The 144179-nt window shown below is 42.7% G+C and overlaps 1 protein-coding gene across 1 annotated transcript; it reads left to right on the forward strand.

Annotated features, from left to right (window-relative positions):
* Positions 1-6616: 6616 nt before the first annotated feature.
* On the forward strand, positions 6617-76239 carry LOC126199182 (uncharacterized). The gene is made up of 2 exons (XM_049935956.1): positions 6617-6812; positions 73060-76239. Exon 2 carries the CDS (start codon positions 73067-73069, stop codon positions 74285-74287), a length of 1221 nt encoding a protein of 406 aa, XP_049791913.1. The 5' UTR covers positions 6617-6812; positions 73060-73066; the 3' UTR covers positions 74288-76239.
* Positions 76240-144179: the final 67940 nt, after the last annotated feature.

Consider the following 144179-nt stretch of genomic DNA (forward strand, 5'->3'; position numbering starts at 1 on the left):
GGTGGTCTGTCTTCGGTGTCAAAAATTGTTTTAATGGAATCCAAAGCTTAAGAATTCTTTCAGCTGCGAGCATTAACGAGTCATCTTGTTTTGAGTGAGATAGAAGAGTCTGATGATTCACATCTACATAAAAAAAGAACTCATTCAGCCTCTCTACCCTTACCGTGCATATTGAAAAAAATAATTAAATATTTTTATGACGATTATTTTAATGTCAACAGTTTAGAATCCAGCAGCGCTTGATATGCTGTTGTGGGGAATATGGGCAGGGCACCCTAAGAAAGAGAAAAAATCCCTAAAAGTGGAAAGTGTAGTCCATCGACGCGAATAGCAATTCACACGAAGCTGGGGGCATACTGATTAAAAAGTTCTGTTCGTTTCTGTAAGCACGAAAAACAACACACCAGCCACGGGAAAAGTCAACAATCAGCCCTGCCGCTCGATCGTTTAGTCTCGATAATCGACAACAGGTGTTTTGTAGCAAATATATTATATAGATACACTGAAATATTTATGTTGTTAATGTACGTGTTGACTTTTATTGCTAAATATTGTGATTAAAATAAAATAATAAAGAAAAAATATTTATATAACCTCTCTAGAGCTATACTTTTACAAATCTCCTTGTATATTTTACATGATTCTGTGTAGGATTCCCTCGCAATGGAGAAATACTGTCTTCAGCTGGCGGGAGATTCGAGCGTATATACACTCCTGGAAATTGAAATAAGAACACCGTGAATTCATTGTCCCAGGAAGGGGAAACTTTATTGACACATTCCTGGGGTCAGATACATCACATGATCACACTGACAGAACCACAGGCACATAGACACAGGCAACAGAGCATGCACAATGTCGGCACTAGTACAGTGTATATCCACCTTTCGCAGCAATGCAGGCTGCTATTCTCCCATGGAGACGATCGTAGAGATGCTGGATGTAGTCCTGTGGAACGGCTTGCCATGCCATTTCCACCTGGCGCCTCAGTTGGACCAGCGTTCGTGCTGGACGTGCAGACCGCGTGAGACGACGCTTCATCCAAACATGCTCAATGGGGGACAGATCCGGAGATCTTGCTGGCCAGGGTAGTTGACTTACACCTTCTAGAGCACGTTGGGTGGCACGGGATACATGCGGACGTGCATTGTCCTGTTGGAACAGCAAGTTCCCTTGCCGGTCTAGGAATGGTAGAACGATGGGTTCGATGACGGTTTGGATGTACCGTGCACTATTCAGTGTCCCCTCGACGATCACCAGTGGTGTACGGCCAGTGTAGGAGATCGCTCCCCACACCATGATGCCGGGTGTTGGCCCTGTGTGCCTCGGTCGTATGCAGTCCTGATTGTGGCGCTCACCTGCACGGCGCCAAACACGCATACGACCATCATTGGCACCAAGGCAGAAGCGACTCTCATCGCTGAAGACGACACGTCTCCATTCGTCCCTCCATTCACGCCTGTCGCGACACCACTGGAGGCGGGCTGCACCATGTTGGGGCGTGAGCGGAAGACGGCCTAACGGTGTGCGGGACCGTAGCCCAGCTTCATGGAGACGGTTGCGAATGGTCCTCGCCGATACCCCAGGAGCAACAGTGTCCCTAATTTGCTGGGAAGTGGCGGTGCGGTCCCCTACGGCACTGCGTAGGATCCTACGGTCTTGGCGTGCATCCGTGCGTCGTTGCGGTCCGGTCCCAGGTCGACGGGCACGTGCACCTTCCGTCAACCACTGGCGACTACATCGATGTACTGTGGAGACCTCACGCCCCACGTGTTGAGCAATTCGGTGGTACGTCCACCGGGCCTCCCGCATGCCCACTATACGCCCTCGCTCAAAGTCCGTCAACTGCACATACGGTTCACGTCCACGCTGTCGCGGCATGCTACCAGTGATAAAGACTGCGATGGAGCTCCGTATGCCACGGCAAACTGGCTGACACTGACGGCGGCGGTGCACAAATGCTGCGCAGCTAGCGCCATTCGACGGCCAACACCGCGGGTCCTGGTGTGTCCGCTGTGCCGTGCGTGTGATCATTGCTTGTGCAGCCCTCTCGCAGTGTCGGGAGCAAGTATGGTGGGTCTGACACACCGGTGTCAATGTGTTCTTTTTTCCATTTCCAGGAGTGTATGTAAACAAAGGGGCGCTACGAAAGTCGCACAGAACAGTCCCGAGTAACTGTACTGCGAGGCAGTAATCGCCTAGCGTGTTGGGAGAACCATGCTTCCACAGTTGGCCCAGGCTCGTCTCGTTGCACACGTCTGTTAAAAACAAGAATAAAAAAAGAGAATATAACTCGACGATCAGACACAAAGAGCCCATAAAATAACGACGGGCCACAGTGCCATCGTCCGTTACGTGGCTTTATTCGGACGTAGTATGGGGGCAGGGTGTCAACAAAGTGCTCTCTCGGCCGTTCGTCGGTTTTTTAAATCTTGGAGACGCTACGTCTCATTCAATATTCTGACTGCAACCCCTTACCAATCCTCCTACCAAGGAAAAGTCCCTGGCAGTACCAGAAATTGTACCGTGGTCCCCTGCACGTCAGTGTAGCCCCCGCGGCATTGCAGTGACAGACGCGCAACAATAAAAAACCATTACTGTTTGAGACCCACTATGCGGTTATTCTTCCTGTAAGTTAATGCCAAGGTCACAAACAGCACGTTCGTGTAAGTATTCTTTTGTCAGTTCTCTCTGTAGTGATGTAGTAACTAACACTTCTCTCTTGGTAATCTTCTTACTGGTCTGACACTCCTGACGACAAGTACAGACTGCAGTGTCCGTTGGACATGTGGGACACTTCCGGTACCAACATTTATACCATTTTTGCATCATGCAAAAGTTGTACTTCACAGCCGTGTCTTCTTCATCATCAGCTTGGTGGTTATCAGCCAATTTTACCTAATTTAGATCTTGTTTTCTGTGGCGCTGGACGTGTTCGGAGGGTGTACTAACGAGGATTTTGTCAGTAAACCACTACTTGATGCTGAATGCATCTCTTGCAGCATCTACCCCTTCGTATGTGTGACACGCGCTCATTAAATGAACCTCTGACGAAACGCACTGCTCATCTTTGGATTTTCTTTCTTTCTTCTATCATTGTTATCTGTGACGAATCCCAGATTGACTACCAGTAATCAAGTATTGGACGAACGTGTGTTTTGTAAGGTACCTTCTTTGGTGGGTGGACTACAATTGCTGAGGCATCTGCCTTACTTCCAGTTAGTCGTATCTAGCCGTTCCACTTTAAACTGCTCTGTACGCTTACTCGTAGATATTTTATGGGAGTAATTGCTTCCATTGATTGTTCTGGAATGGTGTAATCTACATCTACATGGATACTCTGCAAATCACATTTAAGTGCCTGGCAGAGGGTTTATCGAACCACCTTCACAATTCTCTATTATTCCAATCTCGTACAGCACGTGGAAAGAATGAACACCTATATCTTTCCGTACGAGCTCTGAATTCCCTTATTTTATTGTAATGATCGTTCCTCTCTATGTACCTCGGTGCCAACAAAATATTTTCGCATTCGGAGGAGAAAGTTGGTGATTGAAAATTCGTGAGAAGATTCCGTTGCAACGAAAAACGCCTTTCTTTTAATGATGTCCAGCCCAAATCCTGTATCATTTCTGTGACACTCTCTCCCATATCTCGCGACAATACAAAGAGGGCGGACAAGCGTAGTGTAGGCAGTCTCCTTAGTAGGTCTGTTACATATTCTAAGTGTCCTGCCAATAAAGCGCAGTCTTTGGTTAGCCTTCCCCGCATCATTTTAGTGTGTTCCTTCCAATTTAAGTTGTTCGTAATTGTAATACCTAGATTGTTGTTGTTGTGGTCTTCAGTCCTGAGACTGGTTTGATGCAGCTCTCCATGCTACTCTATCCTGTGCTAGATTCTTCATCTCCCAGTACCTATTGCAGGCTACTACAAATACTTTCGGAAACGACTTCCTAACACTTAAATCAATACTCGATGATAACAAATTTCTCTTCTTCAGAAACGCTTTCCTTGCCATTGCTAGTCTGCATTTTATATCCTTTCTACTTCGACCATAATCAGTTATTTTGCTCCCCAAATAGCAAAACTCCTTTACTACTTTAAGTGTCTCATTTCCTAATCTAATTCCCTCAGCATCACCCGACTTAATTCGACTACATTCAATTATCCTTGTTTTGCTTTTGTTGATGTTCATCTTATACCCTCCTTTCAAGACACTGTCCATTCCGTTCAACTGTTCTTCCAAGTCCTTTGCTGTTTCTGACAGAATTACAATGTCATCGGCGAACCTCAAAGTTTTTATTCCTTCTCCATGGATTTTAATACCTACTCCGAACATTTCTTTTGTTTCCTTTACTGCTTGCTCAATCTACAGATTGAATAGCATCGGGGAGAGGCTACAACCCTGTCTCACTCTCTTCCCAACCACTGCTTCCCTTTTATGTCCCTCGACATACCTAGGTATTTAGTTGAATTTACGGCTTTTAGATTAGACTGGTTTATCGTGTAACCGAAGTTTAACGGATTCATTTTAGCGCTCTTGTGGATGACCTCACACTTTTCGTTATTTAGGGTCAACTGTCACTTTTCGTACAATTCAGATATCTTTTCTAAATCGTTTTGCAGTTTGTTTTGATCTTCTGATGACTTTATTAGTCGATAAACTACAGCGTCATCTCCAAACAACCGAAGACGGCTGGTCAGGTTGTCTCCCAAAACGTTTATATAGATAAGGAACAGCAAAGGGCCTATCACACTACCCCGGGAAACGCCAGAAACCACTTCTGTTACTCGATGACTTTCCGTCAATTACTATGAATTCTGACCTCTCTGACAGGAAATCACAAATACAGTCACATAACTGAAACGATATTCCATAAGCACACAATTTCACTACGAGCCGCTTGTTTGGTACAGTGTCAAAAGCCTTCCGGAAATCCAGAAATACGGAATCGATCTGAAATCCCTTGTCAATAGCACTCAACACTTCATGTGAATAAAGAGCTAGTTGTGTTTCACAGGAACGATGTTTTCTAAACCCTTGTTGACTTTGTGTCAATAGACGGTTTTCTTCGAGGTAATTCATAATGTTCGAACACAATATATGTTCCAAAATCCTGCTGCATATCGACGTTAACGATATGGGCCTGTAGTTTAGTGGATTACTCCTACAACTTTTCTTGAATATTGGTGTGACGTGTGCAACTTCCAATCTTTTGGTACGGATCTTTCGTCGAGCGAACGGTTGTATATGATTGTTAAGTATGGAGCTAATGCATCAGCATACTCCGAAAGGAACCTAACTGGTATACGGTCTAGACCAGAAGACTTACTTTTATTAAGTGATTTAAATTGCTTCACCACTCCGAGGATATTTACTTCTACCTTACTCACGTTGGCAGCTGTTCGCGATTCGAATTCTGGAATATTTGCTTCGTCTTCTTTTGTGAAGGTATTTCGGAAGGCTGTGTTTAGTAACTCTGCTTAGGCAGCGCTGTCTTCGATAGTATCTCCATTGCTATCGTGCAACCATACAATGATGGGTCTTTCCCTCTAAGGACGTGCAATATGTGACATTTGCTTATGTTTGGGAGGTCAATTGCCAGTTTCTGACAAGTGTCCGTACACGGCAGGGGTTCCTGAATTTCGCTAAAATTTCCTGCATCCGCAAAAAGCATGGTGGTACTTCCAACTTTGTCTACTACGTCATTTATACTTATTGTGAAAAGTTCAAAAATGGTTCAAATGGCTCTGAGCACTATGGGACTTTACTTCGGAGGTCATCAGTCCCCTAGAACTAAGAGCTACTTAAACCTAACTAACCTAAGGACATCACACACATCCACGCCCGAGGCAGGATTCGAACCTGCGACCGTAGCGGTCGCGGGGTTCCAAACTGTAGCGCCTAGAACCGCTCGGCCACTCTGGCCGGCATTGTGAAAAGTATTGGTCCTATTACACTCCCAGGGGGTACGCCAGAAGTTACTTTTACGTCTGAGGACCTCTCTCCGTTCAGAATGATACGCTGCGTCCTGTTTGCTAGAAATTCTTCAGTCCAGTCATACAGCTGATATGTGTGGAACTTTATGGAGTACTTTCTAGAAGCCGAGATACGCGGCATCAACCTGGGCGCCACTATCTGCTGCTTTCTGTGTGTTTGGGGCAGGCAGAGAGAACTGTTCCAGCCAATCATTGTTCTTCCCTATAGAGGAGATCTTCGGCTCAAGAAATATCGTAAGCACAAGCGTAAAACATGTTCCAAAACTCTGTAGCAGATCGGCGTCAGACATACACACTGTAGTTTTCTGCGTCTGTTGGACGAACCTTCTTGAAAACGGGAGTGACCTGTGCCTTTCTCCAGTCACTTCCGACGCTTCGCTCCCCCAGCGACTTACGGTATACTTCTGCTACAAGGGGAAGCTAATAGCCTTTCGACTATTGCCATAACCAGTTGTCAGTTCGACTTGTCCCGAACCAGGCGCTGCGTCGGTTGCGAGAAATATCAGCGTCCGTTACGTGACGGCAGTCTGCAGGTGTCTTCCTCAAGGCCAGATAGCGGCCGGCAGAAAACCGCTGGTCACGCTACGGAGCGCTCCCGCCAGTAGTCGCTCGCTGACAAGTCAGCAGTCAGTAGCGCATCACACAGCACACAGCAGCTCTTGTTCCAGCAGTCGCACGCTGACAAGTCGGCAGCCAGTAACGCATCACACAGCACACAGCAGCTCTTGTTCCAGCAGTCGCTCGCTGACAAGTCAGCAGTCAGTAGCGCATCACACAGCGCACAGCAGCTCTTCTTCCAGCAGTCACAACAGGTACGTCCTTGAGGCACGAACTCCAACCTAGTGAGAGACTTCTCGCCTGTAAAACTTTGGCTTTTCACATTATTGATGGGTTCCACATCGTCTGAACAAATCGACCCCCCCGCCGCTGTAGACTTTCAGGGCTGCTGTAAAGTTCTTTTTTTTTTCTTTTTGCGATTGGATATCTTCATACCGCTGTTCATACACCTACAAACTATTACATTTAACACGCCTCCATGTCAGTTGCATTAAATGCCTTTCACGGAAAAAAATGATGTGCAGTTCCCATCACAAGAAAGGAAAGCTACTTACAATAACTGCATCATGTTGTCGTTTTTGTTGTGGTCTTCAGTCCTGAGACTGGTTTGATGCAGCTCTCCATGCTACTCTATCCTGTGCAAGCTTCTTCATCTCCCAGTAGCTACTGCAACCTACATCCTTCTGAATTTGCTTAGTGTATTCATCTCTTGGTCTCCCTCTACGATTTTTACCCTCCACACTGCCCTCCAATACTAAATTGGTGATCCCTTGATGCCTCAACACATGTCCTACCAACCGATCCCTTCTTCTAGTCAAGTTGTGCCACAAACTTCTCTTCTCCCCAATCCTATTCAATACTTCCTCATTAGTTATGAGATCTACCCATCTAATCTTCAGCATTCTTCTGTAGCACCACATTTCAAAAGCTTCTATTCTCTTCTTGTCCAAACTATTTATCGTCCATGTTTCACTTCCATACATGGCTACACTCCATACAAATACTTTCAGAAACGACTTCCTGACACTTAAATCTATACTCGATGTTAACAAATTTCTCTTCTTCAGAAACGCTTTCCTTGCCATTGCCAGTCAACATTTTATATCCTCTCTACTTCGACCATCATCAGTTATTTTGGTCCCCAAATAGCAAAATTCCTTTACTACTTTAAGTGTCTCATTTCCTAATCTAATTCCCTCAGCATCACCCGACTTAATTCGATTACATTCCATTATCCTCGTTTTGCTTTTGTTGACGTTCATCTTATACCCTCCTTTCAAGACACTATCCATTCCATTCAATTGCTCTTCCAAGTCCTTTGCTGTCTCTGACAGAATTACAATGTCATCGGCGAACCTCAAAGTTTTTATTTCTTCTCCATGGATTTTAATACCTACTCCGAATTTTTCTTTTGTTTCCTTTACTGCTTGCTCAATATACAGATTGAATAACATCAGGGAGAGACTACAACCCTGTCTCACTTCCTTCCCAACCACTGCTTCCCTTTGATGTCCCTCGACTCTTATAACTGCCATCTCGTTTCTGTGCAAATTGTAAATAGCCTTTCGCTCCCTGTGTTTTACCCGTGCCACCTTCAGAATTTGAAAGAGCGTATTCCAGTCAACATTGTCAAAAGCTTTCTCCAAGTCTACAAATGCTAGAAACGTAGGTTTGCCTTTTCTTAATCTAGCTTCTAAGATAAGTCGGAGGGTCGGCATTGCCTCTCCTGTTCGAACATTTCTGCGGAATCCAAACTGATCTTCCCCGAGGTCCGCTTCTACTAGTTTTTCCATTCGTCTGTAAAGAATCCGCGTTAGTAGTTTGCAGCCGTGACTTATTAAACTGATAGTTCGGTAATTTTCACATCTGTCAACACGTGCTTTCTTTGGGATTGGAATTATTATATTCTTCTTGAAGTCTGAGGGTATTTCGCCTGTCTCATACATCTTGCTCACCAGATGGTAGAGTTTCGTCAGGACTGGCTCTCCCAGGCTGTCAGTAGTTCTAATGGAATGTTGTCTACTCCCGGGGCGTTGTTTTGACTCAGGTCTTTCAGTGCTCTGTCAAACTCTTCACGCAGTATTATATCTCCCATTTCATCTTCATCTACATCCTCTTCCATTTCCATAATATTGTCCTTAAGTACATCGCCCTTGTATAGACCCTCTATATACTCCTTCCACCTTTCTGCTTTCCCTTCTTTGCTTAGAACTGGGTTTCCATCTGAGATTTTGAATTTCATACAAGTGGCTCTCTTTTCTCCAAAGGTCTCTTTAATTTTCCTGTAGGCTGTATCTATCTTACCCTTAGTGAGATAAGCCTCTACATCCTTACATTTGTCCTCTAGCCACGCCTGCTTAGCCATTTTGCACTTCCTGTCGATCTCATTTTTGAGACGTTTGTATTCCTTTTTGCCCGCTTTATTTACTGCGTTTTTATATTTTCTCCTTTCATCAATTAAATTCAGTATTTCTTCTGTCACCCAAGGATTTCTACTAGCCCTCGTCTTTTTAGCTACTTGATCGTCTGCTGCCTTCACTACTTCATCCCTCAAAGCTACCCATTCTTCTTCTACTGTATTTCTTTCCCCCATTTCTGTCAATTGTTTCCTTATGCTCTCCCTGAAACTTTGTACAGCCTCTGGTTTAGTCAGTTTATCCAGGTCCCATCTCCTTAAATTCCCACCTTTTTGAAGTTTCTTCAGTTTTAATCTACAGGTCATAACCGATAAATTGTGGTCAGAATCCACATCTGACCCTGGAAATGTCTTACAATTTAAAACCTGGTTCCTAAATCTCTGTCTTACCATTAGATAATCTATCTGAAACCTGTCAGTATCTCCAGGCTTCTTCCATGTATACAACCTTCTTTCATGATTCTTGAACCAAGTAATCATAAGAACATTAAAATACCAACACATTAATAATAACAATAATAATAACAAGCCTCTGTTTAAGAAAGGAGATTAAGAAATATCGTCAAATTCGCGGCCAGTTTCACTTTTCCAGCAAATTTTCGAAACGATAATGCACAACCGACTCGTTAACCGTCTAAAAGCAAATAATATATTGTCAAAGACACTGTTCGGATTTCTAAAGTTTTCTGACATTGATGATGCTATAGTCACATACAGTGGGAATGTACTTAATTCCTTAGCCAATACGTAGCAGGCAACTGGTATATATTGTGATATGTTAAAACCACTTGACTATGTAAATTAGGATATTACGGTGCAACAAGAAATGCGGCAAAGTGATTCAAATCCTAAATCTATGAAAGTAAACAAAGGGTGTTATTAGAAAAGAGACATGCATTAACCTATCAGGCGTCATTCAAATTACTCGCGGTGTCCCACAAGATTCCATCTTAGGACCCCTAATTTTTTTTGTACACTGAAGAGCAAAAGAAACTGGTACACCTGCCTTATGTCGTATAGTGCCCACGCGAGCACGCATAAGTGACGCAACACGACGTGGCATGAACTCGACTAATGTCTGAAGTAGTGCTGGAGGGAATTGACACCATGAATCCTTCAGGGCTGTCCATAAATCCGCAGAGTATGAGGGATAGATATCTCTTCTGAACAGCACATTGCAAGGCATCCCACATACGCTCAATAATCTACATCTACATCTGCATGGTAACTCTACAATTCACACTTAAGTGCCTGGCAGAGGGTTCATCGAACCATTTTCATACTACTTCTCTACCATTCCATTCTCGAATGGCGCGTGGGAAAAAGGAACACCTAAATCTTAATCGTTCGAGCTCTGATTTCTCTTATTTTATTTTGGTGATCATTTCTCCCTACGCAGGTGGGTGTCAACAAAATATTTACGCATTCGGAAGAGAAAGCTGGTGATTGAAATTTCGTAAATAGATCTCGCCGCGAAGAAAGCCGTCTTTGTTTCAGTGACTGCCACGCCAACTCGCGTATCATATCAGTGACACTCTCACCCCTATTGCGCGATAACACGAAACGAGCTGCCCTTCTTTGCACTTTTTCGATGTCCTCCGTCAATCCTACCTGGTAAGGATCCCATACCGCGCAGCAATATTCTAGCAGAGGACGGACAAGTGTAATGTAGGCTGTCTCTTTAGTGGGTTTGTCGCATCTTCTAAGTGTTCTGCCAACAAAACGCAGTCTTTGTTTCGCCTTCCCCACAATATTATGTATGTGGCCTTTACAATTTAAGATGCTCGTAATTGTAATTCCTAGGTATTTAGTCGAATTGACAGCCCTTAGATTTGTGCGATTTACCGTATACCCAAAATACATCGGATTTCTTTTAGTACCCACGTGGATGACCTCGCACTTCTCTTTGTTTAGTGCTAATTGCCACTTTTCGTACTATACATAAATTCTCTCTAGATCATTCTGTAATTGGAACTGATCGTCTGATGATTTTACTAGACGGTAAATCACAGTGTCATCTGCAAACAATCTAAGGGGGCTGCGCAGATTATACAGCGCTATACTACTATCGTTTTAAAGGCTGTCTGTGAAATCGCCTTGAATGCTCAAATAGGCCTGTCTCAAGTGCCGTGTCACAGCGCGTTGTCTGCCAGTTACAGCGTATATATAATAGGATCTTGTTATATGCTTCTCTACGGAAATCATCCCTACTTACAGTTGCATCACAGCTGTCAACTGGGCTATTTAGTGCTCATATTTCCCGTCTGATTAAAGGCAATACAGACATTCTCTCTCTCTCTCCCCCCCCCCCCTCTCTCTCTCTCTCACTCACTCCTGTACACACACACACACACACACACACATGCACACACACACACACACACACACACACCATTGTTCATCCTTATTGCTCTTTTCTGAGTTTTAAATCGAAACTAGTTGTAGTTCCTCAGACCAGCGTAACATACTGTGTGCACATTTACACAGTAGCACGCACAACAGTTTTCAGTGCCACAGCAATATGTAAGCACTGTCAAGAGATAATAGTATTTTTTTGAACTTCTGTTATATAGGCGAACATATTTTTCCCATCCAGCGATAGTCCAAGAAAATTCGTGTAAGAAGTTTGTTCAGTGAAGCTGTCCCTTCATTCTAGTACTGTACTACTTCCATTTTTTTTCTTTTTTTTCCTTACACCTCTAAGATTCTTTCGTACAGTTTTATTCTCATTTACCATCATGCAGTTGTCTCTAAATCATCGAGCAAACAATCTACGCAAAACAACATCCATCTTTAAGTGTATAAAACCGGCAGTGGATACATGTCCACTCTCGCGGGATGATAGCAGTAAGTGTGGAGGAAGAACGCACCGTAAGGAAATGTTTTATGTCTTGCACTTAATGCGAGAAACTATTGGAAAAATTGGAAATTTGTGGTAAGTTCTATGGGACCAAACTACTGAGGTCATCGGTCCCTACGCTTACACACTACTTAATCTAACTTAAACTAACTTACGCTAAGGACATCAAATACCCTCACGCCCGAGGGAGGACTCGAACCTCCGACGGGGTTCAGCCGCGCGAGAGAAACTATCGGAAGATTCAGCTACTTAAGTGCGCAGAACTCGTTTTGTAGCTTATTTCGCTTATACAGTTAACAGATTGGTAATTAATCGTTACATTTTTATGTTCTTTTATTCTTCCAACAACTGTCGAGATCGCCATTACTACTGGTTTCGGATTATGTTAAAGCCATACTCAGATTTTTTAGGCCGCCCACGTCTGGTGCTGGTGGCTCCTCAGTTGTTTTCATGATGCCACAATCGTACACTGTGGCATAAAAAGGGAGCCTAAGAAAAGTCTGAGGATGGCTTTAACGTAAGCCGAAACCGCTAATAATCGATACTTGTTCTCATCGAAGTTAGTGCCAGATTGCTGCAGTCCACAGACAATGTCGTCTACACTTATAAGTAATACGGATTATACGTTTTTCATAAAAAAATTCTGAAAGAAGTTGTACGAGTTTTGTTTCTTACCACTCTGTAGCCGGGAAACGGTACAGCACACGATAGAACTGTAGGTGTGTAGTACGCACTGCGAGTGTAATTCCAGTATGTTGGCTGTCCTGCGAGGGTGGGGCTGGGGCTGTTCCTCCCACACTTCTCCACACCTGAAACAGTCAGCGAGCCAGGAAGAGGCAGCGAGCGTCCCCTGCTGAAGTGCCGAGTTGTATTGTTCCTACGGTGACTCTGCCTCTAGCTCTGATAACGACCACAACTCGGCGTGCCATATCCACACTGACGAATAGATAGATCTTCTAGTGTAGAGCTACCAAATTGCGTGGATGTTGATTGGTACATTTCGCCCGCTGCGCTGTTGCAAATGGTGCAAGTTCTATGGGACTCAGATCGGCTGATTTAGCGGATCAGTCGAGATGCGATGGCGTGTGTGAGTATCGGTCAAACCAGGGACGTATGTGGACAGTTCTGCAAACACAGCTGTTATCGTCTTGAGAGAGGAGAATATCGACAGCATACTCACCGTGAGAACGCAGAAGAGAGGCCAGCATTTAGTCTCCGAGAATGTTGAAATAAATATGAGACTTGTAGTATCCATAAAATGGTTCAAATGGCTCTGAGCACTATGGAACATCTGAGGTCATCAGTCCCCTAGACTTAGATCTACTTAAACCTAACTAACCTAAGGACATCATACACATGCATGCACGAGGCAGGATTCGAACCTACGACCGTAGCAGCAGCGCGATTCCGGACTGAAACGCCTAGAACCGCTCGGTCACAACGGCCGGCTATATTATCCAAACTAGCTGTCACTAAAAGGATGAAAAACCTCTAGAGGTAAAACAATGAGAGGCACAAATTTTTTTCTTTCGTAGTTATATCCATACTGGGTTAGTATTTAAGTGCTGTTGGTTTGTGAAAGCTAATTAATAGTAATCCTTTTTTCTGTTAAATTCTGACTTGGCCAGCTTTGTTACAGTTTTATATAACTTTATTCTTTTTTTTATAAAACTGTACTCTTTTTAAATTCCAAAATCTTGTGAAAAAAGAAATTAAATGATAATAAAGTGACACTGTAGTTACTTTCTTTTATTGCAATAAGAAGAAGCATTTCAACAAAACACATCACGAAGAACATCAGAAAATTGAGGAAAATACGAAATACGATTTGTCTCGCTAAATGGCTATAGTTCACGTAGATCTTTAACACAACAAATAGAAAATGATCTGCAAATAATCAGGTATGGTAATAGAATCATTGTTGTGATCGACACTGCTCACACATACTGAGTTACATTGTTGTTTTAAGTCTTGAGTTTGCTCTCGTTTAGATTACAGTACCAGGTTTTTGACGTGAACCACTGACGCAGACTTCGGAGACTGTCGGAACTCTCATTAAAAACAGTGCAAGCTGTTTCAGTAGCTAAGATCTTTCCACGTGCGGCCAAAGCGTTTCTGCATGAGATTATGTCCTCTGTTCCAGAGATGCGAGCAGAGCAATGCCTTTGAGCACTATATGACGTGACATTTTAGCCAGCACTTTTCACCATTCACACAGACTTCAGTACTTCCCAGTATCACGAGTTATTTTTTCTTGCTCTTGCGGCAACATCGAAGCGTGATCTCGCGACTCGAGATTCCAGACAAAACCGCTGCGACGCGACGATCGCCGCTCGTCCCTCGGCGTGGTCGGTTGTGAATTCACTGACTGAAAGACTTGTGGGCGCCTCGTATGCTGACTCACGTTTTCGGTATCCTGAACGAGCTTGCCTGAGTCGCGGTACGGAAAACACCCCTAAAACATCGAAGAACCACGTCCTCCAGCCCGAAACGAGTCTCGGTCCGGCACACAGTTTTAATCTGCCAGGAAGTTTCATATCAGCGCACACTCCGCTGCAGAGTGACAATCTCATTCTGGAAACATCCCCCAGGCTGTGACTAAGCCATGTCTCCGCAATATCCTTTCTTTCAGGAGTGCTAGTTCTGCAGGTTCGCAGGAGAGCTTCTGCAAAGTTTGGAAAGTAGGAGACGAGGTACCGGCAGGAGTAAAGCTGTGAGGACGGGGCGCGAGTCGTGCTTGGGTAGCTTAGTTGACAAAGCACTTGCCCGCGAAAGGCATAGGTCCCGAGTTCGAGTCTCGGTCAGGCACACAGTTTTAATCTGCCAGGAAGTTTCAACAGGCGCTCTGTCTTTCAATCTGTCGCGTCTCCACGTCGAACCAACTTAGCGTGCTGATTGCTCCACTGAAACAAAATTAAAGTAGATAGTTCCCATAAGTTACCATGGGTATAGCTTGTACTTGACAACTGGGATAAATTAATAACTGGTTCCTTTTACCGACCCCCACCCCATGACTCAGATGACAAAGTTGCTGAACAACTCAAAGAAAACTTGAACCTCACTTCAAATAGGTACCACACTCATACAATTATAGTTGGTTGTGACTTCAGTGCACCCTCGGTATGTTGGCGAAAATACATGTTTACAGTCTGTCGCAGGCATAAAATGTGGTGTCACCGCCAGACACCACACTTGCTAGGTGGTAGCTTAAATCGGCCGCGGTCCATTAGTACATGTCGGACCCGCGTGTCGCCACTGGCAGTGATCGCAGACCGAGCGCCACCACACGGCGGGTCTCGAGAGACTGACTAGCACTCGCCCCAGTTGTACGGACGACATTGCTAGCGACTACACGTACGAAGCCTTTCTCTCATTTGCCGAGAGACCGTTAGAATAGCCTTCAGCTAAGTCCATGGCTACGACCTAGCAAGGCGCCATTAACCATATCTGGAGAGAGTCTCACTTGTATTATCAAGAGCGATGTACCGCAGAAGTGAATAAAAGTTAAGTATACGAGAAGCTCCGTTCTTTTCTTTATAGCATTCATAACGTATCCTGTTCCAGACTTAACGCAAGACGGCTTGAGTTGACGCGTGCCCTTTCGGCTACCTCCCTTGTGTCTAGACTGTCTTGTCTAGACACAGCATAAAACGTCGTGCGAAGGCGTACTGAATGCTATCTCAGAAAATTATTTTGAACCATTTGTTCAGGAATCCACTCAAAGTGGAAATGGTTGCGAAAATATACTTGCCCTGTTATCTACAAATAATGCTGAGCAAATAGTGAGCAAAATAACGCATACAGGGATCAGTGACCACAAGCTGATTGTAGCAAGAATGAATACAGCAACATCCATACCCACCAAGAATAAACGCAAAATACATCTGTTTAAAAAAGAACAGATAAAAATTTTATTGACGCCATCGTAAGGGACAGTCTCCACTCCTTCTGATCTGACCATGCAAACGTAAATTGGAAGAAATCGTAACCACGGCATCTGAGAGATATATGCCATATAGATGGTACTGATCCTGCATGGTACACAAAACATGTCAGAACATTGTTGCAGAAGCAATGAAATACACGTGTCAAATTTAAAAGAATACAAAACCTCCAAGACTGGAACCGTTTTACAGAATCTCGAAAGTTAGTGTCGGCTTAAGTGCGAAATGCTTTTAATAGTTTCCACAGCGAAACTCTATCTCGAAATCTCGCAGACCCGAAGATGGCTGGCTCTAAGCACTATGGGACTTAACATCTGAGGTCATCAGTCCCCTAGACTTACAACTACGTAGACCTAACCAACCTAAAGACATCACACACATCCATGCCCGAGGCAGGATTCGAACCTGCGACCGTAGCAGCCGCATGGTTCCGGACTGAACGCCTAGAACTGCTCGGTCACAGCGGCCGGCTGCAGACCCGAACAGATTCTGGTCGTATGCAAAGGACATCACCGGCAAGACGCAATCAATACCTTCACTGTGCGATAACAGATTAATGTTACTGATGGAAGTACAACTAAGCACAGCTACTGAACTCGGTTTTCCAAAATTTCTCCACGATAAACGACACAGTAAATATTCCAGAATTCGAATCAAATACTGCTGGCAACACGAGTAAATTAGAAGTACATATTATCGGTCACGGTGTGACGAAGCAGTTTAAATCACTTAACGTAGTCAAGGCCTCGTGTCCAGACTGTATACCAGTCAGGTTCCTGTCAGCATATGCTGATACAATAGCTCCATACTTAGCAATTATACACAATTTCTCGCTCGTCGAAATCTCCGTTCCTAAAGGTTGTAAAGTTGTACAAGTCACACCAATAATCAAGAAAGAAAATAGCAATAAACTGCCGAATTACAGGACCATATATTACCGTCGATTTGCAGTAGTATTTTGGAAAATATAGACCTACTGTTTTCGAACACTATGAATTACCTCGAGGAAAAGCATTTATTATCAAACATCCATCAAGAAAATACCGTTCTTGTGGAACACAACTAGCTCTCTAATCTCACGATGTAATGAGGGCTATCGAAAGGCGATGTCAAATTGATTCTACGTTTTCAGATTTCCAGAAGTCTTTTGACGCCATTCTACAAAAGTGACTTCTACTCAAATTGAGTGTCTGTGCAGTATGACTGGACGCGCGTGATTTCCTGTCAGAAAGGTCACAGCCCGGAAGTTTTAAGAGAAAGGTCACAGTTCGTAGTAACTGACGGAAAGTAATCGAGTAAAACAGAACTAATATCCGCGTTTCCCAAGGAAGTGTTATGAGCTCTCTGCTGTGCCTGTTTTACATAAACGATTTAGAAGACATTCTCAGCAGCTCTCTTAGATTGTTCGTAGGTAATACTGTCATTTACCATCTTGTAAAGTAATCAGATAATCAAAACCAGTTGCAAATTGATTTAGACAAGATATTTATATGGTGCGAGAAGTGGCAATTGAGTCTAAAAAATATAAAGCGTGAAGTCATCCGCATAACTACTAAAAGTAGTCTGCTGAATTACGGTTACACGATAAATCAAACAAACCTAAAGGCTGTAAATTCAACTAAATTCTTAAGAATTACAGTTATGAGTTGAAACCATCACATAGGTAATGTCGTGGGCAAAGCAAACCAAAGACTGCTATCTATTGGCAGAACACTTAGAAAATGCAACAGGTCTACTAAAGAGACTGCTTACAATGTGGTTGGGCATTCTCTTCTGGAGTACTGTTGTGCGGTGTGGGACACACATCAGATAGGATTGACGGAGAACATAGAAAAAGTTGGAAGAGGGGCAGCGATTTATAGGGGAGAGAGTGCCACGGATATGATACAAGATCTGGTGTGGCAGTCATTAAAACAAAGGCATTTTTTTGTGGCGGTACGTCCTAATGAAATTTTGATCACTACATTTTTCCTCAGAGTGAGAAAATACTTTGTTGGAAGATGATGAGCAGCTGTCACGCGAAATATTGTGCAGCTTCCTCAACATTATTCGACGCGAAGCCCGTGAACCAATGAAGCGATTGCAATGTATTTTCTTCAGAGTGGATCCCACAGCAAGAAATTTATTAAAAAAGAGGCGGCATTTTTCCACTTCTGCTGCATTTATATTACTGGTACACTAACAGTTGCTCCCGATTAGGCTGTTCGCAGGTGATTTTCTGCAATATAAAAATGGGCCATATACACTCCTGGAAATGGAAAAAAGAACACATTGACACCGGTGTGTCAGACCCACCATACTTGCTCCGGACACTGCGAGAGGGCTGTACAAGCAATGATCACACGCACGGCACAGCGGACACACCAGGAACCGCGGTGTTGGCCGTCGAATGGCGCTAGCTGCGCAGCATTTGTGCACCGCCGCCGTCAGTGTCAGCCAGTTTGCCGTGGCATACGGAGCTCCATCGCAGTCTTTAACACTGGTAGCATGCCGCGACAGCGTGGACGTGAACCGTATGTGCAGTTGACGGACTTTGAGCGAGGGCGTATAGTGGGCATGCGGGAGGCCGGGTGGACGTACCGCCGAATTGCTCAACACGTGGGGCGTGAGGTCTCCACAGTACATCGATGTTGTCGCCAGTGGTCGGCGGAAGGTGCACGTGCCCGTCGACCTGGGACCGGACCGCAGCGACGCACGGATGCACGCCAAGACCGTAGGATCCTACGCAGTGCCGTAGGGGACCGCACCGCCACTTCCCAGCAAATTAGGGACACTGTTGCTCCTGGGGTATCGGCGAGGACCATTCGCAACCGTCTCCATGAAGCTGGGCTACGGTCCCGCACACCGTTAGGCCGTCTTCCGCTCACGCCCCAACATCGTGCAGCCCGCCTCCAGTGGTGTCGCGACAGGCGTGAATGGAGGGACGAATGGAGACGTGTCGTCTTCAGCGATGAGAGTCGCTTCTGCCTTGGTGCCAATGATGGTCGTATGCGTGTTTGGCGCCGTGCAGGTGAGCGCCACAATCAGGACTGCATACGACCGAGGCACACAGGGCCAACACCCGGCATCATGATGTGGGGAGCGATCTCCTACACTGGCCGTACACCACCGGTGATCGTCGAGGGGACACTGAATAGTGCATGGTACATCCAAACCGTCATCGAACCCATCGTTCTACCATTCCTAGACCGGCAAGGGAACTTGCTGTTCCAACAGGACAATGCACGTCCGCATGTATCCCGTGCCACCCAACGTGCTCTAGAAGGTGTAAGTCAACTACCCTGGCCAGCAAGATCTCCGGATCTGTCCCCCATTGAGCATGTTTGGGACTGGATGAAGCGTCGTCTCACGCGGTCTGCACGTCCAGCACGAACGCTGGTCCAGCTGAGGCGCCAGGTGGAAATGGCATGGCAAGCCGTTCCACAGGACTACATCCAGCATCTCTACGATCGTCTCCATGGGAGAATAGCAGCCTGCATTGCTGCGAAAGGTGGATATACACTGTACTAGTGCCGACATTGTGCATGCTCTGTTGCCTGTGTCTATGTGCCTGTGGTTCTGTCAGTGTGATCATGTGATGTATCTGACCCCAGGAATGTGTCAATAAAGTTTCCCCTTCCTGGGAAAATGAATTCACGGTGTTCTTATTTCAATTTCCAGGAGTGTACGTTAAAATGGCAGTGACTTTAAATTTACATGTTCTCTTCGTTACAGTTCAGATATATGCTTTCTTGTTGGTTTGACAAACTGACATTTTAATAAGGTGCCTCATCATTATCAAAAGAAAGAGTGCTAATATCAAACGTTCCAAGTTCCATTTCTTTCACGTTACGCGTTTTTTGCCGCTGTGTTCTCGGAACATTAGTGCACGGCCTGCTCCAAGCACTAAATAATGAAGAGAATGTTTTTAAACATTCATCAGCAGATGGCGCATGGTCTTTGTGCCTAGCAGTGCTTTGCTTTGGAGTTCCAAATGCCATGCGTAAAGGTCTCATCCATTTATTTGATGACGGACAGTTCGTGTGGAATGCAGAGTTCATGGAATTTTTGTTTTTATCAATAAAACATCTTTGTAATGGAAAGAGACAATTTGGGTTTTGAAAAATAGTAAGAAAGATTGGAGAAGTGGACAGTCAAAGCGATGTATGTGTGGAAAATGTTGCGAAAAGTACGTCTTCCTCAACAACACAGGGAGTTCTATACTCTGCTTAGCATTGATCCCAAGAACGGATATGTGTAAGAAGCAGAAGTCAATACCGAAAGATTTTTTCTTGAATTTAATTAAATTAATTTTGTTATTCTCTTGCAAAAAATTTAAAAGATAAGAGGAATGGTATTTGTTGACAACTGTTCTACTAGTTAAACCATTAGTGCTGTATTCCTGCAGCTGTATTATCACAAATACAACTTAGCGCCACGGTATTAATGACACTCGAAGGAAGAACGTTCTTATTGCTACTTGGAACCGGCCAGTTCACTGATACAACACTTAAAACGTGCCTAATAAATTAAGTATTTTCCAGTTTGTCTCACTATCTTTGCAGTGACGAGGTGAGGACCATAATTCTATGGTAGCAGAATATTTTCTCAGTTTTTTGGATACAAATAATTATATACAAAAAGAGATACCTCGGTTTTTTAATTCTCCTGACAATGTGAGATTTCGTACTTAGAACGTCTGACCACTTCCACTCTTCAAATGTCAAGCTATGAAATCAAGAAATCAGCATATGTGCTACCAAAATTAATGAAACACGTAAATTTAAAGGTGCTGCCTTTTTAATGAATATGGCACATATTTATACTGCAGAAAATCAGTTGAATATTGGGTAATAGGAGAAACTACACAAGTACGAAAGAAATAAATGCAACAGAAATAGAGAAATGAAACTTTCTTTTAATAATATACAACCTTGTCACTTAATCACAAGTGTGGAAACTTTGGAATGTGCCACTTACTTTGGTTCTACGAGGGGCTTTCCTTTAATAATATATAACCTTGTCACTTAATCACAAGTGTGGAAACGTAGGAATGTGTCGCTTACTTTGATTCTACGAGGGGCGTTCAGTAAGTTGACTTTATTCAGCATTCCAATGCAGCATATTATTCCCCACTCTTTTTGGCTACAAAACCCTATTTTCCAACGTAATCTCTTCTCAGTGCGACGGCCTCTTGCTACCTTCCTGGGAGTGTGTGTGTTCGCATGGAACCACTTGACTGGTCGACGCCGGAACCAACTACATCAATAACCTCGCCGTCATCCAAGTACTGCTTCCCGCGGAATACATTCTTCATTAGGCCATACAGATGGAAGATGTGAGATCCGTGCTGTATAGTGGACTAGGAGGAACAGTCCAATGAAGTTATGTGAGGTGTTCTCGGATGCACAGACTTGTGTTGTCATGGAGAAGGAGAAATTCGTTTGCATTTTTTGAGGCGACGAACACGCTCAGGTCGTTTATTCAGTTTCCTGAGGGCAGCGCAACACACTTTCGAGTTGACCGTTGCGCCATGAGGGAGGACATCAAACAGAATAACCTCTTCAGAGTCCTAGAAGACAATCACCATGTCTTTACAGGCTGAGGGTGCAGATTTGAACTTTTTCTTCCGAGCAGAGGTTGAAACATGCACGTTTAAATAAGTGAAACATTTGCGTTTGAAATATGATTGAAATTGCGTAACTACGTAACTGACAGTAGCCCTGGACGTGTGTCTTACCTCGTCGCTTATACTCTTTGCCCTGTACGGAACTTTTCTGACTGCGAGAATGTAAATTTAATTTAGCTGCGAGAATGTAAACTGTCAATAAATTTAAACCAAACCAAAACTGCATGAATTTACGTAATACAAGATTTGAATCTGATACAAAACTACTGATTTGAAATTGGCCCTTGTAATAAAATAAAACCTGATCGATTTGAAAATAATCGTATATGTGCTTAATGATTGCCATCCCTTTATCTATGCAATGGTAACGCTGTTCGCACTGCTCTCTGTTAGTACTTTAAATTGTACAGGTGGCAAACAGTTGTGTATACTGTGGTGTCACCGCCAGACACCACACTTGCTAGGTGGTAGCTTTAAATCGGCCGCGGTCCATTAGTACATGTCGGACCCGCGTGTCGCCACTGTCAGTGATCGCAGACCGAGCGCCACCACACGGCAGGGTTCGAGAGACGGACTAGCACTCGCCCCAGTTGTACGGACGACTTAGCTAGCGATGCACACTGACGAAGCCTCGCTCATTTGCAGAGCAGATAGTTAGAATAGCCTTCAGCTAAGTCAATGGCTACGACCTAGCAAGGCGCCATTAGCATTACATTGCATGTATCTACAGAGTCTCACTTGTATCGTCAAGAGCGAGGTACAACAATGATGGATTAAAGTTAAGTATTCCAGCAGCTACGTACTTTTTTTTATAGCATTCATTACGTATCCTGTTTCAGACCTCACGCCAGCCTGCGTGAGTTAACGCGTGCATTCGGCCTCCTCAACCAAGTAGTGTGCGTAGTGTTGGCTAACTGCTAACACTACATATACTTCTGTTGCTTAGCATGCATTTTAATTGAATCGAATATGACTGAGACAATAACTTCTTGAGAAAATTAGTTAATCAAAAATACATGGATCTGGGAACTAGCACTGACTTGGGGTAAGTAACAATACGGCACTAACATTAAAACTTGCATTTTGACTCTTTGAAGATTAATAATGCTCACAATTAACACACTCAATAAACTGATTACATATCAACAATTGGCTTTACAGAATCATTGGATGTGAGTGCTATACACTGTCTCAATCATCATTTATGAATACTCGCACTGAATAAGCAACAAAACAACTTTCTTTACCTTAATTATTTCCAACTTCAGTTGAGATTCCTTTTACAGTTAGCAAACATCATAGTATCTAGCAAATAAAATTCATTACTGCCCGCAACGAGTAAGTATATATCTAGCACGCATCAGATACAACACGTCTTTACACTGAGACTCCTCCCTATCTAAATTTACTCTACCATTTTACCCATAACACCTTGAATGAGAGATCGCTGTTGAGCAGCGACGCTACTACACAATCGGTACAGTATTTGACAATATCTGGTTGAATATAATATTTCCTTACAAGACTTGAATTAATTTACCCAGTGTATATACTTTTCAAGTGGTTTGGCACCACTCCGTGGATAGCCGTTTTGTTTCCAGTTCGAAGAGACGAACCCATGTTTCTTCGCCTGTGACGACGTTCGACAAACATTGACCCGATCAACCTCGTAATGTGCAAAGCAACTTCGCACAGATGGTCCTTCGTTGCTTTTTATGATCTCTTAGGAGGCGAGGAACCAAATGGGCACACACCTTTGGGTTCCCCATCTGGTGGACGAGTGTGTCAGCACTACCAGCTGTGCAGCAGCTAGGTGTTTGATTGTGATCTGTCGATCACCTCGAATGAGAGCGCCCGCACGTTTCTACGTTGCAGGAGTCACAGCCGTGCGCGGCCGGGCAGCTCTTGGAAGATCGAACTAAACTAAACGACGTTGTTAGAGCCTTGACAGACGCCTCGCTTCTGTTCGGCGCCAGCTCTCCACAGACACTCTGCAAGCGGCTATTAATATCTAACAAGGGGAGGCCGCCAATTGTGAAATTCAGATTCGATTCATACTGCGCATAATAAAAGCTCATGGCCAAAGGTGTAATGTGGCAAAGCACCAAGATGCACTTCTCAGCAGTTGTCGAGAAAATCGACAGTTAAAAGAAACCGTTGCCGTGAAATACTCTCTACGATTAATAATGTTCTACAACGTCGTGGCGCAGCGGTAAGTGCTCGTGTTCGTAATCCGGAGGTCGCCGGATCAAATCTCGCGGCATGCAATTTTTTTATTAGTTTTTTGTAATTAAAATATATATATATATATATATATATATATATATATATATATATATATATATATATATCAGAACTCCCCTTGTATATATATATAAACTATTAATCAATTGCTTATGCATGTTGGTGAAGGCGGATCGCTCTCCAATTGTACCGCCTCCATTTTTCCGTTTGTTTAACAGGATGTACCAAAGCTCTCCCGTCCGCACTGATTTTCGACGATGTTATAAGTTGCGCTGGGGACCGCATCTACCTTCTTTCGAAGTTAGCAGGCAACTACGCTGTTATGCGGCTGTTCGTTTCGGCCCATTCAACATGTGTCCTTCAAGTGTAACGAGCGAGTAACGGAGTTTATATTTCATACCTGCCACAGCAAATTTGTGTTCGTGGGGTCTCTGTTCTAATTCGAACGTTTGACTTACGCTATACGAATTCGTTTCGGAATATCGTTTCTACGTCTTCCGGTAACTATACGTGGTTAACATTATGAAGACAATTAATAACATTTGTGAAATACAACTTTGTTTGCGGAAAAAAAAGTTCCAGGGCGCGAGATTCGATCCAGCGACCTTCGGATTACGAACACGAGCGGTTACCGCTGCGCCATGACGCTGTAGAACATTATTAATCGTAGAGAGCATTTCACCACAACGGTTTCTTTTAACTGTTGATTTTCTCGACAACGGCTGAGAAGTGCATCTTGGTGCTTTGCCACATTACACCTCTGGCCATGAGCTTCTATTATGCGCAGTATGAATCGAATCTGAATTTCACAATTGTCGGCCTCCCCTTGTAAGATGCTCTGGTTGCCGCCATCTATCAGAACTTCATGTAATTATAGGGGCTGAAGCGGGAATAAGCCAAAGCGTCCCACAATAAATTACATAATTTCTTTCAACAGGAAATGGTTGAGAAAATATTTGTCGTGTTTCTTAATTGGCCACCACCCCCCACCTTGTCGTTTCGCCAACCTTGGTTCGGTCGCCTTGCGCCTGCCGGTTGCGCTACGCTCTGCTATAGATAAATCGGAGCTTTTCGTGATAGCAGCTGGTCTCAGTGCTGAAGTGATAGCACAGTGCAAGGACACGGAGCCGGTTTTTCTGCCGCGCTTATCACCCAGTCTGGTGATCGCACCCGACTGCGGGATTCACGTGGCATATCCTCGTCAGATATCCAGAACAGACAGGAACCTCATAGGCGTTAGAGTTCATGTCCTCAAATGCCAGTTGAGAGACAGACAGACAGAGCACAACAAATTTTTTCCTCAGCCAATTTCTGTTGAAAGAAATTGTGGAATTTATTGTGGGACGTCTTGGCATATTCCCGCTTCAGCATCTATAAATATATGAAGTTCTGATAGATGGCGGCGCTATACGTGATGGCGGAGCGTGGTGGCTTCACCATAAGCGGATTTTGACACTTATTTTCCCTTTTTAAGCCTTTATTTGAATCTTGAACATAGTAATATACTGCAAAGCTCGGCGCAATACTGTTTGAAACTGGAAACCAGCACTTAGAACTTTGTGACTGTGGATTGGTCGAAAATCTTGACAAATTGCTATTATTTTGTCCTTCAGGAGATATCATTAGAAGAGATCCAGAGCTATGGCCCTTAGTGAACGCAACTGTACGTTTAGTCCTGAAAACAGAGCTCCATAGCTCCCTTGCTTGAGCTCTTGCTAGTGATACACACGAAAGCGGTCCTAAAGTCACTGAGAACAACTAAGGGGCTATTAACCCTTTCACTGCTCCAGACGTAAATATACGCTAATCGTTTCAGTGCTCCAGATGTATATGTACTATTTGCTATAAAAAATACTTACAGCGGTTCCATGCTACAGTCGTATAGTTACGTATAACGCCGACAATCGGGCCAGCGAGTCGGAGGTGATTGTTGCGCAAGTATGCAGTTTAATTGTTGGAATACTAGGAAATACCTGAACGACTACTGAATGCTGAATTATCTTTGTGCTGAGTTCAATCGTATCGCTATGTTACCTAGTTTGTGTGCGGCCGTTTCCGCGTTACCGAATAAAATGACGCGACGTTACCGTCCGTTTACAGGCGATGAGTTGCTGAGTATTCTAAACCAAAGACACAGTGACGACGAGGGCATCATCATGCCCAATCCAGCTGATTATCGGTGGACAGATAATAACGACGACGAGCTGGTAGATAAATCTGTCATCACAAATATAAAAAATATTTGTGAACCAACAAACGTTGAACCAGTAATTGCAGATCCAGATTTTGATGTTATCGTCGATTCTTTGTCCGATTCCGAAGAAGAGCCTGAGCGTATGCCTGAAAAATCTCCTAAGAGACACAAAAAAGTTGAGTTGAGTTTAGATGGAAAGACTGATTTGGGCCCTAAAGTGTATAATTTCGATAATAGTGGTTCCGGTTGCAAAATCGTCAATTTAGATGATTTATGTACTGTACACGACTCTTCCAAGTTTCTTTTAGCCAAGAAATTCTGAGCTACATAGCTGAGCAATGTAATTTATATTATGAACACCTTTGCAATGATGCCAGTGAAAAATCAAGAGTGCAACGTTGGAAAAACACAAACAGTGACGAAGTTTACTGTTTCCTTGCTGTAAATTTTGTGATGGCTCAAGTGAGAAGGAATGAAATAAGCAGTTATTGGACCAATGATCAGTTACTGTCTACTCCAATGTTTGCGCAAATCATGCCGAGAGATATCTTCTGTTATTTAGAATGTTACATTTTGCTGACAACAGTAAGGACCTTGTTGTTGTTGTTGTTGTTGTGGTCTTCAGTCCTGAGACTGGTTTGATGCAGCTCTCCACGCTACTCTATCCTCTGCAAGCTTCTTCATCTCCCAGTACCTACTGCAACCTACATCCTTCTGAATCTCCTTAGTGTATTCATCTTTTGGTCTCCCTCTACGATTTTTACCCTCCACGCTGCCCTCCAATGCTAAATTTGTGATCCCTTGATGCCTCAAAACATGTCCTACCAACCGATCCCTTCTTCTAGTCAAGTTGTGCCACAAACTTCTCCCCAATCCTATTCAATACCTCCTCATTAGTTACGTGATCTACCCACCTTATCTTCAGCATTCTTCTGCAGCAGCACATTTCGAAAGTTTCTATTCTCTTCTTGTCCATACTGGTTATCGTCCATGTTTCAATTCCATACATGGCTACACTCCATACAAATACTTTCAGAAACGACTTCCTGACACTTAAATCTATACTCGATGTTAACAAATTTCTCTTCTTCAGAAACGATTTCCTTGCCATTGCCAGTCTACATTTTATATCCTCTCTACTTCGACCATCATCAGTTATTTTACTCCCTAAATAGCAAAACTCCTTTACTACTTTAAGTGTCTCATTTCCTAATCTAATTCCCTCAGCATCACCCGATTTAATTTGACTACATTCCATTATCCTCGTTTTGCTTTTGTTGATGTTCATCTTATATCCTCCTTTAAAGACACTGTCCATTCCGTTCAACTGCTCTTCCAAGTCCTTTGCTGTCTCTGACAGAATTACAATGTCATCGGCAAACCTCAAAGTTTTTACTTCTTCTCCATGAATTTTAATACCTACTCCGAATTTTTCTTTTGCTTCCTTTACTGCTTGCTCAATATACAGATTGAATAACATCGGAGAGAGGCTACAACCCTGTCTCACTCCTTTCCCAACCACTGCTTCCCTTTCATGCCCCTCGACTCTTATAACTGCCATCTGGTTTCTGTACAAATTGTAAATAGCCTTTCGCTCCCTGTATTTTACCCCAGCCACCTTCAGAATTTGAAAGAGAGTATTCCAGTTAACGTTGTCAAAAGCTTTCTCTAAGTCTACAAATGCTGGAAACGTAGGTTTGCCTTTTCTTAATCTTTCTTCTAAGATAAGTCATAAGGTTAGTATTGCCTCACGTGTTCAAACATTTCTACGGAATCCATACTGATCTTCCCCGAGGTCCGCTTCTACCAGTTTTTCCATTCGTCTGTAAAGAATTCGCGTTAGTATTTTGCAGCTGTGACTTATTAAACTGATGGTTCGGTAATTTACACATCTGTCAACACCTGCTTTCTTTGGTATTGGAATTATTATATTCTTCTTGAAGTCTGTGGGTATTTCGCCTGTCTCATACATCTTGCTCACCAGATGGTAGAGTTTTATCATGACTGGCTCTCCCAAGGCCATCAGTAGTTCTAATGGAATGTTGTCTACTGGAATGTTGTTTCGACTCAGGTCTTTCAGTGCTCTGTCAAACTCTTCACGCAGTATCTTATCTCCCATTTCATCTTCATCTACATCCTCTTCCATTTCCATTATACTGTCCTCAAGTACATCGCCCTTGTATAAACCCTCTATATACTCCTTCCACCTTTCTGCCTTCCCTTCTTTGCTTAGAACTGGGTTGCCATCTGAGCTCTTGATACTCATACAAGTGGTTCTCTTCTCTCCAAAGGTCTCTTTAATTTTCCTGTAGGCAGTATCTATCTTACCCCTAGTGAGACAAGCCTCTACATTCTTACATTTGTCCTCTAGCCATCCCTGCTTAGCCATTTTGCACTTTCTGTCGATCTCATTTTTGAGACGTTTGTATTCCCTTTTGCCTGCTTCATTTACTGCATTTTTATATTTTCTACTTTCATCAATTAAATTCAATATTTCTTCTGTTACCCAAGGATTTCTATTAGCCCTCGTCTTTTTACCTACTTGATCTTCTGCTGCCTTCACTACTTCATCCCTCAGAGCTACCCATTCTTCTTCTACTGTATTTCTTTCCCCCATTCCTGTCAATTGTTCCCTTATGCTCTCCCTGAAACTCTGTACAACCTCTGGTTCTTTCAGCTTATCCAGGTCCCATCTCCTTAAATTCCCACCTTTTTGCAGTTTCTTCAGTTTCAATCTGCAGTTCATAACCAATAGATTGTGGTCAGAATCCACATCTGCCCCTGGAAATGTCTTACAATTTAAAACCTGGCTCCTAAATCTCTGTCTTACCATTATATAATCTATCTGATACCCATTAGTATCTCCAGGATTCTTCCAGGTATACAACCTTCTTTTATGATTCTTGAACCAAGTGTTAGCTATGGTTAAGTTATGCTCTGTGCAAAATTCTACAAGGCGGCTTCCTCTTTCATTTCTTCCCCCCAATCCATATTCACCTACTATGTTTCCTTCTCTCCCTTTTCCTACTGACGAATTCCAGTCACCCATGACTATTTTCGTCTCCCTTCACTACCTGAATAATTTCTTTTATCTCGTCATACATTTCATCAATTTCTTCATCATCTGCAGAGCTAGTTGGCATATAAACTTGTACTACTGTACTAGGCATGGGCTTTGTGTCTATCTTGGCCACAATAATGCGTTCACTATGGTGTTTGTAGTAGCTAACCCTCACTCCTATTTTTTTTATTCATTATTAAACCTACTCCTGCATTACCCCTATTTGATTTTGTATTTATAACCCTGTAATCACCTGACCAAAAGTCTTGTTCCTCCTGCCACCGAACTTCACTAATTCCCACTATATCTAACTTTAACCTATCCATTTCCCTTTTTAAATTTTCTAACCTACCTGCCCGATTAAGGGATTGACATTCCACGCTCCGATCCGTAGAATGCCAGTTTTCTTTCTCCTGATAACGACGTCCTCTTGAGTAGTCCCCGTCCGGAGATCCGAATGGCGGACTATTTTACCTCCGGAATATTTTACCCAAGAGGACGCCATCATCATTTAATCATACAGTAAAGCTGCATGTCCTCGGGAAAAATTACGGCTGTAGTTTCCCCTTGCTTTCATCCGTTCGCAGTACCAGCACAGCAAGGCCGTTTTGGTTAATGTTACAAGGCTAGATCAGTCAATCATCCAGACTGTTGTCCCTGCAACTACTGAAAAGGCTGCTGCCCCTCTTCAGGAACCACATGTTTGTCTGGCCTCTCAACAGATACCCCTCCGTTGTGGTTGCACCTACGGTACGGCTATCTGTATCGCTGAGGCACGCAAGCCTCCCCACCAACGGCAAGGTCCATGGTTCATGGGGGAAGAGTAAGGACCTTGGAGATGAAAAAATCTGGAAATTACGTCGAATTGTGGATCACTTAAGAAAAGTATTTCCAGGTGCTTTCTATCCTTTTAAAAATTTGTGCATTGACGAAAGTTTAGTTCTCTTCAAAGGTCGTGTCTTCTTCAAGCAGTACATTCCTTCCAAACGCCACAGATTTGGTGTAAAATTTTTTGTGTTATGTGATTGTGAAACTGGTTATATTCTTGACTTTATTATTTATATGGGTGCAGCAACAGACGTAAAAAAGAAACTGACTTTGATGTAAATGTTGGAATACCGGGAAGCATTGTTCTCACTTTACTTGAACGTTACCTAGGTAAAGGTCACACATTATATGTTGACAAATGGTACACTAGCCCAACGTTATTTTCTTATTTGCATGACAGAGTGACTAATGCCTGTGGAACTGTGAGAACAAACCGCAAAGGCATGCCTGCTTTATCAAAAAAAAACTTAGAAAAGGCGAGATCGAGTTTATGTCAACAGATAAACTTGTTGCTCTGAAGTAGCAGGACAAGCGGGAAGTGAGGATACTTTCTTCATACAAGCGAAATTACAGCAACTGACAAAATTGACAGAACCACGAATGAACCAAAACTAAAACCAGCTTGCATCGTAAGCTACAATGAAAATATGGGGGCCGTCGACAGGAGCGACATGATGCTAAGTTCAGTAGAATGTGTACGAAAAACTGTAAAATTGTATAAAAAAGTATTTTTTCATTTGGTGGATCTGTCTCTGCTCAATGTGCATGCATTATATAAAACTCAAACGGGAAGAAATATTTCAGTATATGATTTTCAACAGAAACTTATCAAGGAGATGCTAGAGATTCACCACCAACCGCAAACAGAGGGATGTCGTGGAAGGAGATCGGCTGATGGTGACAATCCCTTACGCCTAACCGAGCGACACTTTATCTCGCTAATCCCAGGAACTCCAAAGAAAAAGGCCGCCCAGAGAAGGTGTATTCTATGTGCAAAACATGATAAACGAAGTGACACAAGATACATTTGTGTAAAATGTAATGTGCCTTTATGTTCGAATTTTTGTTTCGAGAGATATTACCCTTTGAACTATTACTAATGTAATATGTTTTGTATTTTTTTCTCCTAATAAAGTACCTTTTTTGAACAAAATAAGACTCTCTGAACAAAGATTTAAAAAAAGGAAACGATTTACACCGACAATACTGGATTTTGCGTCTCATTTTTATCTCAATAATAACGATAGACTGCTACAGTCGCGCCGGTCGGAGTGGCCGTGCGTTTCTAGGCGCTACAGTCTGGAAGCGGGCGACCGCTAAGGTCGCAGGTTCGAATCCTGCCTCGGGCATGGATGTGTGTGATGTCCTTAGGTTAGTTAGGTTTAATTAGTTCTAAGTTCTAGGCGACTGATGACCTCAGAAGTTAAGTCGTGTATATACGCACCGGGTGGAAATATCGCGCACACGGCGGGAGCCGCTGAGAGTAAATGCGCAGTGAAAGGGTTACTAATCTATTAGGAGATGTCCCACGCGCAACAATACCTCGGTCTCATGGACAGGTGTCCACAAGCGGGTGGTGAAAGGGGGTAGGCGCGGGGAGGGGGAGGGGGCTAGTGTTCTCGCTCCCTCCTGGACTCTGCGATACAGACTTTGTTGGACATTACAGTTTACAGCAACGATTATCTGGAAACGATTGTCTGTAATTCGACTAGAGTTGTGGACGCGTTCCTGTATACTTCACATATGAACCCAAATGAGTCAATTCTAAAAGAAGAAATACATTTTTTGTGGTAGAAGCGGGTAAAACAAATGTGAAACTTTAAGGTCGGAAAGATGATTGTGTAGGAGTTGGAATCTTTGCAGTTTGTATGGGATGCACACAGCGCAAAATTCAGTCATATAGTGACAGATTCCCCTGTCCATTTGGCATGGCTTCGTACTATAGTATCAAACTATAAGGCAGAATTGGTTCAGGACTACGCTTTTAAGAAACGGATAGTCAAAGATTTATGTGGCAAGATATTGAAATCTTTCCTGAAACAGCTTTGTTCATCGGTACTAATGGTTATTTTTTCCGCTAGTGTCGTAGTCGTGAACATCACCATTCTCCCCAACTAGTGATGGATTCTTTAAGTCAAATTTCTTTAACGATTATACTTACTACGGATCAGCTTCTTACAAGATGTTTGTGGATGGACATCACATTTTATTGTCAAAGTTCGATTTTGTGCGATCAGTACTTTCTGTCCACAGAAATATGCGAGAGATGTTTTTATTTGTTTGTTTCCAAAACTAAAAATTACACGAAGATCAAATGTTGCATGATTTAACTATCTGGGCATCACAGTGATAAGTTTCTTCCAGTTTAAGATTTCATCAGTGTGTACTCCCAAAAATGTAGAACGTTCTGCTCTATTTACTGATTCCTCGTCATGTGCTATATTAATTTTCGGCAACAATATGGGAATGTGGGTCTGCTTTGATGCAAAACACTTTTGTTCTTTATTTATTTATTCCTAAACTAGTTTCAGCGACAATATCGCCATCATCAGTGCGTTCTCTAGTTCTGAAACATGCAAAAAATAGCATAGCTATAAACATTATAAAACATTATTACATGTTGGCTGTTTGATTCCAAATATTGTGTTCCGTGAATAACCTGACAATACCTTATTTATTTAAGTTGAAAATGGTGAAAATGGCTCTGAGCGCTATGGGACTTAACATCTGTGGTCATCAGTCCCCTAGAACTTAGAACTAGTTAAACGTAAGGACATCAACCACATTCATGCCCGAGGCAGGATTCGAACCTGCGACCGTGGCGATCACGCGGTTCCAGACTGAAGCACCTAGAACCGCACGGCATTTAAGTCACAGCATGGTTTTTACTTTTGTTGTCGCTGTTTCCGGCATATTTTCTGTGTTTCTGTTGCCGTTTCTTCAGCATACAGCGTGTCATCTACAACCGTGTGAGTGGCTGTTAACAAACAAATACGAAAAAGTGAACTTATGTACGTTGGCGCTACACTACTGGGATTGCATTAGTGTTATGTATACAGTTCTGGTGTGCACCTGGTTGTTACGTAGTGCACATTAAAACTGTATCCACAACATTACCGAAATCCAAATAGTAGAACGCTGACATATATAAGTTCACCCTAGCGAAGATATGGCTGCAAATGCGGAAATCCATTGAGAAAAACGACTCCGACAAATGTCAGATTATTATGACGCAGAGTCTGTGAGCGAGTACCGCGAAAACGACAAAGTTCGTCGAATGTTTACGTACTACTGTCGTGAGCACCTACGGAATGGGGCAGAACAACAGTGAAATTACAACTAGGCCCCAAATGGTTGGACATCCACGATGTTTCGCAGAACGTGGGGTTCGGAGGCTTGTATGCTCTGTAAACTAGGATAGATGGTTCGCTGTGACATCTCCGCCTAAAGAGGGCAGTGCTGGTGCACGCTCAAGTGGTTCGGATCGCATCGTTCATCGTAGTGTGGAACGTGGAGCTCTGCAGCAGACCACCGCTACGTGTTCACTCGTTGACCCAACGACATCATCAGGTACGATTGCAGTGGGCACGGGACCATCACGATTCGGCCGTCGATCAATGGAAACGTGTAGTCTGTTCGGGTGAATCACATTTTTGCTACACTAGGTCGACGGTCGTCTCCAAAACCGCCGTCATTGAGGTGAACGGCGGCTGGACATGTGCAGCGCGCCACGGGCGCAGGCTGGCGGGAGCACAATTATGCTATGGGAGACATTCTCTTGCGCTTGCAGGGGATCTGTGGTAGTAATGGAAGACACACTGACAGCTGCGCACCTCCTGCGTCCCTTCATTCTTTACGTCTTCCTCGACGGCGGTCTCACCTTTGAGCGGTATAATTGTCGTTGTCTCGGAGTCAGAACCGTGCTACAGTGGTTTGAGAAGCATTGCATTGAACGCACGTTGATGTCGTGGTTACCAAATTCACCTGATGTAAATCGTTTGGAACGCATCTGGGTCACTCTAGGGCGCCTTGACCGGTCACGTAAATCAACGACTAGCTGTTTACGCGGATTACATGGCCTGTGGGTAGACATACCTCCACAAACCTACCAACAAACTGTTGGATCCCTGATACGCAGACTCAGAGATGAATTTCGTTACAAAGACGGACAGGCAAGCTATTAAGAAGGTGGTCATAATATTTTGGTTCGTCATTGTAGGTACACATACGAATACCCAAATGGTGCGATATTTTGCCAAGCTGACTAGCACCTATGTTCCAGGACACTTCCGTGGCTAGCCAGTAATATTTTACTGTTGTATCGTAGCTCTGTCTCTCTACGAGCACAGTCTGACAGAGAACAGTGCTTTATTAATACTTCGTGATAGATTAAAATCGTGAGTCCTACCAGGAATCGAAACTGGGAGGTTGCCTTTCGCGGGCAGTCCTCTTTCCAACTGTGCTAGCCAGGCACGACTCACGACCCGCCCTCTCAGCTTCAATACTGCCAACACCTTGGCACTAATTCACAAACTTGACAGACGTTCGCCCACGTGTGCTGACAGAACTAGTCAACTAATTTTGGCAGTAATGCAAATTCATGAAACTAGAAAATGGTAAAGCCAAGTTCCTAGAAAGAGCTCTGCCAGTCTCAAAATTCACAAGAAATAGCTGTACTTACATAACAGTGCAGGAATCTTTCTTCATAGAAGACATTAGACAATGCTTCGATCTTACGTGGACGCGCTCATACAAAACCGTCATCGAGGAGAGAGAGACCGAAGCCATGGAGATAACGATGGAAATTATGGAATCAGAAGCGATGAATTCAGATACAATACTGCAAAGAACCGAACTTCCAACTGCGTAGCCTGTTCACGCGTTTTGCCGTCCCTGCTTTCCACGGGAAGATATGCCATAAGCATAAAGGATCGTATCACGACCCCAAAGAGATCGTAAATCTGTCTATAAATGTACAACACACCATATCCAAAATATCATTTAATGAAATGTGGAAGCACAACTCATCCACTATCCACATTAATAAAAGATTGGTGGAAACATGTTGTTGTTGTTTTATTCTATCCGGTCCGAGTCTCTTCATCTTCGAATAACTGCTGCCACTTTCATTCTTCTGCATCTGCTTACTGTATTCATCTCATGGTCTCTCTCTGCGATTTTTACGCTCCGCGGTTCCCTCCAGTACTAAATTCTTGACCCTTGATGACTGAGAACGTTTCTTATCAACTGGTCCCTTCTTCTAGTTAGGGTGTGCCACAAATTCTTTCTTCCACAGTTCTGTTCAGTACCTCCTCAATAGTTACTTGTTTTAACCATCTAATGTCCAGTAGTCTTATGTAGCACCACATTTCGAAAGCTTCTATTTTCTTCTTGTCTTAACTGTTTACCGCCTATGTTTCACTTCCATACATGACAACACTTCACACACATACTTTCAGAAAAGTCTTCCAAATACTTAAATCTATATTCGATCTCATCAAATTTCTCTTCTTCAGACACGCTTTTCTTTCCACTGCCTGTCTACATTTTATATATCCTCCCTACTTCGGTCACCATCAGTTATTCCGCTGGCCGAATGAGAAAGCTCATCTACTGTTTTAAGCGTCTCATTTCCTAATCTAATTCCCTTGGCATCTCCTGATTTAAGTCGACTACAATCCTTTATCTTTGTTTTGATTTTGTTGGCGTTCACCTTATATTCTCCTTTTAAGACAGTGTTCATTCCATTCAACAACTCTTCCGGGTCCTTTGCTGTCTCTACCAGAATTACCATGACACTGGAAAACCTCACAGTTTTTATTTCTTCCTTTTCCAATTTTTTCTTTTGTTTCCTTTACTGCTTGCTCAGTGTACAGATTGAATAACATTGACGACAAGCTACAAACCCGTCTCACTCCTTGTCAATCACTGCTTCCCTTTCAAACCCCTCGATTCTTATAACTGCCGTCTGGTTACTGTACAAGTTGGAAATAGCCTTTTGCTCCCTGTATTTTGCCCTTGCTACCTTCAGAATTTCAAAGAGAGTGTTCCAGTCAATATTGTCAGAAGCTTTCACTAAGTCTACAAACGCTATAAACGTAGTTTTGCGTTTCCTTAACCTAAGACAAGGCGTAGAGTCAGTATTGCTTCGCGTGTTCTTACATTTCTCCGGAATAAAAACTGGTTTTCCCGAGATCGCCTTCTACCAGGTTTTCTATTCTTCTGTGAAGAATTCGTGCTAGTATGTTGCATGAAAACACAATGAAAACGTGATATGTACACCTTGTATTTAATAAGGTTACTAAATTATGGAAATTACTTCAAGACTGGGTTATTATATGTTGTTGTTGTATTCTTCAGTCCGAAACTGGTTTGCTGCAGCTCTCCACGCTTATCCATCCTACACGAGTCTCTTTATCTCATCGTTACTACAGAGCCCCAGTTGAGCCAGCTTGCATTAGTCCAGTCTCGGTCTCCCTCTACAAATGTTGCTTACCACTGTTAAACCCATTACGAAATTAACTGTTCCTCTATCTCCCAGGATGTTTCCTGTGCCTTCTTAGTCTCCCTGATTCGATGCAGCATCACTGCATTAGTTTTACTCTATTCACCCATCTAATCATCAGCATCCTCCTGTATCAGCACATTTTTCAAAAGTTTCTGTTACCCTTTTATCATCCGCATTTCACTTCCATATGAGACCAGTGAGAGTTACTTTGTTATCCAAACAGGAAATTCGTTTATTACTTTAAAGTGTCATCTTTTAATTTAAATCCCTCAGCATCACCTTATTTAATTCGACTACAATATTCATTACTGTTGTTTTACTTTAGTTCATGTTCACCTCTTAGTCTTTTTTTAAGACTCAATGAAGACCGTTGAACCGATCTTCTAAGTACGTTACCGTCTCTGACACAAAGGCGACGGTAATCCTTCCAGTATTGATTTCCCCTCTTCATGTTCTATATACAGATTGAATAAAACGGTGTAAAGTCTAGAGTCAAATCTCACTTTCTTCTCAATTACAGGATCCCTTTTACGTCTTTCCATTCTTACACCAGTAGTCTGATATCTGTACGCGTTGTAGATAAACTGCCAATCTCTGTATTTTATGTCTGATGACTTTCGAATACCGAAGTGAGTTTCCCAGTAAACACTGTCAAAAGCTATTGCTAAATCTACAAATGCTGCAGTGAGTTTTCCTTTTTTTTTTTTTTTAACTTACCTTCTGAGACTTTATGTCGTAGCCTCAGTACTGGCTCGCGTTTTCCTACATTTCACCGAAGTCCAAACCGATCTACCCCAGATCGGCGTGTAGCATTCATAATATCCTTTACTATGTACGGGATAAGGCAAATAAAAGTGACCCAGACGAGTGGATGCAATTGGACGTGAATGTATGCATATAACCGCACCCCGCTACGCGCACACCACGCGTAGGCCCGCGATGTGATCCACACCAGTTCAGAGCGTAGTGCGAGCTGAGTCAGCGTGAGTGGAGTAGTGCAACGGGGACGATGGTACTTGTGGTGGTTTGCTGAGGGTTTAATGGTGTCAAAGCGCCAACAAAGAGTGCCGTGCAGTCCTTAGTCCGAAAACGGCGTCAGACAGGATCTGTTTTGAGCAAGTCAGAAAACATTCCGAACGTGCCCGCACACCAGAAAATGTGGCTGCAGTTCGCTAGCAAATGCTTCAGAATCTACGAAACCAACCCGCCGCCTGTCTTAAGAGACCGACATATCCCGTCTACCGTCCGGACGAATACTCCACCTGGACGTCCCCTAGCTGGCCATCCACGCCACCTGATCTGTCAGTGTGCGATTACTTTGAGTTGGGGGGGGGGGGGGGGGCAGGGGGGGCCCAAGCCGAAGATGTATGGCAATAACCCTCATGGTCTTCAAGAACTACAGCAGAACATTTCGGATGAGACTGCAGCAATTCTAGCAGTCCAGCTTTGATCCGCTTTCAACAACTTGCTCATCAGGACCCAAAAGAGCCAAGAGATGAATGGCGCTCACTTTCAACATCTGCTATAGTCAGGTTAGACTGCATTTTCCTGTCTGCTGTATTTATTTGTAGCCTGTTCTTCGGGACACTTCTATTTGCACCACCCTGTATATTATCAGAAGAGAGACTACTTTGAAAAAAGAAGAAGAGAAGGAAAAAAACAAAAAAAAAAAAAAAAAAAGAAAGGCACTGCACTGCCTCTACACTACTCAACTGGTGTTTTTAATGTAATGGTTCAAATGGCTCTGAGCACTATGGGACTCAACTTCTGAGGTCATTAGTCCCCTAGAACTTAGAACTAGTTAAACTTAACTAACCTAAGGACATCACACACATCCATGCCCGAGGCAGGATTCGAACCTGCGACCGTAGCGGTCTCGCGGTTCCTGACTGCAGCGCCTAGAACCGCACGGCCACTTCAGCCGGCTTTTAATGTAATCATTCAAACTAAATTTATAGATGACTTCACAGAGCACTAACGGCAGTATATATACCTGGTTACGTATTGGGAGATGAAGAAGCTTGCACAGGATAGAGTAGCACGGAGAGCTGCGTCAAACTAGTCTCAGGACTGAAGACCACAACAACAACAATATACTGGGTGATCAAAAAGTCAGTATAAATTTGAGCCGGCCGCGGTGGTCTCGCGGTTCTAGGCGCGCAGTCCGGAACCGTGCGACTGCTACGGTCGCAGGTTCGAATCCTGCCTCGGGCATGGATGTGTGTGATGTCCTTAGGTTAGTTAGGTTTAAGTAGTTCTAAGTTCTAGGGGACTGATGACCACAGCAGTTGAGTCCCATAGTGCTCAGAGCCATTTTGAACCATAAATTTGAAAACTGAATAAATCACGGAATAATGTAGATAGAGACGTACAAATTGACACACATGCTTGGAATGACATGGGGTTTTATTAGAACAAAAAAAAAAATACAAAAGTTCAAAAAATGTCCGACAGATGGCGCTTCATCTGATCAGAATAGCAATAATTAGCATAACAAAGTAAGACAGAGCAAAGATGATGTTCTTTACAGGAAATGCTCAATATGTCCACCATCATTCCTGAACAATAGCTGTAGTCGAGGAATAATGTTGTGAACAGCTCTGCAAAGCATGTCCGGAGTTATGGTGAAGCATTGGCGTCGGATATTGTCTTTCAGCATCCCTAGAGATGTCGGTAGATCACTATACACTTGCGACTTCAAGTAACCCCAAAGACAGTAATCATATGGATTGAGGTCTGGGGACCTGGGAGGCCAAGCATGACGAAAGTGGCGGCTGAGCACACGATCATCACCAAACGACGCGCGTAATGATCTTTCACGCGCCATCTGTGGGACATTTTGTGAACTTTGTTTTTTTTCGCTTCTAATAAAACCCCATGTCATTCCAAGCATGTATGTCAATTTTTACCTCTCTATCTACATTATTCCGTGGTTTATTAAGTTTTCAAATTTATACTGACTTTTTGATCACCCTGTATATTTCAGAAATTCAAGTGCGCTTAATGTGAACAGTAGTGTTAACGGGAATTTAAATCCCGTGTCCACATATGCTGATCGATTATAGAAAGAGTGGCTGGTGATTTTATCTTCTGTTTTTATTTTGAGTGTTTGTGGGATTTCCAACGTGCTTTCCGGCGTCTGTCTGATAACTGTTATCGCAGATCAAACCTCTACAGAAGTCAATCTGAATCACTTCTCTCGAATTACTCTCATGTTCAAGATAAGCCACTAGAATAACTGTTCTCGTTAAGTACCAGATACCAGTTGTACTTATCTAAGCAGGATATCTCTCAATGTCGTTTACAAAAGTAACGGTCTGTATTTTTCTACGCATCTGACTGCGCTGCTCCACAGCGTCTACAGATCTATCTTACGGTGCCACCGTTTCATGAGATGTGGGTGAGCGTTCATTATTAACAGAAAAATAATGTATTCACCCTCTCCAATTACGTAGCAAATCAGTTGCAACACGTCAGCAAATTTCGAACATCGTATTCCGAAGCTTTCCAATTGAGGCTTTGTAACAGTTATAGCAAGCCAACATCACCTATTCCATTGCAGCTGTAAATTTCAGTATAACTTTATATTTTACTTTGTCATGAACTGTCGTAATGATGTCATCGGCTAATCGTGTATGAAATTTATGAATAAAGACACTCTGAAATTTAATCAGTACTGTTGAAGTAATCTGAAGTAATATCCCAGATCACGTATTCTGTGGTCTGGAGTAGTAACTTCTTGAGTAGGTTTAAGCACTACGAGAGAATGTTTTCTTCCAAAGCTCAGTTCAGCATTTGAGTGAAATAGCCAAATTCTAATGCCTTCCTCCATTAAACAGTTCGTAGAACTGCCTTCCTCCATTAAACAGTTCGTAGAACGCTTGTTATCTATCGCTGCACACTGTACAGAACAGCTCATTGTCTTCAGGAAGGACGACATGTTTCTCCTGGGCTGTTGTTAAGTTCAACACGATTGCGATTTCGGCTTATTATGCCATTTTTAGGCGATAGCTGTAACAGTATAATTTGTTTGAGGATTAGTTCAGCTTCGAAAACACAGTCAATATTTTATAACAATTTTTTTTTTAAATTGTAGCTTTTCCTGCCTCACAACGAAGTGCGTCAGTCCGCCGATACTTTCTTCGCGTCGGCCATGTCCACACATTCTGCGTGTGCAATAAGACAGGAGTCTGCGTCATTTACAGAGAATGTTGTTGGTTCTAAAATATTGCTAGAATTTGGACACGTGTAGACGACTTGTTACATTATGATGTCACTGGTATTAGCAAGAACGTGTTGATATTATAGTTCTTGTAACAGTGATTATCCTATCTCGATAACTGAAGTTGGATCAGGTGGTGCATTGATTACACAGCGGTTCACAAATTGAGAAGAACCACATTTACGATCTATACGTGCTGTCTTTGTGCAGCTTATCGACGTCACCACTCCAAACGAATTAACATAACCATAACTGTTCATACTGAAGGCATACTACTGTCGTCTATGCCGTCAATCTCTATTCACACACGAAGGGCGTTCGTTAAGTAACGCAACACATTTTTTCTCGGCCAGTTTCGGGTGAAAAACAGGCAGAATTTATTGTGGGACGTCGTGGCATATTCCCGCTTCAGCTCCTACAGTTTCACGAAGTCCCGATAGGTGGCAGCGCTACACGTAGCCTTCAAAATGGCGTCTGTAACGGAGACGCGTTCCAAGGGAATGGTTAGTTGTTTCAGCGAATACTATCCTCCATACATTTATCAGTGACTTGTCGATTATGTATATAGATTTGAAAACGGGAGGCAGATAAATTCAATAGAGTGGGAGTCTATAATTATCTTCGTATAATATGTGTGTCCAAACCTTTTGTTTACTATAAAGTTACAGTAGGAGACCATGTTGTGTCTAGGACACGGAGAATGATTGTGTGTGATTTATATTTTAGTTTCCCGAAGGATGAGCAATGAGTAAAGACGTGGCTCCAGAAAATAAGGAGGAGTAATTTTGTCCCCACAAAATATTCCAAAGTATGTTCAAAACACTTTGAAGAGGAATGTTTAGAAAGAGAAAAATTTGGACGTGTGTGGCTGAAGATAGATGCTATACCAACTATTTTTAATTTTCCACAGCACCTACTACCAATTTCTGCATTCAGCTTAAATACATTTTCTGCACAAATCAAATAAAAAGCACAATAGTCTAGCTAATCAAAGTACACATTCATCTTCTTTGGTGTATTTTGCCTTAAATTTATTTTCTTCGCCATTTGATTAAGAAGCGTAAAATATTAGTAAACATGTCGCCAAACTCTTTCATTTGTGTCACTTTCCACTTCCCTTAATGGTGTTATATGGGTTGACTGTTACATGACCAACTCTATTTGCTTTACAGTACATTTATTCTCCGATCGCCTTTTTTCCCCCTTCCTGCTCAGTCTACTATTTATTTAATAAACTGGGAGCAAGTACGTAAAATGCGTTAAATAAACACTGCAAAGTGTCACCAGTAAGAAAAATTGTGTTTTAGGTCGCAAAACCGAGAAAGTAAATACGCAGAAATAGCAGAAAAAAGGACGAATTAGCAGGGATATAATCACTAATGTGTGGCAAATTCGGTGTTTTTCGGATACTTGCAAAAGTACTAGCTTACTGTCAAGTCGTTTTGCAAGACTATCACTGCAAAAATGTACGTGAGGCTCTGTAATACTATAAAGTGCCGTACCATACCGAAAACTACAAAAAATTGAGTGCATCTGAACTGTGACACCTATCGCAAAGAAGCAGAATGCAATATCACTTGCCCTTAAAATTTACGTAGCTGGTTTATCACCGGTATCAAATGGATACTGTTAAAATGTCTGAGCAACATATATAAATGATCCACGACACGTACGAAAAGAATCCGCCTGTACTAGGGATGTAGTGACATTCGAAATATATAGGGCGCTATACGGACACACGACGTCCCGAGAACACGTGACCAGGCCGGCAATGTATGTTGACAACACAAAATCTGTTCTGCGCATGTGAATGCTCACTCCAGAGATATTTACTCTATGACATTCACAGGCGATTGCAGAGCGTCTGTGGAGAGCTGGCAATGAACAAAAGCACGGTGAGTCGTTGGGCGAGGCGTCAGTCATGATCGCAAGGTGGCGCGAATCTGTCCGATCACCCGCGTGCAGCTGTGACTCCTGCAGTGTTGAAACGTGCGGACACTCTCATTCGAGGCGACAGACATATCACAATCAAAAACATCACTGCACAACTGGACGTCTCTGCTGACAGTGGTGAAACACTCGTCCACCAGTTAGAGTACTCAGAGGCGTGTGCCTGCTGGGTTCCAGGCCGCCTAACAGAAGCAACGGAGGACCATGTGTGCGGAATTGCTTGCGCGTTTGGAAGCTGATCATGACAACTTTTGGTTTTACATAGTCACAGGCAATGAAACATGGGTTCATCACCTCGTAACAGAAACAAAACGCCAGTCTACGGAGGGGAGCCGGTGGTAAATCCATAGGGACGGTCTTCTCGGACCCTGGAGTGAATATTATGTTTGATGTCCTCCCTCATGGTGCATCAGTCAACTCTTAATTATATTGTGCTACCCTCAGGAAATTGAAGAAATGACTTGAGGCGCGTTAGTCGCCACAAAAATGCAAACGAACTCTTCTCCATGGAAAAGCAAAGCCTCACACAAGTCTGCCCACAACCTCATTGGACTGTTCTTCCCCTACACCCTCCAGTTCGGATCTCGCACTTCAGACGTCCGTCTTTTTGGTCCAATGAAGAATGCACTCCGGGGGAAGCAGTACATGGAGCCAACCGGGGTGGCCGAGTGGTTCTAGGCGCTTCAGTCTGGAACCGCGCGACCGCTACGGTCGCAGGTTCGAATCTTGCCTCGGGCGTGGATGTGCGTGATGTCCTTAGGTTAGTTAGGTTTCAGTAGTTCTAAGTTCTAGAGGACTGATGACCTCAGCAGTTAAGTCCCATACTGCTCAGAACCATTTGAACCATTTAGCCAGTACATGGACGATGGGGAGATTATTGACCCAGCAAGACGTTGCTTCTGACGTCGACGAGTAGAGAGGTAGCATGCGGTCATACAGGCCCTCACAGTAAGGTGGAGTAACGTTGCCGCATTGATCTGAGATTATGTTAAAATACAGGGTTTTGTAGCCAAAAGACTGAGGAATAATGATGTGTACTGAAACCTTTCAGATAAAGGACTGTGTTGCATTACTTGTTGAACTCTGCTAGTAGTACTATTGGTGTTCCAAATTCGGAACTCGAAGTGCATTTTAAGGTTGAGTAGCAATCGGTAGCACTCACAGCAGAGTGCACTTGCGTTTAACTACGTTAGTAAATTATAGCTACCCTACCCCCGTTGCAACTACACGAAAATGTTGTCTGGCCCGAGTCACTGGGTTCTGATGTGCGTTCTTCCGCTGACAAACGAACACGACTCTGGTTTTGTCACGTAAAACTGAGCACCAAGCAGGGTAAAAGAGAATAACGTTGTACAGCAGGTAGTTAGTCTACAGCTCTGTATAGGGAAAGTACGGCCAACTTTCCAGTGGCCGCCATTTTGGGTCTACTGCGCCGCTGGTGATACATTCACTTCTGCAGCATATTTAGCCGTGTATATTAAAGGAGTGCACTCAGCCATGTATTGCACTGCTGAAACTGATCAATGGCTTCAAACGGGACATGTCGGATATTTAGCAACAAAAAATCTCAACAAATTTAAACTAAATGAGTCGAAAAGCATTTATTGTGGGGAACATGAAGCACAGTTTCGTGCTATAGCGAAAGCAGATTCCGCTGCTCTTGTTGCGGTACGAATTTGAACACCCGTTTTCGTAATTAGCGTTAAATTGGTCCTATCCAGTAGTTAGCAGGACAAAAGGGAACCAATATTAGGTGGCAAATGCAAATAAAAATCTATCGCTAATTTAAAGCTCTATATCGACTTCTTCTTTTTCCTGCTACTCGGTATTACGAAAAATCGCCCAATGTCTCTTGTTTTACGAAATAAAGCATTGGATTCAAATATATATATATATATATATATATATATATATATATATATATATATATATATATATATATATATATGCCCGGTACCTCAGTAAATAGAATTGATAAACTTGCGTATATGATCACGCATGCTTTATATTTTTGTCAGATCTATCGCATAAAATACTGTCTGAGAATTGTTCTATGACTTTAGGAGAATGATGACGAAAATACAAGAGAATGCACCATTTTTAAAATTTATTCGAATAAAGCTAGGCCTACGATAAAAAGTGGCTGATGGAAACATTAACAACTGTATTCCTATTAATACAATGTACAGCAGCGATCCGATTGCACGATAAATAATAGCCTCCTGGTAACGTTAATGACTACTGAACGAAAGGTCACATATTCGGTACTTGTACAGAGCATAAGAATTTTTTCTTTTTGTACATTATATTGTGTAGAACAAAGTACATATTATTATTGTGAGCATCCTAAATATTAGTTGAAACCATACTGCAGAGTCAATCAACCCATATTTCTTGCCAGTCTTGATGACTTTGTACGGTATCTCTCATTATTTTATCGTTTTATGTGCTAACAGTGGCAGTTTTATCTCTAAGATTTCTATTTTGTAATTAAGTTACCATTAAACCATCCTATTAGCTCTTCTGACTTTTTTTCTGTTCTAATTGATTGGAAACTAAGTAAAAGAAATGTAAAAAGGAGACAAAGAAATGGAAATGAAAAAAATTAACTGAATGGTTATGTCGAGTTCTTGGAATCTTTCCCATTGCGACCAAGATCAACCCAGAAACAATCAAATGTATGACATGCTGCAGTGGTCAGACACTGACAGTTTTCCTCCCTTTTCGCCTCGAAACGAACAGCCAAAAGTACAGCACTGAGGCATTATTCTACTTAAAACTTCGAAAATACACACCACTTCCTACGCTTCACACGTAATACTTGGGTCCACAGTGGCTGCTACTGTCGCGTGACGTGGTTTCAGCCAGTCCTGAACTGCGGACGGCAGCAAACGTACGGGAATAGGATGGCCGTACTTTCCTTTATACAGAGCTTTAGTTTAGTCGCAGAGAGATCGCACTCTGCTACTGCCTCTGCAGTACCCCGCTGCAGCACTCGCCGCTAGATGGCATAGGGCTACAAATCGAGAGAGCTTGTACAGGCGCTCTACCCTAGCCGTCTGCTGCCACAATATAAGACGCACTGACGACGGAAGTGCGTAACTGCTCAGAAGAGCACGAGAATGTGCTTCGAGTATGAATAGCTCAGCCGGAAAGCACCGATTTTAACCACTCATATGTAAAACCGCGCGTCATGCTCATAAATTAAGGATAATGCTGATACGTGATGAAACAACGCTCTGGTGGAAGGTTTGTGGGTTTAAATCACCTCGGGGTATGGCCATGCGGTGCATTTGTCCTGCGGTCGTCGCACGGTGGCGCTGGCAGCAGTCCACATACGCAGAGGTGTGTTGGTGCATGTCAGAGTACGGTTCAGCGAGTAAGTGTGCAGACGTTTTCAGTCGTGCTAATGGTGACTATGTGTCGAAAACGACTCAAAGAACACATATTGATGTTACGAGGGGTAGAATACTAGGGTGACTGGAGGCTGGTCAAACACGGCAGGTCGTAGCACGGGCCCACCGTGTGCCACAAAGTTTAATCTCAAGATTATGGCAAGGATTCCAGCAGACAGGAAACGTGTCCAGGCGCTACAGCACGGGACGTCCACAGTGTACAACACCACAAGAAGACCGATATATCACCACCAGTGCCCGCAGACTGCCACGGAGTACTGCAGGTAGCCTTGCTCGGGACGTTACCGCAGCCACTGGAACAGTTGTCTCAAGACACAGTCTACAGACGACAGAACAGACATGGTTTATTCGCCAGGAGACCTGCAAGGTGCATTCCGCTGACCCTTGGTCACAGGAGAGCCCGTAAAGACTGGTGTCAAGAACACAGTACATGGTCGTTGGAACAGTGGTCCCAGGTTATGTTCACGGACGAGTCCAGGTATATTCTGAACATTGATTCTCGCCGGGTTTTCATCTGGCGTGAACCAGGAACCAGATACGAACTCCTTAATGTCCTTGAAAGAGACCTGTATGGAGGTCGTGGTTTGATGGTGTGGGGTGGGATTATGATTTGCGGATATACAGCCCTGCATGTCTTTGACAGAGGAATTGTAACAGGTCAGGTGTAACGAGATGTCATTTTGCACCAGCATGTCCGCCTTTTCAGGGGTACAGTGGGTCCCACTTTCCTCAAATGGTTAAAATGGCTCTGAGCACTATGGGACTTAACATCCGAGGTGGTCAGTCCCCTAGAACTTAGAACTACTTAAACCTAACTAACCTAAGGGCATCACACACATCCATGCCCGAGGCAGGATTCCAAACTGCGACCGTAGCGGTCACGCGGTTCCAGTCTGAAGCGCCTAGAACCGCACGGCTACACTGGCCGGCCCACTTTCCTCCTGATGGATGATAACGCACGGCCCCACCGAGCTCCCATCGGGGAGGAGTACCTTGAAACAGAAGATATCAGGTGAATGGAGTGGCCTGCCTATTCTCCAGACCTAAATCCCATCGAGCAAGTCTGGGATGCTCTCGGTCGACGTATCGTTGCACGTCTTCAAACCCTTAGGACACTTCAGGATCTCCGACAGGCACTGGTGCAAGAATGGGAGGCTATACCCAGCACCCGCTCGGCCACCTGATCCAGAGTACGCCAACCCGTTGTGCGGCCTGTGTACGTGTTTATGGTGATCATATCCCATGTCTGGGTGCATGCGCAGGAAACAGTGGCGTTTTGTAGCACATGTGTTTCGGTACGGTTTTCTCAACTTATCACCAATACCGTGGACTTACAGATCTGTGTCGTGAGTGTTCCCTATGTGCCTATGCTATTAGCGCCAGTTTTGTGTAGTGCCACGTTGTGTGGCACCACATTCTACAACTATCCTTAATTTATGGGCATGAGTGTACATAGCAGAACAAAAAGCACATGTTTCAGTGTCGTGACTTACAGCCACGTTGCCATCTGCTTAAAATATCTGCATACCCATTCAGTCTCCGTAGTGCAGGTGTGGGATTTCAGAGAAATTGTCAAAGTGAAGTGGAAAAGAATAATATGCACGTCTGACTAAAACCACTTTTTCACAGCCAGCATCACTTCTGCAGTCAAGTAGCCCAGTAGCAAAGTCACACTAAATACGTTCTCAAGCAAATATTTATAATATTTCAAAATGGTTCAAATGGCTCTGAGCACTATGGGACTTAACTGCTGAGGTCATCAGTCCCCTAGAACTAAGAACTACTTAAACCTAACTAACCTAAGGACATCACACGCATCCATGCCCGAGGCAGGATTCGAACCTGCGAGCGTAGCGGTCGCGCGGTTGCAGACTGAATCGCCTATAACCGCTCGGCCACACCCGCCGGCTATAAGGCACGATTCACTTTATTTATGAATGATTAATCAGGTAGTCAGACAGATAGCATGCATTTGCATTCCGTAAAATGCGCAACACTATATATATTTTCAGTAAGGGATCGAATTGCATAAAGCAGTTGACCTTAGATTAACACAGAAAATGACGACAGTTCAAGCTGAACTCGAAATCTGCCTTGTATAAACGTCAATGCCAGATCATATAGTCGTCAAGCATCATCATCTCTGACTGACGGAATTTCGCAGATAAAGTTCAAGTACAAAGTAGCGGCATTATAAAACTACACGTTTGTTTTACGCAAATACGGGTTAAAAAGACGTAGATAATAAAGATGATTACGACGATTAAATTCTTCTGGGTGCTGTACCGCGTCATTGTATAAAATACTTCACTTATAAGCTAAAAACCAACATTTCGACCGTATTACACTGGCCTTCTTCAGTAAAAGAGTTGTTAAATGTTAAGTCTATACGTATGAATTCACTACTTCACACTGCTGAAACTCGAAGTATTTTTCTAGGTCTTTAAGGTTAGGTTAAGAAATAATGACTTAGGCGCAAGTACTGAGTTCAGATTAATCTGATCTCATAACGGCTCTTGGAAGCGACTTGTAATCAATGTGATTAGTTCAACGTATTTTACATACACTTATCGGCACTATAACAGAGGGAAATTCGAAATATTTGCCGTGAAAAGTTAAGTATATATGGTGTTTGACAGCAGCCAATAACGATTGAAAACTTCTTTAAAAATGTTCTCTAGGCATGAATAGCAGTAAGTACACAATTCGCAGTAAATTGTTAACTACAAAAAAAGGTTAAACTATTACGCAAACCGCACGCACGTTGATGAACAGGAGTGGCAGCCTGACCCATGTGTGACTAATTTTGTAATTATACGGCGGTGGCTCCCATAGCTGTCCATACTTAACGCCAGGGGTCACCAAACTAGTGCCCGCGCGCCTGATGCCGCCAACGGTACTTCAATTGGTTTCATAAAACGTATGCAACACGATGTGTACTTGCCCTACTGCTGGTGTTACTCGGACTACGTGCAGCCGTTAAACCTGAAGTTGGAGCTTTTGCAGAAAAATCTATGTACGGTGAATTTTTCGAGCAGCAAGATGGCACCCGTCACGAGAACCTTTGTCCTACTTCAGTAAGTTCCACTTCGAAATATTTCGCCCGGCACCAGCATCCCGAGGTACGGACCCGGTTTTCTTGGTACACAAGGATCTAGGAACTTTTTCACATACCATGTTGCGTACAGGCTCTTTCAGATCATTGTTACGAACGCCGTCCACTGGTTCTTGCCCCGCATAATCCAGTATGAAATTGATTCGGTGACTTTCACTCAAAATCACCGTCAGTTTCAGGCTTTCCTTGAAGAAACCGGTTCGGAATTCTGACTAGCTGTCAAAGTTATCCCGTTTGGTCGACATCACATTCTGCGAGTATGAACTATACTTAAAACTTCAGGGAAAGGATAACCTCGTCTATGACCTCTGTAGGACCATCAAAGAATTTCGGAGAAGGCTGTTGTCGTTTGAAGCGCAACTGGAGGGAGAAAACTTTCCTTTTCCTTTCAAAGAACTTCGTGATACCGTCCCCGAAGATGTAATCCTTATTTTCCAAAAGAAATTATCTGTGAGTTGAAGAAACATTTTTTCTAGTGATTTCCAGATCCCGACAGAATTCACAATGCCATTCATCTTTTCTAGAATACGTTTGATTGTAACCTTATTGAAGAGCCAGTTTAACTGTAGTTTGAGCTCACTGATTTCCAAGCAAATGACTTGTTGAAAGAAAAGCACAGAGAAGGAAAACTTGTCGAACTTTACCACTGTTTACCTGATATTCCGATATTAAAGAAATTTTCCGCTGATATAGCATCAGTGCTGTAAAGAAACATTTTCCAAAATGACATATCTGATGCCAGCATATCGAACGAGATTGACTAAAGAAATTCTTCCAATCCATATGTGGCGTACAGCAAACCAGTGCTTAACGGTATTAGTTAAAAACAGTCTTGGTTGCAATTTTAGTTTTTTATTTTTCAACGACGCGTGTCGCCTTATTTAGGCATCTTAAAGTTATCTACTTGGAAAACAGAGAACAAATACATCTATTTAAGAATCGCGATCGCGTTGTGCAGACTTGAATAACGTATGAGCATGTATAAACAGATCAAATATTGAAAGAGCAAATACCTTAATTTGGTATTTCTTAGAAGAATCCTTTAGTCAGTGTAACCAAAGGGCATCGTAGAATATATCAGGCCAATATCGCGTTCGTTAAACTCAGTAAAAACTAGGAATATGAAATAGTAAAATCTAGATGGACGCGAGAGGCACCAAGATCTGAATAACGCGTCGTTCACAGGTGTTCCTGTTTTACAATTTTATATTACTATTTGGTTATTGCTTGACCAGTATGTGTTTTAAATGGTTATTCATATTGTCAATTCTTATCTCCTGCGACTACTTCATGCATGTGTCTCTTGCACGTAACTAATGCAGAAGCGCATTCTCTTACCTTCGTCCCAGTTACACGGAACGGCATCCTAAAACTGTTTCACAAGCGTAGCTGCGTGGAGATTACCTGATGATTGAAGCGACTGGAACTGCCGAACTTAGATGTCATTATCATCCGAGGCGCTCGACTCGCTGTCGACAGAGTCGGTTCTCTTATCTTCCATTACCGCGATAATTTCTTCGCATGAGTTGGTCTCATTACTTTCCGAATTCTTAAACCATCGTTTGCTGTCAATTTGTACAGTTCACTTATCCTTTGCTCCAAACTTAGACAGTGATTCTGCAAGTCTCCAGTCATCTTCATTAAAGTGCCTTTGTTAGATTGACATACACCGTCGGCGCGAGCGATGTCTCTATCTCCTTTGATTTTTAATTCTGCTACTTCGGCCTTAATTATCCCTCCCAGTAGCGGAATTACTCTCTAAACTGTCTAGTACTCATATTAAATGCCTCAGTAAGTAAATTTCATCTAGCAATTATTTTCTTTGTTTTCACTATTATTATTTTGAAGTGTTTCCAGGTTTTGGTAGGTACTTCGCACAAGTAGCAGCAACACATTATTAAGCGGCCCGTAGACTATCAATATCATTGTGCAATATTCCCGGATGAGCAATGACTGAGAGGTTAGCAATAATATTGAGTACACCAAAAGCTTTTAAAGTACACCATGTGATCGAAAGTATCTGGACACCTGGCTGAAAATGATCTACAAGTTGGTGGCGCCCGCCATCGGTAATGCTGGAGCTCAATGTGCTGTTGGCCCACCCTTAGCTTTGATGACAGCTTCCACTCTCGCAGTCATACGTTCAATCAGGTGCTGGAAGGTTTCTTGGAGAATGGCAGCCCATTCTTCACGGAGAGCTGCACTGAGGAGAGGTATCGATGTCGGTCAGTGAGCTATGGCACGAAATCGGCGTCCCGAAACATCCCAAAGGTGTTCATAAGATTCACGTTTGGACTTTGTGCAGGGCAGTCCATTACGGGGATGTTATTGTCGTGTAACCACTCTGCCACAGGCCATGCATTATGAACATGTGCTCGATCGTGTCGAAAGATGCAATCGCCATTCCCAAAGTGCTCTTCAACAGCGGGAAGCAAGGAGGTGCTTGAAACATCATTGTAGGCCTGTGCTCTGATAGTGCCACGCAAAACAACAAGAGGTGCAAGCTCCCTCCATGAAAAACACGACTACACCATAACACCACCGCCTCCGAATTTTACTGTTGGCACTGCACACGCGGGCACCTGACGTTCACCGGGCATTCGCCATACCCACACCCTGCCATCGGATCGCCATATTGTGTACCGTGATTGGTCACTCCACACAACGTTTTTCCACTGTTCAATCGTCCAATGTTTACGCTCCTTACACTAAGCCAGGTGTCGTTTGGCATCAACCGGCGCGATGTGTGGCTTATGAGCAGCCGCTCGACCATGAAATCCAAGTTTTCTCACCTCCCGCATAATTATCATAGTACTGCATTGGATCCTGATACAGTTTAGAATTCCTGTGCATAGATGTCTGCCTATTACACATTACGACCCCCTTCAACTGTCGGCGGTCGCTGTCACTCAACAGACGAGGTCGGCCTGTACACTTTTGTGCTGTACGTGTCCCTTCACGTTTCCACTTCACTGTCCGCCCCCGTTAGCTGAGTGGTCAGTGCAGCAGGATTCCACGCCAGGGGGCCCGGGTTCGATTCCCGGCTGGGGCAGGAGATTTTTCTTCGCTGAGGCACTGGGTGTTGTGTTGTCCTCCTCATCATTTCATCCCAATCTCCGATGCGCAAGTCGCCCAATGTGGCGCCGAATGCAATAAGTACTTGCCTTCGGCGGCCGAACTTGAATGGGGCACTCCCGGCCCACAATGCCCTACGCTCGTCTCACTTTTCTACTTCACTATCACGTCGGAAACAGTGGACCTAGGGATGTTCAGGAGTGTGGAAACCTCAGGTACAGACATATAACACAAGTGACACCCAATCACCTGACCACGTTCGAAGTCCGTGAGTTCCTCGGCGGAGCGCACCATTCTGTTCTCTCACGATGTCTAATGACTACTGAGGTCGCTGATATGGAGTACCTGGCAGTAGGTGGCAGCACAATAACGTAAAAAACGTCTGTTTTATGGGGGTGTCCGGATTCTTTTGATCACATAGTGTTTAGGGTGCTGCCTGAAAATATTTTGCCGTCTATGGGTAACATTCTTGCCAGTCTCTCGCATGCTGCAGCCTATGGGCATCTTTGAGTTCGTTGTGCGTTGCTGTTGGCGTTATTGCACAAGAGTTGAAAATGGACTCAAAACAAGACGAAAGATGTTCTTATTAGGGTAAACGAAAACGGATAAGTTATTGCAGGCACTGTGGGCTGCGAAATGTAACCGTAAAGAAGAGGTAACTTCTGACGACTGTACTGATCCGAGAAGAGGCGTTGCATTTCAATGATCTGTCACCCTAACAGTGGTCGTGAACTTTTACCTTGGGTATTTTCTTACTGTCGTATTCTCATAGTTTCTTGATGCTGTACACCTGCTACGCGGTGCCACCAACTCTTGCCATGTGCCTTCACTTCCGTTTCCAGAGGGTAACTGCCTTTAAATAACTCTTCTGTGTTTTGTTGCTGTCAAGTAACATTCAAAAAAATGGTTCAAATGGCTCTGAGCACTATCGGACTCAACTGCTGTGGTCATCAGTCCCCTAGAACTTAGAACTACTTAAACCTAACTAACCTAAGGACATCACACACATCCATGCCCGAGGCAGGATTCGAACCTGCGACCGTAGCAGTCTCACGGTTCCGGACCGCGCGCCTAGAACAGCGAGACCACCGCGGCCGGCCAAGTAACATTCACAAACGTCAGGGGAAGAGATTTAATGTTAAATAGAACACCATTATCGAAACGAATGTCATTACATCACAGAAGAGAGTGACATTTCTTTTCTGCTTTGTTCATTTGTTTCTGGGCGTTGACACAGTAGGCGGCGTCTCTTTCCCTCTGCCTTCCAAAACAGCGCCGAGCCGCGACACCAGAGCGTGAGCAACCCCTTCACAGCACGTGGAGATGATATCAGTCACGCTTTGTCGATGCCATTTCATCATTACTGCCCACACGTCAACACAAAGCGCGTACAGTGGGAAGATCTGTACACGCTAACTACCTAAATAACGGTTTTACAAAAACATATGTCATCTGATTTTCATGATATGTTTTCGCTTGAGTTGTGGCGATTCGTGAATGAGTCGTTCATTTGAACGACTCTAAATAAAGAATCGTAAGAATCGAATCGTGATACGGACGAATCGTCGTTCAAAAGAATCGTAAGAATGATTGCGTGTTTCTGAGTCGTGACGATTCCAAGTTCCAACGATTAATCGATTCTTAGTACGATATGCTTCGAAGGCAACTTCCGAATCATGCCGAGTCGTGCCGAATGATTATGACCGCCAGATGGCAGTCAAGTGGAGGATGCGTGTGAACAAAGGAAGCTCGGAACGAACAAACTAAGTTCGTGGGCCGTAATTAGTGATGGGCTAAACTGCGATTTTCCGATATCAGTGATTTCTGTGAATGCTACTTTTCAGTATCTGTTATTCTTAACTGTGATTTGTCGCAGTTAAGGAACCTAGGTCGTGTATCCCTCCGCCACTGCTATTTCTGCGATTTCTGCTACTTCCGCGATTTCTGCGACTTCTGCTACTTCTGCGACTTCTGTGATTTCTGCTACTTCTGCGATTTCTGCAACTTCTGCTACTTCTGCGACTTCTGTGATTTCTGCGACTTCTGCGATTTCTGCGACTTCTGTGACTCCTGCGATTTCTGCGACTTACCACCGTATGAAAAAGTTACATCTGTCCACACAGAAAACTGCATCTCAACAAACCTGTCATTGGTAAGTATGTTTTACGTTTGTTCTTCCGTTGGCTTTAATCTTGTATTGAAGAAACAACTGTGAAAATATTAATAGTGTAATTAATATGTAAGTAGCCATACAGTAGCGTAGTAGTTCGTGTTTATAAAATGAATTCTACCAAATTGTTATGTTCACGGGTACGCGAACTACATTTTAGTCACTCAGTAAAGTGATAACTCAAAATATCATTGTCAACAGATATGGAGAAATTGCCACTGCATCTTTAGACCGTTTTCGTCAGATGAGAGGTTAGTTTCTAAGTGTTTCGATGGACTTAATTACTTCAGTGAGATCGTTCTTGCAAATGTGAAATATACCCCATTGAGTGGCTTTCATTAGAGCAAATTTTAGCAATCTACTCTGTCAATTATATTACTTGTAATTAGTGACAGCAAAAATTGTTTAATAATCCTTGTAATTTTGCAGACACAGTTCTGACTCTGATTACTGGTTGCTGTACATATCTATCCACATCAAGGCTCTTGAGAGAGACTCGTGAAGATTCAAGACAGCTCTTAGAAGATTTTGCAGTTTAAAAGTGACATAATTGTGAAATAAGTGTGCAGATGAGTGATTAAACTGTGTTTTATTGAAGTTGTTGTGCGATTTTAAAGGAATAATAAATGTTAAATACAGTGAGTGAATAATGAAAATCTCATTTTCCACATGTTTAAGCCATCCCACCCGTAATTTTCCGCCACTTATTTACTGGTAAACACTAGTTGGAGAGTGATATGCCGCCCCCTCCCCCCCTCCCCGTATCCACAATCTTGGGTGTGACACTGACCTGTAACATATCCCAAAGTCTACAATATGCATTTTGAGGCTGTTGATATGAAAGTGGGAAGTACAGATCTTCCATTTAAATCAGGAATAGGTTAAGTGCATTACTTGAAAGTAACACAGGAAAAGCTTATGTAGGTGGTAGTAGTGTCGGCAAAAAGTTCTTGTGTGTGAAGTTGCCATGTAGAACACCAGGTGTAAAACTTTTATCCCGAGTCTTGAACTGTGTCTGAACAAAAGTGAGGCATTCATATGACCCAATAATACTGTTTTCATTTCACTACACTTATACAGATGTCCGAGTTCCTCTGTGTTAACATTGCAAAGTCCTGTAGGCATGTGGAGTATTAACCAAAACTGTCATATTGGAAGTAGAATCAAACACATTTGTTACGTTACTTGATATTTTCAGGAGAAAAAGGCAATGTTGCTTCTTATTAATATAATACATTGAGTCACAGCAGTATTTGACCAACCATAACTGATGCTGAATGTGCATGTCGTCATATAATATGAAGGGCTTATTTCAATAGTGGTACAAGCCCATTACCTCCACTTTTCTGTCTGTAATGCTTCTGAAATTAGTGATCCAAACAAACATAAATAAAAGTTCATCTCTAGCATGAAGCCATATGCTTGAATATTTCTGGTATCTCAACTGCAGATTTTTCAGCGCTCATTTAACTTTACGACTCTGTATCTCAAAATGAACAAAAATGGACTTGTACCACTATTGAAATAAGCCCTTCATATGCACACACAGCACATCGATCTCGTGAGGCACAAGGCTCTCATAACGAAGTACGTACGTCGGTCAACAGATGACACTAGGAAAAGTATGTTAACTGCGCTTTTTAGTTGCTACTTGCGACTCTTAGTTGCGACTTGTCACGGAAATCGCAGTTGGACTCAATAGTGTATCGCAGAGATGGGCGTAGTACGAACTTTGACCCACATATGGCACTGTTAACCGCGCTTTCTAGTTGCTACTTGCGACTCTTAGTTGCGACTTGTCACGGAAATCGCAGTTAGACTCGATACCGTATCGCAGAGATGGACGTAGTACGAACTTTGACCCACAGATGGCACTGTTAACCGCGCTTTCTAGTTGCTACTTGCGACTCTTAGTTGCGACTTGTCACGGAAATCGCAGTTAGACTCGATACCGTATCGCAGAGATGGACGTAGTACGAACTTTGGCCAACAGATGGCACTGTTAACTGCGCTTTTTAGTTACTACTTGCGACTCTTAGTTGCGACTTGACACGGAAATCGCGGTTGGACTCCATAGCGTACCTCAGAGATGGACGTAGTACGAACTTTGACCAACAGATGCCACTGTTAATCGCGCTTTTTAGTTGCTACTTGCGACTCTTAGTTGCGACTTGTCACTGAAATCGCAGAAAGCAGTGCTAAATTCGACCAATAGATGGCTCACGTCTTTGAATGTGAAATACTACTTGCGACTGCTAACTGTGACTGAAATCGCAGTTAGATTCTGTAAAGTTGCTACTGTGATATCTGTGACTTCTCAGTCACTGTGATTTCTAACAGATACGCGATTTCCTGCTCACCACTAGCCGTAATATTACTCGTGAAAACCAAGCTGACACTTGGCGGTGACTGACGGGAACGAGCGTAAAGGCATTTCCCATTTACTACCGCTACCATCAGCCACCGCGCCGACGTCAGCTTAGTTTGCGCGAGTAATACACGAACTAGTGATGACAGAAACGATATACAGCGAGTACACAGCTAGCTCCCAATACAAACGATTAAAATCAAGAAATCCAAGTATGATGAATAAATACGCACCTCTTATTTGTTGCAGATGCCATGCAAAACATACACACCTTCTATGCACACGATTATGTATTATATTTCGCGTATCTCGAAAACGGCCCTAACGATATGGATGAGATTTTGTATTGAGACTGGTTTTTGCTTTTCGAGTTCACCTACATAGTTCCATTCTTTCGTAAAAAGTCAATTTTGCAATATAGTTATCCTACATAGTTCCACTCGTAAAAACGCAATTTTATATTATAAAAACGCTATTTCACATGTTTTTATAACGCCATCTCGTAAAACTTTGTTAGTACGCATTGAATGTAGTTAAGGTTTTGGTTTTTATGCTTGTCTGTATATAGGTGTCTTTCCTTAGAGCACGCGATTTTACACAAAAAGAATTTTTTAAATAAAAACGCGTATTTCGTGTTTCTTGGGAACGGTTTTAACAGTTTGGATAAAATTCTATATTTAGATACGGTTTTTGATTTTTAAGTTTATCTTTAAACAAAAGCTTTTTAATTAATAATTTCAAGTTCGAGTTTCCGAATGTTATCCTGTTCAGATTCATATTAAATTTTAGTGAAGTAATGTCGCCGTATACGATTGAATCCTACTGTTTAGAAGTATGTCGTCTTCTCACGTAAATAGTAGTGACAGCGGCAAGTTCTTAGACAAATTAAAAGCAAAATACCTACGCTTTGTATTTAGAAGAAATGAACGTTAAGCTAAATTTGCTGTGTGGGAGGGCTGTCAGCTGCGTTATGAATTACAAGGGTGATGTGGACTTGGAAAGACATCTTAGCACAGAAAAACATAGGATGATATGAGCCAAACGACGTCTACCTCACTGCTAGATTTTGTTACTATAAAACAGACATCTGTAGTTAGATACGTTCAAGCCACACAACCAAACTGGCATACCACGTAATTTTGCACCACCTCTCGCACAAATCGACTCCTCTTTCCTGTCATACTGAAATATAACAATAGATGCAATCAAATCAAACGTGACCTTTCATCAATTAAGGAATAACACGTATAAATCGAGAATCACACTTGTAACGTCATATGCATGTTTACTCATAAATAAACTACTTCTGGCATATCTTATCATGACACAGTTCGATTCTAACCCCACTGACAATTTCAGACATTTCCTGCCATCTGTGAGTAAGATGTAGAACTTTTTGCATACCGTAAGAATCGTGCCATCGCAGACTGGAATGAATCGTGAAAGAATCGTGAACGAATCGTAGGAATCGATTCGCAATGTGAGATTGAATCGTAGGAATCGAATCGGGAAAAAGAATCGTGTTGCCCAACTCTAGTATCCGCAGTTGCGGATACGAACAACAATCAGCTATACAAGGTAATGACGACAATGAAAATTTGTGACGGACCGCGACCCGACCCGGCTTTCCCGCCTTATCGCGCGAGGGTGCCTTAACCGCTTTGGGTATCCGTGCACGAACCAAACTTCCATATGTCACCGTTCCTGCGACTCACCCGCCGGCACGGTAGCTCAGCGTGTTCGGTCAGAGGGTTAGCTGCCCTCTGTAATAAAAAAACTGGGTCAACGGCTCAACACTGACCTTGAACGGGTACATGGGACATCCGCACCGAACCAACGAACAAAATCGAACAAAATGAGAACAATAAAAGAAAACCTGTACTCGTACACACATTATGTAAGTTCCATACAAGGGAGGATATGTTAATTGAAAGTTCATTCCTGAATTCGGCGGCCGCCCGTTGTGGCCCAGAGGTTCTAGGCGCTTCAGTCTGGAACCGCGCTGCTGCTACGGTCGCAGGTTCGAATCCTGCCTCGGGCATGGATGTGTGTGATGTCCGTAGGATGGTTAGGTTTAAGTAGTTCTAAGTCTATGGGAATAATTACCTCAAACGCTAAGTCCCATAGTGATTAGAACCATCTGAACCATTTGATTCGGCGGATAAATATATAAGGCATAGCCTGTGCTGTTAAGAAGAATGAGGCAATGTTGCTTCGGACAAGTATGTCCAAGGGACGTTGCATCGATCCTCGTAACGTCACGAGCATTTTCATCTGATTGATAGGAAGATGTGGAACATGTTTTTTCTGTATAAATAACATCTAACACCACAGGTGTTATGCAGATAAATATAAAAACACATGTATTAAGAATGAATCGTCCGAGTTGTTGCTCATAAAATACAGGGAATGCCACGAAAGTAACTCCTTTAAAAAACTGCTAGAAAGTTATGAGTAAAAGTGTGTATGTATATCAGTCACCCGAATACAAGTCCTTCATGTACGAATTTTTGCGTGATAAATACCCATAACTATGTCTCCAATACGTGTGTCCTCCTGAGGGACATCGTGGAAAAGTCTGTCCAATTGGTGCCTTAGATCTTCAAATTCTCCAGGTGGTTGGTAAGGGGGGGGGGGGAGGGGGGCGCTGCCCATAATGCTCCAAACGTTCTCAAATGGGTAGAGGTCCGGCAACATTGCTGGCCAGGGAAGGGTTTGGAAAGCACGGAGACAAGCAGAAGAAACTCTTGCTGAATTGTAAGCCCTGAGTGACTTGCCATGAATGGCAACAAAACGATCGTCGACCTACCGCTGTCCTGTAAGGATGCCACGGATGACAACCAAAGGGTCTATGAAAAGAAATAGTTCCCCAGACCATCACTCCCAGTTGTCGAGCCGTATAGCGGGCGACAGCAAGGTTGGTATCCACTGCTGTTTGGGGCGTTTCCAGACACGTCTTCAGCCTGGAATCTCATTGACGCGGTGGGATACCAACCTGACTGTCGGCTTCCATATGGCCTGACGACCAGGAATGATGGTCTGGAGCGCCATTTCATTTCATAGCAGAACCCCTTCGTTTTGTGAACCTCGGCGCCCTTACAGTACAGCGGAACGTCGACGATACTGTACGGCCCGTTTTATTCCCTTCGTAGGAAGACAACGTGGTCTTACATTTCAGCAAGATTAAGCCGATACAAACACGGCGACAGTTTTTGTTACTTGTCTTTGTGTTTGCAAAACCCTACTTCGGCCAGCAAGGTCGCCCTATCTCTCCCCATTTGAGAACGTTTGGAGCATTATGGGCAGGGCTCACCAACCAGTTCGGGATTTTGACCATCCAACGCGCCAATTGGACAGAATTTGGCACGATATCCCGTGGGCGAACATCCTAGGACTCTGTCAATCAATGCCATGCCTAATAACCGCTTGCATAAGGGCCAGAGGTGGACCAGTTTGTTATTGACTTGCTTAATTTGTGCACCTCTTTCTTATGAATAAATAACCCACTTTTTCTGAAACGGAAATCACTTCTTTGCCTGTATATGTAAATCTCATCTACCGATTTCCGTCCCATTTGATGCTTCGTGGTACGTCGTGTTTTCGTCTTAGAGTGTACTTTTGAGGTGAAATTGCACTTTTAAATTTCATCTCTTCGGAAGACTTGGCAGTTTTATGTACCGTAATGTAACAGATAAGCGCTGACTTTGTGGAATTGCGCCTCTCACTGTAGTGTTTTGTATTCTGGTCTTGGAGCGTCTATTTCCAGTATTGTATCAAATGTTGGACCGTCAGCGAGTAAAAAAGTTATGGTTACCTATTTGTATCATTTTGCAATAGTACTGACTGTGTAGGGAGCGCGTTTCTCGAACTCTTTTTCTTTTGCGGCACAGGAAAGTACGCTTTAAAGTTTCGTGACACCGCTACATGAGATTTTTTTCCTAGATACAAAAAAGCAAACACACAAAGTACATACAAAACATTGTTTTCATTGTGCAACGAAAACGAGATACAAATTTTACAAATTTAATACGTAAGACTCTTGAATAGGGACATATGAACATAAATATAAGGCACGCAGTGAAATAAACTTATTACTCTTAAGCAAGAACATAAAAGTCTAGGGACACACCCTACATATATTTGCGACACATCAGTGTGTCGCGACCTGCCAGTAGGGAAACGCTGCTCTAGCGGTTGTTTTACTACTTTTATCTACAGTCGGTTCGCGACAGATAACGGGCGTTATTACTTTCATTGTTGACAGCGCTACTGATGAACTTCTCTCATCAATTACTCTCGCTTCCGATGTACCGAAATCAGTTTCCTTTTCGATACTGCCTAATTTTATCAGCTACATGTCTATGTGATTGCTTTCCTCTACGTTTCAATGGTATCTAATTAAATTAGTGCGCCATCGCTGTAACTACGAGGGTCGTTCAATAAGTAATGCCCCACTTTTTTTAAAAAAAAAAGCCATTAATATACATAGACAAACGTCCTTGTTGGTGCTTCACATTTGATGTTTGTTCTGTGGGCCGGTGAAGTTTCGAACCTTTCTGGCATATGGCAGAGCCGTAGTACAGCGTCAAAATGGCGTCTACTTACGACTCCGGTTACAAGCGTGGAGCTGTTATTGAATTCTTGTGTGCAGAAAAAGAAACGGTGGTGAACATTCGTAAACGTTTGTGTGTTGTGTATGGCGATGATGCAGTTGAGAGGAGCACAGTTGGGCGATGGGTAAAGAAAGTTACAGCCTCAGGAAAGCAGAGACAAAGCTCCATGATCAGCCACGATCGGGACGCCGTGTCACAGCCACTGTTCCAGACGTGCCGAATCGTGCGGATGACATTATTCGTGCCGACTCGCGCATCACAACTCGACAGTTGGCTGTACAGTTGTCGGTCAGCATTGGAAGTTCGTCTGCAGTGATTGAGACTCTCGGATATTCAAAGAGGTGCTCACGATGGGTTCCACGAATGCTCACAGTGGACCACGAGGTTCAAAGAAAGGCCATTTCATCTGAATTGTTGGAGCGTTTTGAGACCGATAGAGAGGCCTTTTTGTCACGGATCATTACGGGGGATGAAAACTGGGTTCACTAATTCGGGCCAGAAACAAAAAGGCAGTCCATGAAGTGGCATCATCCTCTTTCACCACAAAAGAAGAAATTCGAGACAACCCCCTCTGCCAGAAAAGTCATGATGACAGTCTTCTGGGATTGTGATGGTCTCGTTCTCGTGGATGTGATGCCAAGAAGGTCAACCATCAGTTCAGAGGCATATGTGAAGAGTGAATAAACTCAAGAACCGTTTCCGTTCGATCGGACAAGAATCCAGAAGAATTCTTATTCCAACACGATATGCGCGCCCACACACAAGTCTGAGAACCCGGAAACACATCACCGAATTGGGTTGGACATCATTGCCTCATCGCCGGCAGGAGTGACCGAGCAGTTCTAGGCGCTACAGTCTGGGACCGCGCGACCGCTACAGTCGCGGGTTCGAATCCTGCCTCGGGCGTGGATGTGTGTGATGTCCTTAGGTTAGTTAGGTTTAAGTAGTTCTAAGTTCTAGGGGACTGATGACCTCAGCGGTTAAGTCCCATAGTGCTCAGAGCCATTTGAATCATTGCCTCATCCACCGTACATCCCAGACGTGGCACCCTCGGACTTCCATCTCTTTGGGCCGCTTAAAGATTCTCTGCAGGGAACACACTTTGAAGATGACGAGAGTGTCGGTCAAGCAGTGAAAACATGGCTAAGCCTACTGGACAAAAGCTTTTATCAGCAGGGAATACATGATCTTCCACAACGTTGGCGTACGGCTATAGAACGTGATGGATATTACGTAGAAAAATAGGACATGAACAAGACATGTTGATGTATATTGTCACCAAATTCTGACTATTAACAATAAATATGTTCTGAGAAAGAAGTGGGTTATTGCTAATTGAACGACACTCGTAACTGTCTCCCGTACCTGATCACTTTCGTAATTTACTGTGCAGTTCTCTCGCGTTCAGCATTGACTAAATGTTCCTCGGGGCCGGCAGCCATGCTGATGCTGTTACGCTCGCCGGTTCACTGCGTCTGCCGATCAGCGGTCGGCCGTCTCCTTACGTTGTCTCGGTGGCAGAAGAGCAGTCGCGAGGCGCCATCTTGTGAGCAACCCGCCGCCTTCTCGTTGGCGGCGAAACTGACGCAAGCGATGAGGAGGGAAGTATTTTCTTTTTATCGCGGATCACATAGAACTTTTACTTCGTATTAATTGTACTATTTCACACTAGTAAAAAAACACAAGCATTATTCCAAAGAACCAGATATCCTGTCTGAGCACGAAAAAAAGACGAATATGTTCCTCTTTAAAAATTGACAGGAAAGTGGGGATGCAGCCCGATGTCATCCTCTCCTCCCCTAACCTCCTTGGCTGCATAGCGGTGGATGTCCTGGACCCCACTGGCAGTGACCATCTCCCTGTCCTCCTCACCGTTTCAGACGGTCGTCGCCCCCGTCCCAACCCTCGTACTGACCCTCCCCCGAAATACGTCCATGATTATTCCCGTGCCGACTGGAATGCCTACCGGGATACCCTCTCTACCCAGGTCGATAGCCACCCCCTCACGTACCACCACCCTGATGATGTTACCCGTGCCGCCTCCTTTCTCCAGCAGACCTTGTCTGAGGCCGTGGAGGCCCACGTCCTTTCTGTCGCCATCCACCCCCACCATCCTACTCTACCCCCACAGGGTGTCCTCCTTCTCCGTGAATCCCACCGTCACTACCGTGCCTTCCTTCACATGCGTGACCCGGACACACTACGACGCCACCGGCAATTACGACGACACATCAGGAACTTGCTCGTGGCTAAGAAACGCCGGGACTGGCGACAGACATGCATCCGTCTTAATGCTACACTTCCTATCAGCTCATCCAAGTACTGGTCAGACTTCTGCTGCCTCACTGGATCTAAGCCCCCTCCCTACTACCCTCTCCTTCATGATGATCAACCCTTCCCTGATAACCTTAGTAAGGCCAATCACTTAGCCTCCTACCTTTCCGATGTCTTTACCACCCCCGACGATCCCCAGTTCGATTACTCCCTCTTCCTGGATGTCCGGGATTGAACTGACACCTCTGTCTCTCCCCTCGCCCCTGGTTTCCAGTACTTGGACAACATTGCACAAACCGAACTCAATGCTACACTCCGCACAAAACGCAGCACCACTCCTGGTCACGATCGTGTCACCTGTCGCCACCTCCGTGAAGCTCCTGCCTCCTTCCTCTCCAGTCTGGCCAGGCTCTACAATGTGGTCCTGTCCACTGGCTACTGCCCCGACCTGTGGAAAACCTCCCACATCCTGATATTCCTCAAACCTGACAAACCGCCGTCCGCTGTCTACTCCTACCATCCCATCAGCCTTACCTTGGTCATCAGCAAGGTCCTAGAATCCATCCCTACTAACGCATCCACCAACATCTCCGCCAGCACCACCTCCTTCCCCTTATCCAGTGTGGCTTTCAGCCGTCCTTCTCTATCGATGACCTTCTCCTTCAGCTCACTCATCTCCTCTCCGAAAAACTTAATTCCTGTCACTCCGCTATCTTCCTCTCCCTTGACCTCGAATGCGCCTATGACCGTGTGTGGCATTCCGGTCTCCTCTTCAAGCTCCAAACCTTCGTCCTTCCTATTAACTACATCCGTCTGATCGGGTCCGTTCTTTCCCAACGTCCTTCCTATGTCACCATCTATAACACAGACTCCTTCACCTTCTTCCCCTCCGCCGGTGTGCCCAAAGGTTCTGTCCTTTCCCCTCTTCTGTACCTTTTGTATACGGCGGACATGCCGCCGCCTTCATCCCCCATCCACCTTCTCCAGTACGCCAATGACACAGCATTCCTTGCCCTCGCCCCCACCCTGCAGCGCTCCCAACACCTTCTCCAGTCCCATCTTGACCGATTCACCACTTGGTGCAACCAGTGGTTGCTGAAGGTCAATCCTTCCAAAACCCAGGCAATCATAGTAGGCAAAACCACCCCTTCCTTCCGCCTCCTCGATTTCTATGTCACCATCTATGGCTGTCCTATCGCCCTCACCCCCACCCTTAAGTACCTTGGCGTCACCCTTGACCGTCATCTCTCCTGGACCCCCCACCTCCGGACAATCCAAGCCAAGGCACGCTCCTGACTCCGTCTCCTCAAGCTCCTTTCTGGCCGTACATGGGGTCTGGACCCCTCCACCATCCTCCATACTTATAAATCCCTCATCCACCCTATCCTTTGCTACGCCCACCCTGCTTGGTTCTCCGCTCCCCCTACCTTTTACAAATCCCTTCAGATCCCAGAACGCCATGCTCTTCGCCTCGCCTATCGCATCCGTCTCCCCTCCCCCACGCGGATCCTGTACGACCTTATTCCGTTCCCCCACCTCCTCCTTTTCCTCCAACCGATATGGATCCTCTACACCTCCCGTAAACTCGATCCTCCTCACCCGCTTGTCTCTCCCATCCTCTCCCACCCCTGTCAGTGCCTGTATTTCCACGTCCCACCTGCACTCCATCTCTCCACTCTCCATACCCTCTCCCAAGGTGGCTTCCGCCAGCTCCCCCTCCCTGATGATGCCCTCCTCCCCTCCATCTACCCCTCCTACCAACTTTGATACTCCCCCTCTTCCTGTGTTTGTTCCTATGTGCACCCTCTCTTCCTTCTCTTCCCCTTCCCTCCCTCCTCCCTCTCTCCCCCCTCCTCCCCCAGGCTTCCCCTACCCCCATGCCTTCATTCCTCCCCCCATCTCCTCTGCCCTTGGCATCTTTGCTCTCCCCTCTCCCTCCCCCACCACCTTCTTCCCCTCTTGGCAGGTCCCCAGACCCGCACAAGCTAAGTGTGGACATTCCCGCACCGGAGATTATCGCCATCAGTTTCTCGCGTGTGTGCCATCGTGTTTGTGTTCAGTGTTTTTCGCCGTTATGCTCCTTCGTTCACCTGTACCGTCTCCGTCATCAGTGTTTGTGTGAAGTGCCGACAGTTTTTCGTGTTTTTTCGTCGAGTGTGAATGGCTTCGTGTTTTTTAATTTTTGTCTCTACAGTTTTTTACCACCAATCTGTTACCTTTTTCTCTTCACTGTCTCTTTTATTGAAATGCTTGTGGCTGAAGAGTGGAGTAGACTTATCCGCTGCCAGCCCATCTATGTAAGAGGTGCAAAATAACAATAAAGAAAAAAATGGGGAAGCAGCGCTGGATCAATCCTCATTCGGCCTTTCTCATCGAAATTATGGCGTGTGTACATATTCGCGCTTTTCTAACAGAGAACTTTCTGTATCTCTTTACCCAGTGTCTCTTTGTAGTTAAACCTTCATACTCAGGATCTCCCTCTCACTGGCACTATCTATATATATGTCTCTCTCCCACTATCTCTTTTTTCTACCACTGTTTATCCCACTGACACTCCACCCTCCTTCACTTTTACAGTCTCCATTTATCTTTCTTTCCCGTTGCCACTGTCTCAACCACACCTCGGCAGCTCAAAACGTCTGGCGGAGGGCAGCTTACTTTTTCCCCTATACCCCCGTGTTTAAGATTTAGGTCCAAAATAGGCCCTTAGCTATACCTACGTGTTAAAGTGTGCCGATCTGAGAGGGTCCAGACCCTCAAGGCCCTGTATTTGGTCTCCACTCATCTGTTTTTTTTTCATTTCCATTGTTTCTTCTCTCTTTTGCTCCCTCTGCTTCCATCTCCATCAATCTCTCTTTGTCTTTTACTGCTGTTGTCTGTCACCTCAGCATCACCTCTTCCACCTTGACTACCACTGCTATTATCTTCATCTGTCTCTCTCTTTCACTGCCGGTTTCTGTCTCCTGTCTGTGTCTTCTCTCTCTTTACCTCAAACTGGCACTGCCTTCTCTCTGTTCTACCGCCACTGTCTCTTTGGTACTCTCTCAGCACAAAATAGCGCAAATACTAGGGTTGCCCAGAAAGCACTGCACCACATTTTTTTTCTTCAACAATTCTTTATCGAACATAATGAGAATTACACACACGAAATAATGGTGTTTTATCTACACGCTCCATTTTTCCACGTAATCTCCATCCCTTTCGATGGCCTTCCTCCAACGTGAAACAAGTACATGTATGCCCTGTCGGTACCACTCCTTGTCCTCTTGGTGGAGCCAGCGCTTCACTGTGTGAATCACCTCCTGATCGTCCTCAAAATATCTTCGACGAGTGGCATCCTTCAACAGCCCAAACAAGTGGAAGTCCGAGGGGGCTGCAGCATGTCAGGTGTGACAGCCGTGGACGGTGTCCACGGCCGCAACCAATCGTGGAGCTCCGCCTAACCGCCTTCTGATGACCTCACCCTCCGTGCCCAGCGACTAACTGTACTTCTGTCGACAGCAGAAGCTCCATAGACTTTGCACAAGCTTTTGTGAATATTGCCCACGGTTTCTTTCTCTGCAGTGAGAAATTTATTGACGACACGTTGCTTGTAGCGTACATCACCTACAGACGCCATTTTGAAACTGTCCTGCAGATACACCATCTGTCGAAAGTGACGGAAACTTGGCGCGCTCACTCGGGAGACTTAAAATAATAACTTTTTTTCCGGTTGAGAAAAAAAAGTGGTGCATTACTTTCTGGGCAACCCTCGTACGTTCAGAAGTCAAAATTTTTGGTGAGGAAGAATTGAGGCAGCTGCTTCCCCACTTTTCTGCCAAAGTCTTTTAACGAGGAACATGATCGCCTTTCTTGTGCTCTGATAGGAGAATTTTTCCACCGGTTACCTTCTTTTCTCTGCTACAGTAAAGTTTACTGCTTATATAAAACTAAGTCTATAGGTCACGAAAGTTTTGATAGTTTGTTTATGTACTTCGACACATTTATGCACTTTCACTCGCATAAAGTACGCATAATATGAGGTTAACACATAATCGCATGCTTTACATTTCTGCTGGATACTTTGCTCATCGACAGCAGTTCATCAAAACCTCTGCCTTTTGTTTTAATTCTTGAAAGAGTAGGAATGTACTTAGAATTACTTTACTTAACTTTGCATAATATTAGGCAGTCATTTTAACTTCTTTTCGTGCCTTTTAAGACCAGTCTTTGCCCATTTTTATCACTGCACTACCACTTTGGGCGTAAACACATAGGCGTGAAGTGCCAATTACAAAGAGACAGCGCGTCATAAACTACTATAGGTAAAAAATCGTTAAAACTACATATACGCCTCAGATCGGATACTATCTGCATATTTTACGTGTGGACTTTATAAGGGCGTATTCTGGTGTGTTTATGGACTGTTATTTATGACTCCCATTGTTTTCTTCCAGAAAGGGGTAGCTCATAGCCTAAATATGTGAACGGTTCACTCTTTCTACACAGTTATTGTTCATATAGATCTTACTTTGTACTGGGTATTTTCCTCAGAAGGTCACGGTGTTTGTTTCTTCGTTGCTGATGTCGAAGCTGTAATTCTCAGATAAAAACTGTAAATATTGTACAGAACGCTGCAGATCGCCCTCTTGTAACCTGTTCTCTCTTCCCTCTTCTATTTTACGTGAATTTCACTTATTATCATTTTCATGTGAAACAAAATGAAACACATCGGTATGTTATGGGAGAAAAGAACGACGGTCCCAACCCTAACCAATATGTGAACTGCCTGTACCAGGAAACTGTAGTTCAAGCGGGGCGCATAGATCTAGTGCATAGTAGACCTACCTTTCTGGTTCTGCATCTTCAGAGTCCGAAGGCACCACTCAGGCTTGTCAAACGTACCTGATCTTCTCTCCCTGTCGCAAACAAATGCCAACTGGAACGATAAATTCACAACACTGAGGCAGCATACGCAAAACGGCAAATACACCAAAATTACCTACATGCATTGTAGCAACAGCGTCGCGACTGGCATAAGCTTTGCGCCCTGTCTGACAACATCAAAGTCTGCTAATCTGTCGCCAATCAATTTACAAACGCCGCAGCTCATTTCTCACAAAAAAAAAAAAAAAAAAAAAACAGAAAATGTCTGGAACTGCATATGGTTGTTTGCAGTGCCCATTCCTTCGTGTGATCCTAGAGTCAGTCACTATACCTGGAGCAGAACAACGAAGTTATTGACAGCTGGATGTTTACTGGAAACTTGTCATAGTAATAACTAATCAACGAACGAACTTGGTCACGATTTCTGTGATGTTCACTGTTGTATCGCTCTGCTACTTCAGGTGCAGTGTGTAACAGCGGAGAGGTTGTATGTAGGGCTGTTGATAAAATATCGGTATATCGATATTTCTTCTAATAGATATCGATTGTTATCGGCTATATTTCAATCTCCTATATATCGTTATTAAAATGGCATTTTTTTGTTTTATATTATATTTTTTCGCGATTTATGGTAAATACTTGATGAAACTGTTCGTTTGAAACTGCAGTAGAACGTAATTTTACTTTACTGTGTGAAAGAGTCTTACTACTTTTTGAGCTTGCATCGCGTCCAGTCTTTCTCTTTGAGTGTGTGAAACAGGTATAAGTGGCACGGTTGGTGGTGTGAATGGAATAACAAGATTTCTGATGTGAAGAAATAGCACACCAGCTGCGTTAAAAAATTAATTTTTGAGCAATTAGTGTGCTATTTCTTCACATCGGCATTCTTCAAAAACAGTTGCCGAAAGTGATTAACAAAAATCTAACGGTCTTTGTAGTGGGCGGACACGTGTGAGGGGAAATGCTGGCGTAATGGTCGCTCGGCGCTGCTACCAAAAGATACTGAAACTTCTAATTTGACCACGCAACTTCGACGCTACAGCTGCTAGGTCGCTGGCGTTGGCAGAAACGAAAAAACATGGAAGTCGACATGAAGTGTTTTGGACAAATCCGATAAATGATGAAACAGAACAACGGACCATCGGACACCTTTTATTGCGCCACTTACAACGTGTTTAACTGTAAGACGGTAGAGTTGTGAGGGGAGTGCGGGGAGAGGAGGAAGCAAGCATTGGCTGGCGTGTGGAGAGGAGGTGTGGGGGGGGGGGGGGGGAGACAAGGCACGCCTACCAGTTGCAGTGAGTGCTGGCACTACAAATTGCGCGTCATCCTTACACGAAAGCAGACGAAAGCCTTGGAAGTAAAACTCGCTTTAAATGTTCGTAAACGAAACTGAAATCGTCATGTACATTAATATATATATATATATATATATATATATATATATATATATATATATATATATATAAATGAATGTATGTATGCTTTGTCCTGTGTATGCACCAGCTCTCACTGAAGATTTGTAAATGGGGTGAAGCAATTTTTTCTGCCCCCTTTCCTTTCGCAGCATTCAATCACACGCAATATAATTTTGCGAGCATCGCTACGTAATACTGGTTTCCTTCTAACCATAGGCCTACCGGTAGGGGTTGTTGGCGACTCCCGAGATGGGCCAGCAACTGCCTCTTCACTCTTTTTGATAATGTTTAGCACAACTGCACAGTAAAAACATGCAGAACAGTATAGCGCAAAACAATAACGAAGCAGACGACAATGGCTACCTTGTACAACACAGTCAGCTACGTAATGTTGGCAGCAGTCGAAACTGCGTGCCTACCGAAGCCTCCCGACGATTACCGACTTCTACCGATTCAGGACTAGGGAGAGGTCTGCCATCTAAAAGTTTCCACACTGTACAAGCCGGTAACATTGCTATATCAGTCTCCTAGACTTAGAACTACTTAAACCTAACTAACCTAAGGACATCACTCACAGCCATGCCCGAGGCAGGATTCGAACCTGCGACCGCAGCAGTAGCGCGGTTCCGGACTGAAGCGCCTAGAACCGCTCGGCCACAGGGGCCGGCTTATCGTTTTCCTTTCAATTGTTGCTCTAAGAGGATTGTCAGGCATTATCTAATAATAACCAATACTTAAATATTCAGCTCTAAAACCGGCAGTATATTTACAATGTGCAGCTAATATTTTCATAGGCCGGTACGTCGAAATTTTTTCCGTCGATATATCGATACTTCTTTTGATATATCGAGGGCCAAGAATGATATACTTTAAATACCGATGTAACGGATTACTGATATTTTTAAAAATATCAACAGTTCTAGGATGCATACGACGCTTGCCGCCAGTTACGTATAACAATCACAATTCGTTTCCATTGGTTGCAACGTTCTTCTGTGCAGCGTGTTAATTTCACGCGGTAGAAGTAGTTGCGAAAGTAGGCTGAAAAATCATAAATCTATTACCACCCTTCGAACCAAACCCAATACCGTACGTTAAGGGGCAGCGTGTGAATGTATCCAGAACGGAAGCACGGAGTTGCTGCTTCTGGAACCATATAGTGAGCCCAGACAAACGTGGACCGACAGACATCGCCCCTTTATATTCTCGACCAGGAAATAAGATGTGTTCCTAATTATCCTGTCTTCCACATGCACTATCCTCAACGTGCAACACTCTCCACTACCCACCATATAAGTAAAATGGCCTAAGTGTAAACATTTTTTTGGGAAGTACGTTAGACCATTTTTTCTACACTACTGGCCATTATAATTGCTACACAAAGAAGAAATGCAGATGGTAAACGGGTATTCATTGGACAATATATTATACTAGAACTGACATGTGATTACATTTTCACGCAGTTTGGGTGCATAGATCCTGAGAAATCAGTACCCAGAACCACCACCTCTGGCCGTAATAACGGCCTTGATGCGCCTGGGCATTGGGTCAAAGATAGCTTGAATGGAGTGTACAGGTACAGCTGCCCATGCAGCTTCAACACGATACCACAGTTCATCAAGAGTAGTGACTGGCGTATTGTGACGAGCCAGTTGCTCGGCCACCATTGACCAGACGTTTTCAATTGGTGAGAGATCTGGAGAATGTGCTGGCCAGGGCAGCAGTCGAACATTTCTGTATCCAGAAAGGCCCATACACGATCTGCAACGTGCTGTCGTGCATTATCCTGCTGAAATGTAGGGTTTCGCAGGGATCGAATGAAGGGTAGAACCACGCGTCGTAACACATCTGAAATGTAACGTCCACTGTTCAAAGTGCCGAGACCAATGGCACCCCATACCATCACGCCGGGTGATACGCGAGTATGGCGATGACGAATACACGCTTCCAATGTGCGTTCACCGCTATGTCGCCAAACACGGATGCCACCATCATGATGCTGTAAACAGAACCTGGATTCATCTAAAAAGTGACGTTTTGCCATTCGTGCACCCAGGTTCGTCGTTGAGTACACCATCGTAGGCGCTCCTGTCTCTGATGCAGCGTCAAGGGTAACCGCAGCCATGGTCTCCGAGCTGATAGTCCATGCTGCTGCAAACGTCGTCGAACTGTTCGTGCAGATGGTTGTGGTCTTGCAAGCGTTCCCATCAGGGATCGAGACGTGGCTGCACGATCCGTTACAGCCATGCGGATGAGATGCCTGTCATCTCGATTGCTAGTGATACGAGGCCGTTGGGATCCATCACGGCGTTCCGTATTACCCTCCTGAACCCACCGATTCCATATTCTGGTAAGAGTCATTGGATCTCGACCAAGGCGAGCAGTAATGTCGGGATACGATAAACCGCAATCGCGATAGGCTACAATCCGACCTTTATCAAAGTCGGAAACGTGATGGTACTCATTTCTTCTCCTTACACGAGGCATCACAACAACGTTTCACCAGGCAACGCCGGTCAACTGCTGTTTGTGTATGAGAAATCGGTTGGACACTTTCCTCGTGTCAGCACGTTGTAGGTGTCGCCACCGGCACCAACCTTGTGTGAATGCTCTAAAAGGCTAATCATTTGCATATCACAACATCTTCTTCGTATCGGTTAAATTTTGCGTCTGTAGCACGTTATCTTCGTGGTGTAGCAATTTTAATAGCCAGTAGTGTAGTTTTGAGCAGGAGTATATCCTGTAAGATTACGGAACATTCCAGTGTAGTAAATGACTGAAAACAGAGGCTGTAGTGTATTTTTAGTGACTTGTGTGCTTATGGTTCTGCATCAACTACAGTTGTATTATTTCATGCACTATGCTGAACGGCGGCCAGAACATCATCAGGTGGAAGGTAGCCTGACTAATCTGCGTTTTTTACACGCTGCCGGCCCGAGTGGCCGAGCGGTTCTAGGCGCTACAGTCTGGAACCGCGCAACCGCTACGGTCGCAGGTTCGAATCCTGCCTCGGGCATGGATGTGTGTGATGTCCTTAGGTTAGTTAGGTTTAAGTAGTTCTAAGTTCTAGGGGACTGATGACCTCCGATGTTAAGTACCATAGTGCTCAGAGCCATTTGAACCATTTTTTTTACACGCTGCTGAAAGTTTTCGTGGACGCTTATCACTGAAACAGTTACGTAATAGATGTTTTTCATTTGATGATGATGATGATTTAGTCACGGAAACCCCTAGTGGGTGTAATAAAACGTTTATGACTCAAGGAAATTTTTCGTTTTAATTAGTGTTTTTAGTTATCACAACAGAGCTCATAATGAATGACTTTGTAATTTGTTTTTGCTGTTGTTTCAGGTTTGCCATGGAGAATATACCGTGGACTGAGCCTGTGACATCTTCGAAATTTGAAGATCTCCTTGGGCTAAACAAAGGCTCTGTGGAAAGTATATCTATAAAGAATATGACGAAGCCCGGTCAGAATTTCGGCAGCAGCTTACTTAGTATTGAAGTAACTTTGCGAGATGGTCAAACGCTGTACCTGGTTGGCAAATTCATGCCTAGAACAGAAGCGCAAAAAGCAGCTTTCGATTCGGCGAAGACATTTGTGAAAGAAATACACGCGTACCGCTCCATAAACGTCGAACTGATTAAACTGCAGCGTGAGAGGGGCGTTCCGGAGGAGGAGGTCTGCGACCCGATGCCGCGGTACTACGGGTCGCGGGTGAACATCGCCGACGACGACTCGTCGGGGGCCGACGACAACGCGGTGCTCCTGCTGCAGAACCTGACGCGCAGCGGCTACCAGATGAGAGACCAGAAGAAGGGGCTGGACTTGTCGCACGCTAGGTTGCTCGTCAAGAGGGTCGCGCAGTTCCAAGCGTCGGCTGTCGCTCTCAGGCTCCTCAAACCGCAAGTGTTTAGCAGCCTCATTGACGGCAGGTGTACTTTCGCTGGTATGGGAGCCGAAGGGAACCGGCAGTTTTCTAACAGCCTCATGGAACATTTTAAATCTTTTCCAGAGGTTGCACCGTATTACGACAGACTTAGGGCTATCAACGATCGGGTGTGTGATATCTCTTTGGAGAAGCTTTGGGCGGAAGTTGTCGAACCGTACGCTTCGCTGTCGCATAACGATCTGTGGGTCAACAACATGATGTTCCTGTACGACGTCAGCGGCAATCCGACGAGTGTCAAGTTCTTCGACTTCCAGACGCTCACCTACTCGTCGCCTGTTAGAGACCTCATATTTTTCCTGTACACCAGCGTACGACACGATCTGGTTAGAAACAGCGTCGATGAACTAACGGTATTATATTACGAGAGTTTCGTAGTTTGGCTGAAGAAAATGGGTTGTAGCACAGAAGCGTTTACGGAGACAGCATTCAGACAAGAGATCGACAGGGTCGCCCCGACGGAGGTGATGCATATACTGCTGTTGCTGAACGTGTTGTGCGCAGACGAACACGAGAAATTTACGCCCTCTGATGAGCCAGATTCAAGTCCGTCATTTTCTTCGAGCGAAATGTATCGAACGAAAGCGTTAATCACGCTTCAAGATTTTGATGCAAGGGGCTGGTTGTAACGGATGTGTCATTAAGTATAGGTTGAAAAATATGTGTCCTCGTCAAATATTTATCTGTTTCGCCATACGGGAATATATTTCACACGGGCTGCGTTTAAGGATGCACCTGTGAGAAACACTCCTACGTTTTCCCTTCCTTGTCCCAAACTAAGGTTACAGACATCTGGAAAATCCTGAGGCATACTGAAACGTCCCCTTTGGAAAATTTATGAATTGCTGTGCTGGTAAACCTCTTACGTTATTTGATTTTCAAACAGATGAGCAGAAGTGAACGTACTCAGACATTTCTCACTTTACTTATTCTGATCAACACTGAACTAACACACAATATTTTTAGCGCAACGCAATCTGACTTTCAATAATCCATACAAAAGAATGGAGCAGACTAACAATAACCTGTACCTTTCACAAATCACTTACCTCACAAAAATCTTCATTACTCGAACTACTGCAATACAGCGAGCGCCAATACTGCCAGCTAAATAAAAGATTCTAACTACTGAAGACACTAACTACTGATAGGCATAGTTAGCAAATGAAAGAAATACTGAAAATGAAAGAGTACTTCTTCGCTATTCCATTGCGTTATTGAAAATGTTGGACGTGTGTTTTCATTAATCTCCGTCAAGTAAGGGGAAAAAACAGATTAAGCAACGGCTCTGTGAATGGCATTATGTTGTCTAAATACAGTTACAGAACGTTAATTGTTCAAAATTTGAATACAATAGAGCAAACAATGTATTTACCTTAATAGTGTTCAAAAGTCATAATAAATATATCAGTTCATGACATCCAGTCTTACAAATTTCGTTTTTCTGACGGACACAAGTCCAGATCGTCCGCTCTAAAAACTCTACCATCTCTCTTCCCACATCCATCACTGCTGGCAGCTCACCTTCAACTGAGCAACGCTACGCGCTGTTCACATCCAACTGCCTAACACTACAACAGCGAATATTCCAACAATGCAAACCAGCCACAGACTTCACACAGCACAGTCAGTGATTTTCATATAGAGCGCTACGTGGCGTTACCAACATAAAAACCTAAACAGCCTACTTACAATACTCTTGATTTTAGCTTTGTGCCCGCTATTCGGAAGAAATTTAAGGAGAAATTCCAAAGTCTTACGTTCTGATGAGACCCACGCAAATGGACTTCTCATCCGAGTGAGCAGCAGCGGTAAGCTTAGATCGGAGGTCTTATTTGCCTGGTTTCCGGTGACGTTCAAACGACGGAGCCGTGTGCCTTAAAAAACTGTCTCTTACGCGCAGCTCGTTCTATTCTTCTCCACGCTACTCACTTGCCCAGCCTTGCGGCAACGGAGGCATTTGCTTATTTATCCACTAGCAACGGCCGCTGCTTTACCTTGCTACACGGCCTGCGATATTTGGGAGTCACTCCTACGTGACTATTGTCCTACTGGTTCTACGTAAGTTATAAATATGCCATATCAGTGTATGGTAAATGTATGGGATATATCAATTTTAGACTTAAAATATTTGAATAGATTAATTTAAATCCAAAAGTGTGTAATTTATGATATATTTTAAAGTGAAATGCGTTTTATGATTGATGATACTTTCTGTCGCTAACAATTACATAAACGAATTTTTGTAAAAGAATCTGCCAACCTTTCTAAATTTAAATTTTAATTATAAATGCGTTAGATATCTCAGCAGCAGCATATATTCAGAATTATTGAAAATAACAGAGTACTTCTTCGCTATTCCATTGCGTTTTTGAAAATGTCGGACGTGTGTTTTCATTAATCTCGGACAAGTAAGGGAAAAAAAAACAGATCAAGCAACGGCTCTGTGAATGGCATTATGTTGTCTAAATACAGTTACAGAACGTTAACTGTTCAAAATTTGAATACATTTCGTGCTCAGATATTGAATAAAATTGGTTCCTCCATGGGATAATATTAAAATACTAAGACAATTAATGATATCTACATGTACATAACATAGTGTTCTTCTGTTGTAAATAATAAAACAATTTAAATATCAAATTTTATACAGCTGCCAGCATTTGATCTACCATATCCTTGTGTCATACCTTACGTTGTACATTTTAGACCTTCATGTCCCACATTTCACTGTAGAGTCCTATCATCTACCTAAATTGTTGTGTCCTTCCTACTCGTCGGATATGGGGTGCCTAGAAAACCTGCTTTCGCCGATCGCTAGACAACAATCCAGACAAATCGTATTAATGAATTTTTATTACAAAAAGATAAATGACGACACTTAAGGTAACTTGCTAGTGAATCTGCTTCAAAAATTCAATTTTTTCCTTCTTAAATCAATATTTACAGTTTTGTGAACAAAATGGTGGTTAAATGAATCGATTCGGACATCGGGAACATCTTTAAAAACGAATTTAAATATATGTAGGTATGCGGCAACGACCGTATTTCCGCTGCAGTCGGATGTCAAATGCCTCAAAAGCGTTTGGAAATGCGTTGGAAAATATGCCTTATGGAAGAACTGTAAAAATTGAAAAGTTAGTAGTTAATACACTTTTGGTCATGTCCAAAAGATGATGGACACATGTTTATGTAAGCTAATAAAAGATATGAAGATGGAAAAGCTCAGTAATGGCAAACCAATTGGTGGTCGGGGTCGTCTTACTAAGGAAGAGGTGGACAAACTGCAGCTCTGTTCTGGTTTAGCCATAAGAAGGAATCGAGACAGTACTGAGGCCATGAAGAAAGCAGTATGGGCTACATTTTTCCATAGAGCTTCTAGGGATGACCATCCACAGCATGCTCTCTATGACAGTGGTGTAGACACACGGTGTGGATACAAAAAAGCAACAGCAAATGGTAAGAGTTATGCAGACCATCATTCCCTGCCATTTGAGGTTGAAGAAGCAATTAAAGCCATATACAGGGACCTAAGTGAACTAAACTATTGTCACAGTGCTTACATGGAAAGACACAAAATGTTAATGAATGTTCCAACCATGTGATATGGGAATGCCTACCTAAAATTGAGTTTGTTGGTTTCAATACCATGAGATTAGGTATATTAGATGCAGTTATTTATTTTAATGATGGACAGTTAGCAGATGTGATGTTTTAGAGTTGTTGGGACTAACTCCTGGTTTCAATATGAGACAAGCCCTGATGGCAATTGATTCCTTGAGAGTGGCCGAAGGCGAAAAATGGGTTCTTGATGCAACTAAAGAGGCAAGAATAGCAGATAGGAGCAAGAAAAGGAAGAGAGAAGATGGGGAACACACAAACCAAGAATATTATGCAACTGGAGGGTTTTAATAACAACAGAGGTGAGTAACAGATGAAATGTAACTTTAAACTGAATTTCCCAAGGATCCTATTTTCTAACGTTTATTTTACGCAAAAAAAGCTAGAGGTCTGGAATTTTTGTGGCATTTCATGCTACCATTTGGAGAAAAGTGTACTACAGACACCAGCTTACTATCACCAGGAGGAAAAATATACCCTTATTAATTATAAAAAATTACCTTAATTTTGATTGTCTAATTTATGTATGTGTAGTATTGATTGAAATCATTTCATTGTAGTCTACTTTTTAGATGACAATGTTATAAATGGGTGCACAAAGTTTTAAGCATCTAAGAAAAGAAGTTAATAAGTCTATAGAATTCAAACATAGACGGGCAAGAAAAATTTTAAATTACTGATCGACATAAATATTTATATAATAAAGTTTATATCAAAGCTATTCTGATTATTCTTCTACCAAAATCTTTATCCTCAAAACACTTTCATTGTCCTAAAATTTCTTAATATGCAGAGTTCACATTATGTAGTTAGACCCTCATAAACCTTATGAAAATTCTTACTGGTTTTCCAGCTGTTCACTGGCAAGTTATCTTAACTTTGAGAACTTACAAATTATGTGTCGCAAGCAATGGGCGACAGACAAAAGAAGAAAATCTCCTCACTATATACAATTCCTAATACAGGTTAAATAATGCAGTTGCGAAGTCGTTGCTGCAGAGCTCGTAGAACTTCGCCTAGAGGCCGCTACTGTCTCGTTGTCGTCCTAGATAGGGGTCAGTCTGCGTACTATTGACTGACGTCTTTTCACAGCCCTCTCTACCATAACGTTCCTGCACGGTATGCCGGCACTTGACTTTACGCCGGAACGTAAATGAAGCACCATTTCTAACGAAATATAACTGAGAACTATAAAGAAACTGTGTATACTGTCAACAAACACACTTATGCTACCACTTTATAATAAGTACATACTGCCTATAATACAGTTAACTGAGAGAACATTGTGTCCATGAGATTTTTATATATTATCTTTCTATCAACTTGTTAACCCTTACCATAACCACATGTTTAATAGTTTTTGACATTGGCTGGTGACACAAAAAAAGATATTATGAATTCAAGGTACAAAGCTAGGTGATATTGAGAGGTCCCATAGTAATATTAATAACATAAAAAACTTTAGAGATATTCTGTGCTGCCTGGAAATATTTTGCCATCTGTGGACAGTACTGAAAGTATCCTTGACAGTTTCTCGAGTGGTACACAGGCCAAGGAGATTAAGTTAGGTTGATTTGTTATGTGGAAAATGATTTGAAAACGAGATGGAAGGGCGTTTCTGTTACAGTGCATCGAAATGTATTAATCATTGCCCGCATTGTGGGATGTCAGATGGGTACAAAAACATACGTGTTAAGAATGATTTGAGGCTCAGAAAACAGAGGGTAAAGCCACTAAGAAAGTTTTTTAAAAATTTCTAATTAATGGAAAGTTATGAATAACAGTTATGTAGACATTTGTCTGTGTGTGCGCATCACTTACCCAAATAAAATCCTTCAGTGCATATATTATTGCATGACACGTTTCCATAATTAGATCTCAAACACTGTAAGGTGAATCAACACTTGTAAGTTTCAAGTCTTCGAAAGAATTGCTAGTAGCAAGGTATCATAACACAATGGATAAGCGCTGGCTTGGTAGCTATATAAGGGGATTCCAACATATATAGGGAGAACTATTTCCTGCAATGTATCAAATGATGGACCATCAACAACAAGAAGTTATGCCAATCTTTTTTTTCCCTTCAAGCTCAATTCCCTCATCAAGTTTACTTGAGTGATCTTTTACACTTTGAAGCACTTTTTCATCAATCTTTTTTCTGCTTGGAACCAAGAGAGTAACCATCACAACAGCAGCCTCCTTATCGTCCAACATTTCGAGCAACAATATTATTCCACAATATTACTGGCAGCATAACGAGTTCGTCAATAATACTGCACAATATTATTGCGCAATATTATTAACTGTCTTTGGGTCACTTAACACATCGAATGTAACGTTGAATAAATCACTGTAACATGTCAATAAACGTACCAAAGGAAGAGCAACAAACAAAAATACTGCTAATGCCAATTTATATGTAAAACGACACAAAAACAGAATATTTGTGATTACTGTGGGAAGTCAGTAATATGTAAGGTATTCAGCTGCTAAAGGAATTTAACGTAGACATATACTTTTTGCATTAACATCTTACAGTGAAAAGCATTACACAGTGAATTCTGTTTTAGTTCATTGCTTGAAATTAGTGGGCAAATTATTTAAGTGATTCTGTAAAACTGTTATGCCAGATGGATAACAACAACGAGAAACTGCATACGAATTGAGTGCCATTAATGTTGTTTTTTTATTTGACAAATCATTTCCGAAAAAATAATTGCAAGAGGAGGTAATTGTGATGCTTGTTAAATAATGATTTTACAGTTTTCCTCTTGAAAGCGTTAATTGGCATAAGGATAGGACAAATAATGCCTATCATCGGCCATAAACATGAAAAAACTAACACTATACAGATAGCAAAACCTGTTTTTATACCCCTAGACTTTACGTTTCCCTATCGTTTACGTTATTTTCTGTTGGTGGCCAGTATCCTCTTCCTATAACACAACTGCACACAGTTATGAACAGGGTTCTTTATTAACCAGAACAAGAAGTTACTTATCTTCAGCTGGTTGTTGTGGTACAAGCTCTTTCGTAATCGTCCACGTTACCCTCACTGCTGGTGAAGTATAACTCCCATTATGTTCACTACTCTGGTCGCTAGGTGCTGACTGACTCTGAGCTAGAGGCTGAGATAACTGGGACTGTGACTCCCACTGGGCTGCGACTGATGACTCGACTCGCTGACTCACTGAATTACTGGGCAGCTGGGCCCGCCATCCCGTAGTGGCGATCTAAATACTGGTGGCTAAGGAGGCGTTGGCAGCTCGTTTCTTGCGAGTTTGTCTTTGGCCTCTCTCCTGATATGCTCGCTTGCTCTGGTACCTACTATCGATCTTCTCGAGCCACTTTGCCGAGCGGAGTGCTGGTGACAGCTTACGCCAGCACACTCTCAGTTAATGGCTTTCCTGCCATTAAATATTTCTTGTGGATAACATTTCCCATATTTGATGCTTAACAACTTTCAACATAGATTTTCAAATCGATTTGTGTGGAAACTACATTGTATTCCTGTTCACTTGCAATGTGTAGGTCAGATGTTTGCAGACGTCATCAGGCCATTACCCCTAAGTTACACCAAATATTAGCTAATAACCCCTATTAGCTAGAAACCCTCCTCCTCAGCCCCCTCCCCACCACTTCTCCCCCGCGTATTTCTTTTTCCATCTTCAATAAGAGGCAGTATTGCCTGGAAACACGCAAGGGTTTGTTATGCTAATTTCCATTCTTAACTTGTGCTCAGTTCAAGGCACATAACCTCCGATCGTGCAGGGTTTGCAGTGCAAACCGTTCTTCCACAATACATGATTAAGGCGATGCATGGGGCATAGTGACGAAGTTCGTGCGCTTATTTCACACTGCTCGCGTTTCTTTTTTTTCTTTATTGAGTTTTTCTTTATTGATTTTGGGCTGGCAGCAGCTTAGTACGCCGCTCTTCAGCCTACAGAATTTGTTTTAAAAGATGAAGATAATAAATAATAAAAATTGGCTTTAAAATCGGTGGGTTAAAGGTAAAATGGCGGAAAATTGTGGAACTTAAAACATAAAACAAAGGGTTGATGATGCTAATAAAATATACAGGAATCAGAAAAATAATAGACAATTAAAAAACAAGGCGGCAGTCTGGTTTCTGTTCGCAAGAGATATAAAATTCACACCCAGTGACAGCATGATTTCTGTTCGCAACACTTTGGAAAGACGCACAACACTGAACACTCACTTGAACCCTGCACTAATAAGTTGACACAAATATGACATACCACAGCTGAGAGCAGGAGGGGGGAAACTGGACAGATGATAGGAAAATAAAAAAAGGAGGAAGGAGTGGAAAAGCGAAGGGGGGAGGGGGGAAGGGAGCCAATAGAGGATGAGGACCCGTAAGAGGGTTGGGGGTGCTGAGCGGACGCGACAGGGAGTGGGGAAGGCAGAGGAGGGGAATACAAAAGGACTCGGGGGGGGGGGGGGAAGGGAGGAAGGGAGAGGTTAGGCGGGGAGAAAACACAGGATGGAAAGGGGGGGACTCGCGTTTCGTGCGTCAATCACATTTGTTTATCATTGTGCCACGTTTCACGTCAGAGCGTGCGTTCAAGTAACTACTGAAAATTACGAAACTATTGAAAGCTGCTGTTATTTCTGTGGTGTCACCGCCAGACACCACACTTGCTAGGTGGTAGCCTTTAAATCGGCTGCGGTCCGTTAGTATACGTCGGACCCGCGTGTCGCCACTATCAGTGATTGCAGACCGAGCGCCGCCACACGGCAGGTCTAGAGAGACTTCCTAGCACTCGCCCCAGTAGTACAGCCGACTTTGCTAGCGATGGTTCACTGACAAATTACGCTCTCATTTGCCGAGACGATAGTTAGCATAGCCTTCAGCTACGTCATTTGCTACGACCTAGCAAAGCGCCATTACCAGCTACTATTGATGCTGTAAAACATGTACCGTCAAGAGCGATGTTCACCATTTACGGATTAAAGTTAAGTATTCCAACAGCTACGTCCTTTTTTGCTAAAGTCTAACTTCCTTGTCCTGTTCCAGACCTCACGCCAGCCTGCGTGAGCTAAAACGCGTGCCTTTCGGCTTCCTCTCATAGTGGGTTGGCTCTCTTGCCAATCCACAACAATTTCCATAGTCCGCGGCAGCATTGACAGCCTCTGGGCACGGGATGCGCACCTGGCAGCCGCGCTGCTACCCAATCAGCGCTCAGTCTGTTTCTACGTTCTGCACCGGTGCTGTGCAAACTTCCGTCATACATGAGCGTTCTGTCGTCGTTTACGTGCGCGAAACTACAACTGGCTGATTTCTTTGGTATTCAGCGTGTTCTGTGAGTTTTCTCTTCACGGCCGAAACACCTAGAAGGCGCCAAGTGTTTCACAAACAGGCAAGGGACCTTACAGGGTGACAAATATTGAACTATATGAAAGAAAACGTAAATTAGTTACAAACTACGGCGTGCACACACTTTATTCAACAGGTAGACGTCACTACAGGTATTCGGATTTAGGTTATGACACGTTCGATATGCCTGCCATCATTGGGGATGACGTGAAGCAGACGAATGGAGAAATTCTGCATGACCCGATGAAGTGTCGGGACATCGATGCTGTCGATGACCCCGTGAATGGTTGTTTTCAGCTCAGTAATGGTTTTGCAGTTATTGGTGTACACCTTGTCTTTAATATATCGGCTGCGGACGCCCATCGTTGGGAGTGTTCGGTGCACTGTGTGTTCAGACACACTTTTTCTCTGTCCAGCATTAACGTCTGACGTCAGTTCTGCCCAGTTCGCCACCTGTCCTGTTTTACCAGTCTGTCCAGCCTACGACATCTGACATCTGTAAACAGGGTGACCGACCAACCCCACGACGCCTGGATGTGGTTTCGCCACGTGTTGAAGACTTTCACCACAGAACTTCTCGAACACCTGACAAGTCTTGCAGTTTCAGATATGCTCTTGCGAAGCCTCTACGCCATCAGGATCTGCCCTCGGTCCAACTCAGATATATCGCGTACCTTCCCTATGCTACAGATGGAGAGCATGCTCACTGTTACCACATGCACCGTGCATGTGTCTGACTAATAGTCATTCTTCGCCAGGAGACGCTGCTGTCGCCTGGATGGGCTTATATTGATAGCAGGTCGCTGGTCATAATGTCCTGGCTGATCAGTTTACATGCCTTTCCATCTGAAAAGGATTATTTAGAGGAGATTTTCCAGAAACCTTTTCAACCAAAAATAATTACAACAGATGACAGCAGCCCTGAAAGGAATGGCTTATAAACTGTACTAACATTGCATATTTCGTGTTAATCAAGAACTTTGGTGTTGGTTCTAGAAAAGTGATCATGACGTTATTGAAGACGATCGACAACCAGCTGTAAGGATATAAAACGACTATAATAGCTATCTTCTCTATAAAGGACTGTAGTCCTTTTAGAGTTTGGGAGTGAGGAATGTTGTCAATGGTCTACATGTGGTCTCTGGTCACACGGATGCCTTATTTACAACCCACAACCAATGAAATTCAGTTTAAGAGAAGCCTAAAGGATTTATTGGTGGCCAACTCCTTCTACTCCACTGATGAATTTCTCAGTAGAACCAACTGATTTGTGTGTGTATATATGTATAAGTACAATATAACTTCTGCACAATTTCAGTGCAGTAATGTGTTCATTGTAAATAAGTGTGTGTGTGTGTGTGTGTGTGTGTGTGTGTAAGTACAATCTAACTTCTGCACCATTTCGGTGCAGTAATGTGTCCATTGTAAATATGTATTATAGTAGTTGTATTACATGTTTATTACCTTATAAATAAATAAATAAAACTTTTTTATTTTAAATTCAGTGCATTAGCATTTGTAAAATGATTCTTTCATATAGTGTTCATTAAAAATGACGATCATTCCACTTGGGACCTGTGGAATGGTAAATTAGCTTATTTGTTTGAGTTGTAAATATTTGTCATGTATTGTTGTTTTTCTGACATGTTCTACATCCTGGAGGACCTCCTCTTTACGGATCAATTCGAAGGAAAGTAAATCTAATCTAAGGAAACCAAGGTACTCCACTGAGGGCTGAAAAAACTTACACTTACTAATGTTACATTTCATTTAGTCGGCCAATAAGTGATAAAACAAGGAGTGTAAATTCTGGAGGTGCTCGGCCAATGATGTCTCTGTCACAATGATGCCATCTAAATAGTTGCCACATTAGATTACGCCCTGAACAAGGTGTTCTAAAAAATAGCTGGAATTCCAAATGGAAGCCAGTTATACCGGTACAAACCGAAAAATGTATGTAATGACAGCTGTAAATATGCCTCTGTTAGATCAGTCTTCGTGTAACGGTCTCTGTCCTGGAGCCTGGAGAGCAGCTCCTCTGGTCGTGCAACTAGAAAACAATCAATGATCAACTAGTCGCCACAGAGCTGGAGAGAGCCATCCGGTTTTTTGACAACGGCAAGGGGAGAAGCCCAATGACCGGAAGAAACTGAGGTGGTCACATCAAGGACAACCAACACGTTCAGTTCTGCCTTTACTACGTCCCAGAGGACGTGAGGAAACTGGTGCTTTCATGTGAAGTGCAGGGCTGAACCGGGCTTCAAGTGAAGGCGTACCTCGACTGACGCCCCCAAATCCAAATCTGGAGCGAACAATTTGGAAAAGGAGATCGTCATACCTTCAATGCCTTGAAACAGAATATCAAATAAAAATACGGTATTTCAGTCTTTGATCGCTATTTTTTATTTTTTACTTCCACAATAGCGGTTTCAGGCTAGCTGCCCATTTTCAGATCATATATTGCAGTTACAGAGTAACTTGTCAGTACAGAACTATCGGTTCACTGTCATAAGTAAAGTCTAAAGAAATAAAAAATAGCGATCAAAGACTGAAATGCCGTAATTTTATTTAAAGAACGGTCGCGGATATCCCATTAAGACAATCATGTCTAGTTTTGATAGAATATCAAATGGTTCAAAAGGCTCTGAGCACTATGGGACTTAACAGCTGAGGTCATCAGTCCCCTAGAACTTAGAACTACTTAAACCTAACTAACATAGGGACATCACACACATCCATACCCGAGGCAGGATTCGAACCTGCGACGGTACCGGTCGCGCGGTTCCAGAATGAAGCGCCTAGAACCGCTCGGCCACACCGACCGGCAAACAGAATATCCAGGAATATCAGACGCATATTCTTAGAAATGGAAACCCCAATTTCTTGAAGGCGTATAACCTAAAAATGTTTTCCACTGTACCGGAAGATCTTACCAAAAACGAAAGCGTATTGTACACATTTAAGTATATGACCTCCGCGCTGGAATTTCATGAGCGCCATTTCCTCCGAAATGGATACAGTGGAAGACAGCCCAGCATCACATACACTCCTGGAAATGGAAAAAAGAACACATTGACACCGGTGTGTCAGACCCACCATACTTGCTCCGGACACTGCGAGAGGGCTGTACAAGCAATGATCACACGCACGGCACAGCGGACACACCAGGAACCGCGGTGTTGGCCGTCGAATGGCGCTAGCTGCGCAGCATCTGTGCACCGCCGCCGTCAGTGTCAGCCAGTTTGCCGTGGCATACGGAGCTCCATCGCAGTCTTTAACACTGGTAGCATGCCGCGACAGCGTGGACGTGAACCATATGTGCAGTTGACGGACTTTGAGCGAGGGCGTATAGTGGGCATGCGGGAGGCCGGGTGGATGTACCGCCGAATTGCTCAACATGTGGGGCGTGAGGTCTCCACAGTACATCGATGTTGTCGCCAGTGGTCGGCGGAAGGTGCACGTGCCCGTCGACCTGGGACCGGACCGCAGCGACGCACGGATGCACGCCAAGACCGTAGGATCCTACGCAGTGCCATAGGGGACCGCACCGCCAATTCCCAGCAAATTAGGGACACTGTTGCTCCTGGGGTATCGGCGAGGACCATTCGCAACCGTCTCCATGAAGCTGGGCTACGGCCCCGCACACCGTTAGGCCGTCTTCCGCTCACGCCCCAACATCGTGCAGCCCGCCTCCAGTGGTGTCGCGACAGGTGTGAATGGAGGGACGAATGGAGACGTGTCGTCTTCAGCGATGAGAGTCGCTTCTGCCTTGGTGCCAATGATGGTCGTATGTGTGTTTGGCGCCGTGCAGGTGAGCGCCACAATCAGGCCTGCATACGACCGAGGCACACAGGGCCAACACCCGGCATCATGGTGTGGGGAGCGATCTCCTACACTGGCCGTACACCACTGGTGATCGTCGAGGGGACACTGAATAGTGCACGGTACATCCAAACCGTCATCGAACCCATCGTTCTACCATTCCTAGACCGGCAAGGTAACTTGCTGTTCCAACAGGACAATGCACGTCCGCATGTATCCCGTGCCACCCAACGTGCTCTAGAAGGTGTAAGTCAACTACCCTGGCCAGCAAGATCTCCGGATCTGTCCCCCATTGAGCATGTTTGGGACTGGATGAAGCGTCGTCTCACACGGTCTGCACGTCCAGCACGAACGCTGGTCCAACTGAGGCGCCAGGTGGAAATGGCATGGCAAGCCGTTCCACAGGACTACATCCAGCATCTCTACGATCGTCTCCATGGGAGAATAGCAGCCTGCATTGCTGCGAAAGGTGGATATACACTGTACTAGTGCCGACATTGTGCATGCTCTGTTGCCTGTGTCTATGTGCCTGTGGTTCTGTCAGTGTAATCATGTGATGTATCTGACCCCAGGAATGTGTCAATAAAGTTTCCCCTTCCTGGGACAATGAATTCACGGTGTTCTTATTTCAATTTCCAGGAGTGTAGTTAGAACTATTGATCAGAGAATAATATGTGCCAGTATCACCTGGAATGGTACCGCCTGACCCATCACGTGCAGTGTGAGTAGGAACTTGACGGGTTTCCCTACTGCTGGGTTAAGCACAGTGCCAACAGGGTGAATGGCGTCATCCGGAGAAGATGAAACACCACAGGCAAAACAGACAGCCAACCGGTGCAGGCAGGGCACGAAGCAAGACGACGCTGCCCAGTGTGCTTGCCAGCCTGCGAAGGAGACGCAACCTTCGCAAAGGAACTATGCCTGGGAACACTCGAAGCGTCGCTGTCCACCCTTGAATAACTGCGGGGCACGGGTCGTTTACTTGGAACGCTGGTGGGGCGCTCCCCAGGTTTCCTGCTGTGTGTTCGTGGCGTGTGGACTGGTGGCTCAGCTGTCCCTGCTGACGTGGCAAAACAAGACTCTCCTCTGCGGTCTGAGTTCAAAAGCTGTAGAGATTTTAAGACTTTCATCCAAGAAGGATTGCACGGCACATAGCTTGTGGGTGGGGGTTTGTTTTTTGCTTATTCTGAATTGTGAACAACTGTATGAGGTGAAATGACAAGTTTAATGTCGCAATATTTCTCTCCAAATTACAGATTTTCACACAGTTTTCAACTCGCCAACATAAAAACAGCGCAATAGATAACGCATCTTGCCAACATCAAAAAGTGAAATAAGTTTATACACAACAATGTTATATATTAACTCTCTGAAAGCACATTAGTCCTAAACACAATATTGTGAAAGTTTAATTGGACGTTTCTGTACAAAATTGTTCCTACACATACGTTATGATGTTGGCCAGTACTACGAAAATCGTCCGATGCCGGTTCAAAGTACGGTACTATTAAGGATGACAATCAAGTCTACGGTGGATGGTTAATCAAGTGACAAATTTGAGCGCAAGATTACCCAAGGCCGTTCGAGTTTACAGTGGACGCAAGCTGGTGAACCAACGAAGTTTACGCCTCTGCACGCGGTATTTACATTAAGCTGCGACGTGCTGCTGTCTGCAAGGCCACTCTCACTGAAATTCCTACAAAACTAATCTGGCCTTTACTGAACTTTCCAGCAGAAACTTTCCCCATGTTTTTCGTTATGCGAGAAAACGTGTACTCAGCCCTAGTCTTATTATGTGGCGATATACACGAGCATGGTTGGAACAGCGTGCATATTATAGTGCCCTCTCAGTTCTCGCAAGAAAAATTAGCTAATTTGGCTGGTTCATTTCTCCACAGTTGGAGGTAGATGTTGCTACAGCTAATTTTTTAGCTGGAGTGCAGCCGCTGTGAACGCAGTGTCCATACAAATTTCTTCTCTGCGTCGTACGGAGCGTTAAGCGCTCCGTTCTGCACTTGGGACGCCAGTTCAGAGAAGAGTCCATGCTGCTGCAAACGTCGTCGAACTGTTCGTGCACACAGTCTAATATACACAATCGCGACACACACTACTGTGAATGTTGTTACCATTTGACAGTTCAAGTGACACTAGCGCCCCTAGCGGCCAGAAAGCTCGCCTTCCTCTGACGGCAGATGCTACGTAAAAATAATGTTCGTTTTTAATTCGTTATTTACAAAATAGTATATTTTTGCGTCACAAGTGTTAGGAGAACAGCGAGAGACATAAATGATCGTGAAATAGAAGTAAACACAGCACGAACTATTGAATGAAGTGACATAAGCTGCATCATATTCTTGAAGAAATAATTAAGAAGTAGCATTCAATCGCTCTTATTCCACTGAAAGTAAGAGAATACGCACTGTATACCCCACATATGAAGTATATAGATGCTCTTCCTTGTCTAAAAATGAAGCGACACATCACTTTTCATTACGTTCTGCTTTGCAGGAAGCCTGCTTCCAAAAATACAATTTCCATCTTATTCTTTGGGGTATCAGGTTATCTCAATAAAAAACATTACTGTTTTAAAACTTCATTATATCCCATTGATACATTTAACGAAAATAAAAGTAAATGAATGAGTCAATCCTAACACTTTAGCAACCCAAATGAGCCAGCTTCATGACTTTTTTTTATTTCTTCTCTTGTTCCTACAGACTAAGTCTTGATTCCTGAATTTAATAATGTAAAAGAGCCTCACTTTCACAAACAGTCTTATTAACAGCAGCTTGATTTCAGCACAGCACCCAGGTAGAAAATTGGGGATATCCATAAACATGTTCACAAAGAAAGCACCACAATTACTTATGTGAGCATATTCATCAAAAGTAGAAGTCATCTTAGTCTCACAATAAGTTAAAAATTCTTTCACATCTTCTGTACAAATAAATAGGCTTCCAAAGTTGCCTTCATAACTTTTAAAATGACAATAAACTTTGTCATTTGCATATAACTCTTGGCTGTCATCTACAAGTACTGTCCTACATTTATAACAGTCATGAATTGTAAGCAGTTTCTTTAATACACATATCTCGTGCTGCTTGCCTCTCCGAGGTCTGTTTGGACTTCCACATTTGGTAGTCTGATCACTGAACTCGTGTCACTGATGTCCAACAGTGGTGAAACAAGTAATTTGGACGCTGCTTTCATATCCGCTATTGTCTGAGCCCAGTTGATCCCCTCACAATTGGAGGTAGCTACACTGTGTGTGTTCATTAATTTGCTTAAAGCACAATTATTGAATGCAGCACAAAACTGTTGTGGTGATGCGTTGCTACAAAAACCACCTTTATGCCTTATCACTGAGAAAACGTTTTCCAGTAGATCTTGATTAATTTTGCATGTTAATAAATATAGTTTGGTTCCATCCAAAACCTTATCAACAAACATGTTCAAAGCGCTTATGTTACCCAGAAGTCCTTTAACACACTTAATCCTAGATGAAAAATCTTCCCCATCAGCATCTACAAATTTCTATGACTGTATCCATGGCTTCAGTGTCTTTAATATTTCCAAATGTCTTGAGGCACTTGTAATGCAGTTCCTTAAGGATACAGGCCCTTTAACACTATATGCATTAAATATGTCAAATCTGCAGTAGCAGATGATGATATGGTGCCACAAGTAACAAGTATCTCAATGCCTGCTTCTACTGTGTGACTCAACACACGAACTGCAGTGCTTACCTTCATTTTTGAAAGTGCTGGCAGTTGGACAGCTCTTTTAGTGAGCTTGGGGGCCAACCTGAGTACAGCTGACATATGTCCTTCCATGAAGCAGTGCCAATCCATCCTTCATCTGTTGTGTGGATAATGCTATACCTGAATAATTATTATGTATGCTTTTTATCAAGTGTGGGGTGTCATAAAAAAGTAGTTCTTACTCCCTTTGTGTACTAAGCATGGATTAACTGGTGTGATACCCAGACTGTGCCTCCACTCCACAAAATTCGAGCCTTGGTCAGTCACACATGTTTTTACAACCAAACCAATCTCTGTGAGTTTTTTGACAACTTCAAAAAATAATGCATGTCAGATGGGTGGCTTCTACTGGTCATTTGGAGAAATAGTATAATAATGCCTGTTTAAAATTTGAGAAGATGCCGTTAATCATTATAACTAATGCAGTATTGGCAACCACAGATGTACATATGAAACCCATGTCTTCAGATACAAAAACATGATCCCTAGAGCTGTCATATATCAAATTTTCCATTAGTGACATCTCATCCATAGACAAATTAACAGTTATATCAGTTTCTGGTAACTGCTGCACTTTCTGCTTTAAAAGATGAAATATGTTATTATTTATCCCACAATTTAATTGTATATCTTCCACATATCTTTGTAAGGTACATATTGATGGAAGGCTAAAACAGTGTGATAAAAAACTGTATGCCTGAGTACTATAATACAACAAATCAAGTGCAAATAATTTACTTTCATCTTTCCATCTTGCGCCATGGTTTCCATTCAATGGTATACTGATTTGGCTTATCAATAAATCGAGAGCATCTTTTTTCAAGTACTTGGAACCGGTACTTTTTAAAATGAACTTGTCCATTTGTACTTGTGTCCTGTGACGTTTTGGTTGCAGTTTATTCTTACGATGGGCACTTTCCTTGTCACATAGTAATTTTGTACAAAGTCTATTGATTTGTACAATTTTACATTTCACACGATTTTACAACACGCGAATAATTTCACGTAATCTAAGCATTTCATCTTCAAAAGATGTCTGTGTTGCAGATTCCGTTGTTACTGATTTTATGTATGTCTCTCGTGTACGAACACTTGTGGTAGCTGTTTCTTCTGTGTCAGGATAGAGTTTTATTGTTTTTGCAGTAACACTTTCACGTTTGTATGGCAATTTTCTCTTCATCGTCACTATTTGTGGCTTATTCGGCACGTCAAATAACGTAGGAAATGCATTCCATACCAATGTCTTCTTTTCCGCGCTCATGAACTGGTTTGACTCGAAATGTAACACACAAAACTTCACGTTAATGTGCAAATAAAGGACATCTTTTTGCAGCAGGTCCTGTCTTCTACTATTTATTAACCATTTCTTGCTCCTAAAAAAGAAAAACAAATTTAATAATTGAATACAGTTTAGAAAAAATTCGTAAATAAAGAGCGCTCTAATGTGATATTTCATACCTCTCAGGGTCATTAGGAAACCTGAAGAATGAAACATGTGGTGTCTTCTTCCTATTATTACTGCAATTGATTGCGCTACATACGCTGCCTTTCGTAAAAACCATGTTAAAAATGAATATACACGATACTGTTTACATTTACTGAATATGTATTCAGCAGCGTAGCTTCTCCACCGCTTGGAGCGCTGTCGTCGCGGTGTATAACAAAAATCAGCGCGACTGTATGTATTAGACTGTGTCGTGCAGATGGTTGTTGTCTTGCAAACGTCCCCATCTGTTGACTCAGGGATCGAGACGTGGCTGCACGATCCGTTACAGCCATGCGGATAAGATGCCTGTCATCTCGACTGCTTGTGTTATGATACAGTTGGGATCCAGCACGGCGTTCCGATTCCATATTCTGCTAAGAGTCGTTGGATCTCGCCCAACGCGAGCAACATTGTCGCGATACGATAAATCGCAATCGCGATAGGCTACAATCCGACCTTTATCAAAGTCGGAAACGTGATGGTACGCATTTCTCCTCCTTACACGAGGCATCACAACAACGTTTCACCAAGAAACGCCGGTCAACTGCTGTTTGTGTATGAGAAATCGGTTGGAAACTTTCCTCATGTCAGCACGTTGTAGGTGTCGCCACCGGTTTAGCTATTTTAATGGCCAGTAGTTTATGTACGTACATGGTTATTCCGTGACGATGTTACAAATTTTCAGGGATGTTAGATACGGATAAATGTATCAGTTTCGGGTTGTGGTCCTTGGTTCGAAAATTAGCAAGTGGGAAGTTACACGCGAAAATCATTCTGATACCACTGACAGTAGAATACAAGTAGCGATACTGTTGTTGCTAAGAATCTGGGGTATGCAATTTTCAGAAGCGGTAGTATGGACCAAAACAAGAAAAAATGTCTAGTGAACATGGGCGCTGAAATGTATACATTAGGAACTATGAGCATTTGTCCACCTTGGCTAGTGTGAAACACATCACTGCCTCTGAACATATGCTCATAGCTCTTAAGGTATGAATTTTAGATCCCACATTTACTATACGGTTTTTCTTGTTTTGGACCATCTTACCACTTCTGAATGCTGCATATCCTACATTCTTAGCAACAAGAGTACCGGCACGTGTATTCCGCTGTCAGAGGTATCAGAATAACTTCCACTTGCAACTTTCTACTCTTTCGTTTCCGGTACAGGTACCCATTTATCCTTCTTCGTCATCCTTGAAGGTTTGTATCATTATCACGGAATCACTCTGTATATATTTACAGGCGACGGCGCCTGTAACTTTGACGTTCTGTAGCGCCACTGGATGACCTTTCCGGACATGGGTTCCTTGTTCCATAAAAACACGGGAGAACTGCCGGATATCAGTAACGTCCTGCCACGATATTTCGGCGCAGAGTCTTCCGGCCATCTTCGTGTGAGTGCCACTGTAGTAGTACTGGCGAGTACGTGTTTTTTTTTCTTTATTGTGATTTTAAAACCTGTAGAACAGGTAGGCTGGCAGCAGCACAAGACGCCGCTCTTCAGCCAAAGGTAGCACAATGATATAAACAGAGAAGATACATCACTTGGAAAAACGGCGGGAAAAAACAGTAGACACATGAACATAAAAAAACATGAAGCCGTTCACACTCGATGAAAATCCACACTACAAACCGTTGACACGAAGCACAAACACTGAAGATGACGACGGCACTGGTGAACGATGGAGTGTGACGGTGAACACTGAACACTAAACAAGACGGCACACACGAGATACTGATGGCGATGATCTCTGGCGCGCGAATGTCCACTTAGCGTGTGCGAGTCCGGGGACCTGCCAAGAGCGGAACAGGGGTGAGGTGGGGGAGAGGGGAGAAAAAGGATGCCAACGGCTGAGGAGACGGGGGCAGGAGGAGAGGGACAGGGGAGGGGAAGCCCAGGGGAGGAGTGGGGAGAAATGGAGGAGGGAGGGAAGAGGGAGAGAAGGGAGAGAGGGTGTCCAGAGGAGCAAACACAGGAGGAGGGTGGGAGGATCAAAGTTAGTAGGAGGGGTAGATGGAGGGGAGGAGGGCATCATCAGGGAGAGGGAGCTGGCGGAAGCCACCGCGGGAGAGGGTAAGGAGGGTGGAGAGATGGAGACCGGGTGGGACGTGGGAATACAGGCGCGGCAGCGAGCATGGGTGGGAGAGGATCGGGGAGACTAGCGGGTGAGGAGGATCGAGTTTGCGGGAGGTGTACAGTATCTGTATCCTTTCAAGGAAAAGGAGGAGGTGGGGGAAGGGGATGAGATCGTACAGGATCCGCGTGGGGGAGGGGAGACAGATGCGATAGGCTAGGCGGAGAGTATGGCGTTCAAGGATTTGGAGGGATTTATAAAAGGTAGGGGAGGGGGAGGGTGGAGATCCAAGCCAGATGGGCGTAACAAAGGATAGGGCGGATGAGGGATTTATAGGTGTGAAGGATGGTGGAGGGGTCCAGATCCCACGTACGGCCGGAGAGGAGCTTGAGGAGACTGAGTCGGGAGTGTGCCTTGGCTTGGATTGTCCGGAGATGGGGAGTCCAGGAGAGGCGACGGTCGAGGGTGACGCCAAGGTACTTAAGGGTGGGAGTGAGGGTGATAGGACGGCCATAGATGGTGAGATAGAAATCAAGGAGGCGGAAGGAAGGGGTGGTTTTGCCTACAATGATCGCCTGGGTTTTGGAGGGATAGACCTTGAGCAACCACTGGTTGCACCAAGTGGTGAACCGGTCAAGATGGGATTGGAGAAGGTGTTGGGAGCGCTGCAGAGTGGGGGCCAAGGGCAAGGAAGGCAGTGTCATTGGCAAACTGGAGAAGGTGGACGGGGGTGACAGCGGCGGCATGTCCGCCGTGTACAAAAGGTACAGAAGGAGGGAGAGGACGGAGCCTTGGAGGACACTGGCGGAGGGGAAAAAGGTGTAGGAATCTGTGTTATGGATGGTGACATAGGAAGGACGGCGGGAGAGAAAGGAGCCGATCAGACGGACGTAGTTAATGGGAAGGGCGAAGGTTTGGAGCTTGAAGAGGAGACTGAAATGCCATACGCGGTCATAAGCATGTTCGAGGTCCAGGGAGAGGAAGATTGCGGAGCGACGGAAATGAAGCTGGTCAGAAAGGAGATGAGTGAGGTGAAGGAGAAGGTCGTCAGAAGAGAAGGATGGCCGAAAGCCACACTGGGTAACGGGAAGGAGGCGGTGCTGGCGGAGATGTTGGTGGATGCGTCGGGTGAGGATAGATTCCAGGACCTTGCTGAAGACCGAGGTAAGGCTGATGGGACGGTAGGAGGAGACGGCGGACGGCGGTTTGCCGGGTTTAAGGAACATTAGGATACGGGAGGTTTTCCACAGGTTTGGGTAGTAACCGGTAGACAGGACTACATTGTAGAGCCTGGCCAGGGTGGAGAGGAAAGAGACAGGAGCTTCATGAAGGTGACGGTAGGTGACACGATTGTGACCAGGAGCAGTGTTGCGTTTTGTGCGGAGTGTAGCAATTAGATCCTGTGTAGTGATAGGGGCATTGAGTTCTGTGTGTGCAATGTTGTCCAAGTACAGGAAACCAGGTGCGAGGGGAGGGACAGAGGTGTCAGTTCGATCGTGGGCATCCGGGAAGAGGGAGTAATCGAACTGGGGATCATCGGGGATGGAAAAGATATCGGAGAGGTAGGAGGCAAAGTGATTGGCCTTACTAAGGGTGTCAGGGAAGGGGTGATGATCATGGAGAAGAGGATAGTAGGGAGAGGGTTTAGTTCCGGTAAAGCAACGGAAGGCTGACCAGAACTTGGACGAGTTGATAGGTAGGGTAGCAGTTAAATGGGTGCACGTCTGTCGCCAGTCTCGGCGTTTCTTAGCCGCGAGCAAATTACGAATGTGTCGCTGGAGTTGCCGGTGGCGTTGTAGTGTGTCCGGGTCATGCGTGCGGAGGAAGGCACGGTAGAGACGGCGGGATTCACGGAGGAGGAGGACGGCCTGTGGGGGTAAGGTTGGACGGTGGGGGTGGATGGCGACAGTAGGGACGTGGGCCTCCACGGCCTCAGACAAAGACTGCTGGAGAAAGGAGGCGGCATGGGTGACATCGGCGGGGTGGTGGTAGGTGAAAGGGTGGCTATCGACCTGGGTGGAGAGGGTAGCCCAGTAGGCATTCCAGTTGGCACGGTAATAGTCATGGACGTACTTAGGGGGAGGGTCATTACGAGGGTCGGGGCGGGGGCGACGACCGTCTGAAACGGTGAGGAGGACAGGGAGATGGTCGCTAACAATAGGCTCCAGGACATCTACGGTTATGCGGCCGAGGAGGTTGGTGGAGGAGAGGATAACATCGGGAGTGGAGTTGGATTCGGGACGGGTGTGCTGGGGGATGGGGATGAGGTCGCCTTGAAGGGAGGAGAGGAAACGATCCCACCGCCGCAACTGGGCAGCGGAACGACTATGGATTTTGAGGTCGGCGGTGATCACGTAGGAGGAGAAGGTACGGTCGATGTGGGAGAGGAAGTCGAAGGGAAGAGGAGAGTTGGGGCGGACATAGATGGTGGCGCAGGTAACGGTAAGGCCGGGGAAGAAGAGACTAAGGATCAGCTGTTCGGTGGGGTCGGGAAGGAGAGGTTGGAGCCGAACGGGGTTCTGGCGGTGGTGACCAATGGCAACTCCACCACGCGCAATTGGGAGGGGATTATCGGAGCGGTGGAGGAGATAGGGCGAAGCGTGGACGGTGTGGTGGGGTTGGAGGAAGGTTTCATTGAGGAGGAATGGCGAGTACGTGCTGAGCTCCGCTATTTAAAGCCATACTGAGGTGACATTGCGCATGCGCTGCTCAGCGTGCGCGTTCATAACAGCTCCGTGCGCTGCGCCTCGCGCCCTCCACGATGAAAGCTTGGCGTATCGATATCAGGTCGATTTTCATCTTTATGCAGATAACTACGTCGACTACGAAGTTTCTCTATAACAGCATTCCAAGCAGAGTTTAGCTGATAACCGCTATCTCGATTGATGAGAGTCTCGTTGTCAGACAGTCTTATTTCCACAGATTCACTGATAATCGAGCTTCATAAGTTTGATGTATGGGCCAAAATTTTTGTGTCGTTGTAATGCATGGAATGGTCTGTGGAAATACAATGTTCGGCGATTGCGGACTTGGTGGGTTGGAGAAGGCGAGTATGCCGTTGGTGTTCCACAATGCGTTCCTGCACAGTTCGTATTGTTTGCCCTATATATGATTTGCCGCATTAACACGGAATGTTGTAAACACCTGATTTACGCAGGCCCAGGTCGTCTTTAACGGATCCCACCAGTGATGAAATTTTGGAAGGAGGGTGAAAGATTACTCTCACTTGATACTTTCTCAATATTCTGCCTATCTGTGAAGAAATATTCCCAATAAATGGTAGATAAACAGTCGACCTGAAGGCCTCTTCCTCTTCCTTGTTCCGTCGTTTGTAGGTCTTCATCACTCTGTTCACTTGACTAGGTGAAAAGCCATTCTTCATAAATACTTTTTGCAGGTGTTCCAGTTCCGCTTGAAGGCTGTCGACGTCAGAGATGGTATGGGCACGGTGGATCAAGGTTTTGAGAACGCCCATTGTTTGTGCTGGATGGTGGCAACTAGTAGCTTGTAGATACAGGTCTGTATGAGTGGGCTTTCTGTACACCGAGTGACCAAGTGTGCAGTCACTCTTCCGTCGCACCAAGACGACTAAAAATGGCAGACAACCATCTTCCTCTATCTCCATGGTAAACTTTATGATTTCATGTATGGAGTTCATGTGACGTAAAAATTCTTGGAGACGGTCCAGACCATGAGCTTCCTTTTCAAAATATTACGTACTCACTCTCCTCTTCAAATCCTTGTGGTTTGTAATGGGAATTTCGTAACACCCTGTATATTATTCCTTATACAACTCTGTCAATATTGTGTGAGTGCGACAGAAAAAAGCTTTCTCTGACCAAAGTAAACTCAGAACATGTTAACATGTTATTTATTGTCCGTATTATGGCCTTTGTTCCATCATAGGGTGGTTGAGTTAAAATTCTTGAAAACACTTGAGGATTTCAACATCACTTGTGTAAATTTGCGCTACGACATCGTACACTGACAGAGAGAAATCGCAATGCAAAAAAAGAGTGGTGGACTTCCGGGAATACATTTGTCTAGGTAATATATTTAAGCGATTAATATTGCAAGATCACAGTTTAATGTAAGCATGAAATAAGCTATTGTAAATGTGAAGTGCTGGTACATTAATAACAGCTGCAACCACCAGAATGTTGAATGCAAGCATGCAAACGTGCTTGCATTACGTATTCCAGGCGTCGGATGTCGGTTTGTGGCATGGAGTTCCATCCATGGCTGTTGCACTTAAGTCTAGTTTACACGACGACACTAGGTTGCAGGCAACTGCGCTACCGGCCACTGCGCATGCGCGCCCCGCGTTTGCGCAACTCGTTGGTGAAAGTAAACACTTTCGGCGTGTTCCAACTTCGGCGACACTAGTTGCATGAGTTTTGAGGTTATCTGTGTTCGTAGAGTGCACACAAACTGAAGTATGAAGTGGGGAACAATGTTCGCTCTTTGGATATCTATGCGTTGCATAGGTGTTTGTGCGATTTCAATGATCCTGATTACAAAAATAAGCAACATATTGCTGCCGCTGAGACCCCATGTGCGATCGTAACATAGATGGTTTGACAGTATCTGAACTGCAGGGCAAAATTTATTGAGTTAGGAGCACATATACAACTGAGTTAAGAAAAATACAAGCAAGTTTAATTCTAGCTGTGGCAATGCTCTCGTCTACAAGACTAAAATTCCATCGTTCGAGTTGGCCAACTCTTTGTTAAGGAATATTGTTGACAGGAGGGAAGGCTATACAAATTCAAGAAGCTGCATTCTTTATTTAATATTCATCTATTTAAAACGTCGCTGCAGTGCTCGCCGTTTTCATATGTTTGAATTTTGAAATATTGCTATCTATCTTCAAGAGAGTAGTTTGCAAACCTTTCTCTTCTTAATGCGGCTATTTTCGAATAATTATTGTTGCTAATGTTAATAATTATTATTCCTAATGTTAATAATTATTTGTGTTAACGAAAAAGCGTCATCAGCAACTAAAACCGTATCTTATAGCATGCCGAGTGTTCTCGATTGTAGTGAACATAATATGATATGTAATTTCAGTTCTAGCGACAGTGCTTCATGTATTACAGTACCTTTATTACCCATCGCATAATTAACTCTGTTTAGAAGAACATGAACAATTCTGGTGACATTCTAAGATAATTAAAAGAACTTCTCGGATGTTCCGTTATAAATTATTTCAGCAAGGATGCTGAGCAACCGAGCTGACGTCTTTTCTTCATCCAGTCACGAATCGAAACACATTTCTTATTTTTTTTTTCTTATGCAGCGATTCCACGCAACAAGCTTTAACTCCGTCACAACTCATGCGACGTGCAGCTGCCGAAAGTTTCATTTCAGACACGACTCAGGGACCCACTAAACAATGAAACTGAAGTGTATACTGGTGTCGCCGTGTCTACAGTCATATATGAAACCACTCGCGCGCAACTCATTCCACGCAACGAGTGGAGCAACCCTATGTCGTCGTGTAAACTAGGCTTTAGTCGGACGATACAGGGGCTGGTTGTGGATGACGCCGGAATTGTCATTCGATGATGTCCCATATGAGCTCAAGTGGAGACAGATCTGGTGATCGAGCAGGCCAAGGCAACGTGTCGACACTCTGTACAGCACGCTGGGATACAACAGCGGCGAACTGGCGAGCGTTATCCTGTTGGAAAACACTTCCCAGAATACTGTTCATGAATGGCAGCACAAGTCGAATCACCAGATTGATGTACAACTTTGTAGTCAGGGTGCTTGGGATAACCGCGAGAATGTTCATGCTGTCATGTGAAATCTCCAGCTGCGGGTTCAGTGTGTCTAGCAAGCAGACAGGTTGGTTGTAGGCCCCCATCCGGCCTCCTTCTTACCAACACACGACCATCACTAGCACCGAGGCAGAACCAGCTTTAATCAGAAAAACCAACAGACCTCCATCCTGCCCTCCAATCAGTTCTCCCTTGACACCACTGAAGTCGCAAATGGCGGTGGTTTGGGGTCAGTGGAATGCATGTTACGGGACGTCTGGTTCGGAGCTGTCCTTGTTGAAACCGCTTTGTTAACAGTTCGTTGTGTCACTGTGATGTCAACTGCTACTGAAATTGCTGCTCCAGAGCCATAAGCAGAACACAATTGTCTTCGCTCTCGGTAGGCCCAAGTGGCTGTCCGGAGTCCGGTCTTCTTGCGACCATACATTTTCGTGACCACTGCAGCCAGTAGGCTACATCATGGCCAGTGTTTCTGAAATATCGCAGAAGGTACATCGGCTTCCCGTAGTCCTACTACACTACCTCATTCAAACTCAGTGAGGTGTTGGTGATGGCGTCTTTGTCGCCTTAAAAGCATTCTTGACTGACATCAACTCACCTCGTTCAATCTCAAAGATGACTTAAGCTCAAGACCGTTACAGCATGTACTTAAAGCAGAACTGATACGCATCGTTATAGTGGCGTTAATAGCGCAACTTTTAAGCGATTCTCGCGAAATGACATGATCTTTCGGATGTAGAAACACGTCTACCAATTTTCGTTTATGTCGCGCACCTTCTTGGTGTTGCGGTGTTTTTCCTTCAGTGTATTTCGGTTGTTATGATAGCATATCTGAATCATTGGTCGGAGGTAAAGATAGGTCTTATCAGAGCACAGACTTTTTCCCTTTTTGCTGAATACACCTTCGTGGCGAGAATTACTGTTAAAAATGGTTTAATGTTAATTCAGGCGCTTGGTATTATCACTTTATGATCTCAGGCTGCTAATGGAAATATTTATTTCTGTGAAAGAGTACGCTGTTTTTCGTCTGCTACGTATATAGTAGTATAAAATAATTACCGTATGTCATTTGAAAATCAGTGTCTCAGATAACTGTCAATATACTTTAAAGCCGTATTGTTATATGTTTGTTAGTTTATACTGTTTTACGCAACAATATCATTTTACTGTTGAGCTTTTGATGCTGATATATATGTGGAGAACTTCGTATTAATCGCCGCCAGAGAGAAAAAACAAAATCAATTGACACAGAGTACGAGTAGCAACAACAATGAGGCTGGTGTAAACGCGATGTGACAGCAGTTTCTTTGGTCAGCTTTGAAAAATGGAGTGAAATTTTAGGCCTCTACGACCTTTTCACTAAATTTACTATCAGTGAACTTGAACAGCTGAGTGGTCGACTGAACGCGTTTTGTGACGAAGGTAATATTCCGGATATATAATATAATTTACATTTGAATTACGAACATATGAAATATGCCGACTAATACTAGTATTTCACGAATCGTTTAACAACAGACGTAACCAGCACTAAAAAAATAATTTAACGAAAAATATTGGTGTAGCGATTCGTACTTTTAGCAATAGTACAAGTAACATCAATGTGATTATTTTATTTTGCTGATAATAGCTCTTACGTATGAAAAATGTTGTATGTTTATTTCTTTGGTGTAATTTTAAAACTAAACGAGAACCGTTCCACAATTTGGGATTGATAAGATTTACATTTGCGCGTGATTTGTGAATGGATTTAAGTTAAAATTTACGCACTTTTATGTTTTGAATGACGAAGAACACTGATTCACTTACACCACGCCGATTTCCCGGACGTTAAACAAACACTTTTCTTTTTTGTTACCTTGTAATTATGCAAATGCAAAGGTCTAGTCTGCTAGTCCAGTCGCATGCCGAACACATTGCTCTGAGCACGAACTGCAAAAACCTAAGTATTGGTTCAGAGCGTAGGAAAGTTGTAACTCATAGCACAAATAGTTAGAGATACGCTTTTGTCTCGCCTTAGCGGGCCAACGAGGCAAGCAGAGATAAAACATTGACAATACTCGATTTGGTTCTGTAATGTAGGTTATGTGACAACCTGATGTGTAGCGTAATCCGAGGTCTACATTAGATCTGAAGACGAGCTTTTAACTGCGAGTTGGGAAAACCAACAAATGTTAATACAAAATCTTAGTTTTGTTGACAGACAGCTTTGTAGCGTAGCACCGGTATAGGTTAGGTGAAAGGTGATAGTTTCGTTGTGTATTGGCACAGCCAACAAATGCAATGTCTTTTCGTGTTATAATGCGTAATGTACAAACTTTGTGACTACTACTGCGGAGCAGTTTTTGATGAAGAGTAATTTGTAATACTAGCCATTCAAGTAGTGATATTGGATGCTGTGTGTCACAGCACTTTTGTTCAGGGTAGTTTTCAATTGAATATCCTTATAAAGCTATAGTTGAAATATTTTCGTTGATTGCGAGAGAAATTATTTTTTAAACTCTCTGTTGTGTGTGAGAGACCAATTGCTGTCTTTTGTTTCCAAGGGGTTCTAATGTTCCACCTATCGGTCTCTTGTGTTTACGATAACTGTTTGGACTTGTGATATCTACAAATGTTCTTAATCTCACATTGCAGTCTGACTTGTACTTTGCGATGCTAGCGGGTATAGAGGAATGTTCGAGTCTAGCCGTCGGCGTTGACCTCTGACTGCTGTGACCTCATGTTTTGGTGTGTATTTTGAACTGAATTTCTGTGTATCCTTACGTTCTATCGATCGTCATCGCATTGGTTTATACAGAAGGTAATCTCCGGTCGTGGTTTATAAATTGCTTTTCAAATATTAGCATCGTCGTGAAATATGGAGGTATGTGCGGGGCCAAGTTATGCACCTAATTTTGAAGATATGGAAAATAGTGGGAATGGGGAACAACATATTTCTCAAGTTCGTTTCACTATTGTGAAATTGGATGATGAATTGAAAGAACCAGTGGATGTCGTCATTTTGCAGACAGTACAATTTAATTGTTTTTTATTATAAGCGTAGTGTTTGTGGCAGCGATATGACATTTCGGGTTATTTCATGTCATCAGCACGGGGTCTAAACTTCACCATTACAGATTTTCTTAATATTTGACGCAGGTGTGTTATTGGTATAGACTTAGAAAAATATCAAATTCTACTGAGATATGTCAAAAAGTTCCTCTCAATGTCGTTCTCTGAATTGCAGAGCTATAAAGTTATCATAAATGGGCCCAAAAACAGGAAATGGCGTTCCGTAATGTTCGCACATGCATTGACAATGCGCTGACGCATGTTGTCAGGCGTTGTCGGTGGATCACGATAGCAAATATCCTTCAACTTTCCCCGCAGAAAGAAATCCGGGGACGTCAGATCCGGTGAACGTGCGGGCTTCGACGACCAATCCACCTGTCATGAAATATGCTATTCAATACCGCTTCAACCGCACGCGAGCTATGTGCCAGACATGTTGGAAATACATAGCCATTCTGTCATGCGATGAAACATCTTGTAGTAACATCGTTAGAATATTACGTAGAAAATCAGCATAAATTGCACCATTTAGATTGCCATTGATAAAATGCGGTCCAATTATCCTTCCTCCCATAATGAAGTACAATACATTAACCCGACAAGGTCGCTGATGTTCCACTTGTCGCAGCCATCTTGGATTTTCCGTTGCCCAATAGCGCTTATTATGCCGGTTTACGTTACCGCTGTTGGTGAATGACGCTTCATCGCTAAACAGAACGCGTGCAAAAAATCTATCATCGTCCCGTAATTTCTCTTGTGCCCAGTGGCAGAACTGTACACGACGTTCAAAGTCGTCGCCATGCAACTCCTGGTGCATAGAAATATGGCACGGGTCGCCATGCAATTCCTGGTGCATAGAAATATGGCACGGGTGCAATCGATGTTGATGTAGCATTCTCAACAACGACGTTTTTTAGATTCCCGATTCTCGCGCAATTTGTCTGCTAATGATGTGCGGATTAGCCGCGACAGCACCTAACACATACTTGGGCATCATCATTCGTTGCAGGTCGTGGTTGACGTTTCACATGTGGCTGAAGACTTCCTGTAACTATCCGGCGAACGGTCCGGACACTTGGATGATGTCGTCCAGGATATTGAGCAGCATACATAGCACACGCCCGTTGGGCATTTTGATCACAATAGCCATACATCAACACGATATCGACCTTTTCCGCAATTGGTAAACGGTCCATTTTAACACGGGTAATGTATCACGAAGCACATACCGTCCGCACTGGCGGAATGTTACGTGATACCACACTTATACGTTTGTGACTATTACAGCGCCATCTATCACAAAGCGAAAACAGTGGTCCAACTAAAACATTCATATTTCTTTACGTACTACACGAATATGTAATAAAAATGGGGGTTCCTATTTAAAAAAACGCAGTGGATATCCGTTTGACCCATGACAGCGCCATCTAGCGGACCAACCACAGCGCCATCTGGTTTCCCCCTTCAAGCTAGAGAAGTTTCGCTCTTTGTAGTTTTTTCTTTCGTGAGATATTTGGCCCGGTCACTATCAATGGACCACCCTGAATATATATATATATATATATATATATATATATATATATATATATATATATATATATATATATATATATTCTTCACTCATGATAATAGGAGTTAAATAAACTACACTATAATGATAGAAACCACAAAAAATCAGGAATCATTGTCTTTCACAATATACATTACAGAGGAACTTACGTGAGAAAGTTTTATGTGAAACTAGAAAGTTTTGACAGTTAAGTATTTTTTAAGTCAGCAGTTAATACCATTATGTAAAAACCAGAGTAAGTTATACGAGGACGTGAATGAAATATTAATTTCATAATATGTTGCCCACAAATGGTTTACTGTAGTCGACTGTTTTATCGTGGCATTTTCAGTATTCCCTTTTATTTCTCCAAAACATTTGTTTTTTTCTATTGTGTCTACTATTGGTTCTTAATGATAATGTGAAAGTTTGAACAAAATCCAAAAGGGGGAAGTTTGAGAAAAATAAATTAATTAGTAGGCAATGGTTTTATATCATCTTTACAAAAAGAGGCAATGTAAGACAAAAGAAATGAATGGTCTCTAATCTTAAGGATGTCACTTTCAAAGGTCACACTACCCTGTTTCATTAAAAAAAATCAATATCCTATTGGAAAAATTGTAGGAAGTATAACGTTATGATCTCAGTGACAAGTAAAGCTTTCTAAAACACGGTTACAAAATCCCCTAATTTATTCTTATTTTAGCGGTGCTATCATTTAACCAAATGCAATGAAACTTTGGAATCTGTCGTAGGTGTTCCACCGTACAAAAATTTACTGTGGGGGCAAGGTTTCATTTTCTTAAATTTCTGGATGATTTGACACGGAATGACCCTCCCCAGAGTTATGGATAAACAACATTGCCATCTGATTAACTTAAGCCTACCTGTCTCAAAATTATGTCCCTCTGTGGTAAAAGCAGCCTGACATCTCCTGAACACAATGCGAATCACTCGACGAATTTGGGCATCCGAAGTCTGGACATGACTAGTGGAACTCCATCTTCCAACTCTTCGAGGGTGTGGGGGTTGGTTGCGTACACTTTGTCTTTTAACATTCCCCAAAGATAAAAACCACACGGATTTAGATCTGGAGAACGAGGAGGTCAGTCAACTATCCTATCATCAAGAACACTTGGTATTGCTGTCACAGAAGCATTGGCGATGTGCGGTTTTGCATTGTCCTGCATGAAATAACCGAACATCTTTTCGTTATGTGTTGGTTCTCGAAAAAAAGGATGCAGTACATCTTTCACATACCTAGTATATCTTTCACATACCTGTCAGAACGTATTGTTTCACGTAATTCATGAGGATTTTCGGAGCTCCAGCGTCGATTGTTCTGAGAATTTACGCACCCTGACAAGTGCAGCCATGCTCCATCAGAAAAAAAGCATCTCAGGATCAACTTCTCCATTGTACACAGACTGTAACAGCTAGTTGCAATAACGACGCCTAGCAACATCACCTGAATTCCTCAGTTGATGCACTACCGTTATTTTGTGTGATTTGAATTTGCCTGTGCACAGCTCTGTGAGCAGATGCACTTGACACACCAATCTGACGTAGAGATTTTCTCGGGCTTCTTTCCAAGGCCTCTCATATCTCGTCTAATTTATTTTCGGTTAAAACGCTAGGTTCTCTAGGCATTCGTTTGTGTAGCACAAATCCAGTCTCTTGAAATTTCTTCACTAATCTGCCCATCTTCGAGTCATTGGGAACATCCACGCCGGGAAATTTTAGTGTGGATTCAAGCTGGCATTCCACATACGATTCTGTTTTTGCATAGTTCAACACAAGAAACACTCGTTGATCCGCCATGTATACCATAGCGAATGGAAACTGTACAGGGAACTCAAAACAAAACACCGGAACACTCAGTTGCACAGTGTAGGGGGCACGCCCGATGTATTGGTGTCCGAGAACTGAGCATAGCGATAACCGGCAAACGCAGCGGCAACAGCCGGCAAACGCGCCGCCCGACCTGCCGACCCCTCCCGGGCCTGAGATAAGGAAATTCTTTTCAGAACAAAATTTCAAATTTAAACTTAATTTTTTCAGATTTCCGAATTTATTCCATGAGTAGCTGGTCTTGTAAACATTAGGCCAAAATATAAATTTGGGATGATAATTGCTTCATTAACAAAAAAAATGAAGACTGCAGCTCTATTTCCAATAATTCGACTGTGTACTCACGTTAATTATTAGAATGCAGCACTTCCTGAGTGGATGTGTTCTGTGTGGTTTGTGTGTAACATGTCAGTTACTTGTGAACTGATATTAAAAGATTATTTACTGTTTAGGCCAAATATTTAGTGCTTCAGTAGAATTAGCTATTTTGGAAGCTATAAAGTGACTTAAAATGAATCATGAAAATGTAGAAACTAGTGGCTAATTTTTAACAAGTGATTTTCTACTTTCATATTAAGTGTGTTTGAGTGTTTTTTCCCTCAAAATGAAAAAAGACATATTGAGAATACGGTGTTGCAATCCTTTACAGAAAACAAATCACCTTGCTAGAGACAACCGAGAGTTGGGAAATACCACACTATGGCTGCCTGAATTGTATCCACAAATAGTCGGTGCTTCAAATATCTGTCATAAATGTAGAAAGGAAATTACTATGTTAAAAATGCACAGTCCCAAAGCGACAAAAATGTTGAACATGATCAGTTTCACTCAGAAACATTACTGCATAGTGATACAGGATTTAAACTTACTTCAGAGGTTGTTCAGTCACTTAATGTATCTCTTGAACAGTTGGGCGAGTCTCACATTGCTAAGAGAAAAGTAAAATACAAGAGTATCGCACATTGATAGGAATAAAAATTTCCACAACCATGAAACGTAAACTTTTTGTTCTTCTGCTGAAAGTTTGTCATTAGAAAGTGGTAGTGATGTTGAGATATGTGAAGTTGTAAAAATCTGAAAAATAAGTTTTCAAGTTGTACAAGTAGGACGAAAAGACTAATGGTTCTAAAAAGCAAGTTTACCAGATAATTGGAGTAGTAAAAAGATAATGCATGAATTTAATGCCCCGAACTACATGGCCAGGCAGTCAAAACGAATTCTTAACGAAAAAGACTTTTTGGAAGAACCAAATTTAAAACCAGGGAAAATCTTGGCAGTACACACTGTGGTAATTGTACATTCAGTTTATGAAGATGATGTAGCTAGTAGGACAATGCCGGGTATTAAAACAGTGTGATAGTGACTGAATCAGAGGGAAGTAAATCAAAGACTCCGAAAAGACTCATATTGCGTAACCTTAAAGAAGCATATCAAAATTTTAAATACACGTTTTCCAGTATAAAAATAAGTTTCTCTAAATTTGCTGAATTGACATCTAAACATTGTATATTAGCTGGTCAAAGTGGCACACACACTGTGCGTACACAAACCACCAAAACGTGAAACTAATGATACGAAATTGAAAACCGTAACAAAAGATAAAATTCAAAATTACAAGCAGTTCCTCAAAAGAGTGTTTTGTAACCCCTCGTCTATCGATTGCAACATGGGGAAATATGCTTACTGTCCGGGTGGAACTGAGATGTGTACAATTTTGGAAGAATCCTTTGCTGAAAATTCAATTAAAAAAGTATAATTTCAGCACTGGGTTTCAGTTGACCGTTGTAATCAAGAGACTTTGTGGGTTTTAGTTGACCACTGTAATCTAGAGACATTGCAAAAAGATTCAGAAGAGTGGATTTATACTGCAGTATACTGTTTCTTTGGTTCAGCATGACTTCATTGTCAAGCAGCAGGGATATTTTATATTTTCTTAACTGCAAAACAGGAAATCTGAAAGAATCAGAATTCGTTGTCACGTGTGATTTTTCTGAAAATTACGCCATAGTTCTACAAGATGAAGCTCAGAGTACCACTGGACAAACTGACAGGTGACAATCAATCCCGTTGCTATGTATTTCAGAGAGGAAAACAAAGTTGAACAGATTAGTTATGTAAGTGTAGGAAAACGAAGTTGAACAGATTAGTTATGTAAGTGTTTCTGATTCACACAGTTGCTGTATATACCTTAAAAAATACTCCTAACTTTTCTGACAGTCAAATTTCAAAATTTTTAAAAAACTTATTCTGATTTAAGGTGGGTCTGATTCCCAATATAACAACAAAAAGAACTTCTTAAACCTCTGTTTCCATGAGGAAGATTTTTAAGTGGAAGCAAGTGATATTTTTTTGCCGCAGCACATAGCAAAGGGGCTTGTGATGGTGTTGGAGTGTCTGTAAGGAGACTGGCAGCTCGCGCCAGTTTGGAAAGACTCTATGAAAACCAAATACGAACCCCATTGTAACTTTGTGAATGGGTAGTAGAAAACATTACCAAAGTAGACTTTGCATATTCAGCTCAAGAAGACTATGTTGAATCAGAATGTTTCTTGAAAATCGTTTTGAAAAGGAACACATTAATACCATGCATTCGTTCCTAAAATTAGATAAAAAATATTGGTGAAAAACGTTTCTCTCTACACACAAGTTTGCGAAAAAGAAGTGTCAAAATCTCCTGATAAACTAAAATTAGCAGCCATAACACGCTACATCACTGTTGTCTATGAAGCAAACTTGTGGCTCGGGTATATTTTACAGAAAAAAGAACTTGATGAAGTAAATACAAATTTTCTTCCTCCAGCTGGTCCATCTCCATCCCTCTCATCTCCAAGAAATGCTGATATTCTGCGGGTATCAGTAATGGGTATTCTGGTGAAAGTAACTCCCGTGGTTCCTATTGTCTTCATTTGTTTCACTGATGAAGAAATTATCATCCCAAATTTATATTTTGGACTGTGATTTACAACAATAGTAGCTATTCATGGACTATATTTGGAAATTTTAAAGTATGCAATTTTTGAAAAAAATTTAATGTAAATTTTAAATTTTGTTTTGAAAAGAATTTTCTCATGTTAACCTATATATTATTGTATACAACAGGAAAGAGTGTGAAAAATGCTGTAAAATGGTATCTCTCACAGGTCTGTACCTCAATTAGGAAAGCTTGTACAGTACTCTAAAAATTGCAGTTCCCTATTTTTTGACCCATTTATGGTAAATTTACAGATCTGCACTTCCGAAACGAATTGACATATCTCAGTAAAACTTCATATGTTTCTAAGTCTTTACCAACACACCTGTGCCAAATTTCAGGAAAATCTGGGAGTAGAAAGTGGTCTTTTTCTGCGTTGATTTGATATGGAATGATCCTGTCCAAGCGATTTGTATATGTAGCGCTGTGCAAAAGATTGTGTGTGGAAGTCTATAGAAGGACATGGTTTGAGAAATCAAGGCTGCCTATGAAAAATATTTTATTACTTTCTTACTTTTTTTTGTTTCAGATCTCCTATTTGGGCGTGCTGCTCATGAGACAGAGACAGACTGTTACATTATTATAGACTGATATTACTTCTGCTGGTAAGTTTGTTCAGATGAGAAGAAGAAAAACTGGTGGGCTGGGGGTTATTATAGAAATCGACGAATCAATTTTTTTTTAAAAAAAAAGAGCTAGAGAGAGGGAGCGCATGATGTTGAGCATGGGTGAGGGGACAAATTGCTTGAGGGAATCACTCTTCTCCAGACATGATTTTTGAGGTACCTAAGGGTAGTACAGCGTGTACTCTGCTTAATTTAGTAAAAAGTTATGTAACAGATGGGTCAGTCACCATGTCTAATGGGTGGCAAGTTATAGGGGATTAGGCGACATTGGATACATGCATTTGACTGTGAATCTTTCCGTTGAATTCAGGTAGAAAAAACAGGGACATATACAAACACAATTGAAGGGTATGGGGGGGGGGGGGAATAAAAGGTATTATTGGGCGAGGGAAAAGGAGAATTGCAGTACTACAGAGTCATTTAGGTGAGTGTGTCTGGGGCAAGGACGTTGGACAAAATGAGTCTTCGTTTGAGGTTTTTTTAGAAGGTTTGGCAAAGAGAGTTAATTTTCTGTTTTCCAATGGCGGTGTATTTATTTTTTATTTTTTTTCTGTTACTTTCGTTTCGTTTTTGTTTCATGTTTGATTTTGAAATATTTGTTTTTTTTTTTTTAAAAAAAGTAGTTTAGTAGGTAGCCTTGATTTCTTGGACGTCAACCTATTGGGGATACTAATCTGCTTTTGCTAAGTACTGGCGCGTACCGTATTACTGTAATTTTCATTTCTATACTAGCTTTGTGGAACAGTGACTTGCCGTGTAGTGGTTCTTGCGTTGTGTGCTGATGTTGACAATTGTTCGACATTGGTGTTAGCGAGTTTGTAGACAGCAGTTGAGTACATGTCGAGGAGGAGGAGGAGTGAAAAGAAAGATGTATTTTTTGGAATTATTAAGTAAGTTACGAATTTCCGAGAGAGTGGTTACCTTGTGAGTCAATAGAACAGCTTCATGTCACGATAATGGATAGCTTTAGCCGGAGGTCTAGGTTAGGATGGTATGTGACGATCTGAATGTGAGTTGGCAAAGTCAACGAATCAGATAGCGCAAAAGCTTCCAGTGGTGACAGGCTGATCTGTAGCTTAGCCTGGTGTCTAGGTTAGGTTGTATTCCAACAGCTTTCTCACGAAAAATACTTATAGTATAGCAAGAGATCTGTGTAGCAAGAGATCTGCGTTTGGTGTAATATGCAAATTTCGGTGAGCTGACGAAAGAAGCGAATGCCAACACGAATGTACGATGCCTGGTTAATCTGTATCGTATGTTCTCTTCGCAGTAGTCTACTTGTATTTACGGCTTTGCCGAATATTTGGACTATGTGGTTCAGTTACATCTTAATACTAGGAAACTGCAACTGATGTCACCTACCGATTAGTATTGTCATTGACTGAGAAGATACTAGCGATTTAACGTTATCAGTTCGTTTGCTGTGATGCTTGTTTGGCATGGTTCCTAATGTGTCTCGATTTACTAGGAATTATTTAGTAGCAATATTTCGCTGTTTGCGAGTATAATGTAAGCTACGTTTATTCGCAAATCAAATATTATTTCCGAGAATCATGAGCCATTATCAGCAGTAGCAGTTTCGAAAAGTAGTTCTGACTGTAAGTACATTTCTAGTTTTCTTTTTTTGCATTGCAGTATCGGCCTCTCTCCTTTAAGCATGTATTCTTTCAGTTACTTGGGATATATTTTTAGAGAATTAATGTGTATTTCTAACTGTGGTAGTTCTGTCGTTTCCAACAGATACCGGTAGTTTTAGTTGTCGCTTATGATTCGGCTTAGTGTCCAATACTTCATCCATAGTATTTGCAAATTCGAAATGATATATATAAAATTGACACGATTGATTTTTCGTTTTAAAAAAGGTTTCTTTCATTACAATAGTCTTAATGTGAATTGTTTGTTTTGCGACGTTGTTAATCGTTTTACTCACTGTTTTCACTATTACGCTGAAGAAACCGACATTGATATGACGTCACATTACGGGTAATATTTACGACGTTTGCGCCTCTTTTTTACATTACTCGCCAAAACAGGCGACTCGTATTGGAGACTCCTCTTTATCTATACCAGCTTTTTTGCTAGCTTTTTACGATAAATGCGCTTTTTTGTTAGTTTCTAGAACATTATTTTCCGAGGCCTCAGTTACGGCTATGGGTTTCTTTGCGGTATTCTAACCGTTTTATTTCCGGTAAATCGTTACGTTACACGGTACATGTAAGGAGTAAATCGCAACTGATATCACAAGTGATAACCGTTACGGTTTACTCCTGTCATGTGCATATATTCGTAGCCGCGTATCACGGTGTCCACTTGTGCTGTATATACTATTTGGGCACGATAAGGAAACCCTTCGCAGGTAACTGCTGTCAAGATCGGGGGAAGGCGTGCTTTGCTCCCATCTGCTGTCTCCAGGAAAGCAGTGCTGAGAGAAGGGAAGCGCCGCAATGCTGCCATCATTACCCCTGTTTTGTGCGTATACAGGGTGGTCCATTGATAGTGACCGGGCCAAATATCTCGCGAAATAAGCATAAAACGAAGAAACTACCAAGAACGAAACTCGTTCAGCTTGAAGGGGGAAACCAGATAGATGGCGCTATGGTTGGCCCGCTAGATGGCGCTGCCATAGGTCAAACGGATATCAACTGCGTTTTTTTTAACTAGGAACCCCAGTTTCGTTCTTTGTAGTTTTTTCGTTTGACGCTTATTTCGTGAGATATTTGGCCCGGTCACGATCAATGGACCACCCTTGTGTATAAGCAAGAGGTGACACATGGCGAAATATTGGCGGTCTTCGAAGACAAAGTAAGTCATCCAACTAATAAATATTTTCATTTTTCTTATCGTGGACAAATTGCTAACCAAAAAATCCCGATTCTTTAAAGAATCGAACTCCGTGTATAAAGCAGCTTGAAACATGCGATTGCCTTTCAGATGATTCAGGCCCTAATGTGTTAAATATTTAACGTTAAGAATGTAAGCACGAAATAATTTGGATAAGGTTTGAAATTATGTTTTAAATTTGTTGGAAGCCACTAAATACTCTCATTATGGGTATACCATGGGTAGTTCGCGGTCCGTTTAAAGCATAAACTAGTTTTTCACGTATCTCAACGTTTATCACATTATATCTCCTGAAAAATATGACGTACAGTAATATAATTTTGCAGGTACATCAAGCGTACATGTGTCTGCAAAAATGTGTTGCGAATAGACTTTGTACTAAAGAATTAATTCCATTCTAGGTTCAATTTTGATTTGTGAATCTTCGCACTGACGCCTATGAAGAGAACGGGAAGAATGTTCGTATCAAAAATACCGATCAGTGTGTAAAATTTTCTTGTTATTCTTGACCGATGATCGTGAAGTAAAGACAGGCTAGGTTCATAGAAATATATAAAACTGATGCTTACTTTTCGTCGCAGGTAGTTCAGCATACTAATGAGTAGGCTGATGGAGCGTACTGACACAAGGCATGTTACGTGTAACACGAGAACCAATGGCTAACCAAAATCGTTCCCATCATGCCCACGTGCAATTCTTGTCGGCGCGACTGCATTGTTGCACAAGTACACAAGTTCAAATATAATGCGCCATGGGACAAGTTATAATATCGAACTGCGATTCTCCTGCCCCAGTGCTACAGACTGGTGTGACTCAAAATAACCAAAGTTCTATAAGGGCCCGCCCTCTGTTTTCAGGGAGGGGATGAAACATTAATATAAAAGAATAAATAAATAGATGAGTAAACAGAATAACGAACGGTCGGATGACCCCGTCTGTGCATCCCAGCATCTCACACATTTTGATTAAACTAATTATGCATAAAATGGTTACATCAAACTAGTCAGATAACTGTCATATTTCGTTTGGAAGCATTACATGGTTTATAGCATTTACTTTACAGAGGAACTTAATATTAATACGATGAAAATAATTGGGTGCTATCTTTACGTACTGAAACTTTTGGCTTTAAACTTTTCGGTGTGCAGCCTCGAAGACATTTCACAGTGATTTGAGAGACGCTATACATATGGTTGCCATCCGTCCCGATTTATCGGGACCATCACCGTTAAGGAACTTTTTGTCTCGATATCCTGATGAGACCCAGTTTTTTCCGAATTTGCAAAAAACTGTTATCGACTTGGCTCAAGAACTGCAGTAACATCATCTGTTAGCGCAACATGTAAATGCAGTCTCAGTTTTATTTATCTTGATCAAGAAAATTCCAGACTTCTCCAGCAGTACGGGGCTGGAACCATTTAAGCAGCGCCACGCGTAGGTTCGGGCAGTTCCGATTTGAATAGCAATCTGATAAAACAATTCTTTATAAACATAACACGAACAACGAGTGCAAGTCAGTAATGTTCGATGTGTGTACTGCGGGTATGCAGAGTGATTCACGAAGATATCCAGATATTTTAATATGTTACTCTACAAGTAAATCTGAGGGATAAGGTTCATGTAAACATAGGTCCGCAAATGTTTTCTTACGGAGTTACGGCTAATAAAAGATGTTTCCTGATATTTAGCAACTTTGCTAATATGAAACCATTGCAAGACTGTACGAGGTTAAAGAAAGCACGCATTTATGTGTCTAATACATGTGCCAGACGTGTATCTGCAACAGTTTTCCAGAATATCCAGCGAAGAAAAGACGTAATTCCGTAAAACGTTTAATTTATTAAGTACTTGGCCCAATTTGTATTTTAAATTCCAGACAATTGCACTAAGTTTTCAAAAGAAGTTGTAGATAATTTAATTTTGGAAAAACGATGGTAATAACGTTAACTGAAACTGTATGAATGTGTCAGATAATCTGCTTTTAATAATACCATAGCACACGTGAATTCATGTTTAACCGGAAGAAACAAAGCTCAGTGTTGTACAGTCACATACAATTTCACAGTTTATTCACAATAAATGTTCAAAAATGTCTCCAGCGAGTTGAATGCACTTAGCTGCATGTACCGGGTGATCAAAGAGACAGTATAAATTTGAAAACTTATTAAACCACGGAATAATGTAGATAGATAGGTAAAAATTGACACATGCTTGGAACGACATGGGGTTTTATTGGAACAAAAAAAAATAAAAAAAAGCAAAGTATTGCTAGATGCGTGGAAGATCTCTTGCGCGCGTCGTTTGGTGATGATCGTGTGCTCAGCCGCCACTTTCGTCATGCTTGGCCTCCCAGGTCCCCAGACCTCAGTCCGTGCGATTATTGGCTTTGGGGTTACCTGAAGTCGCAAGTGTATCGTGATCGACCGACATCTCTTGGAATGCTGAAAGACAACATCCGACGCCAGTGCCTCACTATAACTCCGGACATGCTTTACAGTGCTGTTCACAACATTATGCACAACATTATTCTTCGACTACATCTATTGTTGAGGAATGATGGTGGACATATTGAGCATTACCTGTAAAGAACATCATCTTTGCTTTGTCTTACTTTGTTATGAAAATTATTGCTGTTCTGATCAGATGAAGCGCCATCTGTCGGAAATTTTTTGAACTTTTGTATTTTTTGTTTCTAATAAAACCCCATGTCATTCCAAGCATGTGTGTCAATTTGTACCTCTCTATCTACATAATTCGGTGATTTATTCAGTTTTCAAATTTATACTGACTTTTTGATCACCCGGTATATGAACAGATTTTGTTGCTCGTTTCAGTTTCACATAGTTGTTCTTAATTTCGTCTATTGGATTCATAATGCGAGCAAGTAATGCCTCACTTGTATTGACTTTGTCCTCATAAACAATGTCTTTCATCCATCCCGATACACAAAAAATCCATTGGAGTTAAATCGGGCGATCTGGGTGGCCACTGATGCATAGAACCACGACCAATCCATTCCTGCGGAAAATGTTCGTTTAAATGTGTAGTAACGGCGTTGGTGAAATGAGGGCGCTCCGTCATGTTGAAAATGCATTTGCAATGGCGTAGCAAGTGGAACATCTTCAAGCAAGCGGGACATTTCTTATTGAAGGAACTGTAAGTACGTCTCGCCAGTCAGACGTCCTGGAAAAATGAATGGTCCAATAAAGTGAGTGTTGATTATACCACACCACACATTTATGCTAAATCGCTGCTGGAAATTGCGTTGCACTGTTGCATGTGGGTTTGCTTCAGACCATACATGCTTGTTATGTAAATTGTTTATACCATCTCGAGTAAGCTGTGCCTAATCAGTAAATAAAATGTATTTGTGTAACTGCCGATTAGTATTTAATCAGTTGCACAATTCCAAGCGAAGGGCAGGATCTCCCGGATGTAAATTATGCACTTTTTGTTTATGGCAAGGATACAGATTATTGTACTTCAGTGTACGCCATACCTTAGATTGTGAAATGCCTAACCGTTGGGAGTTACGTCATGTACTGGTACTTGGGTACGTGGAACAGCATCCATAACATCCTCATCACCGTCTACACGTGTCGAGCGCTCGTCCTGATTATGAGCGCCAGGTAGAGAACCTGCCTCCCGTAACATTCGAAATACTCCGCTAATGGTTCGTGCATTCGGAACCCTCCGAGTTGGATAACGTACGCGGTACTTGTTAACTGCAGCCGTTGCATTACCATTACATTTGCCATAAGTAAACACCATATTGGCGTGTTCCTCTGCCGTAAATTAGAAAGGCTTCCCTATTTCATAAATAATCTACAAACTACTTATACAACAGTTACGGCATGGTTTCACTTAAATACACTTGTTATTATGTTCTTTCGCTGGAAAATACAGAAAACTAACTCGTTTCAGGGTTAGGAGATGACAAAAAGCTAACTAACTGTTGCCAACAATGGCATAACCGTTTCTACATTCTTAATGGGAAGTAAACAAACTTACTCGTATAAAAATCTTTGCTTCTGTGGATGTTCTGGAAAACTACTGCAGATACACGTCTGGGACATGTTTTATTAGATTCACCAGTCCAATAACAACAAAATAAATCTTGGTTTACTTTAACCTCGTACAGTTTTGCAATGGCTTCATATTAGCAAAGTTGCTAAACTTCAGGCATAATCTTTTATTAGCACTCCGTAACTAAACATTTGAGGACCTGTTTATATGAACTTTTTTCTTTAGGTTTACTTGTAGAATAACATTTAAAAATATTTGCATATCTCCGTTAATCACCCTGTATAGGGCGTGAAGTGCATAGTGATGACTAAAGTTTTGGTGTCTAATAAACTTACCATAGCTTACGAAAATGCTTTAGGATGGAAAGAGAAAATGTCACTTTTCGGATGATAGCACAAAACAGTGGTCTTTTGTCAAGAAAGAATGCACGGATCAGGAAGCTTTGTGTGAGATTTGTAGCTGTTTCATCTCAGCAACTCAAGGAGGAAAGACAGATGTGAGGTACCACATTTCTACGAAGAACCATACAAATTGATTCACTCTAGCCTCGACGTCAAAGCCTGTTTCTGCATTCATAATTAAAGAAGATACCCAGGAAGAACTGGTCGTTGCTGCTGCAGAACTAACAACAGCTTATAAAGTTGTCAAGCATCGTGAATCCTTCAGTTCTCTTGATTGTACCGTAAAACTGAGTGCTGCAATCTATCCTGACTCCAAAGTCGCCGCAAAGCCGTCACAGCCAGAAACAAAGCTACAGCGACTGTTATAAATATTCTCGTACCACACTCCGTGTCAGAATAAGTAAAACAATTGCAAGAAATTTCATTTTATGGCACAGCCATCGACGCATCGAACCCCAAGGCTGAAAAGATGTTTCCTTTAGTTGTTCAATGCTTTACTGAAACTGACGGAACCCAACAGAAGCAGCTGAAGTTTGATTAACTGAATAACGAAACATGGGAGACAATTGCAAGTTATATTAGATAAATTCATCTTTTTTTGTGGGGACAACACCGATATCAACTTCGAAGGGCTTCATTGACGTGGCCAGCGGTGTGCGTTTCACCAAATTAAAGAACTAGGAAAAACTGTAGAAGGAATTGGATGCCCTGCTCATATTCTCAACACTGTATCAAGCGCTGCTGGAGCCTTAACAGTCGACATTGAAATAATCGTTATAGAAATATTTAATTATTTTTCAATTTACACGGTAAAGCCAGAAAAGCTGACTCTTCTATCTCGCTCTAAACCAAGATGGCTGTCGTTAATGCCCGCAGTTGAGAGAATTCTTAAGCTTTGGATTCCATCAAAATAACTTTTTTACGTCAAAGACAGGCCACCAAAAATAATTTAAGATTTTTTCAGTAGGCTGATCAGTGAAATTAACTTCATGTTTATTCAGTCAATCTTGGCTCTGTTTAAAAAAAATATAAAAAGCGTGGAGAAGAATAAAGTCTCGATAACTGAAATAAGAAATATATTAATCGGCCCTGAAAAATGTCTAGGTGAAAGGAAGACTGCCAGCTTTTTTTTTTTTTTTTTTTTTTGCATACAAACCAAGATGAATTTGAACAAATTAAAGACTGAGAACCCTATCCAAGAAATGATAAATGTGATTACGAAATTTGAGAAAGAAACAATGGCTTTCTGTACTGTAGCACCTGATTACTTACAAGGGAACCTCCCCATCGCACCCCCCTCAGATTTAGTTATAAGTTGGCATAGTGGATAGGCCTTGAAAAACTGAACACAGATCAGTCGAGGAAACAGGAAGAAGTTGTGTGGAACTATGAAAAAAATAAGAAAAAAATATACAAACTGAGTAGTTCATTTGCAAGATAGGCAACATCAAGGAGAGTAGGAGTTGAAGAGCGCCGTGGTCCCGTGGTTAGGGTGAGCAGCTGCTGGACGAGAGGTCCTTGGTTCAAGTCTGCCCTCGAGTGGAAAGTTTATTTTCTTAATTTTCGCAAAGTTATTATCTGTCCGTTCGTTCATTGACGTCTCTGTTCACTGTAATAAGTTTAGTGTCTGTCTGTTTTGCGACCGCACCGCAAAACCGTGCGATTAGTAGGCGAAAGGACGTGCCTCTCCAATGGGAACCGAAAACATTTGTTCGCTAGGTCATAGGTGAGCCGATCTCTCCACAGGAAAACACGTCTCATATAATCTATACGACACTGGTGACAGCATGTGCGTTACATGACAGGAATATGTTGTCGACCCGCCTAACTTGTACAATTGGCGAATGGGTAAAAAGATTCTTCTACCTTGCCCGATTTAGGTTTTCTTGTGGATGTGATAATCATTCGAACATAAGAGTTTGTCACATAAACTGCAACAAATGAATGCAACAGTTTCACAGTCGCACAGAATTCCATGTGCTCTGTCAAAACATGTTTTTAACGTTTTCAAATTTTTCCGTTTAGGTGTAGCGTCCCCATACTACGGTGCACTTACCTCGCATCGGACGGACGGACGGACAGATAATAATTGTCTGAAAATTAAAAAAAAAGTTTTCACTGGAGGGAAGACTTGAACCAAGGACGTTTTCGTTCCACAGCTGCTCACGCTAACCACGAGACCTGCGCTCATGTTGTCCCTGATGTTGCCTATCTTGTTCATGGGCTACTCAGTTTGTATATTTTGCTTATTTTTTTCATAGTTCCACACAACTTCTTCCAGTTTTCTCGATTGATCTGTGTTCAGTTTTTCAAGGCCTATCCATTGTGCCAACTTATAACTAAATCTGAAGGGAGTGTGACGGGGAGGTTCCCTTGTTAGAGAAATGGTCTGTTTCTCTCAGTAAATATCAAGTGTTTGATTGGCTGACGCTATCTGAAATCCAAGATTGGCTGATGCCTGAAAACACTATTATGTACCTGACGAAAAATGGACTGAAGATTTCAGGCGACAACCAGAAGAGCTTTTTAGAAACGAAGCGTGGTTGACCGAGCGAGGTAGCGCAGTGGTTAAACACTGGACTCGTATTTGGGAGGACGACGGTTCAATTCCGCGTCCGACGATCCTGATTTAGGTTTTCCGTGATTTCCCTAAATCGCTCCAGGCAAATGCCGGGTGGGTTCCTTTCAAAGGGCACGGCCGACTTCCTTCCCCGTCCTTCCCTCATCCGATGAGACCGATGACCTCGCTGTTGGTCTCCTTCCCTAAAACAACCAACCAACCAACTAAGCGTGATTCGGAAGAATGGAAGTCCAAACTCTCCGTGGAAGAAAAGTGGATTAATTTTCTTAAGGAAACCAAAAACCCAGAACGCAAATTCCACCTGATAAAATTATGCTAGTATTTGCTGTCTAATCTCGAATACAACGCAACTGTGGAAAGAGGATTTTCGCTGATGTCGGCCCAGTGGACTGGTGAAAGAATTGTACTGCTTCCAGGGACTCTGGAATCAATGTTACAGTGACAGTTTAACTATAAGCTGACATTGCATTACATTAATACTGATTCAATAGATTATGAATACGACATTTCGTAATGATGTACAACGTGTCAGTTTAACATAAGTTTTCATTACACAATATAATTTTTTTCTTTTGACATTTGTACTTCATATCTATAAATTCATGTGTTGAGTAGAAGGAGTTGTAATTCAGAATTTCTTGTATCTTACTTTTAAATGTTGGATGGCTCTCTGTCAGACTTTTAATGCTTTTTGGGAAATGATCAAAAATTTTTGGGCCAGCATATAAGTCACCTCTTTCTGTGCCAGAGTCGGATTTAACCGAGAATAGTGAAGATAATCCTTTCTTCCACTGTTGTAGTTATTCACTTCGCTAATATTTTTGAATTGGGATGAGTTATTAATAAAAAATTTCATAAGTGAATATATGTATTGGGAAGGTACTGTGAATATCCCGCGTTCCTTAAATAAATTTCTGCAAGGTGTTTTTGGGTGGGCTCCAGCTATTATTTTGATTACATCCTTTTGTGTACTAATACTTTTTCTCTTAATGGCGAATTACCACAAAATACGATGCGATATGAAAGCAGTGAATGAAAGCAGGCATAGTGGGCTAATTTACTGATATATTTATCGCTTTTGTAATAACGTGTTTCTTCCGATTTAATTTCTCATCTGTGCTCACACACAGAAATTTTGAATATTCTGCCCTTAGCAACAGACTTATGTTCAAAGTCGGTATTTATCGATGGAGTTAAGCTATTTATTGTACAGATTTGTATGTACTGTGTTTTCTCAAAATTTAGTGAGCGTCCAATTCCAGAGAACCACTAAATAATTTTTTGAAAGACATTATTTACAATTTCCTCTGCTAATTCTTGTTTGTTGGGTGTGTTGGTGTCGTCCTTCTTCTTATAAATGCCAATTTCCGTTTTTTTTTTCCATATTCCATAGCACTATGAACTGAACGCTTGTTTCACTGAAAATGCAACAGGAGCCTAATATGTAAGAAATTGTCCACGCAACCTGCCACTGATGATGCCCTGCAGAAAATAAAGGCGAAACGCCTATGGCACTAAAATTGTGTTTTATTCAGTTGCTGTCAGACGGTCCATAAGTAAAAATTATCAACGTGCCGTAATGTTATTAAATATATTTATAAAGAAAATTATTTTAGGAGGGTAGTAGAGTAGTGAGACTTTAATACTTGGTCACGTAAGACCACGACGAGTTCGCTTTCATAAATGCGATTTGAGTTTGGTAAGATACGGCCTGTCCCTTGCTATTCAGTCATTTGCTATCGTTCACATCACAACTTCGTGCGCTTGAGTTTAGTTCGGCACAGTTCATATACTGATCAGCATCCGTATCTCCGAACGTTGACGTCACTTGTTTGCTTCTCGATGCAGAGTTCATGTTTTTTCTGCTGTCCCACGGAAAGTATTCTTGTTAGTGTGACGCAATTACTAATAGAAATTCTTTCTGTCCGTTTCTCAAAGAACCACTACGGTTTTTTCTCTATTACGTTAAGCCCTCACAGCGCGTGGAAGATTGTGAAACAAGAGTAGTTCGCTGCACCAACATTACAGGGAGCGTTGCCATTCAAGTGTATCTGCTAGGGATCGAAATCGATTTCTAACCCGGTGAGTTGCGGGCTCTGTTCTTTCACTGTAAGACGACGAAGGGGAATGTTAAAGTTGTCAGAATGTGCTTCTGGGAAGTTTACGTACAGATCACAACTTCCTTGCGCGTGAGTTCAGTTCGAAGCAATTTATATACTGAGACGACAGTATGTGAAACCAAGGAGGAAGCATTCAGGTGGCTGCACTGACGGCGTATAGCAAATATAATTTCCCACATTAATTCTTAACGTGAAACAATTATCCTCCTTAAATATTTTAATTGCAACATGAAATAAATATAAGATTTTAACCCTAAACTCGCGAGGTGACTTTCCTGTAACATATAGTACGAGGTAGGTCTCTGGGACCCCTATGTGTAAACCGAGATTTAAGGCACACATCACTTGTAATTTTTAATTTAAATTAAATAACATTTAGTTTTAGAATTACTTAAGCGTTGCTTTTAATTTTATTGCGGTAAAGTAAGCCTGCAGGAATTTACTTTTTCTCGTACATAATCGCACTTTTGTGCGGTATTCTAAATAGTAACATAAACTGAATTTAACGTTCTGAAAATTTATAGTATCTCTGTAACAAATAAATTTTCACATAAAACTATATTCTTGGATTTAAAACTCGCACACAAAAATTGCCCCTATAGGTAGAAACGGAATATCTGCAAAAGTGACGTTCAGTGCTGGGATTCGCAGTTTTCTTTATCACCACAGAGAACACATTTGATTTTAACCAATACGTAAGTATTTTATTGGAGAAACAGAGGATCCCATCACAAGTTCTTCCTCTGAATGACGCTCCGCTAGCACAACTGTGGTCACTGACTATCGTAAAATCATTTTTTACGGGTCTTTCTTGGCGTATATCACTGACAACTTCCTCCAATAACTGACAAACAATTTCCTCAAACTTGTATCGTTAACACTGACATGATCCTGCGAGAGCGTCGAGTGTCAACAACAAACAGAGAAGGCGACAAACATCTGACAACAGAACATTGTAAGGTTGGCGATTTAAGGAGGGTAGGGGGATATACAACCATTGCGCCAAAACAGACCTCGGGGAGCGAATTTGAAAATTTTTTCTCGTGAGCTAATGGTTAAAATAATTTTGCAGTGGGCGTTATGGGCGACGAAAGACGCGCGACTTGAATTTCGTGGCGCTACATTTACAATAATAATTTTTAAAGAACCGAGACTGTAATTGTTACATGTGTAGAAGAAACATACCACTGCAGCATTAATACAGAACTATTGTTAGCGGTGTTACGTGTACAGAGGAGAAGGAATTTTATTTTGAGGAGGCAAGAGGAAAGAAATCTTATATACGACATATTGGATCATATAAAAAAAATTGATGACAGTAACACCATAAGTGATAGTAATGACAGGAAAAACCATTGACAATAAAAGAACACTGATGATAGTGAACAATATTGACAGTGATAGTACTCATCTAACGGGCCTACAGTTTTTTTCTAGTTTAACATTCTTGTGTGAATTCATATGCATTACATGTATCATTCTCTGTGAAGTTTTTATGCCGTGAAACCAGAATTAATACGGAATAGAAAATAAAGGTAATCTTAAGTAATCTGCTCCGTTATCTGATGAAAACAACATCAGAGAACATCAGCAATCCTGAAAATATGAGCTCACTTGAAATACCGTCTTATATGCTGAATTTAAACAGTACCGTAAATACGTACGTCATTCAGATTTCATTTGAAACCCGCAGTGAAAACCACTGCATTTCAAGAAATGGTTCGTAGTGAAAACGAAGCCATACTTAAACCAAATGAGTGCCATAACAATTGTCAAAGCCAGTTAGATTTCAAGAAATGACTCGTAGTGATAACAGAAGAATACAAAACCATATAAAGGACCACAACAATGGTCGAAGACAACTAGAAAACCATTTCACATAGCTCCACGCTACAGGCATCAACTGGCTTCACTGTACATAAAATTTACATGGAATGTTGTATGTATATAAATAAGTTCATACAAGATGGTTTGAATTTAGAAAATATCTACAGGCGTAGGTACTATCATTGTCTGTATTGTTCACTTCGGCAGTGACAGTACCAAAAAAAAAAAAAAAAAAAAAACGCTCATGACAGTAACGTCATTGGTTCTTACTGTCATTTACGTTATGAGTGTCATCATTGCTTTTTGTATGAACCTATGTCTAAGGTGCCGCATATAGGGTTTCTTTCCTCTCCCTGCCTCAAAATAAAATTCCCTTCTCCTCTACAAACGTAACGTCGCTAGCTGTTGTCATACATCAATAATGCAGTAGTGTGTTTCTTCTGCACATGTAACGATTACTGTCTTGTTTCTTTAAAAATTAACGTCGTAAATGTAGCGTCTCTAGACACACAATAACGTACAGTAAAAATGATCTTAAAATGTTATTTATTCTTGCTGTAATTGAAATATTTAAGCAGGGAAATAATTATTGCACATTACAAATTAATGTGGGAAATTATATTTGCTATACCCAGTTCACTACAGCTACCTGGTGGCCCAACATGTTTACTTTTTTATGTCTGCACGGCGAGCCCAGTTTGACCTTTGATGCTGAATAAGATGTTTTAACTCTGATTAGATTCGTGTGTCTATACGATATGTGATTAACTTATGCGTCACCACAATTACTCTAAACATAGGTTATTTACCTCTGTACTACAAATTTGATGTGAAGGTGCTGTTTAAAGGGAAACGCGTGATCAAGACCAATAATAAAAAGAATATAGCGCCCAAGACAATGAGTGTATTGTTGGGCGAAACTTCGTATATTGGCTAGTACATGGCTGGACTTCGAGGGTAGAAGCAAAACGATCAGACGTAGTTTTGTCTGAGAAACTCCGTTTTCAACGGAGAAAAATATGTTAGTCGTTTCCAATAATAGTTGTAACATTCAAAATGAAACTTGAGTGAGGTTCCTACGAGTGGAAACAAATTTTGAATACAGACTAATTACCGCTTTCTCTAGATAGTATGTTAATAACAATAAGCAGCTGTTGCATTTGTTATTGTTCATTACAGTGATACAGCAAAGAGGCAGATTATCTTAGACTAATGTAAGGAAGAAGGAAATTTAGAATTTAACGTCGATGAGGAGGTCATTAGAGACGGAAACAAGTTGAGATTGCGAAAGAATGGGGAAGGAAGTCGGAAGTCGGAAGCCTGCTTTTAATACAAACAAAGTGGTGTAGCGAAACCACAGAAAACCAAAATCTGGGACGGACGACGGGGATTTGAACCACCGTCCTTCACAATGGAGTTGAGTGCGTTAGTTATTTCCATATTCCACGTATCACAAATGCGATCAGTATCACTATGATACTGATCTCGTCAGTAAGTTTACTAACAAAATGGATGTTACCAAAGATCTTGTTCTTAAGACGTTTATGTTTCTTTATGGTGGTTTTTACTTGGCGCTAAATGTTCGGAAACTCTTGTGTCAAGTAGAAGTTGTCAAGCAGATATAATTTCAATGTGTGTTGCAACGAATTCCATTATAATGTAAATCTTTCCTGCCATTCTAACCCAGCTGCTAATTCAGTACTGTTTATGCTGCAACCAGTTATTTCAATCTACAAGGTAAACAGAGTTAATTTTACTATCTATAAGATTATTCTGATCACTGGAAAGTGGTCAGTGATTACCTCACTCCATTTTCTCCCAACACTTTGACTGGGTGACGCATAATAATTTCTCGTTACAGTAATGTGTTCATGAACTGCGATTGAAAGCTGAGAACAAAGTTCATGAGAGTGTACACGTAGTGTGAGTGGGTGGTCTGATTAAACTGACGAAATTATCACAGTGTCTTAGCTGATGGCTGAGGATAAACACTACAGAAAAAATTTATTAAACGTTACAAATAACATTTATTATTGCTAGCTGCAGCTTTCAACAGATTTTTGTTATCTTTAATTTTTTGGCGAAGTCGTGACAAGTTCCAAACTTCAAATTACAACGACTGAATAATTCTGCTTTTACCATATCGACACTCAATTAGTTTCCAACGTCAGATCGTAAATGGTTAATGGGATTGAGGACTCTTTCCACTTAGGGATTGCTGCTTGGAACTGCCATTATCCCTTTGATATTTTTTTTATTTTAGGCGTTTTCCTCCGTCTAAAAAGGTTCTCTCGAAAAATAAACTATCTTTATAAATGTCTTCTCCGATACCCACCACCTCTGATGCTTGTACAGATTTTTCATATGAGGGAGCTACTTTTCCCACATCCATGTAACTGAAAATGTTAAAAGGAGAGTTTTTGTAGGCAAAACACTTTTTAAGACACTCTTTAGCTCAGTCCTGGACTGTGAGAGCTTCGTTATTGAATTTATTTGGCTCAACTTCACATAGTTTTAACATTTCTTGGTTAGCTTTTTCTCGAAGAAACAGTCGTTCTAATGTGATTCAGTAGCCTGTCTTAATGTGATAGTAATACACTGAAGTGCCAAAGAAACTGGTATAGGCATGTGTATTCTAGTACTGAGATATGAAAAAGGGCAGAAGACGGCGCTGCGGTCGGCAACGTCTATATAACACAACAAGTGTCTGGAAGTTGCTAGATCAGTTACTGCCTACAGTGGCAGTTATCAAGATTTAAGTGAGTTTGAACGTAATGTTATTGTCAGCGCACACGCGATGGGACACAGCACTCCGAGGTAGAGATGAAGTGGGGATTTTCCCGTACGACCATTTCACGTGTGTACCGTCGTTATCAGAAAGCCGATATAACATCAAATCTCCGACGTCACTGCGGCCGCGAAAAGATCCTGTAAGAACGGGACCAACGACGACTGAAAAGAAGACAGAGGTGCAACCATTCAGCAAACTGCTGCAGATGTCAGTGCTGGGGCATCAAGTGTCAGCGTGCGAACCGTTCAACGAAACATCATCGATATAGGCTTTCGGAGACGGAGGCCCACTCGTGTACCGTTGATGATTGCACGACACAAAGTTTTACGCCCAACCTGGCCCCGTCAACACCGACATTGGACTGTTGATGACTGGATACATGTTGCCTGGTCAGACGAGCCTCGGTTTAGGTTGTATCGAGCGGATAAACGTGTACGCGTATGGAGACAATCTCATGAATCCATGGACCCTGCATGTCAGCAGGGGACTGTTCAGGCTGGTGGAGGCGTGTGCAGTTGGGGTGATATGGGACTCCTGACACGTTTAGATACGATTCTGACAGGTGACACGTACGTAAACATCCTGTCTGATCACCTGCATCCATTCATGTCCATTGTGCATTCCGACGGACTTTGGCAATTCAAACAGGACTATGCCACACCCTACATTTGCAGAATAGCTACAGAGTGGCTCCAGGAACACTCTTCTGGGTTTGAACACCTCCGTAGCCATCAAACTCCCCAGACATGAACATTATTGTGCGTATCTGGGGTGCCTGGCAACGTGCTGTTCAGAAGAGATCTTCACCCCCTCGTACTCTTACGGATTTATGGACAGCCCTGCAGGATTCATGGTGTCATTTCCCTCCAGCACTACTTCCGACATTAGTCACGTTGTGTTGCGGTACTCTGCGTGTTCGAGGGGGCCCTACACGATATTAGGCAGGTGTACCAGTCTCTTTGGCGCTTCAGTGTATTGTATAGTTCAGTTGGATTTATTATTCGTATACCAAAACTTTAATACGTTTCTGAAATAAATTTAATATGTGATGTTCATCATAAATGAAGCTCGCCAGGAATTCACTTTCATCACTAGCGACACAAAAGCACACACACACATACACGCTGACAAAGGTTATTTAACTCATTCTGATCTTATTGGCGGAAAAATATTTTGATCGCTTTCCACTCAAGGAAATGACTTCCCACAGCCGGCTATGAAGTTGACCACCTGTTTTATGGCGAAACTTGGCATGATAATCTTAATTAATAAAACAAAAGCATTCTTTAAGCACCTCCACTTTTAGCACTGATAGAAAATACATGAAAAACTTTTAGCAGAAAAATTTCAACAGCGAAAGATAAGTTAACACCGAGCAGGTGCGACCATAAATTGACAGAGGCGTTGTCAGCGCTATATGCAACAACATTAGTAAGAACCAAACGAAGTTTTTCTAATGTTTTGATAATCGTACTCATTGAAGACTCTGATGTCTCATCCACTTCTTCGTAAAAGTCTAATAGGTCGTTTACTATTTCATCTACGTTATTCAAAGAAAGCTACTATAAGTAGGAAAAAGCTTTCTGTTGCCTCTATTGGAAGTAGCAGTAGATGTTGAAAATTGTCTGTTTTGATATTTTATTTTTTATATAACAGTTTCTATAGAATATGGCGCCAAAACATTACTCGTGAGAACCTCCATTTTCATTCCACCTAAGTGCACCACTGAAGTAAATCTAATTTATTGCAGCTGTCAGAGGAATTGTAAATGTTTTGCTGCGTGATAAGTTTTTCTGAGTTCAACTCCAGATATTTTCTCTTTTAAATGTCCAAAAGGTGGAACAATAAATTTAGCTGCTTGTTCTGTTTCAAATATTTTCAGATCGCTGTGATCAAAGCTGTGTCTCTTAACTTTACTGTGTTGAATAAGAGCCTTCGCTCCATCACTCCATACGCTAAAATAAGTTGAACAAACGGCGCATCTGGCCTCGTGTTTGTCGTCTGCTTGTCTAATCCCTCTGGAGAATCTTCCATGTTGCAGCCAATCATTTTTGAACGCGCAAGAACTATGGAGATGTTTTGTTTTTCTGGGCAAAGAATCAGTATTTTATGTTAAGTAAATAACATTGTTTCCAATATTTCTGTAACAATCCAAATAATAATACGTAACATACCACAACCACTGGTTTTAAAGGAGTTAGGTATATACTAACGCGAATTCGTTACAGACGAATGGAAAAACTAGTAGAAGCCAACCTTGGGGAAGATCAGTTTGGATTCCGTAGAAATGTTGGAACATGCGAGGCAATACTGACCCTAAGACTTATAGATTAAGGAAAGGTAAACCTACGTTTCTAGCATTTGTAGACTTAGAGAAAGCTTTTGACAATGTTGACTGGAATACTCTCTTTAAAATTGTGAAGGCGGTAAAGATAAAATACAGGGAGCGAAAGGCTATTTACAGTTTCTACAGAAACCAGAAGGCAGTTATAAGAGTCGAGGGACATGAAAGGGAAGCAGCGGTTGGGAAGGGAGTGAGACAGGGTTGTAGCCTCTCCCCGATGTTATTCAATCTGTATATTGAGCAAGAAGTAAAGGAAGCAAAAGAAAAATTCGGAGTAGGTATTAAAATCCATGGAGGAGAAATAAAACTTTGAGGTTCGCCGATGACATTGAAATTCATTCAGAGACAGCAAATGACTTGGAAGAGCAGCTGAACGGAATGGACAGTGTCTTGAAAGGAGGATATAAGATGAACAATAACAAAAGCAAAACGATGATAATGGAATGTAGTCGAATTAAAAAAAAATGGTTCAAATGGCTCTGAGCACTATGGGACTCAACTGCCGAGGTCATTAGTCCCCTAGAACTTAGAACTAGTTAAACCTAACTAACCTAAGGACATCACAAACATCCATGCCCGAGGCAGGATTCGAACCTGCGACCGTAGCGGTCTTGCGGTTCCAGACAACAGCGCCTTTAACCGCACGGCCACTTCGGCCGGCGTCGAATTAAGTCTGGTGATGCTTAGGAAATGAGACACTTAAAGTAGTAGATGAGTTTTGCTATTTGGAGAGCAAAATAACTGATGATGGTCGAAGTAGAGAGGATATAAAATGTAGACTGGCAATGGCAACGAAAGCGTTTCTGAAGAGGAGAAATTTGTTATCATCGAGTGTATATTTAAGTGTCACGAAGTCATTTCTGAAAGTATTTGTATGGAGTGTAGCCATGTATGGAAGTGAAATATGGACGATAAATAGTTTGGACAAGAACAGAATAGAAGCTTTCGAAATGTGGTGCTACAGAAGACTGCTGAAGATTAGACGGGTAGATCACATAACTAATGGGGAGGTACTGAATAGAATTGGGGAGAAGAGGAGTTCGTGGCACAACTTGACAAGAAGAAGTGACCGGTTGGTAGGACATGTTCTGAGGCATCAAGGGATCACAAATTTAGCATTGGAGGGCAGCGTGGAGGGTAAAAATCGTAGAGGGAGACCAAGAAATGAATACACTAAGCAGATTCAGAAGGATGTAGGTTGTAGTAAGTACTGGGAGATGAAGAAGCTGGCACAGGATAGAGTAGCATGGAGAGCTGCATCAAACCAGTCTCAGGACTGAAGGCCACAACAACAACAGGTATACCTAAACAATTTTTGGCTTTAATAGGATTATGTAAGTTTGAAACGATTTGTAATCAGTAGTAATCTTCCTTTATATTATGATTTATTAATTCACAAATAGGTTAGGTGCACTTACGAAACAGTGCGCACAATAAAGTCAAAACGCAGCTGTGTCCACCTCTGTGGTTCACCCTATTAACCGGCGGGAGGTCAAGAGGCGGCGGTGCCAGACGAGTGCAGAGAAAGGAAATGCCGGACAGCGATCGGTCGGGGCCACGAATGCAGCACGCACCGGCTGGCAACAGCGCACCACATGTGCGTTGATTGCAAATCAATAAATAAAGTAGCGATATAAATTGAATTATAAAAATAACGAACCACGAGGCAGAAATACCGAACAGTCCGGTAAAAACCCGAACAGTTGACAACCAAGAATGTGTGGCAGTTGTCAGTATGTCCAGCTGTTTAAGCAGTTTTCTGTAAAAGGTTCGAGAATGGACACCACAAATTATCCTTAGTATACACTTCTGTGCAGCAAACGCATTGTTCCTGAATGACAAGTTGCCCGAGAATACGATAAGACCGAAGAAAGACACACGTAATGAGTGGTAGCAGAAATGAGATTAGCGGTAAAGTTAACATCAAAACTGGGGACAACGAAGTGAAGACTTTCTTCTACCTTGGAAGCAAAATAGCACGCGTGATGGACGATGCAAGGAGCATATAAGAAGGAGGCTAACGCAGACAAAGAAAGTATTCCGGACCAAAAGATGTATACTATTATCAAATATACACCTTAATTTGAGGGAGAGATTACTGAGATTGTATGTTTAGAGCACAGTAGTATATTGGCATGGCTCATGCATTAGCGAAGAACTGCAAAAGAAGAGAATCGTAGCTTGTGAGATGATGTGCTATGGAAACATGTTAAAAACTCAGTGGACTGATGAGTTAAGAATCGGCAAGGAGAGGAACGTGTGCGTCCATGATACTTGAGGGAACTATAGGGCACAAGAACTTTAGGGGAAGGCAGAGATTGCAACATATCCAACAAATAATTGGGAACGTTGAGTAGAAATGTTACTCTGAGATGAAGAGGTTACAAAGAGGGTAGGAGTCAAAATAGGAAAAGTAAATGATGTTTTTTTTTATTTTTTTACACTTTCATCTCCAAAATCTGATATCCATAATAAAGAAGTTGAATGGCCCTAGATATTTAAGAAGATATGTAACACGTGACTTCCAGTTTGGGTTGTTATTGATATAAACATCTAATAATTTAGAATATTTTGTGTCTTTGATTAACTTCCTCTTTAAGTTCATGCAGTATTTATAATGGTGCAGTTAGGTCGTATGCAGTAGTGAACTGTTTATCTGAATTCAGTGATAGTCCAGCCACAGGGAGCCAGTTATTAAGTTTCAAGAAAATATTGTTTACATTTTCAATTGTTGAAATTGTTCCATTAGACTTGATAACAATATTTGCAGCATCATCAAAGAGAACTATCTTGCCTCTTGGATATGTGATGGAAGATCATTTATATACAGCGAGTAACGGAAATGTACGACAAAACTTGTAGGACACATTCATCACACGTAGACGAAGAAACTATGTCTTATGCACATAGATCTGCAAAAGCTTTCTTTCGTGTTATAACTTATTTTTCCCAACGAGCTTCTACGAGACCCGATTATAAATTGCCACTATCGGCATGTATAGTAAGACGTCAGTCCTCGAGCAACTGTTGAATCAAGTCACGAACAAAGATTTACTGTCAATGTTTGGGCCAGCATTGTCGGTGACTGGTCGAACCTCACTTTCTTCCACCCATGCTCAACAGACAAAGTTATCATAATTTCGTAGAGAGTATTCTACCTGATCTGTTAGCAGATGTGCCTTTAGCTCTGCTACAAAACATGTACTTCGTGCACGATGGAGTACCTCCTCATTTTAGTGTTAACGTCCGTCGGCTTCTGAGTAACAGTTTCGATGACAGATAAAGGGAGAGGGACCAATTGCCCGGCCTCCAGCCTCTCCGGTCCTAAACCCACTGGTCTTTTATTTTTGAGGGCATTTGAAAGCTCTTGTGTGTGGAACACCAGTACAGGATGTTCAGAGTCTCTGTGCCCGTATTAGGGTAGGCTGCAGAACCATACGCAATACTCCAGGGGTACCTCAGTGCATCCGAGGTTCACTACGACAGCGGGATGATGGATGTATCAATGTCCACGAAAGGGAATACTGAACATCTCACATAAGAAAGTTGCATGTAATATGCTGGTGCGTTCTGTTCGTGTGTGTTTCTCATGATTAATGAGTTGGAGAAAATGAGATGTAACATGGAAACAAAGCATTTCCAGACCCATGTTTGTGTTTTGTGGTCTTCGGTCCATAGACTGGTTGGATGAAGCTCTCCATGCTACTCTATTCTGTGCAAACTTCTTCATCTCCGAGTAACTACTGCAACCTACATCCTTCGGAATCTGCCTAGTGTATTCATCTCTTGATTTACGTCTACGATTTTTACCCTCCACGCTGCCTTCCAATACTAAATTGGTGATCCCTTGACGCCTCAGTACACGTCCTACCAACCGATCCCTTCTTCTAGTCAGTTTGTGCCACAATTTCCTCTTCTCCCCAATTTTATTCAGTACCTCCTCATTAACTACGTGATCTACCCATCTAATCTTCAGCATTATTCTGTAGCACCACATATCGAAAGATTCTATTCTCTTCTTGTCTAAACTATTTATCGTCCGTGTTTCACTTCCATACATGGCTACACTCCATACAAATACTTTCAGAAAAGACTTCCCTATACCTAATCTCTACTCGACGTTAACAAATTTCTCTTCCTTGCCATAGCTAGTCTACATTTTATATCGTCTCTACTTCAACCATCATCAGTTATTTTGCTCTCCAAATAGCAAAACTCATCTACTACTTCAAGTGTCTCATTTTCTGATCTAATTTCCTCAGCATCACCTGACTTTATTCCACCACATTCCATTATCCTCGTTTTGTGTTGATTGATGTTCATCTTATATCCTCCTTTCAAGACACCGTCCATTACGTTCAGCTGCTCTTCCAGGTCCTTTGCTGTCTCTGACAGAATTACAATGTCATCGACAAACCTCAAGGTTTTTATTTCTTCTCCATCGATTTTAATTTCTACTCCAAATTTTTCTTTTGTTTCCTTTAGTGTTTGCTCAGTATACAGATTGAATAGTATCGGGGAGAGGCTACAACCCTGTCTCACTCCATTCTCAACCACTTCTTCCCTTTCATGTCCCTTGACTCTTATAACTGCCATCTGGTTTCTGTACAAACTGTAAATAGCCTTTCGCTTTCTGTATTTTATCCTTGCCACCTTCAGAATTTTAAAGAGAGTATTCCAGTCAACATTGTCAAAAGCTTTTTCTAAATCTACAAATGCTAGAAACGTAGGTTTACCTTTCCTTAATCTATAAGTCTTAGGGTCAGTATTGCCTCGTGTGTTCCAACATTTCTACGGAATCCAAACTGATCTTCCCTGAGGTCGGCCTCTACCAGTTTTCCTATCGTCTGTAAAGAATTCGTGTTAGTATTTTGCAGCCATGATTTATGAAACTGACAGTTCGGTAATTTTCACACCTGTCGACACCTACTTTCTTTGGGATTGGAATTATTATATTGTTCTTCAAGTCTGAGGCTATTTCGCCTGTCTCATACATTTTGCTCACCAGGTAGACTTTTGCCATGGCTGGCTATCCCAAGCCTATCAGTGGCTCTAATGGAATGTTGTCTGTTCCTTGGGCCTTTTTTTGACTTAGGTCTTTCAGTGCTCTGTCAATTCTTCACGCAGTGTCATATCTCCCATCTCACCTTCATCTACGTCCTCTTCCATTTCCATAATATTGCCATCAAGTACATCGCTCCTGTATACACTTTCTATGTACTTCTTACATCTTTCCGCTTTCCAGTCTTTGCTTAGGAGTGGTTTTCATTTTTTGAGACGTTTGTATTTCTTTTCGCTTGCTTCATTTACTGCATTTTTATATTTTCTCCTTTCATCAATTAAGTTCAATATCTCTTCTGTTGCCCAAGGATTTCTACTCGCCCTCGTTTTTTTACCCACTTGACCCTTTGCGGCATTCACTATTTCATTTCTCAAAGCTACCCATTCTTCTTCTACTGTATTTCTTTCCCCTGTATTTGTCAATCGTTCCCTAATGATCGCTCCGAAACTCCTTTCAGTTTGTCCAGGTCCCATCTCCTTCAATTTCTACCTTTAAGCAGTTTCTTCAGTTTTAATCTACAATTCATAATCAATAAATTGTGGTCAGAATCCACATCTGCCCCTGGAAATGTCTTACAATTTAAAACCTGGTTCCTAAATCTCTGTCTTACTATTATATAAACTATCTGAAATCTTCCAGTGTCTCCAGTCCTCTTCCATGTATACAACCTTCTTTTATGATTCTTGAACCAAGTGTTAGCTATGTTTAAGTTATGCTCTGCCCAAAATTCTACCAGGCGGCTTCCTCTTTCGTTTCTTACTCCCAGTCCATATTCACCTACTATTTTCCTTCTCTTTATTTCCCTACTACCGAATTCCAGTCCCCCATGACTATTAAATTTTCGTCTCCCTTAACTATCTGAATAATTCCTTTTATCGCATTATACATTTTTTCTATCTCTTTATGGTCTGCGGAACTAGTTGGCATATAAACTTGTACTACTGTGGTAGGCGTGGGCTTCGTGTCTGTCTTGGCCACAATAATGCGTTCACCATGCTGTTCGAAGTAGCTTACCCGCGCTCATATTTTCTATTCGTTATTAAACCTACTCTTGCATTACCCTTATTTGATTTTGTATTTATAACACTGTATTCACCTGACCAGAAGTCTTATTCCTCCTGCCACCGAACTTCACTACTTCCCTCTATATCTAAGTTTAACCTATCCATTTCCCTTTTTAAATTTTCTAACCTGTCTGCCCGGTTAAGGGATCTGACATTCCACGTTTCGATCAGTGTTTAAAAAGCAGTGTAATAAGCAACAGCTTATGAGTGGTCCTAATGTCTTAAGTGGACTACGCCTGGAATTCACCTGTGAAATACAAGCTGTTTTTGGAGGCAGTACATGGCTCACCTTGGCAGTTGATTCGGGCGGTCGTGCTGATTATGGTATTTTACCCAGGAGGACGCCATCATCATTTAACCATACAGTAAAGCTGAATGCCCTCGGTAAAAATTACGGCTGTAGTTTCCCCTTGTTTTTAGCCGTTCCCACTATCAGCACTGCAAGGCCGTTTTGATTAATGTTACAAGGCCAGATCGGCTGCTTCCCCTCTTCAGGAACCACACGTTTGTCTGGTCTCTCAACAGATACCCCTTCGTTGTGGTTGCACCTACGCTACGACTATCTGTATCGCTGAGGCACACAAGCCTCCCCACCAACGGCAAGCTCCATGGTTCATGGGGGGAAACCAAGTATTAGCAATGATTAAATTCTGCTGGCTGCAAAAGTCTACTAGATGACAGCAATGGGATGCTAACATTACCCTTTCACAACTGCAAAGTCATGCCAAAGATAATTTAAGGTTTAAGTGACTTGTTTACTCAGAAATAATTAAATCCTAAATTGTTCTCTGCATTTTCAAAACGTGTGTATGTGAACTCCTAAGGGACCAAACCGCTGAGGTCATCGGTCCCTAGACTTACACACTACTTAAGATAACTTATGCTAAGAACAACGCACACACTCATGGCCGAGGGAGGACTCGAACCTCCGGCAGGACGGGCCGCGCAATCCGTAAATGGTGCCTCAAACTGCGCGCCCACTCCGCGCGGCCACTTTTGCAGTTAATGGCGAAATGGCCAGCCAAGTACCAGATTAGTACATGTCCGGCACTGTATGCTTTTTGAGTTTCGTAAGTGTAGTAAAGCAAAAGTTTCTACCAAAAACATTCGTGATGTTCATCCAGGTGCATTATATGTTCATAAATGCCAGAGTTGGTTTTCTAATTGTAAGCTCAAATCTGATAATTTTGATACTTCTGACTTGGATCGATCAGGAGAACTAAAGTTTCAGACAATGACGTGGTAAGGATGGAAGTGTGTCCGAAGTACAGCTAAGCCAGATTTACACCTCAAAAAAAGGCGCTTTTGTGTGTTTAGTGGAGCATTCATGGGGTGATTCATTTTCAGGTGCTGAAACCTAGACAAACTGTAAATGCAGACCTAGATGTTATTCTGCTACACAATAATGCAAGACTGCACTGCGATGGATGAAACCTGAAAAAAAAAAAAATGAATGGGGGTGGGAGGTATTGCCTCACCTACCATACTTGCCAGACATTGCGCTGTCCGATTTCCATTTATTCCGACTGCTACAACATTTACTAATGGGCAAAAAATTCAAAACTTTGGATTATGTTCAAAATGCCACCTCCATATATTTTGCTCCCAAACCAGTCGATGGCTCAAATGGCTCTGAGAACTATGGGACTTAACTTCTGAGGTCATCAGGCCCCTAGAACTTAGAACTACTTAAACCTAGCTAACCTAAGGACATCATACACACCCACGCCCGAGACAGGATTGTAACGTGCGACCGTAGCGGTCGCGCGGGTCCAGACTGTAGCGCCTAGAACCGCTCGGCCACCCCGGCCTGCAAACCAGTTGATTTTTATAAATCCAGCATTGAAAACTTTAACACTAGATTGCAAAAGGTTGTTGATAATGAGGGTGATTACATTACCGATAAAAATGAAAACTTGTCTACAATTTATATGTGTGAATTTAATGTACAAACACCTCATGTTTTCGTCCCTATAATACTATGAAGGCCATATGGAAATTTAGTACTGCCTTTGAAGACAACAGTTTTGTCCAGTGTAATGGCATATGTTAGGAGGAAAAAGCGTGTGTGATAGCTTTTTATTTAGAACTGTATATGAAATCCAGGGTTATGTGAAGCGCGCTGGGGAATATCTTGAGAATGATATTATTGTGTAATTTCCAGTTGAAAGACAGATATGGTATGAAGAACAGTTTCAAATTGGGCTGCTCGGAAAAGTAGAGTTGGAGTGGCTTCAGACCAAAGTATTAGCTTACCTACATTGCCGCTACATCGTTTCTTCGTCTACGTGTGAGGATTGTGTCCTGCAATTTATCCTATACATTTTTACTACACCCTGTGTAACAAGAACAAGAGTGGATCCAGTATAGATCTCTACGTTATTACACCTGTAGGGAAGATAATCCTTGTAGGTGATTATGATATAATTGTTCTCATTCTGAAGTTGGCGTTTCACAGTGTACACGCCCTGAAGTTTTTAAGACTCCTTCGGCTGATCGCAGTCGCACATTCCAGCTACCTCCTACTGACGTATGGATTGTGTCACTGCTGCCCAAATCTTTGTTGCAGATCTAACGTCAGCTGTTGTTATTTCGTTAGCGTATTTTCTACTTCATAGTTAGTGCTTCTTGATTTTTTACATAATATTTACAACAGCATTGCTGCTCCTACTTTTAATGACATTCGCCGTAGAAGAAAAATACATCGACTTACTGTCGTGTATGTTGACAAAGCCTAAATTTATTTAGACACATGTTGTCCGATCGCTACAACACCAAAGCCTAAAGTTATGGGCTTCAAGCGTACCACACCTAACTAGCGTGTCTACTTGTGTTTGATATTGTCGGGCAGATATTTGTGTGACATATTATCCTGTGACAGTGGTTTGCAACGCTGTTATGTTATCACTCTTTGATTAAAGTCCAAACTGATGTTGCTGATGCCCCCTTCGAACACTCATTCTACAGCAAAAATAGGGAAACAGGGCAATACAACAGTTAACCATTTGTAACACATTCATCTTTGGTGATGTACGAGGATTGGAACTTTAATAGTGGCAACTATTTATTTACAGCTCGCACAAAATATATACATGTTTCAAAGTTTTACTGACCTCCAAAGTAGTCAGCAGCATAGTGTATAACCAGTTGCCAGCGATGTGGAATTTATAGGATACTCTTAGCAGTGCCAGTTGTGTTGGCAGTTCAGTGCCAGTTGTGTTGACAGTTCGAGGGGCGCTGTCTACTGCCCGACGAATTTGTAGCAGTTCTGAAGCAAATGCCGTGAAGTGTTTCCTTCAGTTTAGAAATCGAGTTGAACTCACGATGGCTTAAGTCAGGGGAGCGCAGCAGGTGGTATAGCACCTAGCAGCCCTGTCAGTCAAACAAACAGTAACATCTTGCATTGTACGTACTTGAGCATTGTCGTGCAAAATGATGGTCAGGTCGTGCAGAAAGTGTCATCACTTCTGTCTCTAAGCTGTTCATTTTTGGAACAGAACCTACGACCAGCTTAGAGACAGAAGTGATGACACTTACTGCAGGACCCGACCATCATTTTGCAGGACAGTGCTCACGCACGTACAGTGCAAGCTATTACTGATTTGTTTGACTGATGGGGCTGCTAAGTGCTATACCACCTACTGTACTCCCCTGACTTGTAACTACTTTGAAGGTCAGTAAAACTTTGAAACACTTGTATATTTTGTACGAGCTGTAAACAAATAGTTGCCACTATTAAAGGTCCAACCCTCGTATTTTTTTCCTTTTATGTAATAAGAGGATGGCCTTACATTGTATCTAGCTGTATAATTTTTTGCTTGAATATAATCGCATTTCTTTGCCCTTTTTTAAAAGTATTGCAAAAGTGTCATCTGGCCCCATTACATCAGTTAATAAAACATTTATTTAATAGGATGTAATGAAAGGATTGTAGTGTTAAAAGTTAATAAAAGTCAAGATTTCTTACTAATAAAAATCACATCCAAATATTGATGCCACCATGGGTGGCATTTGCAACACTCTGTCTAGTCTTATTATGAAAGGTGAATGTAGATCTCATCACCAGCAAGACACGGCACCATACCTTCTTTGGAGGTGTGAGCTGACATCATGATTGTCAGTGCTTGAGATTGCTTAGCACTTTAGTCACGGAAACAATATTTCAATTCCTCAGTGTCAACACCTTTCTTTGCGTCCTGAGCCTCTTTTCTCTTGTTTAAACTTTCCTGTTCCACCTTATGTGGTTCCTTATCAGACATAATCTGTTTCATTGTTGAGTTTGTTGAGACACTTGCACTTTGCTTACACCGATTTTTTCCGTTTCGTCACACTTGGTTTTTCTGTAGGCAATGTTTTAAAATAAAGAAAAGGACTTCGGCACGCTTTTGGTTGAATGTAAGCATCGTTTTTTGAAAGTCCCAGATTTTCATTTTCCTCTGCATGATGTTCATGAGGAGATTCATTATGGGTGCTGTGAGCTGGCCTTCGGATGCTATAGCCTGAGCGGGAGCATTTTCAGTTTCGGTACTGTCTGTAACGAGAACACGATGTAGATCCTCTTCGCAACAAAATCCTCTTTCTGGAACACAAGTGGATCATAAAGTTCGATCCCACATTCTTTGAACCCACTGACTGTATCTCGGTCTGTAGCTGCTTCGAAATAAGCAGTGCTTAATGGTTCACCAACGTGTTTATCAATGACGGCTTGCTTGCCCTTGGTGAGTGACCACGAAGCTGTCACGTGGTTGACTGTAATATAACTTTAGGGAATCCAAAAATGAAATATCTAACGTCCGAAGACGATGGATAGTGCGGGGTACAAAGTCAATCATGACGATATGATTTTCTCAGCAAAAATTGACAACTTCCAGTGTCATGTGTGTTTTATAGTTGTAACAAGCAACAGGACGCGTCTAATAGATGTTACACGAAGATTCGATTGCTTGAACAACTAGTATTGTTTCACTCAATGGGCAGTGCCCAACGATTCCTGGTGGTTCCCTTTCCACAAGTTCGGGCCTCATCCGTTTCCACGCGAAATCAAGAAAAAAGGGTATGTAGTGTTCAGTAGCGTTAATGTAAAAAACGATTGTATCATTTCTCTCTCTGCTGATACGTGTTTGGAAACCCGCTTAGTTCCTCGAACGGACCTTTGATAGCTTACGAGGCACAGTAGACAATCCAGATTAATCTACATTGTAAATGGAAGATTCAGAAAATTTGTGTTTTTCTTGCACTTAAATTAAAATTAAAAAAAAGCAGACTTTGGTTGTTGAAACCCACTGGTCTGATGATGGATGCTGCCTCTAGTTTCCGCATACTGGATTTAAATTTTTTCATAAAATTTACCAGCCATTTCTCTCCTGCCACGCTGGGTGGGAAATCTCAAATTGTTCTGCATATTCAAAGACAAGTCTTCTGCACTGCTGCTTCGTCATACCAAAACACATTTTGTCTGGCTGTTAAATAATTCTTCAAATCGTCATGTTGTCCTTTGGTGAAAACTTCACAAAATCTTCCACTACGAATAAGCATCTCCTGAAAAGTTTGTTTTAATTTAAAATTTTATATTTTCATCCCATTCCACTCTAGGTGACTTTTTGTATAACTCCTCACTATATCTGAAATGTCATTGCCACAAAGTAATAAAACAGAGCAAAAGGCAGATGTCGAAAATTTTCTGTCGGTGTAGATCTTTTACAAACTGTTGTTGAGCAGTTTTAACCCGTGTCATACACGACAAACAAGAAGTACTCACAATAACGAAAAGGAAGTAGTAGAAAGCAAATCGCGCACTACAAATAAGAAATGGATATAATGACCAAAAGAAAACAGTAGAAAGCATATGGAACAAAATGCCGACGTCGCCAACAGTGCCACAGTTAGCAGTGTTAAAAGTCGTTGAATTTGGCGCAGGATTAAGAAGACTAAGACATGAATACACAGTGACTGTGCAACGCATATTGCCTGTAGTAGACATGCATAGCCAACAATGGAAAAATATCGTACATGTTAGAGCACAAGAGCTTGTGTTGAACACCTTGAAAATTACAACACGTCAGGTAATATAAACGACAAATATCTGACAGATACTGAATTGGCGGCAGCGATTTAGTTGGTGGAGTTTGTAGTGTACTGCCTGAAGAGCACTAATACACATCAAAAAAAGTTTTGCATCACCCCGGTTCCCAGAACTCCTGAAGATAGACGTTGACTGTGGATATTGTATCACAGACACAGTCTCAGAGATGTCACTAAATCCGCCCAAAGATGTAAACAACCATGCATGAGCAGCGCCTATTAGACGGAGGGCGTCAGAGAACCAATCAGTTCGTCATTCCACCAGGAAGGAGATACAGGGCTCGTGTTATCTGTAGTTCAACCATGCCTAGACGGTCAATACCGCGGTTCGATCGCGTCCGCATTGTTACTTTGTGCCAGGAAGGGCTTTCAACAAAGGAAGTGTCCAGGCCTCTCGGAGTGAACCAAAGTGATATTGTTCGGGCATGGAGGAGGTACAGAGAGACAGGAACTGGATGACATGCCTTGCTCAGGCCGCCCAAGCGCTACTACTGCAGTGGACTACAGCTACCTACAGATTATTGCTCGAAGGAACGCTGACAGCAACGCCAACATGTTGAATAATGCTTTTCGTGCCGCCACAGGACGTCGTGTTACCCGAACTGTGCAGAATAGCCCGCATGACGCACAGCTTCACTCCCGACGTCCATGCCGAGGGCCATCTTTGTAACCACGACACCATGCAGCGCGGTACAGATGGGGCCAACAACATGCCGAATGGACCGCTCAGGATTGGCATCTCGTTCTCTTCACCGATGATTGTCGCATATGCCTTCAACCAGACAATCGTCGGAGACATGTTTGGAGGCAACCCGGTCAGGCTGAACGCCTTGGACACACATTCAGCGAGTGTAGCAAGGTGGAGGTTCCCTGCCGTTTTGGAGCGGCGTTGTATGGGGCCGACGTACGCCGCTGGTGGTCGTGGAAGGCCCCTTAATGGCTATACGATACGGTATTTAAATGTCTTCAGTTAAACTGAACACCCTGTAAGTAAAAAAATTCTCATTTTCCGCTATAACTTAGTAAAAGCTGCACTCTGATATATTTAATCATTTTAAAAATACGTGAGGTCTGTTTTAGTTGTATAAAGCTACAGGGTGTTTATAAATATCGGGGTTTTAACGCTTTATAATATTTATTATATTAAAAAAATGGTTCAAATGGCTCTGAGCACTATGGGACTTAACTTCTGAGGGCATCAGTCCCCTAGGAATTAGAACTACTTAAACCTAAGTAATCTAAGGACATCACACACATCCATGCCCGAGGCAGGATTAGAACCTGCGACCGTAGCGGTCGCGCGGTTCCAGACTGTAGCGCCTAGAACCGCTCGGCCACTCCGGCCGGCCTATTATATTAAACTAACAGTTATAAATGATATGTCAAATGAAAGAGGAACGGAAACCGTTTTACCAAGAACCTTATAAAAGTTCAGTGTGAGCACCATTTGTCACGCGGCACGCATCAAGTGTGTAGCCGAGTTCTTCTCAAACGTTGATAAGTGTGTCTTCAGTGATTGTAGCAACAGCTACTTCAATCCCATTTCTTAATTCAGGGAGGTCTGATGGTAGCGGAGGCACGTACACACGATCCTCGATGAAACCCCAAAGGAAAAAATCGCATGGCGTTAGGTCGGGTGAACGTGGAGGCCCTGTCATTGGACCCCTTGCGACCTATGCAGTAGTCTTTGACAGCTGTCTAGCGGATTGCGACGGAAACATTGCGCGCTGCGCATGGGCACTGGTGCGAAATACAACTATTTGAGTTGCTCTTTCATTTGACATATTTATAACTGTAAGTTTAATGTAATAAATATTATAAAACTTTAAAACCCCGATATTCATTTATAAACACCCTGTATATCGGCAAGCGACAGTGCGCAGTAAGACTATGGACACGGTTGGTGTAAAGCTATAATTTTCGTAACCTTGGGTTGTCTGTGACTTTCAGTGTCGTTCTCGTAATTTCAGGTAGTTATTAAATTAAGTTAAAATAAGCGATCTAGGGATGGTGTACCAGATATGAGTCTTACGCTTTCTCACAGAACGATGCCGGCTACAAGAAAAGAAATAGAGGAGAGCTTGATGGGAGGTCGGGGCGGGGAGTACGAGACGAGCGGCGAGGGCAGCAGGATGGCGACGGTGGGCGGCGCGGGCGGCAGCAGCAGCGTCTGCCGCGGCCTGGACGGCGACGAGCGCGGCGCCGCGGCTGCCAGCCTGCCGGCTCTCGAGTCCACCGTGCACACCATATACAGGTGAGCCGGCGACGGACTGTCTGCTAGCGCAGCTGTGTGTAGGGCGAGGGGCCGCAGCTGGGCCCAGCACGCTGCAGCTCGCACACTGGCCACTTCTGTAGCCTCCAGCGATCCTCTTAAAGACTGTCCGAACACTGCAGCTAACATTTAGGTGACTAGAGCTGCGAGCTAAACACAAACAGTGCAGTTTTCTACAGGTAAATACAGGGTTATTACAAATGATTGAAGCGATTTCACAGCTCTACAATAACTTTATTATTTGAGATATTTTCACAATGCTTTGCACACACATACAAAAACTCAAAAAGCTTTTTTAGGCATGCACAAATGTTCGATATGTGCCCCTTTAGTGATTCGGCAGACATCAAGCCGATAATCAAGTTCCTCCCACACTCAGCGCAGCATGTCCCCATCAATCAATTCGAAAGCATCGTTGATGCGAGCTCGCAGTTCTGGCAAGTTTCTTGGTAGAGGAGGTTTAAACACTGAATCTTTCACATAACCCCACAGAAAGAAATCGCATGGGGTTAAGTCGGGAGAGCGTGGAGGCCATGACATGAATTGCTGATCGTGATCTCCACCACGACCGATCCATCGGTTTTCCAATCTCCTGTTTAAGAAATGCCGAACATCGTGATGGAAGTGCGGTGGAGCACCATCCTGTGGTACGTTTAGCTCCCTGCTCGCTTTATTCGTCGACTTCCGCGGGCTACGCTTGAAACTTGCCCGCACGCGTTCAACCGTTTCTTCGCTCACTGCAGGCCGACCCGTTGATTTCCCCTTACAGAGGCATCCAGAAGCTTTAAACTGCGCATACCATCGCCGAATGGAGTTAGCAGTTGGTGGATCTTTGTTGAACTTCGTCCTGAAGTATCGTTGCACTGTTATGACTGACTGATGTGAGTGCATTTCAAGCACGACATACGCTTTCTCGGCTCCTGTCGCCATTTTGTCTCACTGCGCTCTCGAGCGCTCTGGCGGCAGAAACCTGAAGTGCGGCTTCAGCGGAACAAAACTTTATGAGTTTTTCTACGTATCTGTAGTGTGTCGTGACCATATGTCAATAATGGAGCTACAGTGAATTTATGAAATCGCTTCAATCATTTGTAATAGCCCTGTATGTGCATGTCAGTTTTAATAGCTTACGTCGAGTTCTCAATCAACCCGAACTGCTTCTGGGAGACGCTCT

This window comes from Schistocerca nitens, chromosome 8, assembly GCF_023898315.1.
Source record: "Schistocerca nitens isolate TAMUIC-IGC-003100 chromosome 8, iqSchNite1.1, whole genome shotgun sequence".
In the NCBI taxonomy this organism is placed as follows: domain Eukaryota; kingdom Metazoa; phylum Arthropoda; class Insecta; order Orthoptera; family Acrididae; genus Schistocerca; species Schistocerca nitens.

Bases quoted from the DNA above. Each gene is read 5' to 3' on its own strand.
- LOC126199182 (XM_049935956.1), top strand. From the start codon at position 73,067: ATGGAGAATATACCGTGGACTGAGCCTGTGACATCTTCGAAATTTGAA.